The sequence below is a fragment of the Sceloporus occidentalis genome, unplaced genomic scaffold (genome assembly GCF_023333645.1).
Source record: "Sceloporus occidentalis isolate IW3139 unplaced genomic scaffold, rSceOcc1.0.p SCAF_2, whole genome shotgun sequence".
NCBI lineage: Eukaryota > Metazoa > Chordata > Lepidosauria > Squamata > Phrynosomatidae > Sceloporus > Sceloporus occidentalis.
The window spans coordinates 122650758-122778665 of record NW_028316982.1 but is presented as its reverse complement, the minus strand read 5'-3'; the positions used below and the strand labels follow the sequence as shown (position 1 = coordinate 122778665).

General features: G+C 41.5%; 2 protein-coding genes across 4 annotated transcripts; both read right to left on the bottom strand.

The window, feature by feature from the left end:
* Positions 1–5308: 5308 nt before the first annotated feature.
* On the bottom strand, positions 5309–56961 carry MYOZ1 (myozenin 1). 2 transcript variants are annotated; one of them, XM_089510804.1, is made up of 6 exons: positions 56752–56960; positions 47724–47816; positions 41485–41666; positions 13684–13954; positions 9953–10118; positions 5309–5928 (listed from the first exon to the last, which is right to left on the bottom strand). In XM_089510804.1, the coding sequence occupies exons 2-6, from the start codon at positions 47797–47799 to the stop codon at positions 5697–5699; spliced, it is 927 nt and encodes a 308-aa protein (XP_089366930.1). In that variant the 5' UTR covers positions 47800–47816; positions 56752–56960; the 3' UTR covers positions 5309–5696. The 2 variants fall into 2 exon arrangements, with proteins under 2 accessions (XP_089366930.1, XP_089366931.1); XM_089510805.1 differs by lacking the exon at positions 47724–47816 and having other exon boundaries at positions 56752–56961.
* Positions 56962–71125: 14164 nt separating this feature from the next.
* SYNPO2L (synaptopodin 2 like) lies at positions 71126–127453 on the bottom strand. 2 transcript variants are annotated; one of them, XM_089510802.1, is made up of 4 exons: positions 127095–127453; positions 99801–99952; positions 94046–94713; positions 71126–79970 (listed from the first exon to the last, which is right to left on the bottom strand). In XM_089510802.1, exons 1-4 carry the CDS (start codon positions 127200–127202, stop codon positions 77662–77664), a joined length of 3237 nt encoding a protein of 1078 aa, XP_089366928.1. In that variant the 5' UTR covers positions 127203–127453; the 3' UTR covers positions 71126–77661. The 2 variants fall into 2 exon arrangements, with proteins under 2 accessions (XP_089366928.1, XP_089366929.1); XM_089510803.1 differs by lacking the exon at positions 127095–127453 and adding an exon at positions 116969–117062.
* Between the last annotated feature and the right edge of the window lie 455 nt (positions 127454–127908).

Genomic DNA, 127908 nt, shown 5'->3' with positions numbered 1-127908 from the left:
CTAGAGTGGCTTCTGTCTTTGAAGACTGAAGCAGTTTCTATTGGTATGCCATCTGTTTCTGGTGATTTATCCTTCCCAATTGCTCTGAGTGCAGCTTTCACTTCACTTTCTAAAACTGGGTTCATCTTCGCCTGGCTCATCTTCAAATAAATATTTCATCCCTTCGTCTCTTTTACACAGTTCTTCCATGTATTGTTTCCATCGTCTTTTTATTTCATCTTGGTCATGGGTTGTGTTCCCATGTTGCGCGTAGTAGAGCATACCTGCTTTTGTTGGGATACCAGGGTTCAAATCCCTGCTTGGCTATGGAAACCCATGGGGTGACCATTAGCAAGCCACATTCTCTCAGCCTCAGAGGAAGGAAAAGGCAAGCCCCGTATGAACAAATCTTGCCAGGAAAACCCCATGATAGGGTCCCCTTAGGGTTGCCATAAATTGGAAATGACTTGAAGGCACAGAGCGGTTATTTATTAGTGGATAAATAATCTGTAAAACCTACAGAGGGCAGCGCAAGCTCCATTCAAATACCTTTGGCTTACTCTTGCCTTCACAAGAGTAAGAATTTTTCCAGTGCTATCCCTGCATTACGTTTAAAAAGCAATACCATGGGCCTGAACAGACAGGCCCAAATAAATGTGCTTCGGGTCACTTTGGAGGTATGCTATTTAAATGATGCATGCGTCCTAAGAGGCTGGAAGCTGCACCAAAGCCACAGTTCAGTCCTAAGGACTGGAGCACAGCTTTGGTGCAGCTTCTGGACTCTTAAAATGTGTGTGTGTCATTTAAACAGCATACCTCCAAAGTGACCCAAAGCAGCTTTATTTTGGCCTGTCTGTTCGGGCCCTAAGTTAACAAAAGAAAAGATAAACACACATTTGAAAATGACAAAAGGAGCAGCAGATTTTTCAAGCATTTTCTTTTCTTCATTACACTTATTTCTCTCCACATTTGTGCATTCACCCATTAAGGAGCAGAAGGCTCCAAGGAGAGGATGCCTCCAGGTTCTCTGGAGGGATCCAAAATAATTAAGACAAATATTGAGGAAGAAGAAACACAGGGAAGCTCTGAGTCTGCACTTGCTTGAGGGTTATTGGAAGATGTTTGTCTGTTTACAGTAGAATGTGGAAGTAATTACTCATCCAGTAGGCACTGTGGAATTTGACTCAGGCAGTGTGTTAATATTCAGTGTAATTGAATTTGTGTGGCATCTCTGAGCAGTTTGACTTGATCTGTTAAAATCCTTGCAGAGCTTGTGGATGTTGCATAGATTTACTATATTTTTCCTTCCCTTAACTAGGCATACTAATTAATAAAAATAATATTTCCTATAGCTAGAGATGCCTGTTCTTGACATACAGGCAGAACCAGCCTATTTTCACAGCAGAAAATATCCATGTCAAGGTGCATAGTATCCAAAGCTGCCCAAGTTACTTTGGGACATAAGGCAGAGAAAATCTTCATGTCTCTGACAGCAAACATAATAAATAACCAAGCATTTGCTGCCTTTTTATGATCCTGAGGCAGTTGCCTTACCCTGACTAATACAGGGGCTGGTGCTTCAGACCAACCAAATAATCGTATTATCTTATTGTAAAACTGTTCTTTTAATACTTACCAGACCATCTTAACCAACAACAGAAATAACATCTGAGAAAAAATGTTGGCCTGTGACACTAACATCATCACTTTTCTTCTGTGATTTTTAGTTTCTTTGCTTGTTGAAGCTTTGAAAGCTCCCATGATGTATTTTTTGCATTTTGGTTGGTTCCAATCAAGATATCACTGTTTTGTGGATTATGTTGTACTCATATGTATGTGACTTTTGTGAGTGTGGCTGGTACTTGGACCAGAGGTGGAGTCTCTGTTACAATACTGCTTGCACTAGTGCTAGTTATTAAATATCCAAGCACCGTCAGGAGTTTATCACACTAGTGAGATCCTGCAGGAAAATGGGAGTTAAATGCAATATAACGCCAAGAAAACCCCAAAATGCCCAAAGTTTATCACTGTGGAATGTGAAATAATGCAAAGTTAAGCGGAGGAAACCATCAGCTTTTTAAATTTGGAACAACCCAAATTTAAAAAGCTGCTGGTTTCCTCTGCTTTAACTGCAGAGTAAATTCACGCTATATTGTTTTAACAGCAATTAGTGTGATAAACTTTCCGAATTTGCAAGTTCTGTTTAAATTCGAATTTAACTCTTGTTTAACTCCCGTTCTCTCGCAGGATCTCGCTATTGTGCTAATACTCTCTGACTTTCTTTTGCAATGCGAGTGAACAGAGACAGCTCAATAAATGTTGGTGCCTGAGGCAAAGAACATGATGGCAACCTCCAGGTATGGAGTTCTGCTCTGGGACCACAACAAGCTACAGTTCCCAAAATTCCATAGCCTTGAGCCAGGGCAGTTAAAGGGGTGTCAAACTGGATTATTTCTGCATTGTGGATGCAGCCTCTGTTTTCCTTCCATATAGATTAAGGTATGGGCAGACAGATTTACTTTTAAATATTATATGGAGAGACTTAAGTCTCAGCATGGTGTAAAGAAGATTTTATTCCAGAAATGGACCTCATGTATTTTGATTGAGAACCATTGACACAGCCTTTTCCAGAGTCTGCTGAAATAGAAAATGAGACAACATACATATTATTGTTCGTGTGTGCCTCAAATTGACTTATGACAACCATAAGATGAACCTATCATAGGGTTTTCTTGGCAAATTTCTTCAGAGGGAGGGTTGACATTGCCGTCCTTTGAGGCTGAGAGAATGTCTTGCCTAAGATCACCAAATGAGTTTTTTATGCTTCATCAGGGAATCGAACTCTGATCTTCATAGTCATACTCCAATGTCAAACCTCTACACGCTGGCTCTCACAATATTAGTACAGTACTTTAAACAATGCATGAGCTGAACACATTCAGAAGTTACATGCACACATACGCCTTATGTCAGCTTATACAGAAAATGCAATTTAAAAAATAGAGAAATTAAATTGTATATATGTAAGGCAGGAAGCTATATAAAGGGTGATTTAAAAAGAATATTGCAAAAGTAAAGGTGTTCTTGATTCTTTTTGAATCACTCTATACTTAAAAAGTGTTTATAAAACCACCGTCATGACTTTTACAAACCTGTTTTCATTCGATTCAAAGTGAGAGGTGGAATATTACCATCTTACATTTTAAAACTTTATACATTAAGGCCATAATAGTTGAGTACCAGAGGGGAAAACATTAGAGAGTATGTATTGAATCAGTATGTTAAAGAAATGAGAAGTCATGTCCAGTTCTCCCCTCCAAAGGGAGTTCCAATCCATCCATTCGTCACTTACCATTTTGGGAAGAAAGTTTCTTTCCTATATCCTGAGACTCAGATAAGTAGATTAACATGTATTATAGGGGAAAGCCTTTGTTCAGTCTAAGCCATGTCAGAAGAGGTAAAATTTAACCTCTAGATGAGATCTTGTCGTATTGTGCACTATCCGTATCTGTACAATAGCCCTGCCAAGATACACCCATGTGTATGTTCTAACATGGAACTTCTTTGACTATTTGGCTGAGTACAGGAGGGTTAGCTGGGAAAGCCTGTCTAGTCAATTCCTATAACTTGTACCATATTGAATGCCATTATCCTCCATCAACAGGTTTGGTAAGTATTGGAACTCAACTGAATACCCGCCAGACAAGATTCTACCTCTCCAAGTCTGACATCCAGTAGATGGCAAACAATGCACTATGGAAAGGAAATATAAGCATTGCAGCACGGGATGATTAAGTTAAGACTTCTGCCTTTGCTAACCAGGATGAAGTAATAATCTCTCACATGTGAGCTTTACATAAAATGAGGCAATATCCTGAGATAGTGACAGACTTATGAAATGCACAAGCTTCAGCAGGCCTTAAGGGTCTTTCACTCCTGACAGCCTTTTAAAAAGAACCCAGATTCAAAGATAGTTGGTTCTAGGATTGTGGTCAAGGAGTGGCAACTTCTGTCATCTCTAAAATGTATCATTTGCAAAATCCTTTCCCTGCACACTGCAATTCTCCAAAACTTTCTCACCTTCTCTGGTGTGTATGGATTAGGGAAAATATTACTGGATATACTTATGTATAAGTCTAGAAATTTAGGTCAAAAAACTGACCCAAAAAACTTGAGTCGACTTATTCCTGGGTCAATGTATGTAGTGTATCTTAACTCTTATTTTAAAAAAAGGAACCATCCTTTGGTGAAAAGCAAGAGTATAATCTGTCCTGGAAGCACTGACTCCCTCTACTCTCTCATCCATCCAGCCTTAAGACTGAGCACAAAGAGTTATGTCTGCTGGGATTTTGTAAGTTCTTTGACATAGTTTTGCTTTGCTTCATCCTTCATATCTTTTGCTATATGCCCCTAAGTTTTACCCCCGACTTATCCATGGGTCATAGCAAAATCCATAATTTTGGACCCAAAACTTCCTCTTGACTTATACATGTCTTTACTTCTGAACCTCTTTTTTTTCTCTCCTCTCTCTCTCCTCTTAGGAACTCTTGAAGTGTCACATTGCTTAATTCCAGATAATTGTTCTCTTCCACGTTCTAAAGTTAACATTTCTCCCTTTCAAAGGAACTCTATTAGGTACTTTTTGTATTCATATAGCTGTCATTTATGAGGTTCTACCATAGTATTTACTATCACCCCCAGTGCCATTTAGAGAGTTCTATGTGAATGTGGGTTGTTGATTCTAACTTCCCTAAGGCATGCTGTTGGCCAAAGTGACTAGATCATGTATATTTAGAACATGTATGAGTTAGTTCACATCCTCTGGTAACAATGAGTAGTGCCAGGAGGAATAGAAATACCGGAAGTTACAAGCTATAAGAAGTTACAAGTTACAAGGCAGATTAATTGGGTAAACATTGGTCATTAACAAAGGGTGGCTACGTGATAAAACAGATATTCATGCTCAAATAAACTGATTAGAATACACAGTGGAGAAAAAGGAAAAAAAGGTTGTCTGTTCAAAGATGGCCACTTTGTAAACTGCTGCTTCTTTGCACCGTTAAGTGGCTGACCTGAGTATCACAGTTGTAGAAAATCTGCACAGCTTCAAAAGCCAGTCCATTTTGGTATCTTATGTGTAACCCATCTGGTTGCAGGTACCAGTCTGCTTCTCCCAGAACCACTTGTATCTTTGCTAATCTTGGATCATGGCAAGAGTTGTGGTTATAATGTAGTTATAAGAACTGAGTCGATTTCAGGAAAGCAGGCTATACATATTTCAGATAAATAAATTCTAAACATCAAAAAAGACTATAGAAACTGGACTTCATTCTTTTTTGATGCTTTATTTGTTTTTGCCAACAACAGGACAAGGTCAGACTCAGTACAGAGCAGGCAGGCAGCATTTAGTTATCTTTAAACATCCTACAGCTCTCTTCTTTGTAGTTGTCTTGGAGGGTGAACACATAAGCCATTTATCTCTTCCTTTCTCATTTTTCCATTCTCTCCTTCCCTCCCTCCTTCTCTCTACCTTACACCAGTGCTTTCCTTCTTCTACCTCTGATATGGAAACATACCACAGCAAAGATATATTAGAACCTAGTGGGACTTTGACTGTTTTAAAAGGATAAGTACAAAGTATTGCTGAATTTCCCCCCCAGCTTCTTGTAACAGACTTGCAAGTGGACAGCTATGATGGAAAAGGAGGGGGAGAGTTTCTATAATTCTTCTGTTTCACCGGCCATTGGCACATTGACCTCAATGGTGTATTCATTAGGCTCTCCTGATCCCAGCCAGGGTACTGGGGTCCTGTTGAAAGACGGTCTGTTAGCGCCTTCTTGATTATACACAATGACTGGTTCAGGTACCAAAGGGCCAGCATCAAATTCAGGCATTTGGAAGGTCATCAGCTTGACTGCCTTCTCATATCCCCCATAAGGCACTGCAGTCCTAGGGGGGAAGTAGAATGAGACATCAAGGTTTATGGAAATGGTAGGTTCAGCATCTGTGACAGCTGTCCTGCCAATTCAGTCAGTGGAAAAAACCCAGTTATACGTGTCACTCTGACAAAATCAGCCAGACTTGTACTGTATAAATGAAGCCGTTGGGAGAAACCATCCGCAGACATGGGGCGGGGTTTTATCAGTTTGCTGATGACACCCAAATATATTTCTCCATGTCTCGATCATCAGCTACAATGACAGATGGCATTTCTCCCCTCAATCAGTGTCTTGAGGCGGTAATGGGCTGGATGAGGAAAAACAAACTCAAGTTGGATCCAGACAAAACGGAGTTACTTACAGTAGGAGCCCCCAAACCAGGCATTGGGTTGCAACCTCCAGTCCTAGATGGGTTCACACTCTCCTCAAAGGACCGTGTTCACAGTCTGGGGGTGCTTCTTGACCCGTCGCTTCACATGAGAAATCAGGCGAATGCAATGGTCAAGAGTGCCTGTTATTAGCTTCAGCTGATATGCCAGCTGCACCCTTTCTTGGAACCGGGGGACCTTGAAACTGTAGTACATGCACTGGTAACCTCATGACTTGATTTTTGCAATGCGCTCTACATGGGACTACCCTTGTGCCTAGTTTGAAAACTGCAATTGGTACAGAATATGGCAGCCAGGTCGATCACTGGATCATCTAGGAGCGATCATATAACACCAATATTAAAGTTACTCCACTGGCTGCCTATTAGTTTTCAGGCACAGTACAAGGTGTTGGTTATTCCCTTTAAAGCCCTACATGGCTTGGGCCCAACTTATTTAAAGGATCACCTACTTCCATATAATCCGCCCTGTGCTCTTAGGTCCTCTGGAAGGAACTTACTACAGCCTATAAAGACCAGATTGACTGTGACTTCCCAGAGGGCTTTTTCTGCAACCGCTCCCAGCCTGTGGAATGGCCTGCTGGACAAGATCCATCAAATCACCAATCTAGATAGCTTCAAGAAAGCTGTTAAGATGGGTCTCTTCCAGCAGGCCTTCCCAGAATGAATTACTCGGCCCCACATATATCTGATGATTTTGCCCACAGTTATTGTTTTAATGTAATTTTAACCTTAAATTATTATTTAATTCTTTTTTAGGGGGGGGGATATTTTGTATATATGGTGTATTCTTTTAACATTGTAAGCCGCTTTGATTGTTTTCACAAAAAGCAGGGTAGAAATACAGGCTTTATTTATTTATTTATTTATTTATTTATTTATTTATGAATGATGATAAGCCTTAATTTAATTGTCATATATAGCAAAGGAAAATGGATGTTTCAGTCTGTCAGGAAAAGCATCCAGGTATTATGTTTGGACTGGAGACACTGTGGCCAGACAAAAACTGTAAGCACCCCTTCCATCCCCTCCTCCAAGGTAAGAATCCATTGCCAAACTATAGCTCATAGAATGTTCATGGCCATAATATTTTGTCCAGCTTTAGAAAACTATTAATCAGTTAATTAAATTTGTCATTTACGACTTACTGTGAACCTATCACAGGGATTTTTTTTTTTGCAAGATTGCTTTCCTCTGGCCATGTTACCAAATCAAAAGTTATTGCTTTCTTTTTAAAAGAGAGTTGGTTGTGTCAAGTGGAGAGCAAGGAAAAGTTACTTTTCTGGATGATACCTGCCAAAAACCCACCCTAGACAGCATGGCTACAGAAGCTGTACAAACAAATAATCTTCCTAGACTCTGGTCAAGTAACATGTCAGGTCGACCTTGCCCATGCCTTCTAAATAGTTACAAGAGGACACACCTATCCAGACCTAACTATGAGTGGATGTAAGGCAGGTTAGCCAATCTACCTGTATATCAATATACAACCTTGCAATTGTACAGTCTGCTTGTGTCCCTCAAGTATTTGTGTCAGAACAGCCCTCAAAATGAATTTTCATCTGCCCCACAAACAAATAAATGCAGTTGGGTCTCCTGTATCCACACATTCTTTATCTATGGACTGAAAATATTCAGCAAAAAAAGTCTCAATTCCAACTAGCAAACCTTGATTTTGCCTTTTTATATAAGGGATGCCATTTTACTATGCCATTGTATTTAATGGGACTTGAGCATCTACTGATTTTGGTATCCATGGAGGGGGGGCTGTAACCAAACCCCAGTGGATCCCAAGGATCCATTGTACAATAATAAAATAGATCCAAGGGTGTTTACACATTTGCTATATAACTTAGACTTGCCATCCATTTGCTCACTTTATGCAGAGATTTCAAGAGACGTGATTATCTCATATTGCACCTCAGCATTCTCCACATTGTCCTGTTTTTCTTCAGGCCTGATCACTTGCCATTTTTTAAAACTTAAACTAATACTGCAAGTGTATTTTAACAGGTGTGGGCTGGGGAAGCATTACTGAGGCTTTCCAGGATTACTGTTATCTTTAATTAGAATCATCTTCATTGCAACAGCTTCTAACTCTTACAGCTTCATGGTCAGCTCAGGGTGCATTTCATGATGAATTGCCCCTTGATTGCACCATGATATCGAAAATGAGAGGAAGTCAGGAATTCAAGTTTCCCAGTGAAAATTAGAAACTAATTGTGGGGCAATTGAAAAGCAATTCATAACTAATGTTATTCTATGCTGAACCAGAATCAAGTGGAAGATGAAGCTGTGAAAGAACCTTCTAATTAAAGTTGCAGGGCACCTCTACTGAATGGGATTAACTACTAAGTAAACCATATGGAATAATTTTTGGCCTTGGAAAGAGGCATAGCCAAACCACATAGCGTTGTACAACTGCTAGGGGAAATCTCTGCTCTAATGTTGCCCCCAACTGACTGAGGAAAAGTAATGTTTCAAAGTCCTGAAGGACTTCTTGTGGAAGCAATCTAAACCTTTCCTTATTTCTGTTATGCACATACATTTTCCATTTGAGGTCACACTCTCAGACCTCTTTAGCCCACAATGACTCCCAGTCACTTTCTGCATGTCTTATTCTGCACTCCAAAAATAATCTGGCTATCCAAATACACCATAATTCTTACTGTTGTTGATGTTTTACAACCAAACATAGATCTATGCTAAACACACACACACACACGTTATTGTTGTGTGCTTTCAAGTCATTTCCAACTTATGGTGACCCTAATGTGAACCTACCATGGGGTTTTCTTGGCAAGACTTGTTCAGATGGGGTTTGCCATTGCCTTCCCCTGAGGCTGACTCCGCCAAAGTCATCCAGTGGGTTTTATGGACAAGTAGGGAATTATACTCTGGTCCCCAGAGTCATATAGTCCAATACTCAATTATGCCATTACTAGCCCACATTAGACACACATGCACAAACACACACACATATGTCTACTCAAAAGAAAATTTCAGTGCAGGGGTTTTCAGGCATATAAAGCATCAGAATTTGGAAAAGCCTAGGAAAAAGGGGACATTGTCATACAACTCAGCAAAATGCTGCAACTTGGCTTTGGGTCCCTAGTTTAAAGGAACATAGATTTGGGAGGAAATAAAGAATACAGAAATTGATCAGTGTGCCTTGCTTCAGGACCAATGTTCGTCTTGGTTCAGTGCACATTTGTCAACGTTCAGTGCATAAGAGCCGACACAACTTCCCCGCTACCCAAAGAGATTGTCTCCCACCATTTAATGGAAGAGAGACTCCTCCTTAATGTTAAAAAAATATTATTCTCTTTCTTCGAGACAGTGAACATAAGCTTCAGGGCAAATCAGTATGCATATATCCCAGGTCACCATATCCATTGGCCGCCACTACTAGAGCCTATCAAGCATTTGAGTTTATCAGACAAGGGAAATTGGAAGTATAATCCAATGGCAATTTGAACGCAATTGTGGGGTTTAACGTTATTGTGTGATAGCCCACTACTTGCAAATTCGAGCAATGGGAAGTCAGTCTGAACGTAATCATGTGGTTTCACGTTATTGCGTGATAGACTGCCACACGCAAATTCGGGCAATGGCATGCCGTTTGATAAACTCCAGAGTCTCTTACCTGTTGAAAGATTTGTAATGGCTTAATTCTGCTTTAGTGCCATAAGACAAGAGGTCAATTTTGTAACTACTTTTCTCTTGTGGTGTAAGGCCCAGAGCTCTTTCCCATGGAGAGATGTAGGTCTTAAAAATGGAAACATGTTTCCCATTCCCACTTTTGTTGTCACCTGTAATACAAGGGAACAGGGGGCAAAACACACATGAAAACAAGGTCCTTGAGGAGATGAATGCTATGAAGAATCAAGAGAAAGCTAACAGCAAATTTGCTTCAAACCTTATCTTAATTCTTCAAGAAGGAAACCCAACCCCTGTGCCCAGAATAAATTATGCAAGTGATTTTCCATAACACATGTATTATTTATTCAGACTGCTACATTATACTGTTTTTTCCACAATTCAAGATATTTTAACAAACATTTAACAAAGATCAGGACAACAGAGGTCCAGATGAATATGAAAAGGAATGAGTCTGAGATTCCTGGGTAGAAAGAAAGAAAACAGGCTAAGAGGACCAGGAAGAGATGCAGGTTTTAAACAAACAAACAAACAAACAAAAACCCACCTTTTTCACATCTCATAGTTATTCAAAGTCACCTGAAACTTCAGCAACACGAAAATCAGTCAAAACTTGCTCTAATTTCACCTCCTCAGAATATGCGTTATTGATTTTTCAAAATAGCAAACCTTCAGCCATTATAGTTGATTAGACGTGTGCTTTATTTGCTATAGGTTCAGGAAACAAAGCCCTGGCAGGATTTTCAAAAGCACTTCTGTATTCTTTATAGTTTCCTAATCAATGTGGAGATCTTTTTGATGCAAAGTTTGGGTCTCTGAACCAGATAAATGGCTTTTCACAGTTTACAATAACTTGTTTCATCTAAATGCAGATTGATCAGTACTGAGCCCCATCTAAAATATTGCCATTTTCCCATGAAATTTAAAAATGTGTTAATTTGATGCAGTCAGAAGAATACGTCTGTTGTTGTGAAAAGATAGAATATCTATATCTGTCCTTGACTGAAACCAGATGTGACAAACAAGTGGGTTTTTAAAAGTCGTCAGAGGCGTCTTAATTTTAGGAAAAGGACAGGATTTACGGCTGTTTCTTTCTCATTTGGAATGCATTAGTCAGTCTCTGATGGCCACATCATTGGCACAACTCATTAGAAAAGACAATACTGTAATGCTAGGAAAGATTGAGGGAAGTAGAAAGAGAGGAAGACTGCACGCAAGAGGGGAGGTCATGGGAATAAATTTGCAGCACCTAAGAAGGGCAGTGGAGGATAAGCGGTCTTGGAAGTATCTCATCCACAGGGTTGCCATGAGTTGAGGCCAACTCTAAGGGATTTAACAACAACGATATCCTAGACTAGAGGTAGGTAAAGTGCATCCCTCCAAATGTTTTTGGACTATAGATCCCATTATTACTAGCCAGCATAGCCAATAGTGAGAAATGCTAGGAAAAGAATCAGATTTGTAGATGGGATCAAATTTGCATATGACACCAAATTAGGAGGAGTAGCTAATACTCCAGAGGACAGAATCAAAATTCAAAATGACTTGAATAGACTAGAAAGCTGGGCCTAAGCTAACAAAATGAAATTCAACATGGAGAAATGTAAAGTACTGCACTTAGGGTGGAAAAATGAAATGCACAGATATAGGATGGGGGACACCTGGCTTAAGGAGACAACATGTGAAAGGGATCTGGGAGTCCAAGTAGACCACAAATTGAACATGAGTTAGCAGTGTGATTAGGGTTGCCATAATTCTGGACCTCCAAACTGGGACAAATGTAGGACAAAATTTTCAAATGTAGGACACATTTTTTAAAAAATGGAGGACACGCAAAAAAATTGATGATTTTTAAAAAAATGTTAATATAAATGCATGTTTCTTAGGCATGATCAAAATGGAGGACATTTTGGTATTGTTCCTAGACAGATGGCAGAAATGTACTTCCCTTTCTGGCTAACCTCCCCCCCCCCCCATTCCAAACAGCATATTTGGGCATTGAAGAGGAGGAAGAGTGGAAAAGGCAGAGGAGGAGGAAGAGGAGAAGAAGAAGAGGAGGAGGAAGAAGGAGAGGAAGAGGAGGAGGAGAAGAAGAGATGGAGAAGAAGAGGAGGAGAAAGAAGATGAAGAAGAGGAGGAAAAGGAGGAAGAAGGAAGAGGAAGAAGGGGAGGAAGAAAGGGAGGAAGAGGTGGAGGTGAAGAAGAGATGGAGAAGAAGAGGAGGAGGAAGAAGATGAAGAAGAGGAGGAAAAGGAGGAAGAAGGGGAGGAGGAGAAGAAGAGATGGAGAAGAAGAGGAGGAGAAAGAAGATGAAGAAGAGGAGGAAAGGGAGGAAGAAGGGGAGGAAGAGGAGGAGGAGAAGAAGAGATGGAGAAGAAGAGGAGGAGGAAGAAGATGAAGAAGAGGAGGAAAAGGAGGAAGAAAGAAGAGGAAGAAGGGGAGGAAGAAGAGGAGGAGGAGAGGAGGAAGAAGAAGAGGAGGAAAAAGATGAAGAAGAAGAGGGGAAGAGGAGGAGAAAGAAGAAGAAGAAGAAAAGGAGGCAGAAGAAGAGGAGGAGGAGAAAGAGGAAAGGCTCTTTCCCCTGCCTGGCTGCCTCCGTCGCCGTTTTGCCCCCACCCCCGGGATTTCCCCCCCCCCTCAGAGACGGAGGCAGCCAGGCAGAGGTTTGGGGCTTGGCTTCAGCCGTCCTCCAAGCCCCAGCCAAGCCTGGAGGACTCCGTGATCGCGGAGGAGCCCCCTGGGCATGGCTGGGGCTTGGAAGACAGACGTCCTCCAAGCCCCAGCAAAGCCTGGAGGACTCCGCGATCGCGGAGGAGCCCCCTGGGCATGGTTGGGGCTTGGAAGACAGACGTCCTCCAAGCCCCAGCCAAGCCTGCAGGACTCGCTGGGGGGGGGAGTCCCAGGGGCGGGGCCAAACCGGGGCGGGACCGTGCGGACCCGCCCCAAATCGGGAAAGTCCCGCCCCCAGGCGGGATATGGGAAGCCTAAGTGTGATGCGGCAGCTAAAAAGGCCAATGCAATTTTAGGTTGTATCAATAAAAGTATAGTGTCTACATCAAGGGAAGCAATAGTGCCACTCTATTCTGCTTTTGTCAGGTCTCACCTGGAATATTGTGTCCAGTTCTGGGCACCACAATTCAAAAAGGATATTGAGAAACTGGAGCATGTCCAAAGGAAAGTGACTAAAATGGTGAAGGGTCTGGAAACCATGCCCTATGAGGAATGACTGAGGGAGCTGGGAATGTTTAGCCTGGAGAAGAGAAGGTTAAGAGGTGATATGATAGCCCTGTTTAAATACTTGAAGGGATGTCATACTGAGGATGGCGGAAGCTTGTTTTCTGCTGCACCAGAAAACAGGACCCAGAGTAATGGATGCAAGCTACAGGAAAAGAGATTCCACCTCAACATTAAGAGGAACTTCCTGACAGTAAGGGCTGTTCGACAATGGAACACACTCCCTAGGAGTGTAGTGGAATCTCCTTTGGAGGTCTTTAAGCAGAGGCTGGATGGCCATCTGTCGGCGATGCTTTGATTGTGAGTTCCTGCATGGCAGAATGGGGTTGGACTGGATGGCCCTTGTGGTCTCTTCCAACTCTATGATTTTATGATTCTAAGAAATTCATCAACATTTGGAGGGATGCACTTCACCCACCCAGGCCTAGGCCCTAACATCTTTCTTCACAGAAAGCAGTATACTCTTTGCATGTCGATACTTACCTTGTCCACCAGCGGTCTTACTTCCTCCACTGTCCACTCCTCCCCCTGTGTTGGCAGATCCCTCAGTGTGGCCAGTTCCAGTTCCTCCAGCTCCAGATCCAGCTCCACCTTTGCTCCCAGGCTTTGGAGGAGGGGGAGGGGGATATTGTAGTTTAATGGATCCATATGGTCCTACTGTTACACCACTCACCATCCTCCCACCACTCTGAGAATAACCATGAGAATCAACTCCATAGTGTCCCCCAGATGGGATGAATCTCTGGAAATGATCCTGGAAGGGAGAGAGGAGAAGGAAAGGTGGAGGGGAAGGAGGGAGGGGAAGTAGGAGAGAGAGAGAGAGAGAGAGAGAGAGAGAGAGAGAGAGAGAGAGAAATGTGATGTGATTCTCAAACTAAGCTTCCGCACTTCTCTTTCCACCCACTAAAATTCTTCTTGGATTTTTCTATACTCAGGAGTAGCAATGACAATAGATATTAAAAGTATCGCCATGGGTGGTTTGGTAATCTCAAGGATTAATAGTGAGATGTGCCTCTAGTATAGGGATGCCATATCCCACCTGTAGGCGGGACAATCGCGCTTTGGGCGGTGCCGACCCGGTTCCGGTCCGGTTTGGCGCCAAAACCGGGACGGCACCACCCGCAGCCACCTCCGCCCCCGTGAACGCCGCGGGGGCCTCCAAGGCCTCGCTGAGGCCTGGGAGCGCTCTCCACAGTCGGAGCTCCGGCCGCGGAGACGCTCCCTCCCAGGCCCCAGCGAGGCCTTGGAGGCAGCTCCGCAATCGCGGAGTCTTCCAAGGCCTCGCTGAGGCCTAGGAGTGCTCTCCGCGGCCGGAGCTCCGACCGTGGAGACGCTCCCTCCCAGGCCCCAGCGAGGCCTTGGAGGCGGCTCTGCGATCCTCCAAGGCCTCGCCGGGGCCTGGGAGGAGGAGGAGGCCGCTTGCCACCGCGGCGATGGCCACGATGATGGGTGGCCCCCACGCCCCTTCCCAACCTGAGAGGAGGCTGAGGCTTCCTCCCAAGCCAGGAAGGAGGACAAGGTTTAAAAATGTAGGACTTTTTTTTAAAAAAATTTCCTGGCCAGGAAATAATAATAATAATAATAATAATAATAATAATGGTCCTACATTTTAAAACCTTGTCCTACATTTTTCCCGATTTGGAGGTCCTCAGGTATGGCAACCCTACTCTAGTAAGAATTACAGCTGCTTTGGTAGATTTATGTAAGTTTTAATAATAATAATAATAATAATAATAATAATAATAATTTTTATTTATATCCCACCCCTCTACAAAATGCAATCGGGGCATCTTACAATGATTAAAAAAAATTAAGTTTTGAGAACTAGGTGAGAAGGAGGAGGTATTCTCAGTGCTAGAGCTGGAAATGGAGCAGTCCTGGAGTTGTAGCAGGTAGTAAAGATAAAACTCAGACTATGCATAATGTCATCAGACCTGTTTCTTTAAAACCAAGTCTGTCCTGTACACAAATGCAGCAAAGCAGGAGTGGAGCCCACTGTGATGAATAAAAAGATGGGGAAGCTGGGTCCATGATTTACCTCCTAACAATCCATCATTAGCGCTCATATCCCTAGAGCCAGCCCTGGAAGTATGTCAGCTGGGGGAAAGTGGAAGCGGAAATGAGAGAGCACCTGTTTTACACACGGAAAATCTTGCTGGCATCTCCAGGCTCCCCCCCCCCCCCATCTTTTAAAAAAGTCAGCAAGTGATATAAAAGATTGTTCTCCGAGGCCCTGTTTTGCTGTAGACAGGTGAGACAGGCCAAAAATCTGACATGAGTCTCATCTGCACTGCAGAAATAATGCTTTAACTGCCATGACTCCATGCAGTGGAATCCTGGGGTTGGTCATTTGTTGTGGCACCAGAGCTCTCTGATAGAGAAAGCTAAGTATCTCAGAAACCTACAACTCCCAGAATCCCATACCATTGAGTCACGACCAAAGCAGTGTCAAACGGAATTATTTCTGCAGCACAAATCTGACCATGGTTAAAAGTGCCTGGGGAGAAAAACTGTGAAGCTATATGCTAGTTCTTTTTAAATCAGGCTGCTGCCTTGCTTCATTTACTAAATTGTGCCCTTGACACTGTCCTCCACTCATAAATTATCTCTCTGTTTTCCCACGTCTTCTGTCTTAATTTCCATACTGGGGAACATCTGTGAAAGAGGAAAAAGATCTCCATAGTGTCTTCTCATGAACTGATGTGTAGACAGTTTTTACAAGTCTTGTATGTGAGGTGTGACAGAGAAAGAGAGAAAGAGGTTGTAATGTTTCCAGTCCGTTTATTGGTCATCGGCTTTAGCTGTCAATGCTCGATGTGCAGTTTTTGAAGGGCTCTGATCAGACCATCTCTAATGCAGGGCAGGGGAGGGCAAGCTGCAACATGCCTCAGTTAAAACATGTCGAATTGGGTTAAAAGGCTGGCGGTAGGAATAACAGAACTGCAGACAAAACAAAGGAAACCTTTTTGATCACCAATGATGTGATCATTGTGGGGGAGAGGGAGAGATCCCAAAATTTCCTGTGACGCTCTCAAAAAAGGAGTCACATTTTCCAGCACGAAACCAAGCAATATATGCAGGCTATGACTTTATCACAAAGGGAAAAGTGACAGAAGCATAGCAGGATCCTCCTATCACTATTATGCTAATAATGATCCTGTCATTATTGGGCGAATAAAGAGGAACTTTAGTGCCACTTTTCATTCACGCTCCTTTCATTTCATTCTAGCCCCTTTCTGGCTTGAAGAATGGCAAGTAAAGAACAATGGATGCAAGCTGCAGGAAAAGAGATTCCACCTCAACATTAGAAGGAACTTCCTGACAGTAAGGGCTGTTTGTCAGTGGAACGCACTCCCTCGGAGTGTAGTGAAATCTCCCTCCTTTGGAGGTCTTTAAGCAGAGGCTGGATGGCCATCTATTGGGGATGCTTTGATTGTGAGTTCCTGCATGGCAGAGGGTTGGACTGGATGGCCCTAGTGGTCTCTTCCGACTCTGATTCTATGATTCATATACAAAGAATGTAGAGCAATGGGACAACACATAGAATACTTGGCATGGACATGAAGGGAATCAGGCTGGGATTATTGCTGAACTATGATATTAACATGGATACTTGGGCAAGATTCCAGCCTTATGTTCTTCACAGGACGCTTGTGATGATGGGATTTCTGCCCCCAGTGAAAATACAGCACCCTCTGGGCTTGTTTGGAAGATAAAGCAAGGTGGCGAACTGCAGGAATCCCAGTTTGTCATGTGTGAGCATCACGCTGGTGTATGCTGCTCAGTCACTCCCACTTGTTTGGGGACATCATAAAAAGCCAAGAACATCCTCTCATCTCACCACGCAACAGCCAAACAAATAAACATTTAAATCAGGGGTGGGCAAAATGTGCTGCATGGGCTGCGTGTGGCCCCAGGACTGTTTTTTGTGGCTGCTAGGAACCCCCAGATGTCAAAAACAATTTCTGCAAAACTATTCTTGGGGGAAATTACCAGTAAGCCCTGAAATCTCTCAAAATGTCTTTTAGGGCATGTGAGTCACATTTCCACCATATTTTGCCATGCTCCACCCAGCAAATTTAGGCCCTCTTTTGAAATAGGAAGTACCCACTTCCTGCTGTTAAAGACCAGGAAGGCCCCAAAACATGGTGGAAATGCTTACTACCTCTCCTAGAGTGCATTTGAGACCTGTTGTTGTTGTTGTTGTTGTTGTGTCATCATCATCATTATCATGATCATTATTGTAGGAGCAGGTGTGGTGGAGAAATGTGGTCCTCCAAAGTTTCCTTCCACATCTGACCACAGTTGCTTTAAACAAAGTCTATGTTTTTTGTTTCTTAATCCGGCATACTATGGTAGGGGAAGGGGAGTGGTAGCTACAGAAGACATGATAAACAAATCCACTACACAAGAGTGATCAAGCAGCATGTAGCAGCATGTTGTTTGTAGCCATGCAGCCCCGGGTTCCCACAGTTGCCTGGCTTACTGTGTTAGATGATTCCAGCTGATGTCTGCACCACCTACCAGTCCAGTTTGATGACTTATCTTTAAAAAATTTGATATTTTCCAAACAATCACATAATAAGTCAAAAAATGTTGGTGAAATCAGACGCTGATGAACAAACTAGATAATGACATTAAATGCAATTTCATTTAATGTGCAGATTTTTTAAAAATGCGAACAGCAGAGAAAATGTGATAATTATCAGAACTGCCAAAAGGCATGGAGGAAATAGTTAACCCTTTCTTACTCTGCTAGAGTTCTAAGGAAAATCCTTCTTCTGAAGCAGGCATTTGCTTTGGGAGAAAAATCCAATTAGTGCTAGTGGGAGATTTTTCTCCCAACACAGACATTATTAGATGGAGGGATTTTCCTCAGGGCTGTAACAGGGAAGGAAAAGTCAAAAGTCTGCCTTCCCCACCTTTTTGTAGTCTAGACAGTTCTATCTCTCTCTCTCACACTCTCATGCTACAATATGCATTTTTAAAATCTGTACATTAAATGCGAAGAAGCAATTAATTTCTCTTCTTGTTTGGCCCTGAGGTTAATTTATGTGGGGCTCCCAGGATTTTCCCAGCCAGACACTGGTCAGGTCGTTGTTTTGCATGTTCTCAGATCAACCACTAGGTCACTGTGGTGACAGTTTTGTGATAACTTAGGCCTGTTACAGACTGTCAAAATAAAGCTGCTTGGGGTCTCTTTGGAGGTATGCTGTTTAAATGATGCATGGGTCCTAAGAGTCTGGAGGTTGCGCCAAAGCCACACTCCATTCCTAAGCACTGGAGTGCAGCTTTGGTGCAGCTTCCGGATTCTTAGGACGCATGCATCATTTAAACAGCATACCTCCACAGAGACCCGAAGCAGCTTTATTTTGGCAGTCTGTAACAGGCCTTAGTCACTTTACCAGTATCTGGTAACAGCAGAAATAACTTGTTTCAGTTGTCAAGATTGTCATTGTGTGCGTTCAAGCCATTTCCAACTTCTGGCAGCCCAAAGATGGAGTTTTCTTGGCAAGATTTCTTCAGGGAGAGTTTGCCCTTGCCTTCCTCTCTCAATGTGAATTGCTTACAGTCACCGAGGGATTTAAGCCCTGTAGTACAACGCTCAGAACCCTATACCACACAACTGACAACTAACAGCAGATAAACAATCAAAGAAAGCATTATCCATATATTTTCCCATATCATAGGAATAATGTAATTTTTGTTTTGAAACATGACACCACTTGATAATAAGAATATTAATCAGCTAAAATGACAACACTATCCTTATTACCTTACTAAATTCCCCCACAGTGGCTGTGGTTATATCAGATTGTTGGTGACATCATTTTTCTGCTTAAGTTCTATGGATCTAGCCTTTTTGACAATGGAATACCATGCAGATTTGTTAAAAGGCTTAAAATAAAACTGGAGAAAACCCAAACACTCAGTCTATGTACATTAAAATAAGTATACCACAGGCCACAAGGCAATGGTAATAGTCTGTGTGGTGTAAACTGCTATTGTCATACTTCAGTAGGGAATCACAATGTAAGCATGGCAGATGGCAGACACGTGCATTGGCCAGATTTAATGCCAGGCTACCTTATGTGTTTTGGTAATGTTCAGATGCACAAAACATAGTACAAGGAAAATCCCTTATATATGTACCAGTCTTGGAAATGGTTATTCTGAGGTTCGGGGTCCCATGTGTCTGAAAAAGTCCAGATTCAGCAAAGATAGGAAATATGCAAAACAAACAAAAAAAAAACTGCCTCCAAAATCTAATGTGCCTTAGTCAAACCCTATAAACCTTGGACTAATCTGGGAAGGGAATCACATCAGTTAAATGATATCTAAGAGGAACCTCTTCCTAATAGAGAGCTCTCACAAGCAACCTTGGAGAATTTTTAAAAACCAGAAATAGCATCAGGACAATCTGATCAGCGGAGTGTTATTCCATGTTGTTCTGTGCCTTCAAGTTGTTTCCAGCCTTTGGCGACCCTAAGAAAAAAATATATATCGTGGTTTTCTTGACCAGATTTATTTGAAAGAGGTTTGCTATTGCCTTCCTCTGAGGCGGATGCCCAAGGTCACCATATGGTTTCTATGGCAGGGGGGATTTGAACCCTCATCTCCTAGAGTCCTAGCCCAGCACTCAAACACTTGTTCTTGTTCTTTGGATGTCCCATTACTTAGAAGCAACACAGCTACCTGCACGAGCTTTTGTAGACTTGAGCATGCTTCCTTAGATGCACCACCAAACCACCAAATGCATTTCAGAAAGTAGGCTCAAGTCTATGAAAGCTCATGCTACCAACTCTGTCTTTCAATTAGTTTCAAAGTTGCTGCAAGATCCTTTTGTATGCTGATTTTCCAGACTAACTCAGCTATGTCTTTGAGTGCAAATAATGTAACAATTAATCAGGTTCAAGTTTTTAAAAATGTAATTACAGAACTGTACCCAAATAATCCGGGCTTGCCCACCACTGTTTGCATCAGTATCTAAAGGAAAACTGGTAAAATTACATGTTGTTTTGAAGGGTTAAGCACTTTGCCTGCCTGCTACATGTAGCAACGAGAAGCTTTCCGGGCTGTAAACAGGCTTCCAATGCCAGCTGTTCAGTCAGCTAAATATAGGGAAGAAGTAGTGAAAAACCCACCAGGCTGAGTGTAGAATTATCTAACGCTCCACTCAATGTATTCAGCGGCAGTCGCCAGGGCTTCGCAGCAGGTCATCCAATCTGCAGTCTGGGCACCGAGCCACCAGCAAACTAAACTGACTGAGCTCTAGGGAATCTCCCTCTCTAAACCCACCCCTGTCCTTTGCCTCTGTAAATTTCTAATTTTAAAAAGGAGGATGAATTTCCCTTGAATGCTAAGAAATTCATGAGGCTGAAGAAAAGCCATGTAAAAAGGGCTTCATCTCCAATGCTTTGAGCTATATGTGGTGGCTGCTGGGGCTTTGTATGCTCTGACATTAAGCAGGGAACCACAGAGTGGCACAAATGTAAACTGAATTCAGGGTTGGTGTCTGATTTGGGAGGCAAGGCATTTTGAAGGGAAAATGTGTGCTGCTGGTGCCAACACCTGCAGATGGGCATAGTCCACCACTACGACCTACATGACATTTCTCTAGTTTAAATAGACTGCAGAGATAGAGGACAACCAGTCCCAGCAACCTTCTAGTCTGTTCTATCACACATACCTGCTTCCTCATCTGCTAGGATGAGGTCCCTGCCTACAGCAGTTCCATAGCAATGCACTTGCAAATGTGCCAGTCATCATGTGCCTGAACCTGTGTTTACCCAGGACCAAAAGAATTAGCACAAGCATCCAGCTTCTACAAGTGACAGTACACTACAGCTACACTACCTTGAAATGCTGTGTTGGTTATATTCACAAAACAGCTTGCAAATGCTACATAGGCATTGCCTTATAGATTGGTGGGATTTAGCGTGACTTCTAGTTCACCACATTCAGTGAAATATTTTCAGTATATTTCCACTGTTACATACAACCTGGGACAGAACCATCTTCCACTTTAGTCTGGGATTATTGTCTTCAGAAGATGGGAAAATAGGATTGACCATGGGATATGAGTGGATTAGGGCAAGCAAGAGGAAACAGTTCTGCCTGGCACTGATCTAGTTTAGGCTTCCCACTTGTATCAGTATTTTTATTAAAGCTCAGGCACAAAATGCATACCAGACTCCTGATTTACAATTGTGTAGTCAGGATGTAGTCAGGATGCCACCACCAAACACTGGTAAAACACACAGTTTCAGTTAGGATTGCCAGACCAGAAGCGTCCCAAAATGTGAAATCTAGATGTCGCCCCTGGTGGTTTCACTGGCAGTGGCTCCTCATGGTGGGTTGTTGTGTGCCTGCAAATTGTTTCTGACTCATAGTGACCCTATCATTGGGTTTTCTTGGCTAAATTTGTTTTGGGGGATGGCATTGCCTTCCTCTGAGAGCATGCCTAAGGTGGGTTTCCATGGCTGGTGATCCAAACCTTGGTCTTCCAGGGTCCTAGTCCAGCCCTCAAACCACTGCACCATGCTGGCTCATGATGAGAAAGCTCAATATTTCCATGTGCGGATCCCTTCCTTCTTCTGAGCCTTTGTGAGAGCTGCAATTTGAGAAATTTTGAGAATGGGGAGGGAAGAGGGAGAAAGGTAGGAGACTCCCTAGAAAGTCTGTAATGACTGTTCCAAAACAACTTACAAAATTCAGAGCCAAGCACAAACAATAAAAAGTACATGCATACATTCCAAGACAATGTTCTTGCCCTGAGACCTGAAGAATAGGAGTTAAGGTCTGTGATCTAGGAATCCTAAGTCCAAACATTCTTTCAGGATAGGAGCTATGACCTCAGCTTATGGGCTATCCATGGAGAAAATCATGATGCTTGGTAAATGGAAATCCAGAGCATATGTGGGATACATAAGTCCTGGTTTGAATGTCATGTAAGACTTCTCTGCTCAGTTACAGAGATATAGTGGTCAAATATATCAAGTGGAGGATTGTGAGAGAAAGGACACAAGGGATACATCATGGAAAGAGGACATCTGTGGCAAATGGTAAACATTGTGGGATGGAAATTTGAGACATCTAGGTTGTGGACACAGGCCATTGGACTCTGCTGTGGTGGGATAGAATGTGTGGGATGTGCTGCTGGTGCACGGGGCACATCAGGAGCAGGACTGTCAGACAGTAAGCATTGCAGGAGATATTGGTGCCCAGCAGGCAGGATCAGGATGTCAGGCTTATTATAGCAGCAGAGGTGTGCTGGGGTCACAATGGCTATCCATGGGTCATGGACTGGGACATTTGCCTTTGCTGGTTTGACACACAGTTTGTGAAACTCAGGGCTCAGACTCTGTAACTCTTGGATATGGGGGGGAGAGAGAGATTATTTTTGCTTGTTGGTTGCAGCTAAAGAGATTGATGGAAAGCAGGCCTGCCTTCTGCCGATCTTCTGCCAAGCTTCATCAACTGCAACCAACAAGCAGAAAAAAACTCCTCCTTCCCTGCCAAAAGCAGCCCACCTTTTTTGGCAGCAGCATGAGTTTCGGATCCAGGACAGCATTCACCAAGTGTCCAGTAAGCATTGGTAATGTACTAGAGTCCTGTTATGGGACTTGGAGGTCTGGTTACCCAGGCAGGGGCGGACACCTTTCCGGCTCTCCCTGGCAACATGCGTTGACACTGGGCCTAGGTGGATCATTGATCTGTCATCCCAGTAGTCCAGCATTGGGCCTGAGTGGGGGTCATAGATCAATATGTGGGTTGCCAACCCTGTTTTTAGCTGTAATCAAGAACATTGTGGCCTATTTTTCTCCAGCTATGTTGTTTGTATGGCTATTGGGACCATTGCACCTCACCCTTGGCCAAGTAAATGGGCTGTAAAACTCACTGTGCAAACCGCTTTGCTGGTTAGAGTGGGAGCAATGGCAGTGGCCCTCTTCCTCCTCTGTTGTCAGTGTCTTTTCCTCGCAGTGCTGCATGTCAACTGTACTGCCTGGGATCTCTCAAGCTTCCTCCAAATAACTTGAACCTTATTAGATGGGAATCTCTCATCCTTTTCCTGTCCTTGTCCCATCCTTCCTGCGCAGTCATGGGAAGGACTTTCAACTGTTGTTGTGCTTATCTGGACACTGTCCCATCTGGAAACTGTGATGGACCGCAGTTGCATGAAAGGCTTTCAGATAATGTTGCACTTATCACATTGTCTGGTCACTGAAGTGCAATTGTCCTGCCATTTTGTATTAACAGGGGTTCTTGTTAATACAATTTCATTTCAATGACAGGATAAGTGTGGCGTTTCTGAAACACTTTCACGTGATTGGGAGAAAGACAGGAGAAAGACGGGAGACCAATCCGCTTTGCTCCCAACCCCATCCCATCCCTGGTCTGATAATCTCCATTGGCTTTTGCACCCTGGCCAGAGGAAACTGTTGTAGGCTTCACTCTGGTCAGGTGAGGGGCTATTTAAGCAGCTGCTTGCTTGCCTGCATCCTCCTTTGAGCAGTGTCCCACCTGCCCACCTTCTTTCCTTGCTTATTGGCAGGAACTGTTTTTTCTAGGGATTGGCTTGGGACACAGGGGGTGCTTGTATACGTTGTTTCTGGTGGTTTATTTTGTCACAACTGCAGAGGGGCAGTGGCATGGATCCTGAATCTGGGACACCATTCACCAGTGTCCAGTAGGCATTAGTAACATGAGGGAGTCCTCTTATGGGACTCGGTGAGTGTGGTATAGAAAGGGGTGGCCCAAGTGGGGGTGGAGGGCTTTCCAGCACTCCCCAATGACAGCCACCACACTGGCCTAGGTGGATCCTTGATCTGTCATCCCAGTGGTCCAGCACCAGGAAGGAGTAGGGGTGACTGATCAACATGTGGGTTGGTCGATGCCTGGATCCAGAGCTATACATTCTGGCCAAGCCTGTTTTCAGCTGTAATCAATAAAGTTGTGGCCTATTTTTCTTCAGCTATGTTGTTTGTATAGTTATTGGGAGCATTGTACCTTGCCCTTGGCCAAGTAAATGAATACTTATTAAATGCAGGCAGTCAATAGCAGTTGCTGGTGGAAATACAAGTGAGATGCATTCTTTGCCTGAGCCCATTAGCATCCAGCTGATCACTGTGCAGAGTGCTGGCTAAAGGCCTTGGGTCTGATCCGGCAGGGCTCTTCTTTTGTTCAAAAATTTAAACATGGTGGCAGTCAGGAGCTGGGAATTTCTTTTCAGTGCTGGGACCAAATTTTTGGGCCATGTTGCAGTATCAAAGGGGGATTAACACAGAGTGGGGCCAAAGAATAGTGGGCAGAGCAGGATGCAATTCTTACCTCTTCTGGACATTTTCTCATGAAGCATACAAAACCCAGCTCAGGTTTATGTGTGTCCACTCAAGGATAGGTCCCAGTACAAAAGCTGCAAAGCAGAGCTCATTTCCATGCAACAGCTTCTCAGCCTGCAAAGCAGAGGTTAGTTTTATATGCAACAGCTTTTTAGCCTGCAAACTAGAGCACTTCCTTGCAGTGACATCCTAGTCTTTGAATACCTTATATCGTAAAACTTAAAACAACAGAAGAAACGTGCGGGCAGACAAGGAAACATATTCCCATAGGCCATACCCAGAGGTTCTCTACCCCTAGCATATAAGCTCATTGTTGTTACAGGTTCTGATAAATTACACAGATGTCTCCTTAGGTTATAAGTGGGACAAAACCAGACTGCAGCAACAAATCTGAAATACAAATGGTTTGAGATATTTTGGAGGCAGAAGATAAGGATAGCTTCATCTCTACTATCATGATGGTAAAAATAGAGGAGCACATTACATCTTTTCTTCCTCAAATATGCTGCCTGATGTGTACCGCCACAATCTGTCTGATAATGTGGATGATCTGATCTGGAAACTCAGAAGAAGGTAGAGAAAAATCTAGTCAACCTTGCCAGAATTAAACGAGTAGCAGCATGTTCCTATGTATGTCTGTTGAGAAGTAAGTTGCATTGAGTTTATACTCCTATGGCATGTAGATGGAGCAACCGAGACATGCTCCAGCAAAGTTCACTTTATGCCTGTGATTTCAGAGGGAACTGTCCTGGCTTTGTCTCCAGCCGCTGACCTATAAGATATTTAAAAGCATAGGTTCTTCATTTGAAGATGTTTAGTCTTTATATGCTAGGTCATCATTTCCACCTTTTAGCAAGATGGCTAATGGTGTCAACTGGAAGGTTTGTTTGTAAACTATAGTTTAGTAGCGTTATCAGGAATGCTGTCCATGCTACTACAGTGCTACTACAGAAAAAAACCTTTCTGGTTGCCACCACCATACTTTAATCTTAGAGGATGACGAATCCAACATAATTAGGCATCTTGACTAATTTTTATTCAATTTTAATTTCATTTCATTTAAATTAAATTAAACCAAAATTTAAAAGCATCTGAGGAAGTAGACCGAAGTCTACGAAAGCTCATGCTACCAACTTCTTTCTTTCAGTTAGTTTCAAAGGTGCTACAAGATCTCTCTACAAAATTAAATCAGCTGAGGAAGGGAGACTATACCCCCTGTTAATGAATTAAAAAGTGAGCCTATGGTGGGAAAAAGTGGCTAAAACCCTTTTGGATTCCAGCCACTAGAACAGACCCATCGAATCAATTGATGCATGGTGGGTCAATATGTTGATAAATCCAGTTGATTCAATGGCTCTGTTCTAGTTAAGACTAACAATTGGATTTAGGCCAGTACCTCCATCTGAACATGAAGCCTTGTGGGACTTTAGTCTTTTAAAAACCTATTTTATTATTTCAAAAAATAATGAGTTACAGAGGATTTATGTCCTTCTGGAGGTGCAACTAGATCAGGAGATTTCAAAACAGAATAATTTATTGATTAATCAGGAGTTTTAGAAAAATATAACTGTGTAAAAAAATCAGCAACTACCTCATTAATGGCTTTAACTTTTTCACTTTTTACATTTTTAATGGCGATGATTCATTTTTTAACCTTTGTTTTTCTTAAAAGATGAGCTAACATCTTAGAATTGCTTTGGTCATGTTCATATGTGGTTATTTGCAGTAATTGTGACACTTTGAAGACAAGGATTAATAAAAGTCATCTTTCCGTGCAATTAAAATGTCTGCTCCCCCAGTCACCACCATTAACCACATTGCAAAAATGACAGTGAATGGAAAGAGAATTAATTTCTCTGTATTATCACATTATTGAGTTATAGTAAAATCTGTATATTGTTATTGTTATTAGTATTACTGTTAATATTATAATTGTTTTTAACTCTGTTGTGATCCCTCCTTGATCCATCAGGAGAGGCAGGAAGATATAAATAAAAACTATCCATCTACATTTCCCCCTAGTACTCAGAGTAAAAAAAATTAAAATGTATATAGAAGAAAGTTCATATCACTAAAAGCACTAAAGCATTTTAAAACAATACCTATTTTAAAAACAACCACCAAAGACAATTGTTGTTGGGGTTGTGTGCCTACAAGTCATTTCCAACATGGCAACCCTAAGGCAATCCTATCATGGGGTTTTCTTGGCAAGGTTTGCTCAGAGGAAGTTTGCCATTGCAACTCAGGAGAGTGTAACTTGCCCAGGGCCACCAGTGGGTTTCCATGACCAAGCCGTGATTCAAACCCTGGTCTCCCAGTGTCCTAACCATATAGTCCTAGGCAATGCAGGACATTATTAAATGCCCTTTCTCCATGAACTCTCAGTTCTCTAAGGCCTGTTGAAATAAAAAAGACTGCCTACTGCTGGAAGGATAAGAGGGTCCCAGTCTAACCTCACTATGAAAGGAGTCCCAGAGCCTGGGTGAAGCCACTGTCCTTTCCCATGTTCCCATCAGTTGTTATTGTTGTTGTGTGCCTACAAGTCATTTCCGACTTATGGCAACCCTAAGGTGAACCTATCATGGCAGGATTTTTTCAGATGAAGTTTGCCATTGCCTTCCCCTGAGACTGAGAGCATACTTGCCATGGTCACCCAGAGGGTTTTGTGGCCAAGCTGGGAATCGAACCTTGGTCTCCAGGAGTCATAGACTATCAATCAAACAACTGTGCCCTGGTGGCTCTCATCTCACCAGATGTACCTGATATTGTTGTTAATTGTGATCAAGCTGATTTCAGTTTATGCTGGCCCTGTGAATGAGAGACCTCCAAGTCACCCTGTCATCAACAGACTTGCTCAGCTCTTGCAGTCTCAGGACTGTGGCTTTCTTGACTGAGTCTCTCCAGCTGTAATGCGGTCTTCCTCCTTTCCTACTGCCTTGCAAAGCATTATTGTCTTTTCTAATGGACCATGGTCTCTCATGATATGGCCAAAATACGACAGTCTCAGTTTACTCACCTTGGCTTCTTGGGTGAGTTCAGGCTTGATTTGTTCCAGGACACATTTATTTGTCTTTTTAGCAGTCCACAATATCTGTAGAACTCTTCTCCAGCACCACAAGAGTTTATTTTCTTCCTATGAACTTTTTTTTTGGTCCAACTTTCACAACCAAACACAGAAATGGAAAATATGATAGCATGGGTGATCCTAACTTTTCTGTTCAATTATATATCTTTACATTTCAGGATCTTGTCTAGTTCCATCATAGCTGTCCTTCCAAGTCCCTATCTACTGATTTCTTAAGCGCAATCTCCATTCTGATTAATAACTGAGCGAAGAGATGGAAAATCTTGAATTATTTCAGTGTCTTCATCATCTGCTTTAAACTTATATAAATAATATGTGGTCATTATTTTTTGTTTTCTTAATATTCATCTGTAAGCCTGCCATTACACTTTCTTCCTTGGTTTTCTTCAGTAATCGCTTGCTATTTTCTGCTTGTAGTATGGTGTCATCGTATTACATTGTTGATGTTCCTTCCTCCATGTTCATGCCTCCTTCTTCCAAGTCTAATCCTGCTTTATGTATGTAATATGTTCAGCATACTAGTTACACAGATAGGGTGATAAAATGCAGCCTTGCCTGACCCCCTTGCCAATATTCTGTCCTAACAGTAGTCTCTTGTCTTAAGTACAGGTTATTTATCAGGACAAACAAATGTTGTGGAACGCCTATTTCTTTAACAGTAATCCATAGTTTTTCATGATGTAAACAAAGTCTTTGCTATAATCTATGAAGCATGTTTGGTTTTCTTTTTAAAATTTTTGGTGCACATCATTATCCAAGGTATGTTTGCAATATTATTCCTCTTGCTTCTTCCTTTCCTGAACCCAGCTTAGACAGCTGACCTTTCCCACTCCATTTATCATAACATTCTTTCTTGTAGAATTTCAAGCATCAATTGTTTGCATGGGAAATTAATATAATGGTCCCATGGTTACTGCAATTCTTGTTGTCCCCTCTCTTCGGGATTGGAATGTGAATTGAGTGTTTCTAATCTGTCTCTGTACCTTGAAGCAGCTCTGTTGACATGCCATCTATTCCTGGGGATTTATTTCTCCCAAGTGCTCTAAATGTAGCTTCCACTTCACTTTCTAAAAATGGAGGCTCATCTTCATATAGTTCTTACTTGAATTAATCTGTCATCCTTTCATCTCTTTTATATAGTTCTTCTGTGTATTGTTTCCATCATTTCTTTATTTCTACTTGGTGATGTAATGTTGGTCACAGAACATTTCCACTCTTGGTTGCAATTTCTCTTTGAATTGTTGGATCATGTGGAAGGGGTCACTTGTTCTTCCTTTTTTGTTGTTACAATTTATTTCTCTGTTCATAATTGCTTGAAACGTTTCATTATGTCATCCATTGAGGCTTCTCCTTCTTTTTGGCCACAGATAGTGTTTTTGCATTCTTTCTGACAATGTCCCTGGCTTCAGTTCAGAGTTCTTCTGGTTCCTGGTCAATTAGGCTTGATAGTGCAAATATATTTTTTCACATTATTTTTAAATTATATAGGGATGTTCTTCAGGGTATATTTTGGCATGATGGTTGGTTTAGTGTTCTTCTTTAGCTATACTCTAGTTTTTTATATTAGTAGTTCATGGTCTGCATCAGGGTTGGCATCACGTGGTGCAGTAACTCATGGTGTCACCCCCCCCCCCCAAATTGACCTCCTCTCATACCACATCATACAGAATCCTTAGTAATGTTTTTTGTACTAATGCTACTCATAAATCATAATTCCCATATATCACAGAATAAAATTGTGACACAAATAACTAGCAAAATTAAAATTATACCTTTAAATTGCAATATCATAAACACAGTCTAAATGTATTAACATGTACATTGTTTCTCATAGTTAAAGTGAACATTTGGTTAGATGTGATGCTTTAAAAGAACAATTTTTGGAAAAGTTGTAAAAATTTAAAATTTAATTTTAAAAAATTAATTTTAACTTTTTAAAATTGAGGCCTCTCCTTTGTCTTCCAGCTGAGTCTCACTCCACTCATACCATCTCTTCAACAGTTTAAAGGGATGCAGGTGAACTCCACAGCCCATTTCTACCAAAAGGCAGATGTTTAAGAAGCAATGGTATTAGCTCTCCTTGGGTGTCACCTGGTGTGGCCTGTACCCCGCACATCCACCCTAGTGATGCCCTTGCTAGGGATAGCTACACCTGTGGGCCTCAAAAAAGCTGGGCTTTCTCTGGTAAGAAAAAAAAGACAAAAGCATCACTGGAAAACAAATCCAGATGCACACAAGTATGTTACTATATACTTGATGCTTTCTGACTAAGTTCTGGGAACATATCCAGTTCTGCACACCAAAACCCCTCCAAAGTAATGCTTTCAGATTGCATTTGAAGAGCTTGATTTGTCCACAAATCAATAAGATCTTTCTTCAGTTCTTCATCGTCTGATATTTTCTCCAATTGTTGGAGTATGGATTTCATTCTTCTGAAATTTTCAGTTCTCCAGGAGCAAAATATCCTTCAAATGAGTCTGACAGCATTTCCAAATGAGTCACAATTTCTTCACACACATTAGGAGTTATAGATCCAGCATCATCAACCATCTCTTCTAGTGAAGAAAAAGTTGAGAGACTGCCTCTTTTCATCCTTCAACACCAAAGATGTAAATTTTCTTTGAAGGCATTCAACTTTACACAACCCTTTTCCTTGAAGATAAACACTCAGATCATTTACACAGGTGCCCTGTCAGTGAACACACAACCAATGAGTTTGATATCTAAATCATGTTTGGGAAAGAGGTCTTTCAGTAGCTGCATGACATCCTTTGCAGTTGTGTTTCCTTTCAGATCTTTACAAAACTGGAAATCTACCATCCTTGACATATCTCACTAATGCAGATTACAACTGGAGAAACCAGTTGACTCATATTATAATATATTGCGATATTATCTGTGGTTAAGCCAAAATAAATCATTGGGTGGAAATGCTACTGGGACATGACGCAACCTATTAGGCTACTCTCTTATTGCCCGACAATGATTATAATTATGAAACAAGTCCATACTAAGTATGTGGCAGGCATGGTATACTCAGTCATCCTGTATCATAACTTTACTTCCTCTAATAATTATTATTCACACATGTCCTGCTTAAGTAATGAGATTTGTGATGAACACTGTGTCGCAGCACACTCAGTCAATGCCACAATTTACATGGGAGTGACTTCTGAATAAGTGAATAACACTTTAAGTTGATTGATTTCACTACCAATAAATGCACACCTCACTAGTGTGAATGAATGTGATTTGAATGAACCCATGGGGCTACCAGAATGTGGAAAAATGCACAAAAGAGTTTATGCCTCTCTCAACTAGGGCAGTGGCCTTGGGACAAACATTCCCTGCTATGCGCCTTAGTCTGTCATATTATATATGATGAAGCCAGTGGCAACAAGGGAGACATTGGATTGGCTAAACAAAGTGCCTATAAGCACAGGATTGGCTAAGTGAATTCAAGGGACAGAGGTTAGGCGATGGTTGAGCTGATTGGTCCTGAGCGGTGCAATACTCAATGAACTCTCACGATTGTGAATTTATGAGTGAGGTAGTATACAACTATTATGTTCGATGTTGTGTTATAATGATCTTAAAAGCAATACTCTGACAATCAGTTACTTACTTTATTTATATGTTAATTTTGTTGTTCTTTTGATTAAATAAATGAGACTACTATCTACACAATACAACCACTTAATACCACTTCTCAAGGCACACATTTTGTGGGCTGAGTGATGACTTATGACTCCTTACTCAAGAACATAAGCCACACTTTGTTTCACCCCCTGAAATCCCTTGGGGATGCAGGCACCCAGGTTGGGAATTCTTGCCCCAATGCAAGCTGTCTGGTGATGAGAAAGTTAAAATAATTTGTGTGGGTCCTGAATTACTGAAGTGGGGTTTGTTCTTTAGTTGCATCTTTACTGTTTCAAGCAACAAAACAGATGGTCTAAACTTAGGCCTGTTACAGACTGCCAAAATAAAGCTGCTTCGGGTCTCTTTGGAGGTATGCTATTTAAATGAAGCATGGGTCCTAAGAGTCCGGAGGTCGCACCAAAGCCACACTCCATTCCTAAGCACTGGAGTGCAGCTTTGGTGCCTCTTCCGGAGTCTTAGGACCCATGCATCATTTAAACAGCATACCTCCAAAGAGACCCGAAGCAGCTTTATTTTGGCAGTCTGTAACAGGCCTTAGAGTCTTCTTTCTCCTGCCAATGGTTATACTTGGGTTTCTTCTGATCAAAAGGAGGTTGATTAACATGCCTGAGTTCCTAGCAAAGTTCCTAACCCTAAACAAATAGGAGTAATTTTACATCTACAATGGAGACAGAGTCACATCTGATACCTCATATATTTTTCTATTTATCTGCGTAGCAATCTGTTTGATATATGCTTTCATTTTCAAATTTAAAAACAGCAAAAAATGGAGAGCATCCATGAAATCAATGGGGAGTGGAGCAGATCTTAAAATTAAAATTCTTGGAGCCTTTAGGCCTAAACGAGGAAGCAAACTATCTCTCACTCATATAAAAGTTTTTTTCAGAGTTTATAGTCTTAAACTCCTAAAAATTGCACAGAGTTGAAATGAGGAAGTTAACTATCTCACACTCTTCCAGAGTTTTCAGAGAATCCCACTAAACCTCCCTTTATTACTAGTTCCCCATGGTTACTAAAATCATTTCTCTTAAAATTAATCGTCTTTGGTTTCCTGTTTTCTGTTTATTCATTTGCAGTAATTATGTGTGCAATCATTTTATAATTTGTTTTAACAAGTCTACGTTAGTCTCTAATACCTTCTTCATTGTGAAGATCAAACCTGTAAAACATTCTCCAGTTTATAATGAATAGTTCTGCATCACCTCTTGTTGGGAAAAAGCGGGATTCCCTGGGCCTAAAATGACCAGAGAGAGGTGCTGGGGAGCTTTTAGGGGCATTTTGAGGCTATCTACTCTGGACTTCTGTATCCCTCATTAAGCCTAGTCTATTTCCAAAGATTCTCTTCCCTTTATTAGCAGATGGAGCTTATCTGTGCTCAGAAGACCAACATGCTTCTAGGAATACCTAGAACACTTATTGTACAGGTAGACTTCTACAATAACACCATTTTCATAAGCCAATCCAATACTGGTAGATGGTATATTGTGATGAGATAATAAGCAGCACATAAAGTGATGATCATCCCATGTTGTTTCTCCCCAACATTTTGTGTGTAGAAATAGACTACTGTAGGTCTGAAAATGTAGGCTCTACCTGCATGTGCCCAGTGATGGATCAATCTATTATAGTTCCAGCTGGATCCCAGAGAGACAAAAAATAAAAAGAGATAAGCTCTGACTAAAGTAGAAGCAAGTAAGCAATGGCTGTGATGAGTAAAATGTCTATCCAAAGCTGCTTCTCAATTGGGAATAGGTACTGTGCACCTGGTGCAGACATAAATTAGGAGCACTTCTGCAAATAAAATCTTTTTTTCTTTCTTATTTCTGTAGGTACTTTCTATGCCAGAAACATTTGAACACATGAAGCCACAGTAAACCCTAAATTACAAAGCTGCACATCTACTACATTGTATCTTAAAACCTTTAATTTTGACATGCTTTGGGTTTCCCTAAACTGGTATGAATTAACCCTAGCAAACTAGCTACAGCACACAATCAACCTTGTTTCCATTTGAGAAGTCAACTTGTCAGCAGCCTCACATTAAAATCTCAACAGTGGCAAATTTCCTGAGGCCTCAAGGCGCATGGGCTATCTTCAGTTCCAGCATTTCACTCTGTGCTTTAAGAGAAACAGGCAATGAAAAACGATCCACTTTGGGGAGATGGGACTGTCAGGCATTTCAAGGCCCTGACGTCACTGAGGAAGGCGGGGGACCTGCTAAGCTGAGAGGATGCCTTGAGCTCCTTTTGGTGTGTCCTACAAGGAATGATTGAGGCCACCATGTGTGTTTCTATTTCCACCTCCCTGATGAAGAGCTTCCCAAAATGCTTACTGTCTGTGTTATTAACAACATGTCTGGGGTTACAGCGACTCTCCTTAACTACTTCAGCACACTTGAAAAGCAAACTTTCATTTGTATCCAGGGATATTAATCCCTTTCTTGTGTGCAGTACAAAAGGCAATAATTATTCAGTTGTTATAGGACAGCACAGTGTCTTTTCACAAGAAGAGATGTCAAGAAATCACACTGTAGTTGCTAGGAAAATGCAGTCGCACCCTACTCTACAAATACTGTATGGGACAGAGGTTAGAATGCTGGACTAGGACTGAAGAAATCTCAGTTCAAATTCTCACTCAGCTGTAAAATTCACTGCAAGATCTTTGAGCCATCACTACTTCACACCCTGATGAACATCATAGGAGTGCTGTGAGGATAACAATGGCAGGGGGAACCATGCACACAGCCTTAAGCTCCTTGAGGGGAGGATGGGATACAGTTTAATGAAATAAATAAAATAACAAACGCGAAATTATTCACACATTATGGATACCTGATGGCCACATTTTGTGACATAACTGATGATAAATAATATTATCCCTTTCCATTTAAAATATCTCACAGCACCAATAGCACAGTAAACCTCACAGACAGGCCAAAATAAAGCTGCTTCGGGTCACTTTGGATGTATGCCATTTAAATGCTACATAGGTCCTAAGAGGCCAGAAGCCATGCCAAAGCCACTCTCCAGACCTAAGATGTATGTGTCATTTAAACAGCATACCTCCAAAGTGACACGAAGCAGCTGTATTTTGGCCTGTCTGTTAACAGGATTTATCAGTCTATAAGTGTGTAGAGGACTGCACTCCGAGGCCTTCATGGCCAGGAGTGGAGGACCACCTCTGCTTCTGAATGTTGATCTAAAAATAAATATTAGCACACCAATCTATGGATGGAAACCAGCAGTCGTATCTTCTGCCCTGTGTGCACTGCTAACAATGTCTGTGTGGTGCTGAGAGCATTGACTCTAGCCCTGGAGTAAGATCAAGCCACCCTCCTACTTTTACCATTTGACAACAGAGTTGCTGGCTTGGTTTTTGCTGAGCTGATAGTGGAGACCCTGCTGTTTGTTTGTTTTGATATCTTGACTTTCTTCTACTATGGAAACCAAAGCAACATACAGCACAAATTAAAACAAAACACTGCTCAGTCAATTTATAATACAAATAAATTTTAAACAACCAGTGGAAAATCCTGTTTAAATACTAATTTAGTTTTAAAATCATAGTAATGAAAATGAAAAAAGAAAAAGAAAGAAAATGAAATATCCATCCCTAGATTAATAATAATAATAATAATAATAATAATAATAATATTCTGCAACAAATAGTTAACAGCCAATGGCCTATTTAAACAAAAGTGGTCTTTGCCTGTCAGGTGTCCATACAGTTCCCCCTCTCCTGTCTTAACAGAGCTTGGAAATTTTACTTTCTTGACTTAAAATGTCTACAATGTCTAGCTGCATTTTGAAAAGGAAACCTGCCTAGACTCTGCTAACTTAGGAAACTGCTGGTTGTGCCCTGACTCTTCCATCTGAGTGACTCTTCAACTGTTTAGCTCTCTTGGCCACACAGCTTCCCATAGATTGCAAATACAGATTAAGTGCCCCCAGGAGAGCTGAAAGGGTTTATTGTGTGGCTTCTGATGCCTATAACATGTTTTTAGGATGAGCATAGATGATTGATGTTGACATGCTCATTCATTACTGTATGAGTGTAAAGGGACAGTTCTAACAGTAACCCACAAGGGAGTCAGAAATCTGAATTTTGCAGCTAGTCTGGAAAGGCTTGTTTCTCCTAGGAGAAGGCTGCACAAGAATGCAGGGGATGGTATCAGCCAGATATTGTTTGCATTACCTTTCTAATGCCTTAACATTTTTTAAGAGAATGGGGTTGCTTGATTTGATATACAACAACTTAGAATTATAGAATCATAGAGTTGGAAGAGACCGCAAGGGCCATCCAGTCCAACCCCCTGCCATGCAGGAAATCCAAATCAAAGCATCCCCGACAGATGGCCATCCAGCCTCCGTTTGAAGACCTCCAAGGAGGGAGGCTCCACTACACTCCGAGGAAGTGTGTTCCACTGTCGAACAGCCCTTACTGTCAGGAAATTCCTCCTAATGTTGAGGTGGAATCTCTTTTCCTGCAGCTTACATCCATTGTTCCAGGTCCTATTCTCTGGAGCAGTAGAAAACAAGCTTGCTCCCTCCTCAATATGACATCCCTTCAAATATTTAAACAGGGCTATCATATCACCTCTTAACCTTCTTTTCTCCAGGCCAAACATCCCCAGCTCCCTAAGTCGTTCCTCGTAGGGCATGGTTTCACCTTTCACCATTTTAGTTACTCTCCTTTGGATATGCTCCAGTTTCTCAATGTCTTTTTTGAATTGTGGTGCCCAGAACTGGACACAATATTCCAGGTGGGGCCTGACCAGAGCAGAATATAGTGGCACTGTTACTTCCCTTGATCTAGACACTATATTTCTATTGATTCAGCCTAAAATCGCATTGGCCTTGTTAGCTGCCGCATTGCACTGTTAACTCATACTTAACTTGTGGTCTACTTGGACTCCTAGATCTCTTTCACATGTTGTCTCCTTAAGCCAGGTGTCCCCCATCCTATATCTGTGCCTTTCATTTTTCCGTCCTAAGTGCAGTACCTTACATTTCTCCCTGTTGAAGTTCATTTTGTTAGCTGTGGCCCAGCTTTGTAGTCTATTCTGGTCATATTGAATTTTGATCCTGTCCTCTGGGGTATTAGCTATTCCTCCTAATTTGGTGTCATCTGCAAATTTGATAAGTATTCCCCCAATTTTTTCATCCAAGTCATTGATAAAGATGTTGAATAGCACTGGCCCCAGGACAGAGCCCTGTGGGACCCCACTGGTCACTTCTCTCCACGATGAAAAGGTGCCATTGTTGAGCACCCTTTGGGTTCGTCCGGTCAACCAATTACAAATCCATGTAACAGTTGCCTTGTCTAGCCCACATTTTACAAGCTTGTTTGCAAGAATGTCATGGGGAACTTTGTCAAAGGCTTTAGTGGAATCAAGATATATTATATCCACAGCATTTCCTTCATCTAACAAGCTGGTAACTTTATCAAAGAACGAGATAAGATTTGTCTGGCATGACTTGTTTCTCTGAAACCCATGTTGACTTTTTGTGATTATGGCATTGCCTTCCAAATGTCCACAGACTCTCTGTTTAATTATCTGCTCCAGAATCTTTCCTGGTATTGATGTCAGACCTTTTTGAAGATGGGGACAACGTTTGCCCTCCTCCAGTCTGCTGGCACTTCTCCTGTTCTCCAGGAGTTTTCAAAGATTATTGCCAATGGCTCCGATATTACATTTGCCAGTTCTTTTAATACTCTTGGATGTAGTTCATCTGGTCCTGGAGACTTAAATTCATTTACGTTAAACAAGTATTCCTGTACTATCTCTTTACTTATTTTGTGCTGAAATTCCCCTATTCTGTCCTCTGCTCCATTATCCTCAGGTTGAGCACCCTTTGCCTTTTCTGAGAAGACTGAGGCAAAAAAAGTGTTGAGTAATTCTGCCTTTTCTCTGTCTTCTGTTAGCATTTTGCCATCTTCTCCACACAGTGGCCCTACCATTTTCTTCTTCTTCCTTTTGCTGCGGACATATCCACAAAAGCCCTTTTTGTTTTCTTAACCTCTCTAGCAAGCCTGAGTTCATTCTGTGCTTTAGCTTTTCTGACCTTATCTCTACACATGCTAGCTATTTGTTTGAATTCCTCTCTGGTGATTTCCCCATTTTTCCATTTCTTATACATGTTCCGTTTAAAACTTATCTGAGTTGAAAGTTCCTTAGTCATCCATCCTGGGTTCTCCCCCCCCCCCCGTGATATATATATATATATATATATATATATATATATATATATATATGATAAAATTAATAAATGTTTTTTTATAATAGATTGATAAAATAAAATATTGGTTAGTTCTCCTTATAATAATATATCCATCCTGGGTTCTTGCGACACCTCCCATTTTTCTTTCTCACTGGAACTGTTTTAATTTATGCCTTCAGTATCTCCCTTCTGAGAAACTCCCATCCGGCTTAAACTCCCTTCTCTTTTAGTATTCCTGACCATGGGATCGCCCCCAGTATTTCTCTTACTGAAATCCACTCTCCTGAAGTCTAGAATGCGTGTCTGACTATGCCTGGCTTCTCCTTTCCACTGTATAACAAACTCCAGGAGAACATGGTCACTTCCACCTAAGGATCCCACCACTTGTACCCCATTAACCAAATCATCCTTGTTGGTTAGGATTAGATCTAAAATAGCTGACCCCCTTGTTGCCTCTTCCACCTTTTGGACCATGAAATTGTCTTCGAGGCAAGTGAGGAATTTCCTAGACCTTGAGGATTTGGCTGAGTTTGACTTCCAACAAATATCAGGGTAGTTGAAGTCACCCATCACAACTACATCTCTCCTTTCTAAGTGTGTGGTCATCTGTTCTAGAAAGGCATCATCCAATTCCTCCATCTGACTTGGGGGTCTGTAGTAGACTCCCACAATAACATCCTTGTTGTTTCCGTGCCCTTTAACTTTTATCCAGATGCTCTTCACCTGGCTTCCAGGATTGATGTCCTGGATCTCTTCACTGGTGTAAATGTCCCTGACATATAGGGCTATTCTTCCTTTCCTGTTTGGCCTGTTTCTCTTAAAAAAAGGTTATATCCCTCTATTTCTATATTCCAATCATGAGACTCATCCCAACAGGTTTCAGTGAGGCCAATTATATCATATTTGCTTTGTTGTACTAGGAGTTCGAGTTCATCTTGCTTATTTCCCATGCTCTGTGCATTAGTGTAGAGACATTTAAGACCATGTGTTCCCTTTACTTGCTGCTGCCTGTGCAAACATTTTTGCCTCCAACTGTTGGGTCCTTGCACTGTTTGCCTTGTTCCCTCTATGACAGTTTGACTATTTTCTCCAGCCTTTTTGCCTTCCAGAATACTGTTTCCCTCCCCTACATATCTCAATTTAAAGCCCTCCTGATCAAATTTTTGAGACTATTGGCAAAGACGTTTTTGCCAACTGGCGTGAGATGCAACCCATCCCTTGCCAGAAGTCCCTCCTCATGGAACCACAGCCCATGATCCAAGAATCCAAATCGCTCTTGGTGGCACCATCTGCATCCGCTATTTTCTTCTCTCTTCCTGGACCATGCCCTTCGACTGGGAGAAGAGATAAGATGACAACCTGTGCATCCATCTCTTTCAACTTCCTACACAAAGCCTCATAATCCCTTATGATATTCTGAAGGCTATGCCTTGCAGTATCATTGGTTCTCACATGAACCAAAAGAAAATGGTAATGGTCAGTAGGCTTGACAAGTCTTGTCAGCCTCTCTGTCACATTGTGGATCTTTGCCCTGGGGAGACAACACACCTCCCAAAACATCTTGTCAGGCCCACAAACCACTGGTTCAGTGCCTCTCAGCAAAGAGTCCCCGATGATCACCACACGCCTCCTCCGAGGCTGTTCCCTTTGGTGGAGCTCTCTGGGTCGCCGGCTCTGTCCCTGAGGTCTGTCTCTGCTGCTGTTCCTCATCATCCTTGATAGTAGAGAGAGATTGAAATCGATTCTGTAGCTGTAAGCTTACAGAATGTTCCCTGGTTTTCCTACTTCTGTGCGTGACATTCCTCCAACTATCTATTTCTGTTGTGTGTGAAGTGGCCTCCTCCTCCCCAGCAACTTCCTCTGTGTTTCCTGTCCAGGACCATCTGGTCCATTCTGGTCAGGAAAACCTCTTGATCCCTATGATGCTGAAGTGTAGCAACCTGGGCCTCCAGCTGCTATACTTTCTCTTCTAAGAGGGCTACCAACTTGCACTTGGGGCAGGTAAAGTTCCCCATATCCCTAGGCAAGAAGACAAACATCCCACAAGTGTTGCAGGTGACTGCAGCAGGGCCTTCAGTGTCCATACTGAGAAGTCTTAAGGAAGCTCTGAACAAAACTGTGGGTTTCCTCTGCTAAACACAAGTGTAAAGACCCCCTGATGGCTTGGCCTTTGTCCCCAAACTCTGTCCTTGAGTTCAATTCACTGACCTTATATTTATGGAGACTAGCTCCTTTCAGAGCAAGTCTCTGACTCACTTCCTCTGAGCAAAAGTACCCACAAGCCCCTTAAGGAAAAGGGAAAAGAGAATGTGGAAAATTAAAGGCCCCCCTCTAACCATGTTCCCAGGCCAGCTTCTCCTGTGTACTCCAAACCCTCCTTGACTATATAACAATTTTTAAAGATAAAAATAAACAATTTGTGCGCCGTTAGGCGCATGCCTCTCCCAGCACTTAAACAGAATTAGGCTTCTGGCCACTCCCACCAATGATCCACAGCAATATCCCAAGTTTCGAAAGGTCAGATCTCACCAAAGCACATGGAGAAAGAAAACCAGTTTTCCTCCTAGAAAGAGTGAGCATATAAATACTTGTATATGTTGACGTAAATATGAATCACAAAAATGTCACAAGCCTCCTGTGCTATCACCTCACAAGGAAAAAGCTCCAAATAGTAGCTGTCCTTGAAACTTCCAGCTTCTTGGAGAAATGAGTAAAACAATATTCTTACAAAAATACCCTCCAGCCCATCTCCTGTGAAGGAGATAGTACAGTTATTGCCTCATTCTTCAGTAGTAGTCCTTACCCCCACAAATTCATTCAGGATGAGCTAGGACAAGAAAACTCACAGTTAAGGACTACCCAAATGAGGTTGAGAACAGGAATCTAAATCCGGATTTACCATATTAGAGTTGCATCTATGGCTTATGACTACTCCATAAATAAACAAGCTGGAAGTTAAATATGCACACAAGTGAATACAGAATTACCAGAAATGCAGCCAGAGTTGGCTTTGAGCATCTTAGAGGGGGCACATTATTTTCCCATTTCTTGAATATTTGCACATCTTTGGCTCAGTAATCTCCCCATTCTTTGCCATGCAATTTTTATGATAACTTTTTGAGCTGAAGAATAGGAAAGTATTGAAAACATATCTACACAAACTTTGGCAAATAAAGTTTTTTCTGAATATATTCAACATGTGTTTTGTCTAGTCCTTCATTGAACGTTTAATCCTAGAGTGAGTTCAGAAGCCCAAGAAGGATGAGCAAGAAAGGGCTTGTAGTTTAATCAATATTCAGGGCTTAGGACAGTAGCTTTCTGAGTTTTGCCTAAATACTTAGCATTTTAAATGTCTGGAGATTCCTGCCAGAGGCACACATGCAACCCTGTTTTTCTTTATTCTTGTCAAACCAAATTACAATGGATTTCAGCCCGTTTATCATACAAACTAACATACACAATACCATCATTTGGCACACAGAATGGTCCCAGTGATCAATGTTGATGTACAAGTACTGAAAGCTGTGAGTAGCTCAGAAGAGTCAGCTATACTAATCAAATTCAATGTGTTTGATTAACCTCTGGGTTTTGTCACAGACATCAACATGGGAATGGAAGTTTCCTGGCTTTTCAGATCTCCATTTCTCTACAAGTGGACAGTGCAATGATGCAGCTTCCGTTCCTCAGCAAGAAAGATGTGCAGGCTGTAGGAGGAAGCCTATGTCTTGCCTCCTCTAAGGACAGACTAAAACTGGGAGGAAAAGTGCAGAAATTTGTTCTCCTTTTCAGTTGTACCCAACTTCTCCTTACAATGGTATCTAATCCTGGCTCTGTGCCCTAATCATTTTCTCTGTCTATATGGATATTCTTTCTAAGAGTAACATCACATAACTATTTATCCATCCCCCTGTTGCCAGTGGTCAGAATGGAAATGTGAAACCCACCATGCAGTCCATGTCTGTGTTTCTATACCTACCACAGAATTGTCAGTGAAAACATCTGGGTTGTTCTCATATATGAATTTCTCTACCCTCATCTGGCGGAGTTTAAACATCTTGGATCCTCTGTTGGTGAGGAGAGAGAGTTCTTCTAGCATCACATCCCTGGGGATGCTGATCTTCTTCCCCAGGTTCAGCTTGGACCCTTCTTGTGGCATGGCTGAAGATGAACAATAAGAATGATGTTATGACTATAGGAACCTATACTTCAGTTTCTTAATTTTTTAACACTAGTGCAATCAAAGCAGCTCAAGAAGCTCCACCTATAAAAGCAATGCTGATGGAATTTTCTTTCTCTGAAGCACAATTCTGTATCCTTTATCATTCTACCAGGGAGAATGGGAGGAAGAACTACAGTGTTTGGGAATGGGGGTTGGATTGACAAGAAACAATCTGTACATGCTACTGGGGAAGGACTTCTCTTCTTTCTGTGATTACAAATACCTCCAGAACAACAAGAGGCCTCAAGAGCGCAAGTTCTTTTGAGTAAATTACCTTAAATCAAGTTGATTTGAACAAATACTGTTTGTTATTGAATTTGCCAGTAGGGTAAGGTGGTATTGTATCAGATCTATTTAGCTCTGGAGGATAAACTTATTTACATCTCATCCAATTTCTGGTTGGTTTTGAGACTGAATCTACTTTGGTAATCCTAGTGGATGCTTGGTTGTCCTATACTACAGGACAGAGAGAGGACATGCAACCCTATTAGGTTTCCTTGACCTTTTGATAACCAACAAACATGACTTACAGAGTTACCTTGCCTAGAAGCACAGTAGGTCTTGTCCTTTCTGGAGGGCACTTCCAGAAGGTGGTGCTTGGGAACTATGGTTCCATCCTATGTCCTTTGATATGAGGTGCCTCAGGGTTCTATCTTGTCCTCTATGTTTTTTCAGCCCTAGATGAGATGACCTGAGAAATAATCTGGGGGTTTGGTCTGAAGTGTCACCAGTTAGTCATTGGATGATATGGTTCTACTATCTACCTCTCGTTTTCATCAACTAATCCCAGAGAAGGAATGGAAACACTGAACTGGCGTTTGGAAGCTTTTCTGTTTTAGATAGCATAAAGATGACACATAATACAAGTGAGATAGAAGTGTTCTTGGTTTGGAGTTCTATTGATATGGATGGAGGTATGCAACCTGTTTTGGATGGCAGGGACGTAGCCAAGGGGGGGGGGGTTCTTGGGGTCCGGACCCCCCTTCCATTAGAAAAATGAATGGTGTGTGCTGCTGCGCCGCCGCACCCAAGCCCCATTATAATGGTGGCACTTAGTCTGGACCCCCCTTCCTAAAATCCTAGCTACGTCCCTGTGGATGGGCTTGTACCTGCCCAGAGGAATCAGGTTTGGAGTTGTGGGTTCTTCTGGACCCATTGTTCACTGAGATATACAAGTGACACCAGTGGGTTGGAATGCATTTTAGCTACTTCAGCTGGCTCACAAACCATTGCTGGAGTCTAGAATCGGGTAACTCAAAAGGCTTCTTGCATCAATATGAACCTGAGCCCTGAGATTAGTTTTCAAGACCTTTTTCTTTGACTCATCATTAATAAAGATCTGATGAATCTTTGGTTGCAGTTCTGCAAAAGACAAATTCTCTTCCAGAATTCCACCAGAATTCCCCCCCAATTTTAAATAAATGGCAACATACTTTTATTTTGGTAAAAATGTCCATGACTTTCAAAAGGAATGTGATGACACAGCAGTTAAGAAGCTGACTCTGACAACCGCCAGGTCACTAGGTCAGAAGTTCGAGACCCAAGTACCGCATGAAGGAGTGAGCTCCCATCACTAGTCCCAGATTCTGCCAACCTAGCAGTTTGAAATCATGTAAAAAGTGCAAGTAGATAAATAGGTACCGTTTTGGTGAGACAGCAACAACATTCCATGAAGTCATGCTGGCCACATGACCCACAAAGCCATCTTTCACAGCACTGGCTCTATGGCATAGTAATGGAGATGAGCACTGCCCTCTACAATCGGACACAACCAGACAATCATGTCACAGGGGACACCTTTACCTTTTAGATGACTTCTATCTCTCATGTACACATTTTGTTATTGCTGATCTGCATTTATGTAACTGCAATTGTATTATTATTTTACTTTTCTTATTAAAAGTAAAAACAAAAAAAGATAGAAATTGCTTACCCAACCAAGCAATCAATCTGAATGCCACCATCATATCAAATCACCAATGGAGCCCCCTAAAAAGCTTCAGTTTTGCCCTATGGAAATCTCTAAAGATCCCACATTATGTATAAGAATTATGTCTAGGGGTTTGACCAGAAAAAAGACACAATATTATATCAAAAATAGTTTTTAAGGATCTTCCAGCACCTTTACACTTAGGGGAAAAGACAATAACAGATGACAAGCATTCAGTTTTAACTGGCCCTTCATCCACAAATGTACATTGCTTTCTCAGTTGTGCATGACTGGTGGCAATGCTTGGATGTGAGGCAGAGGGCAGGTGCAGCGAAGTGACTAAAGCACTATTAGAAGACAGGACAATGGGCAGAGTACACAAAGAGCTGCTAAAGCAGTGATACTGATACCAAACAAATAAGGCATGGGCCCAAAACATATGGGCCAAAAGGGCCACCATCGGGCCACATTGGTGGCATGGCCTTTACATGATGAATACTCCAAAAACTGGAAGCTGCGCGGAACCTGCCTCAACCTGGAAGAGCTGAGCCAAAAAGGAGCAGAAAATATCTGCTCCTTTATGGCAGCCAAGTTTAGGACCATGGCAGTGGCCTGGATCAGGACTGGGCACATGTGGTTGCTGTGGTCCTGGCGGAAACAGCAGCAACACAGTCCTGGTGGGGACCTTTTGGGCTGTCGGCTTCACTCACGGTTGTGGACTCAGAACAGTTGGAGTTGGGGGGGAGTACCAAAGCTTGGCAGTGTTGGGGGGAAAGAGAAAGGGGAGCACTAGATTCAGGGTATAAGAAGAAAAGGCACAACAAGAAGAGAGGAGGATAAATGGAGAAGAATAACCTGGTGGTGCAGTGGTTCAATGATGGTATTGCATCCACAAGGTTGTGAGTTTGATCCCAGACCACTCTAAGATCCACTCAGCCTTCCATCATTTTGTAGGTCAGTAAAATGAGTACCTGGCTTGTTGGGGTCAATTGGCTTGCCCATTGTAAACCACTTAGGGTTTACAGTTCACTGATAAGCGGTATAGAAATGTATTTCCTTTTGCTATTGCTAAAATTGAGATGGAGAGAAGCTGAGGGCTAGAGGGAAGGAGAATGGAGCAGGAGCAGGATTATGGAAACTACCTCCAGTCAGGCCCAAGGTGGTGGAGGAAGAGGAGGAGGTGTTGGCAGCTAGGAGGATATTCTACCTCAACTGGGAATACATCCAGGGAAGGGAAGTCCTTACAGTGGAAAAACTGAACTGTACAACATGCCATTGCTTTCAGTTAGCCCTGAGGCAACAACATTCATATTCATGACATTTATCAACTCTGTGCATCAAGTAGCTCTGTTAAATTTTCAGCACTTCCAAACTTTTCTTCCATTCACTCTGGTACATCACTCTTATATCCAGCAACACATCACCAACAATTGCAAACAGTTCTCTCTCAGTTGACTAAAACAAACAAACAAATAAACAATCATTTGGATTACATCAACAAAATAAGCAATGTTTTAGAGAAACAATAATGTTTGCAAGAGCATTGAAGTAGCCCTAAGACTAAAATTACTGTATGCTATCCTGTTGTCCTCAGTACATTGTCTTATGGGGTGGAGATTTTAACCAAGACCATGTCCACTCCAAGATTTGCAGGTAAAATTGTTTCTATCTACCCTAATTTAGATACTACATTTTTAAGATTAATGCAGCTAAGACATCACCCGTTGTAACTGTTGTTGGTTTTTTTAATTTGTGCAACCTGAGGATGTCGACAAACTAATTGGAGACCATCTGTGTGTGCCCTGGATCCTTGTGTATCCTTTCTCCTGAAATCGGCCAAAAGCTGGGCCTGAAATCAGTGCTTCTCAGAAGGATTGTTCACACTTTATATCCAACACAAATACAATCTCTCTCTCTCTCTCTCTCTCTCTCTCTCTCTCTCTCTCTGTGTGTGTGTGTGTGTGTGTATATATACATACAGACTTTTTAAATCTATACACTGCATTACTTACTCATGAGAGCCAATATGGTGTAGTGGTTTGAATGCTGAATTAGGACTCTGAGAGACTAGAGTCTGAATTTCTACTGAGCCATAGAAACCTACTGGATGGCCCTGGGAAAGTCACACCCTCTTAGCTTCAGAGGAAAGCAATTGTATACCGCCTCTGAACAAATGTTTCCAAGAAAACCCCATCTTAGGTTCGTCATAAGTCACAAACAACAGCACGCAACAACACAGTAGTTATTTATACATAAAATACAGTACAGTATGCAGATTGCTGATTTGTACACTTGTGCAGTTGTTCTGTGATGCTTGCACAGGACTGTCCTCTCGGCGGAAAAAAATACTAGTTCTACCTAAACGATTATAAATATAATAGTTTAATTGTGTGGATTTTTATGTTATTTTCACTGCTCACCAAAATCCATGTTATTAAATGCTGGAAATAAAATAAAACGATAAGAAGTGGGAGAAAGGTGGGATATAAATTAAATAGGAAAATTAAATACTGGAAATAAAAAATAAATGAAATATACCTTTGTTATGGTTTGGTCTGGGGATGCATAGTATGGTGCTGGGTCTTTTATTGGAAAGTGCTGTGATACATAATGCCACCCTTTAGGTCCAAATACAGAGATATTTGGGAGAAGGGACTTCTGGGGGTTGTCTGAATGGAGTGGCAGAGCCCCCCCCCCTATGTTTTCATTCATTTGAGGGATTTTTTAATGTGGTTTTCAAGTATGTATTTCCTAAAACCCACACAATTTGCTTATAAATGGGAAGAGATTTGGAAGCTTTGGAAGACTGGGTGGGCAAACTACAAAGCTGGGGGCCAGGGGCTAGATGCTTCCCACAGCCCCAACTCTGCTTGGGAATATGAATAGGCAACAGGTTCCATCATTTCCCTTTGCTTTTCTGCATGAAATCTCTAGGGAAATATTCTCGATTTCGGACTGAGGTGTCCACAATATGCTGATGACATGCAGCTCTTTTTCTAGGAGCATTGTGGAATTTCTTGAATGGTCACCTGGAGGCAGGTTTGGGATTGATTAGGGTGAACAAGCTGAAAATGCATTCAGAAAAGGTGGGATCAGGGCTACTAGGGGCAAAGAAACAAATTGATCTGGACAGAGATGGAGCTGGTGTTGGATGGGGTTGGTCTCATCATGAAAGATTACATTCATGGTAGTTTGTTTGCCCCATTCAGTGAACCTGGTCTAGAAAGCAGGCCAAAGGATTTCCAAAGCCACCAAAGGAGATACTGTAAAAAGTATTGCTTAATACTCCAAGCAATACTAATGTAGTATTTCATCCAAAGTGTTACTATTAATTTGCTACGCTGAAACAGTGATTTAAGGATGGTTTGTGGAAGTTGCCCAATACACAAGTACACTCCTGACCTGGCAATAAATCAAGGAACCAGAAGTTCTAAACAAAGTACACCACTTTGATCTAATTTGGAAAAGCGGTATATAAATAAAAATTATTATTATTATTATTATTATTATTATTATTATTATTAACATGACCGCCATTGTCTTTATTTTCGGACTAAGGAAAAATTCTCTATTCTTTTCCAATATTTTCAGGATCAGTGTAAAGCTGGAATTGTAGCTTCGGCTGTAGTTCTAATTGAAACCAAAGGTTTTACATCAGTAGCAATAAAGGTGCCGGTATTTTTTCCTGAGGGCAGGGCTACCCAGAACTTTTCCCATCACCCTACCCAGATCCTTCTTCTGCTTTAAACTCTATAGCACCATTTTATACAAGCAAAGCAAACACAGGAGACAAACTACATGCACCTGATCATCATGCGGAGTTGGCCATTTGGTCAGTCATCTGGCTCTTTGGACTTCTTGAAAAGCCTGACAGATTTTTCTATAAAGGCCATGTTTTGCCCACCATCTTCCTCCTCTACATCTATGTCCTTTACCAACTGATATGTACAGTTATCACACTGACTTTCCTCTTCATGAAGAAGAACTTCTGCATCCTCAATATGGCAATCTACAGACAATCCAAGCTTCCTGAGATTAAATATTGGGATAGGAGTTTGTGTCTTACCTTCTTGGGTTAGTTCTAAAATGAGTTTAGTAGGTTTTCTCTTCTTGTGGGGAGCTGGGGTTCCTGCAAGAGGCATGCTGTTCGTGGGATTTTCTGTATGAGAATGGAATGGTGGAAATGAATTCTAGTTCATGTTAGACACAAAGCTGTTGCCTGCCTTTTTAATTACAAGAGCATGCAAAAGTTCTTTTTGTTCTCTTCCCTTTCTGGTATACATAGAATATTTACCAACTAACTTCATCTCTTGGGACAAGAGCATAATCCACATGGATGCTAATAGAATACTTTTCTTTCTCCCTCAAACAAATACAGCCGAAATAAACTCCAGGCATACATAAGAACTAACTATCACACTCTATGCAGTTAAAGGCATTTCATTTTCTCTGAATGTTTTGCAGTTTTGATCACTTTCAAAATCTTCCCACCATCAATAGGAATTGCCTGATTTGTACTCAGCTGCTGAAGACATACAGGATTTGCTGAAATCTACTTGCTGTTGCTGGCATGCAGGAGAATCAGTTCAGGGCAGAGGAATATGTTTGAAGAGGTTTGTGTCTGGATGCTATGAAAATTTATTTGCTTGGAATTGTTATTGTTTATATGACGTCAAAGGCTTTCATGGCTGACATCTGTAGTTTTTTGTGGGTTTTTTGGGCTATGTGGCCATGTTCTAGAAGAGTTTCTTCCTGAAGTTTCGCCAGCATCTGTGGCTGGCATCTTAAGAGAATGCTTGCCTGGAAAAAGTTAGGTGTGTGTGTGTGTGTGTGCACGCTCACACACACACACACACACACACACACACACACACACACACTGTGTGAGCCTGGGAATACAGGAATGATTTGCATGTGTATTGTTCTGTTGCTGATGGCAGGCCTCAGGCTGGGGGGCTAATCCTCTTTTGCATTAGCCTCCCAGCCTGAGGCCTGCCATCAGCAACAGAACAATACACATGCAAATCACTCCTGCATTCCCAGGCTCACACAGTGTGTACACACACACACACACACACACACACACACACACACACAACTTTTTCCAGGCAAGCATTCTCTTAAGATGCTAGCCACAGATGCTGGTGAAACTTCAGGAAGAAACTCTTCTGGAACATGGCCACATAGCCCGAAAAACCCACCAAAAATTGTGTTATTGTTTATCTTTGGATCCTTGAAATTACTAGCCAAATATTACAATGGCTTCATACAATTAAAGTCAGTCATCACACTCCAGTAGTGTTAAAGCAAAATAATAGTGTGACATTGTTGCACTAGGATTCAAAAGAAAGTTAGGTCACAAATCGTTACTAGTCATGATAATTATTCTGTACTTCCCTTTTCAGAGGCAGTATGCCTCTCAAGAGCTGTTTATGGAGGACTTGAGTTGAAGGATGCTCTGTTGTGTTCATGCCTAACTTACTTCTCATGAGCAACTGGTTTGTAAACAGAATGCTGGACTAGACAGAATGTGGATCTGATCCAGCATGGCTTTGGGTTTTTAAAAAAAGGAAGGAAAAAGAAAAATAATCACAATGAAATTATTACCGAGTTATAGTTATTCCTTCCTGCAAAGGAATAATGGTACCTATAACACTTATTTTCAGTACAAGTGTTTAGGCGTAGAACCTGTAAATAGCCGGTTGTATTAAAGAGGAGGCTGTTTGTGGTAGAGTCTGTAATCAAACTAAGCTCCACTTTGTTCCCAGGGAAGTGGAGCTTGGCTGGAGGAGGAACTAGTAGCCAGTAGCTTTTCTATCTAGCTGCGGTCCCAGGTTCTGGAGCTTGGAAAACAGTGATGTTATTTGTAGGTGTTTGAGAGGGAAGCCCAGTTTTAGTGCCTGCTGAAAACTACTGAACATGGACAGTGAGGGAGCTGCTGCAATAACCTGCAACAGCTTTGGCATGTTTGTGTTCTTGGCAGTGGATGTGGGGAACTTCACCTGCATCAAATGCTAGTTTGTAGCCCTGTTGGAAGAGAAGGTACAGCAGCTGGAGGCCTGGGTATGTATATTTTAGCATATTAGGGAGCAAGAAGTTTTGGATGGGGATGTTCTAGAATATTCTGGATGGGGAACACACAGAGGAAGTTTCTGAGGAAGAGTTCAGTTCCCATACACAGGAGATAGCAAGTAGCAAGTAGATTTCTATACCACTTATCAGTGCATTTAAGCACTCCCTAAGCAGCTTCCAGTGTGGAAACTGATTGTCCCCAACAAGATGGGCACTAATTTATGCGACCTTCGGAAGGATGCAAGACTAAGTGGGCTCTGGAGCCCTTGGGATTGAACTCACAAACTTGTAGCTGCAGTAGAGGTGTTTAGCCACTGTGCCTCCAGGGTTCCCTTCAAAAGACAGTTGGAGGAATGTGACACACAGAAGTTGGGAAGCCAGGGATCGTTCTGCAGGCTTGCAGCTACAGAACCAATGTGAAGCTCTCTCCCTTATCAGGGATGACGAGTCCTCAGGGAAAGTGCAGGAGATCTTGTTAGAATCAGCACAGGGAATAGCTATTGGTAAGCCTCAGAGGAGGTGTGTAGCGGTTGTGGGGGACTCCTTCCTGAGAGGTACAGAATCAGTGGTTTGTGGGCTTGACAAGATGTATCAGGAAGTGTGTTGTCTCCCTGGGGCAAAAATCCATGATTTTACAGTGATGCTGACAGAATTTGTCAAACCTACTGATTGCTACTCCTTCCTTTTGGTTCATGTTAGAACCAATGATACTGCAAGGCACAGCCTTCAGAATATCATAAGGGATTATGAGGCTCTGGGTAGGCAGCTGAAAGAGCTGGATGCACAGGTTGTCATCTCATCTCTTCTCCCAGTTGACGGGCACAGTCCAGGAAGGGAGAGGAAAATAGTGGATGTGAATAACTGGCTCCACAGGTCAGTGGTTTCATTAGGGCAGGCATTACTCAGTGCAATAACTCATGGTATCTCCTCCACATTGACTTCCTCCCTTACCACTCCATATGGAATATTGAGCAATGGTTTTTGTACTACTCATTAATCATAATTCCTGCATATCACTAAAAGTCATCGTAATAGTTGTGATATAAAACAACTAGCAAAATTAAAATTGGACCTTTAAATTACACTATCATACACACAGCCTCAGTGGATTTACATATGCGTAGTTTCATGTGGTTGAAATGAAAATTTTGTAAAAGGTGGTGTTTTTAAAGAAATTTTTAAAAGAATGTTTTTTAATTATTTGATTTTTTATAATACTTTAAGTTTGTTTCTGCCAAAAATGAGATGTTTGAGGAGCAGTCCTGTCACTTCCCTACGATGTCACCTGGTGTGCTCTGCATCTCACACTCCTGTAGTGACGTCACTGTCACAGATGGTGCTGCCAAGAATTATTTGGATTCTTGGACCATGGTCTGAGGTTTCAGGAGGGGGGGACTTTGGGCAAAGGATGTGTTGCACCTTACACCAGTTGGTAGAAATGTTTTTGCCAATAGTTTCAAAATTTGATCAGGAGGGCTTTAAACTCAGTTATGAGGGGGAAGGAGACAGTATTCTAGAGAGCAGGAGTTCATCAAGGGCTGGAGATAATAGCCATAGAGAGAACAAGGCAAATAGTGCAAGGACCCAACATTGGGAGATAATTTTTTCACATAGGCAGCAATGGGAGAGGACCCATGGTCTAAGATGTTTCTACTTTAATGCACAGAGCATGGGAAATAAACAAGATGAACTTGAACTCCTAGCACAACAAAGCAAATACAATATAATAGGGCATCACTGAGACGTGGTGGTATGACTCTTACGATTGGAGGGTTATAACCTTTTTAAGAGAAATAGGCCAAACAGGATAGGAAGAGTAGCGTTATATGTCAGGGATGTTACATCTATGAAGAGATCCAGGACTTAAATCCTAGAAGCGAGGTGGAGAGCATCTGGATAAAAATTAAAAGGAAGGGAAACAATAGGGATGTATCTTATTGTGGGAGTCTATTATAGACCTGGAAGTCAGACTGAGAAATTGAATTATGACTTTCTAGGACAGATGACCACATACTCAGAAAAGAAAGATGTAGTAGTGATGGGTGACTTCAACTATCCTGATATTTGCTGGAAGTCAAACTCAGCCAAAAATTTAAGGTCCAGCAAATCCCTCACTTGCCTGGTAGACAGTTTCATTGTCCAAAAGGGTGGGGGAGGCAACAAGGGGATCAGCCATTTTAGATCTGACCCTAACCAACAAGGATGACCTGGTTTATAGGGTAGAAGTGGCAGGATCCTTAGGTGGGAGTGATCATATTCTCCTGGAATTTGTTATACAGTGGAAAGGAGAAGCCAACCATAGTCAGACACTCATTCTAGACTTTAGTAATGCTGATTTCAGAAAACTTAGGGCTGAAACAGACGGCCTGTTTAGTCCCACTTGGTGCTGGTTTGGTGGTGTGGGGTTTACATGTGTCGTGCCCCCAAGCCAGACAGGTTTAATGTACACAATGTACACTCTGTTTTATGCACCAAATTATTAAAATATTGTGTAAAACAGTAGCATCAAATTAGGGTTGGTGTCACCAGGTGCAGTAACTCATGTTGTCACTCCCCACTGATATCCTCCCATATCACACTGTACAGAATCTATAGTAATGTTGTTGTGTGAATGTTACTCATAAATCCTAATTCTCATAAATCATTGAACATAATGGCAATAGTTGTGACATAAACAACTAGTAAAATTAAAATTATACCTTTAAATTACAATATCATACACACAGCCTCAGTGTATTTACGTGTGCATAGTTTGAAAATTTGGTATGAAGTGTTGTTTTTAAAGAAAATTTAAAAATAATGTTTAAATGTAAAAATTTATATTTTTACATTAAAAAAAAAACACTAAGGCCTCTCTCCTCCACTGACACCATTAGTTTCACTGAGCTTCAGCATTTTAAAGTGATGCAGGTGAACATCACAACCTGTTTCTGCCAAAAGGCAGATTTTGGGGGAGTACTGGTGTCACCCTTTGGCTGTCACCTGGTGTGGTCCATAGTCCCAGCATCCCCCTTGTGATGCCCCTGGTATAAAATTACCTTCAGGCTATGTTTATAAGATGTATCTGAAACATAAATGAATTTCATGTTTTGACTTGGGTCCCATTTCCAAGATATTTAATTATGTACAAAATCCCAAAAGAATCTGAGATCCCAAACACCTCTGGTCCCAAGCATTTTGAATAAAGGAGACTCAACCTATACAGTGGGCCCTTGTCATACGCTGGGGTTTGGTTCCAAGATCCCCGTGTATAACAAAATCAGTTTATGCTCAAGTCTCATTAAATATAATGACATAGCAAAATGGTGTCCCTTATAAAAAATGGAAAATCAAGGTTTGATATTTGAAATTTATGCTTTTTTTGAACATTTTCAAACCGCGGATGCTTGAATCCGTGTATAAGAAATCAGTGTATAAGAAGGGCCGACTGTATATAATTTGCAGTTGTGTGCTTTTATAGCATTTTAGTTGTTTAGTTCTGAGTAAATGCTATAAGATTGCACTCTAGGTAGGGATTTTGTTCCTTTAAAAAATTGCTTTTATAACCTTTCATTTCTGCAGTGACTTGGAACTTCATATATGGGGCTATATCAGTCTTTTCCTGCTACAACTCCATCAAGTACATTACGGGGAAATGTTTTGGGGAGCAGTGCATTACTACACATAGAAAGCTGCATTACTAAACAGATTTTAACCTTGGGTCTGCTACACCAGCATGTAGGTTTGAACACTGGAATATGACTCTGGACAGCAGGGTTTGTATCCCCACTTGGTCCATGGAAACTAACTGGATGACCTTGGGCAAGTCACACTCTTTCAGCTACAAATAAAGGCAAAGGTAAACCCCTCTGAACAAATCTTGCCAAGACATCCTCATGACAGGTTTGCCTTAGGGATGCCAGAAGTCAGAAACGATATGAAAGCATACAACAAAACAACTTCCTCTTGAAAAGGCAAATAAAATTTGTCCCAGGAAGGCAGTGATCAGAATTAACCTCATTTTTACTGTTATTTGTTCACTTGAAAAAGCACCTCTGAAGGTTTGATCGCAAAACAGGTATTGAGGAAAAGAGTCTTTTGAATTATTCTCTTCATTGCAAGTTTATATTTTCTGGTCCATGTTGCAGACTTTTCTCCGCAGTCTTTCATTTATGGCTTCTATAAAATGTAATGTCTAGTCCTATTTTTCTTTATGAACAATTTGTTGTTTTGTAGGCCCTTTCTTCCCCAGGCAATGCCTTTGTTAACTGTAAAGCCTACTTGAAAAACCAACAACAGCCTCTCACCAATAGACTTAATATGAAGATCTTAAATGTTCTGTCTTGTCTTAGTGGTTCTACGTGGGAATAGGCAGTATTTTTAGAGAAAGCTGCCATGGAGGTTCCAGGCTTCACTTTCTTACCTAACAACCTATATTTAGCATCCAGAACATCTCTCTGACATTTCCTTATGTCATTGGTACCTACAGTTTTACAGGTCCCTTAGCTCTGATCCCTATAAGGCTGCCTAGATATCTGAAGACTCTGGCCAGCTTCAGCTCGGAGGCAATTCTCCTTATAGTCCTTCCAGCCATTGCAAACCAAATGTTCCATATTTTCCATGTCTATGTCCCTTTAGAGAGTATGCCCCCTTCCCCTTCATGGTTGCAAGAGGTTTTGGTACAATATAAAGGAGTATTTCCTCCACTTGAAGTAAGAAAATTACTGCCCAAAATTTAATGAGCCTCAAAAAACATGATGAAACCTTCTCTCATGTTTCTCAGAATTTCATAAATGTATAATGATGTTTAACGTTTTCATTGCCTTTTCCAGCTCAAACATTTTCAGCTTAGTACATTGTATTTTGTCTTTCAACGCTAAGAGTTTTGGCACAACAACTTACTTAAAACAATGAATGTGGATATGGATATATTCAAATATGTTGTACAAGTCAGGTGGGACAGAGAACACCTGATCCTCATTTCTATCTCCCAAATGCTGATCTTGGCAAGTTGAGGATTATTGATCATATTTGAGGGAAGAAGTTCAGCAGAACAGTTTGCTATTTTGCTATCTGGAGTCAAGGCTAAGGCTGAGAATGATAGCCATTGGGCTTCCAGTTTTACATCCACAATTTTGTTCAAGAGATTTTGCCAAATTTCAGCCACAGCAAAATAGGTTGGATATCTCTGACAAGACGTACAGACAGAATTTAGGCATCCATGAAACTGATTGCTCCTTCTATTTAAAGCAGAAGGAAAAAATCAACTAGCTGGACATCTAAATTCTGTTGTTTCTGCCATCTGTTCTCCAGACTCTGATTAGAAGTACAGAACTACAGGCATTACACTGAGAGGATTTGTGAAATGTATCAATTACAAACAAGATTTTGCTTTCATTATCCTTAGATTTCAAGGGCAAAGGACAGTATTATTCTTGTCTTGTAAGACAAACACAAAATTTCACAGTAATTTCTCATCCGAGCCCAAGAAGAGTTCAGACTGGGTTAGCGCCCTTCCATCCAAAATTAAACCATTATTATAGTACTTTCATTCTATCTGGAGCAGTTTAAGAGATGGGATATGAAAGCTGACCTTTACTGTTACCACCTTAGCCAGAGCAAATGAGGTCCCTGCAGTTATACAAAATGCCTTCTGCTTATATCATTCAAAAGAGAGTCCATGTATATGTTCAGTAAACAGAAAATGTAATGGGGGGGGGGGGGGACAGAGAGAGTACAAACTGAATACAGTAACCACTGTAAAAGTCTATTTTTGAGGGAGGACAATTGTAGAATGCATTACTGATAAATTATTGGTGTCCAGTGCTTCCTTTCTAAGCAAGAAGCCTCTGGTGCAGCAGTGAGATCTGGCATTATACAGTTACGATGTGCATCCACACATTATGTATCCAGAAATCGGGGGTACAACATGGGTCAGTAAAATCCAGTGTATGATTTAATTCTCAGAAATCTGGACAGCTGCTCTGGATATAGACAAAAGGGATTGAATTGGTTGACCAAGCACTGGTAGCACCACACCATCTGCATGGGAAATAGGTAAGGCGTCTTGCTGTGGTAGTGGGATACATTAGTAGGCAGGAGAATAGTCTTGTGTGAACCCAAGGGGAAGAACTTATTTCTTTTGATACTCAGTATGGCCAAGAAAGAAATGAGAGAGTTGGAAGGTTTCCCAAAAGTCCTGAGCCATACCATAGAAATGCTGACGCTTTCAACACTGGCAGTGAAAATTTTGAGGGGTTCACTTCAAGAAAAGGAGCTCTTGGGGAATCCCTGTAACATGGCATTTCCATGATCTTGCTTTTCTAGCATGGTAAAGGTGCTCCAGTTGACAGTTATCTACAACTGAGAAAGCATTTAGTCACCCTGGGAACAAAAAGGACCCCAGGACCAATTCCATAGAGAAAAACACTTCTTTCTACTCCCTTCGAGTTCTCCCAGGGTCAGACTAGATGCTGTTTAAAAACATGACTTGTAATAAGCAGCTATGTCTTTTTCTTATTTATTCTGGAGTCATTGCAGGGGACTTAATCTAGGTTGTGCCTCCAGCTCACCCATTCTTTGCTGTCTCTGTGGTTGCAAGATGAATCGGGTCTGGCTGTATCACTATCACAATTTTTATTGTTGAAAGCTATCTATTTATACACTGTCCAGCTGATAAACATCAAGATGCCCCCCTCCATTTGGAACTTGGACCACAGTATGTGTGTGTGGGGCAAGTCAAAGGGCTAAAGCCACCCGATGTATCTCCTTGAGAGAAAAGCTCAAAATTGATGATCCCTGTTATTATTCTAGAATAAAGAAAAGCCAGGAGGGGGTTTACAGGTGCTCACCATCTCTTTAAGGCATTATCTGTATTGGCCCTCCGCCTGTTTTGCCTTCTTATTCTCTATCCCACCAACAGGCGACCTGCAGTAGTGCCATGTGGATTCTCCGCAACTGTTCCTTTCTCCCTTTCAAAGTCCTTTTATTTCTCATTTCTCATTACCATTCCTGACTCACCATCACGACTAGGAGGGACTCACCTTAGGCACACATACACAGGCCACTCCACGGAGCCTCCAGCAGCAAGAATAAGGGTTGGTGTCTCTGGTCCTCCTTTGGGTAGTTTTGCCAGAGGCTCAATAGCTCTTGACCCCCCGACTATCAGGGCCCCCCCACACACTCCCTGCTCAGGGTCTGCACAGCACAAAGTGCTGATGTGGAGTGCTGTGAATTTGACTCTTGGAGACTCTGCTCACACAGGAATCCTGGAGTTATTAATAGTCAATGGGATCTCGGAGTCCAAGGGTCTCAGATAGCACCAGCACAGAGAAGACTGGGAAGGGGGAAAAGTGCATCTCAGCACTCCTGCAGCAGCTACCTTGACCTGAGGCCAGATGCCAAGAAGAGGTTGGGTCTGTTCTTTATCTCCTCCCTCCAACATTGGTCTCTTTGTGTGGACGTCTTTGCAACTGGGTAAAGATTGCATAAAGTATGTATGCCTGAAATGATCCATGTAAATATATTCTACTCTATGCAATCATGATCATCTAGGTTCCTCATTTTATTATTCTGTCGTTTGAGATTGAGCCCCTAATTAGTTTATGTGTGAAGGAGAAAGAAAATAAAAAGGAGGAGCGGGCAGAAATGTGGCAGCACCTTTAAGACTAACTAGGGTGCGGGACAGACTGTCCAAAAAGGATGGTCTCCCGGCACCTAGCTTTGGTCTGTGGGGAAGCCGCAGCCTCCAGACCGCATGACTTCCCCGCGGATCAAAAAGAACCTGCAAAAAGCGGGTTCTTCTTGTGGCGCGACATCATAATGGCGCTGCGACATGCGGATGCTAGGCATCCGTCACGTAATGATGGAGGTGCCCATCTGTACAGGGCGCTGCCATTTTGATGCCTCGTCACGTGTGGGGGGCAAGGGGCATCTGGAAGCGGCACCCCTCACACATGACGAGGGCGACCTATCGCGCCTGTCTGGACCGGGCCTAGATTTTATATTAGTATCTGTATTAGCTTTACAACTAAACACTAAAGCTAGAATCGTCCAAGTCACTGTATTCCCCATCAGCATGTGAATGTTGGGCAGTGAAGAAATCACATTAGAGGAAAATCATCTCATTTGAGACATGGTGCTGGAGAGGAGTGCTGAGAATACCAAGGACAGCCAAAAAGACAAACAAGTGGATCCTTGAGCAGATAAAGCCAGAAATTTCCCTGGAAGCCAAGATGATGAAACTGAGGCTGTCGTATTTTGGCCACATCATGGGAAGGCATGGCTCTGACAATAATGCTAGGAAAGGTGCAGTAGAAAGACAGAAAGACCACATATCAGATGGACAGATGCAATCAGTGAACGCAGGGGCCTGAAATTACAGGACCTAAGCAGAGCAGTGGAGGATGGAGGTCTTGGAGATGTCTCACTCACAGGGTCACCATTAACAACAACAACAACGAGCTTTCATGGATATAAACTCACTTCTTTGGATGCAGTACATCAGATGCAGTAAACAGACACTTTACATTTCAGTTTGCATCCTACTTTTGGTACTCAAGAAAAATATTTTTAAATTTAAGAAAAAGTTTAAATTTCCTCTCTACGTATTTCCTCTCTATTTTGAAAACTTTTAATTGTATATTGTAAAGTAAGTCATGAACTGGTTCAGATAGAATTGGATTGAGCTTGGAAGTGCTACCATACAGACTCGACTATAAGTCGACCTCATGTATAAGTCGAGGGGGGCCAAAATTATGGATTTTCATATGACTCATGGATAAGTTGAGGATAAAACTTAGGGGCATGGAGCAAACAATGTAAAGGACACAGTTTACTATCTTCATACAGAAATGTCTTATTCAGATCCTTCTCAGCCCAATTCCTCTTGCCTCCCCTTTGAAAGGAAGTACCAATGACGTGCCACTACTGCCATTTTTCTGCTCAAGCATCCAAAAAGGACAGAAGCGGCATCATGGTGGAAAGAGTAGAGGAGGCTGGTGCTTCTTTTGGGTGCTCCCAGGATGGAGTAAGCTCTTAGCTTTTGCCACTCTACTTAGGGAAGGGAAAGAGTTAAAATACAGTACAGTGGACCCTTGTTATGCGCTGGTGTTTGGTTCCAAGATCCCCCGTGTATAACAAAATCCGTGTATGCTCAAGTCCCATTAAATATAATGGCAGAGGAAAACGATGTCCCTTATAAAAAATGGAAAATCAAGGTTTGATCATTGAAATTTATACTTTTTTGGAACATTTTCAAACCGTGTATGCCTGAATCCGTGTATAACAAATCCATGTATAAGAAGGGCTGACTGTACTTACATTGACCCATGGTTAAGTCGACCCAGCTTTTTGAGGTTAATTTTTGACTAAAATTTCTAGACTTATACATGAGTATATACAATACTTTTATATAGAACATTATAGAAGTAGAGAGGGGAGAGGGAAACTCAGGGAGAATTGCTTAGTGTGAGGTGCTGTCAATCAAATGATACGTCTTTGCAGAGCACTGAAAAAGAGTTTGTTTTTGATTTTTTTGGAGCACAACTCCAAAATTCACCCTGCCAGTAGCATAGCCACTGGGGGATGTTTCAAACTCTGTGCCTTTAGGTTCTAAGGTAATTCCACTCACCAAAGCAGCCCATTGATTTTCTCTGCTCTAGAAAGACTATGAAGGATTCGAGGTCAAGCTAGGAATTGGCCCGAGCAAGAGCCCTCTCCAGCGTGGCTGTCTGGCTCCCCAGATTTTGTCTTGCTTCCCTACTTCCAGCTCCTAGAACTTCAATGTGTAACTTCCAAAGGTCCATTGATAACCATGGCATAATTTTGAGAGCATAAACTAGGGCTTAGGCACCTTTTGTCCATGTGCCTTGTTGCCCCTCTACATGCAGGATTCAAATCCAAAGGACAAGTGTGCACAATTTATTATATTTAAATCAAATGTTTTTTTAATGAAGGGTTTGTAGGGAAAAGGTTTTTACAGACAAACAGTTCTTTGGTGTGGGAGTATTATGAGGTTATTATTGAAAAACCTTTAAAAAAAGACTTATGAACACTTGTGATTCTTTCCAAGTAATGTTTGGATACACATGGAGATCTGAAAATTAGGGGTCCTTTCATACAGGAGTGAATGATGCACCACTGCAGATGCCTGCTTAGCAAAATGGGCCATTTGTTTTCCACAAGGAATGTATGGCATTCCCTCCAAGTCCTAGTTTGATGTCATACAAAAAAAGAGAACCAACATTTCAAGAGACTAGTCTTACTTCACCCCAGTATCTAGAGCTAGGAAAGGTCACCTTTCTGGACTACAGTATGAAGTCCCCTGTAGTAACATATTTAGGCCCTGCCAGTTTCTCTCCACTATGGCTCCACTGCGGGAGAATCTCTTGGTTTATATTGCCATGCATTTCAGTAGAGTCACATTCATTCCCATAGCATCGTTTTCTGAGTTCAGCTTCTGGCTTCTCTCATTATGAAAGGTGATACAGTAACTCTCCTGCTCTGCCTATGAATCTCAATGTACTCTCCCCAAGCCAGCAGAAGCTATTTTCTCTCTCCTTGTCTATATATACAAACCTCGAGGGAACGCACGTTGTGGATTGTATGTGGCACTCTACTTGTAAATCTCCAGCACTTAGTGTTTTGTGTGTGTTTCAGAGGACAGACTTTGCCAGCTTATCAGTGATGCTAGAGTTAATACAAGAAGCTTTTTAAAAACAGTATAAAATACAAGTTGGTACCTCCTCATATATCCAAAGGCGCATACACTGGCACACCCAACCCTAGACATTTGTGTCAGCTCATATTCTTGCAGGATTGGATTGAGATCATGGCTAGCAAGACTGCAATAGTGCGCGGTTGCCAGTGCATCCTGTCCTAAGTATTTAGTTGCTGGTGCTTCTTGTCACAGGGTTATATTCCTTAAGTCCATCAGCTTCAGCTTTTTTAGAACAGGGTTATAACAAACCAATTAAAACAAGATATTTGTACACAAATTAGTATAGTTTGATAAAGGAACCTGAACCAATATTAGGTTTTCTTGTCATCAAAGTATGTGTATATTCATATTACCAAGAAACTTTTTAGGCTGATGAGTAGATGGTATCTACATCACGTTTCATACCGATGCTATCACACTTTGGATGTTATTAAAAGAAATTAAAGGCACTTTTATATATATTTATTTGTTGTGTTTTTAAACCCCCAGTTTAAACACTACATTTTCCAGTCATAAGTTACGTGATTCTTAATTTTCTGTCTTTATGAAAATCCATATTTGGTTTCTTTTTTTATTCATTTATTCAACTATGATTAAATTCCAAAGTAACCTGAATCTGTCAGAGTTAGCACCCAGAATCCCAGACAATCAACCAGTCAGCTTGATTGATATAATCAACAGCACTTTATTGATAGATCCAGAATCAGACATGTGCCTCACTCAGGTTCTTAGCTGAGACTAACCACACCCCTCCCACAGACAAAGTAACAGAATTCCCAAAAGCCAAGATCCCCTCCCATGCAGAAACCCGCCAAGCGAAGCCCCTCCTGTTTCCCACAGAACTGAAAGCACATTCCCTGCTCAGAGAGCCTGGCCCTGCTATGCACTAAACATTACTATCTACATTTCTAACTGCAACTAAAGCCCCATCATCCCCAACTACTATACTACAACACTAACCACTATCTGGTAGAATACTAACAGGATTCTAACAGTATCTCAGATTTGTTTAGATTTACACAACATTTGTTTCTATCACCATTCCAATTGTTTTTTAGAACTGGGGGAAAAACCTATTTCTACGAAAGCATTTACCCTATAATGCTCAAAAAGGCCTGTTACAGACAGGCCAAAATAAAGTTGCTTTGAGTCACTTTGGAGGTATGGTATTTCAATGATGCATGCGTCCTAAGAGTCCAACACCAAAGCCACACTCCAGTGCGGCTTTGGTGTGGCTTTTGGACTCTTAGGACTCATGCATCATTGAAATACCATACCTCCAAAGTGACTTGAAGCAGCTTTATTTTGGCCTGTCTGTAACAGGCCAAAGAAAAGCTACTAACTTGTCCCAACAACAGTTACACTCAAATGCACACTCAGAAAACAATTCAACTTGACTTCAAGGGGCTTATCCAGGTTACTGCAGAAGCTTTATAAGCTTTTCCTTGTAAAAAAAAGTAGTTCAACCATTTGATCATTTTTATTTGTCTCAGTGGAATCCTATATGATCTGTTACATTACCTAACTTTGTATATACTAGGTACATAGCAAAGGAACTAAGAAACCTCTTTACTGAATTGTGTGAAGATGCATACTGGGACACTGTAATGTAATAGCAGCCCGGATACAGACATTACACAACTGCACAATTCTAATTCCTGAAGATGTAAATCCATTTATGAAGACGTAGGGTCTCAGCAGGATTCCAGAGCTTTTCTGCAACTTTCCTAGCTCTCTAACATACTATTTGAGTGATGGAATTAAACACAAACTTAGCCACATCTACTTGTAGATTCCTGCACTGGTAGTCCACACAAAATGACTATATGATTCCAGAGATCCCTTCCAAATCTACAGTTTTAAGATTCTATAGATTCATCTGGTGGCATTATCAGGTTGAAATCCCAGCTTCCCCATACAGCTTACGCTTTTGCATGAGCCAGTTGAAGCTTGTCAGTGTAACCTTCATCACATAACTATTGTTAGAATAAAAGTGAAGGCGGTGAAAATAATTTACAGTGCCTTCTTCTCCAGGAGATAAATGGAATGAAATGCATTTCCAACAGCCTTTGGGGGTTGGCTACAAGTACAAAATTTCAGTGAATTCATTGAAGTTTATTTGGAGCTTAGGCCTGTTATAGACTGCCAAAATAAAGCTGCTTTGGGTCTCTTTGGAGGTATGCTGTTTAAATGATGCATGGGTCCTAAGAGTCTGGAGGTCGTGCCAAAGCAACACTCCATTCCTAAGCACTGGAGGGCAGCTTTGGTGCAGCTTCCGGATTCTTAGGACCCATGCATCATTTAAATAGCATACCTCCAAAGAGACCCGAAGCAGCTTTATTTTGGAAGTCTGTAACAGGCCTTAGTTTTATTCAGGCATGCTCCCCTCTGAGATCCACCATAATGTAGTGGTTTCACTACAACTCTGGAGAACAGGGTTCAAATACCTGCTTGGCCATTGAAGGCCACTGGATAACCTTGGGCCAGTCATACTCTCTCAGCCTCAGAGGAAGGCAAAGGCAACTCCCCTCTGAACTAATCTTGCTAAGAAAACCCCATGATCGGGTTACCTTAGGGTCGCCATAAGTCAGAAATAGCTTGAAGGCACACAACAACAAATGTTCTCATCTACAAGCTGAATGAGGAACTATGGAGTTTATCACACGAACGAGATCGGGAGTTTATCCTGTGAACATCTCGGAAAAATTGCATAATTATGTGTAACGATTTCACATGACATCACACAAAACCCTCCATTAAAGTGGTCACGAAGAAGCATTAATTTGCATCTTTTTACTTTTGGGATTTCAGCAACAATGCATTTCCGATATCACTTTATTTGCGCAATTGCGTGTGCTAATCATTCATACAATTACTCAACATTTCCACTTCATTTGCGGGATGCTTTAAATGCGCTTTAATCTCTCTTTAATGTTGAAATCAGCCCCAGTGTGATAAACTCCTATGATTTACTAGTCACTTCATCCTCTCCCTTCTCAGCTGCTCAGTCAGCTTCTGCCTGGAACCTGGTGGAGACAGGAATCAGTCAGGCAGTCTGTATGCACATGCCAAAGAGAGACTGTAACTCTCTCTTTTCCCATTTTGGTTGATGGAACGTTTAGGGGGGAAATCCACTAGTTTTAAGGTAGGGGAGAAGGAGATGGGAGATCTAATTAACTTTATTGGACGTGAGCTTCAGACACATTCACCTGCCTCTTTTTCTTAGGCTCATGTCCATTGGATATTTTGGCATCTTGTTCTTGGACAAGCTTTCCAGTCTTCAAATATAAGGGGCACCTGGCAAGCCTACTTACATTGGAGTTTACATGCCATAGCTTACATTGGAGTTTACATGAATATCGAGGACATAGTTTTTTTTTTTTAAGAGCGGAAATATCCTAGCATATTTAAAAATATAAGATGTCCAATTTACGGGCTTCTTCTTGGATAGTGTATTCCATCAGCCTTGCTCTGTACTTGCTGGGAACCTTCCACCAGCAGGCAAAAGCATTTTTATTCAGGCCATCCACTAGTCAGGGCTATATAATTGGTGAGGGCTATTGTTTCTCTTTGTTGTAATGTGTCCTTATTGTTTGAATTGTATTGTTTTTGTTTGAATTTAAGTGGAGTTAGCTGCACTTGAGCGACCTTTTTTTCTTTTACAAAAAGGCGGCATGTAAATTTAATAAATAATATGCCTATTTAATTATTCTCCTCAGAATGGGTTTAGAGGCCCCATCCACCCACTATGTCATCTGGGTTGTGTAAAGACCAACAACACAACCAGTTACAGATTTTTGAATACATAAGAGAGAGAATACCATCTGCTACGACCTTTCAAATTAGTCGAAACCCAGAGACAATATTTTTGTTTGCCTGGACTGGAATGACAGATACTATTCTTCCAGGTTTCTGTTCAGGAAATGTAGGGAAATCTGGTTACCCATAAAATTGGCATGGACACATCCGGCATAATTTTGTTCCCCTGGAAGTGCAGAATAAAATGACGTTCACTTGGGAGTAGATAGATAAATTTATTATGATCAACTGGTCAAACATCAAATAAACATCAGTCAACAAACTTAATAAATCACAAATAAACATAATAATAAATTATCAAATTATAAAAGTAAATGATATTAATTAAAAACACTTGGGAATACTGACTTAGAGGCTTTTAGAAAAGCAGCAATTGTATTTAATAAGTACCCTAAAAAGACAGAATGTGTTCTCAGTTTGTGATGAATGCAAGCAGCAATTTCTGAATACCTAAATCAGAAGTACAGACTCACCATATAATGGGTTAGATCCAGAATTAGTCATACTTCGAGTAAGTTCATTGAAATTAAAACCAAATATGTATAATTATATCTAGGTTTATATTTATATCTAGAAGAGGAACATACTACAAGACCAAAAAGACATAAAAAGGCATTGGCTGCAATACAGAGAAGAGCTATACAGAAGAGATGACAAAATGAATGACACATGCAATGAGGAAGCATACGGAGATGAACCCCAAATTCTAGACAGTGAGGTGGAAGCTGCAATAAGAGAAAATGGGAAGGATAAATCTTCCCAGGAATAGATGATATTCCAATTGAATTGATACAATCCACACAGACAGTATCAACTCCATAGTTTTTTGTGGGTTTTTCGGGCTATGTGGCCATGTTCTAGCAGAGTTTCTTTCTGACATTTCGCCAGCATCTGTGGCTGGCATCTTCAGAGAATGTTTGCCTGGAAAGGACTTGGCTATATATATTGTGAGACCTGGAAAGGCAGGAGTGATTTTGCATGTGTATTGTTGGTTGCTAATGGCAGTCCTCAGGGTGTGAGGGTCTGCACAAGAGGACTAATGTCTGCTTGATTAGTGCTCATTGTCTGCTGGGAAACCCCTGACCCTGGGAGATTTCTCATTTGCATGTGTCTTTATCTTGCTATCTTTCAGGACTGGTAGCCAAACCTTGTTTACTTTAAGGGATTCCAGCCTCTGCCTCTGTGTTCTCAGAAAAGGCAAAGGGTGCTCAACCTGAGGATAATGGATCAGAGGACAGAAAAGAGGAATTTCAGGACAGAATAAGTAAAGAGATAGTACAGGAATACTTGTTTAACCTAAACAAACATAAGTCTCCAGGACCAGATGAACTACATCCAAGGGTATTAAAAGAGCTGGCAAATGTAATATCGGAGCCATTGGCAATAATCTTTGAAAACTCCTGGAGAACAGGAGAGATCCCAGCAGACTGGAGGAGGGCAAACGTTGTCCCCATCTTCAAAAAGGGGAAAAAAGAGGATCCCAACAATTATCGTCCAGTTAGTCTGACATCAATACCAGGAAAGATTCTAGAGCAGATCATTAAAAAGAGAGTCTGGGAACATCTAGAAGGCAATGCCATAATCACAAAAAGTCAACATGGATTTCAGAAAAAGAAGTCATGCCAGACAAACCTTATCTCCTTCTTTGATAAAATTACCAGCTTGGTAGATGAATGGAATGCTGTGGATATAGTATATCTTGATTTCAGTAAGGCCTTTGACAAAGTTCCCCATGATATTCTTGCAAACAAGCTTGTAAAATGTGGGCTTGACAAAGTAACTGTTACATGGATTTGTAATTGGCTGACCGGCCAAACCCAAAGAGTGCTCAACAATGGCTATTTTTCATCCTGGAGAAAAGTGACCAGTGGGATCCCACAGGGCTCTGTCCTAGGCCCAGTGCTAGTCAACATCTTTATTAATGACTTGGAGGACAAAATTGGGGGTATACTTATCAAATTTGCAGATGACACCAAATTAGGAGGAGTAGCTAATACCCCTGAGGACAGGATCAAGATTCAAAATGACCTGAACAGACTAGAAAACTGGGCCAAAGCTAACAAAATGAATTTCAACACGGAGGAATGTAAGGTACTGCACTTAGGGCGGAAAAATGAAATGCACAGATATAGGATGGGGGACACATGGCTGAATGAAACTACATGTGAAAAGGATCTTGGAGTTAGCTGCTGCATCGCACTGTTGACTCATATTCAACTTATGGTTTACTTGAACCATAAGTTGAATATGAGTCAACAGTGCGATGCAGCAGCTAACAAGGCCAATGCGATTTTGGGCTGCATCAATAGAAGTATAGTGTCTAGATCAAGGGAAGTAATAGTGCCACTCTATTCTGCTTTGGTCAGGCCCCACCTGGAATACTGTGTCCAGTTCTGGGCACCACAATTAAAAAAGGACATTGAGAAACGAGCGTGTCCAAAGGAGGGCGACTAAAATGGTGAAAGGTCTGGAAACCATGCCCTATGAGGAACGACTCAGGGAACTGGGGATGTTTAGCCTGGAGAAGAAAAGGTTAAGAGGTGATATGATAGCCCTATTTAAATATTTGAGGGGATGTCATGTTGAGGAGGGAGCAAGCTTGTTTTCTGCTGCTCCAGAGACTAGAACACGGAACAATGGATGCAAGCTCCAGGAAACATTAGGAGGAACTTCCTGACAGTAAGGGCTGTTCAACAGTGGAACGCACTTCCTAGGAGTGTAGTGGAGTCTCCTTCCTTAGAGGTCTTCAAACAGAGGCTGGATGGCCATCTGTTGGGGATGCTTTGATTGTTATTTCCTGCATGGCAGGGGGTTGGACTGGATGGCCCTTACGGTCTCTTCCAACTCTACGATTCTATGATTCTATGATCTAGTTTTGCACAGCTTAATAAATTAAATATTATGTGGAGGACAAAATAATTTGGTGTGGAAGAGATTCTGGTATCTTGTGTTTGTGTCAAATTCTTATTCAGGGGAAGAGGTGCAAGAGATGGTCTTTTGTTGCCTGGGCAATTTCTTGCCCTGCATTTGGCTCATGTTGGTCAAACGTGGGATAACATTACAAGAATGGAAGGTAAGCCACCTATTACCAGTAAATGTGCTAGAGTGAAGGACTGTAGCCTGCTGCTCTCATTCTCCCTGCTGCAACCTGAATAGATTTATAGCAGTGATCCAAATTTTTCTTCAAGGCAAGCGGGAAATGTTGAGGGTCAGAAAGCCCTAAGCTAGACTGTCTTCAGATCTAGTGAAAGATTTCACACCACTAGCACTGAAGACAGATTCAGCCTTGTCTGCACTGGCCATGATACTCCAGTGGCAGTTGTTCCAGCCTGCCCCTGATACCTGTACCTCTTTTCCTATGCCATGGCAAGTGTCTGCACAGCTGTACCACTGGGCTGCCTGGCATGTCTGCCGACACTTCAGGTTGCTCACTTCTGACGTCAGAATGAGGAAGCAAGTGAGGAACACACAGTTGGGTGCCTTGTTCTGACCTCAGAATGAGTGGCCCATGGCAGTGGCGGATGCACCAAGTAGCCTAGTGGGACGTCTGTGCAGAATGCTTTCCATGGCATGGAAATTCCTAGAAGATCTGGAGCAACAAGTATATTATTTTAATGTGTTTTAAGGCTGTAATCCCGTTTTGGTATTGAACATGCTGGATATCATCCTGACTGCTCATATCAAAAGCAAGGTTTTGGATGTGTGTTGTCCAAACAGGACAAAGCCATAATGTGTGTGTGTGTGTGGGGGGGTCTATTGGCCCATGCAGACAATGCCCTAGTTAGCTTTTGTATATACAGCGTGCCCTTCCCTGACACGGGGGATCCATTCTGTACTCCCCTGTATAAGGGGAATTCTTTGTATGCTCAAGCCCCATTAAAAAGAAATTTGCCCCATGATAGAGTCGCCATAAGTTGGAAATGACTTGAAGACACAAGAACAACAACAAGAGTCATTACTCTTGTTTTCAGCTGATACTGTATTTGTTCCTCTTGTAGTTTAAATGTGTGTAATGCACCCCAACACCATCTTCAGAAGAAACTAAGGACACATAATTTCATTAGTACAGGTTGAGTCTCCCTTAACCAAAATGCTTGGGACCAGAAGTCTTTTGGATTTTGGAATATTTGCAAATATATAATGGGATATCCTGGAGATGATATCCTGGAAATGAGACCTAAGTCTAAACATGAAATTCATTTATGCTTCCTATAAACCTTAGACACATAGAGTGAAGGTAACTTTATACATTATAATCTTTCACAATTTTGTGCATGAAACTGTACACTGAATCATCAGAAAGCAAAGGTGTCAACCACCTATGCGGACAATTTTGGATTTGGGAGTATTTTGGATGTTGGAATTCCAAATAAGGAAGACTCATCCTGCAGTGATTTGCATGAGGAATTAATGAATCAAAGCTACCTACTCTGTCAAGTGGAAGTGCTACTACACAGCAGAAAGCATGGACTGCAAAACTGACTTCCACAAGTTCCTCGTTCCCAGAGACAAGAATCAGTGTTCAGCTTGCATCCTTTCAGATAATGTGGCACAGAGTAATTGCCAGATGTGGTTTGATGTCAAGTCCAAAGGGCAGAAGATTAGGAGGAGAGGATTTCATAAGTCCGCTATAATGTTTTAAATCCTCCCAACTTAACACTATAGCAGGTGAATGTTAAAGTCCTACTAGCAATGGGAAGCCCAGTTATGCCATCTAGTGACTAAGGGCATGTATGCCTTACTCTTGCTGCTGTGAGGACGGACTGTCTTCCAGTCACAGTGGGTCCAGTCGGTGTAGGGTAAGAGAGAGACAGACATTTTCATGGTCAGATTTTTAGCTTACTTTTTAAAAAGCACCTTGCAGTCGTGAAGGAACCCTCTCTGGGGTACATAGTAGGCTTTCTGTCCAAAGCCATTCAGCCCAAAGCCAGACTGGCTAAACACAGTCCCATGTTCCAAGTCTTTTTAGCACATAGTAAAATTTACTGCTGAACCATTGCAGAGCTGTGGTTGAATAAAATTTTGTATGTACTGTAATTCAGTTTATTTCCTTTAAAACATCTATCAATGACATTCTAGAGAGGTTTTTTTTAGTTTAGCAAGAGAAGAAATTGAAGAAGATGTAACTGAAGAAATTTGGAAGGTTTTTATTGTTTACGTTATTCATAGAGTTGAAACTCCATTTAATCAAACTTCTTTCTAGAAAAGTGCACTTTGAACATTAGAGATAATGTCCAAAAGGATATGTATGTACAACCTTTTTGAAGATAGGCTTATACCCACAGCAACTGTCATACTATATTATATTGTTACGGTACTAGAAAAGATTGTAATGGAAAATAGAATAACAATATAAAAAAGCAAATATTTAAAAAGCAAAAAGGTTTTACACAAGTGCTTCTGGAAACAGGAGATCTATTAGAGCCTGCTTCCGGTGCCAGTGTCAGAATCTTGCAGTGCAAACCACCAATCCTTGAATATAGCAGCTGTGGAAGGTTTGGCTCCTTTTGAACTGGGAGGACACAAAGAAGGGGGAATTTGGGGCAGCAGTGGCACATTTTCAAGAAGCATTCTATTAATGGCTTGGATCCTACACAGTTTCTTCTCCCTTGAAACAAAGAGCAACATTATAGTCTCGTGACATCCCTTTGAGGTATGCGACATGTAGGATACAGAGCCCTTTTGCACTAATACAATTACGACACTATTGCCAAGACATAAGACTTTATTACACCAGCTTCCCTCCCACTTCATAATTATGTTAGCGAGCCTGAAAATATTCAGTATCACCCTTCTGTTCAATTGCATGAGTGTGCAGCTTTGGCAATCCATAGTTCCTTTTGCACCGGTTCTGTAACCCTGTCTTCCATGCTTTTCAGCATGTGCACCTTTGCTGAGATTATTACTCTGTTTCTTTCAGTTTTGTTTTTATTTTTATGCAATTATGCAATCGCAGCAAAAATAAAATCATCTCCTCCGACAAAAGAGACGGCGGAACATCCTCAAACTACTCAGGGAGTAGTGAAGGGTGAAGAGGGGGAGAATCACACCTGCCACATGACTGTCATCAATTGTTACCTCTGTGGAAAGGACCTTTTGCAATGGAATATGACTAAGGGAATAGGAGCAATATTAGGAGCCTATTGATGGGCTTTCCATGTCAATGAAAAGGTGTGCTACAGAAATAAAGGAAATGCAAAGCAGCAACTGAATAGACATGATGTTGTGTGATAACTACTGGCCAGATATGCTAATATCTTGCTTTAATTCCAATTTACCGTCTCGTGAGAAGTCCATTGTCTTGCTACAATAGTACAGACATAAATGGACAGTCTGTGCAATGTCTGGGACTGGTCTGGAAGAAGATTAATATTGGGCCATAAGGAAAAGTTTTGCACACTCAAAGCAATGAGAGAAGTGCACCATTATGGCAACATAGGCCTAAACAGAAGTGTGGTGGTGGAAAGCCAAAAAGTGGCAGTAATAAAGATGCGAGATGACCAATAAAAAAACCAGTTTACTAGCATTTTATGGAGTAAATTATATAACTTGTGGGATGCGTTTTCCACTTTTAAACCTTTGCATCCTGAATAACACAGGACGTTATTACCTATGTGATACCTGTCTATGCTTCTTTAAGAAGTAGGAGATCACGTAGCAGCATGTTAAATAGGCTTTAGATGTGCTGTCTAAACAGCTTTTTCTCCGATTATTTCAGTCTGGCAGCTTAGCATACACCTAGCCAAGGACATCTTTGAATTTTGCAATGAAATCAGTCTCATGCCATCTAAATGTAATAGCACTGGTCAAGCACAAAGATGTTGGGAGTCATACAGGATTAGCACCTGAGAGTGAAAAAGGTGATGAAGGCAACAGTTAAAGTGCATATCAGAAATTTATTCCTCAGCACAAGTAAAGTGACCTTTTAACTTCAAAAGTAAAATCAACATATGATGAAAAGAACAGAACAAATCTTATAACTTCTCCAGAAGTGCAGCCCTGCATGGGAGAGGATGTAACTGCTGGGAAATTTCTTCTTTTGGATGTGAAATACTCATACCAGAAGCAGAAGAGGTGCCAGTCCCACAACAAATGACAAAAGGTCTGACATAGAACAACACAGTGAAGAATAACTGATAACTGATTTTGTTTCCAACTGGGTCACATGTAACTTTGAGAATGGTGGGAGGCTTCCATGAAAGCTTCCCCAAAGCCTTCCAACTTTATTTTGCATTTGAGATCCTCTTACTGCTTCTTGAGGTGTTAGACTGGAACTTGGATCATAATTGCCTTAGTAGGGACAGTCACTTTGAGCAATTCCCAGCAGGATTCACTGGATCCCTTCCTCTAGTCTTGTAGCCTTCTTTTGTGCTCAGTCTTCTTTCACTTTAGTCATCCCACTCCACAATTTTACACCTGTTCTCACTACAGACAACTATGAAGCAGTACACATACTGTTCTATGGTTTCAAGCGTCCTGTTTCAAAGTTGGCCCCACATATACCTATCCAGTGTAAGGAGCCATTTTGCCCTCAGGTGCTGCATAGCAAGTCATTCATCTCACGGTGGTTCTGTTGTCACCGTATCATTGCAGTGCCATACCTGCCAAACTTCTTGCAGGCAGATACACTCATGCTGAGCACATACAGACACTGTGGAGTCAGCAGCTGGTAGTTTGCATTCCACAGGACAACAGTAGATCCCAGGGACCAACATTCTCGCAGTGTCTAAATAGCAAAACACGGCTGCATGAGACAGTGGGAGGTTAAGCCCTGCATAATATATTTCACCTCAATTTTTTTTCTAACTATAAAATCTGGATGTGAAAAGTGTGCACAAAAATTGCCCTATCAACACATTTCATCTGTATCAATCTGGAGTAGGAATGAATTTTCCCTCCATTCCAGGCTGCCAACAGGGATGTAGCCAAGCGGGGGGGGGGGGGGGGGTTCTTGGGGTCTGGACTCCCCCCTTTCCATTAGAAAAATGAATGGTGTGTGCTTCTGCACCGCCGCACCCAAGCCCCATTATAATGGTGGCACTTAGTCTGGACCCTCCCCTTCCTAAAATCCTAGCTACGTCACTGCTGCCAATCTATATTTCATGTTTTCCTTCTGCATTCACTCTTCCAACTTTTGTATTCTGAACCCCAGCTTCACCACCTCTTTAAAGGCTAACTCCCTATTAAAGACGGGAAGACAAGGCTGGAAGACAAAGGGCAGGAAGGCCTTTTCAAATCCTCCTCTTCTAAAATCCTTGTTCCAGACTCTTCCCTAGACATTCTACAATAACCCTAATATTTTCAGTATGTAGACAGCTCTTGTCACCTTTGAGACGAACTGAAAGAAAGAAATTGGCAGCATGAGCTTTCGTAGACTGCAGTCTACATCCTCAGAGAATATTTTCAGATTGGGACCCTTTTAGCTGATATCCAACAGCTTTTTAAATACAAGTTCTTTCCACCCTTCCTTCTCAGATAATATGATTTGTCACAACATAGCACAGGGCTGCAAAACCGAGGATCACAAAACTTATTTGGTTTTATAGGAATTTGGCGTGCATTTCCAAAAACAACTTCAGATTTGCTCCATCCAGTATACTTTTTAAACAAATTTCTTTGATGTTTCTGTGGTGTAATATGGGGTTGAATGAATTTATCTGGGAAATAATTATAGAGTAAGAAAGGGGTTAAAGTCTCCTTACAGACTTTCAAAACCTTTTAATTCACCATGTAACACAAAAATCCGTTCAAAAGCACAAAAAGAAATTGCACTGGAACATGGAAAATCATCCGCGCTTAATCAGAACTAACAACTGAATTGATAAAAATTTTGCATGTGTGAAAGAACTGTGTTTGTTTTTCAAAGTAAGCACCCCAAAATACATTAAAATCTGGTACAATATTGAAAAAAGTTTTTTTCCATTGCAGGCTTGTGTAATTTGCTAGTCAGGCTTCCCTCCAGATAATGAAGCCATGCCCCCCCCCCCCTCTCCAGTTTCTACAGTTCCTCTTAGGTTGCATCCACACTGCAGAAATAATTCTGATTGATGCCACTTCAGTTGCCATGGCTCAATGCCATGGAAGAGCTTTTGACAGAGAAGGCTAAATGTCGTTTTAAAAAACCTCTATAATGCCCAGAATTCCATAGCATTGAGCCATGGCAGTTAAAATGTCAATGGATAATTTCTGCAGTGTGGATGCAGCTGGCTATAACATGGAGAATGGCTTGAAGACACCTCCCAGAAGGTACCTCTCACCCCAATCTTTTTATTTTAACACATACCAAATTTCTGCAATTGGACCAATTTACACTCCAACCTTTGAACTGAAGTCTGGGTATCTGAGTACAAAATTGTCAGTTCTGAGTGCTGGGACAGTCAGGCAACAATGCCTAGAAAAGCTGCTGGAATTGAAATCCTTTATCATTTAGGGTATACCTCTGAGGCTAAGTGTCAGACATGGAAAGTATACTATCGGCTCCAAAAAGGGGTCAGGAATATTGTGTTCTCTCTCTGTGTGTGCATTTAAATTTTAAAATTTAAGTTTAAATTTTGCCTTGGGGTGCCTGTAGCTTTCTCCTATAACCAACAGGGAGTTTGAGAATCAGTAACTCTCATCTGTAATTTGAATGTTATGTTACTGACAGAAGCAGATGTGTATGGAGATGAAACGGCACATATGCTTTTATACTAAGATCACGAAAGGATTAGTTCTCTGCTTCCATGGACACAGGCGAGAACAGTGGCCCTTTCACTTGGACATCAGTACAAATAACAAAGCAAACTGTTCAATCAAAATTTCTGAGAACTATTCCCAGCTTGCCAAGTTGTGTACCAAATGTTTTCCCCAGGTTGGAAACAGGCTTAATTTCTATTGAATCACAAATATGGATATATAAGTTAGATTATTGGTTAAAGATGTTATTTACTCCCAAAGGCCTAGTCCCCTTGACTCTTAATGATATATTTCATTCAAGATAGAAAATGCTGGTTGAGGAAAAAGTGCAATCCCTGGGCTTCTCCCAAACTGTTATTCTAGCCATGGGGCACGCAAAAGCCAAAGAGAACATCTGCCAGTGCATTTGGGACATTGAACTACAAAATCATATAAGTGCAGCCTCTTTGCATTCAACTTTTAAAGTCAGTGAGAGAGGCTTTGTCCTTGCTGCATATTTGAAAAATCTAACAAATCCAAAGTATAGGAAAGCCTTTACCCTGGCCAAATTGAATGTACTTCCATCAGCCTTACTTGTAGGAAGATATAATAACAAACCATGTCCTTGTGGGTCTGGGGAGGTAGAAACAGTGGGGCATGTTTTGTTGTATTGCACCTTTTACAGGGATCTGCAGCGTTGTTTTATAGTACCAATTTTACAAAAAATACCAGGTAAACCTGATGCATTTTACATTGATTACCTTCTGGCTGATCAGCAGCCAGGGATTACAACCAAGGTGGCAAGTTTTTGCGTTGCTGCAATAGCTTGTTGCCGAAAAATGGTGTCTTAATTTCTAATTTTTACTCTATTGATTTCATCTAGTATTTGTATTTGAAGAGATTTCACTCTATATAGTTACCTGAATTCCAAGCTGTATTCCTATTGTATTTGTACTATACAGTTTGCATTTGGGGGGGGGGGGGGGGTTCTTATTGGGCATATTGTACTTTTTATATTGTTTTATGCTGGTCATCAACTGTAATAAATTTCATTTCATTTCAAAGCATAAAATTTGCCCAGACAATGATCAAGGTAAGCAAGGCAAAATCAAATTCATGTGGACATAACTTATACGCTGTACTACAGTCTATTAAATGAATTTCCTTGCCATTATATTTTGATTGACCAATAAATATGTGTGTGAAAGAGGATTAATAAATATATAACCCCTCCACCGCTCTTAGCCACACTTAGACACTTCAAAGTTATCTGGAGAGAAAACCAAAGGTATCACTGAGGTTAAAAATGTGTTCTCTTGTATGGCCATCACATGGCTCTGAGGAAGCCCCTAACACAGCCAGAGTGGGTCTTCTTCCCATAGTCCATGTCTATCGACATCTCCAACCACCACTTTGGATGGATGTAAAAGATCTACCCATTTTTTCTCTTTCTCCACTAGTTTCAATTGAATTGGGAGAGTGCAAACACAGGACCTATGTTCCCACTCCCCCTTCTACTTGCTGGTGACTACAGTGATTTGTCACAGGTTGAACCCAGCACCAGAGGCATGAATGAAAATTCTTTCCCATTGGTTTCCAAAGCCCTTATGCACTTGCTCTAATATCCCTCCCAAACTTTCCTATTCTAGCAAGAGGCTAATGCCGCCCCTTGCATTCCAAAATTCATTGGTCCACACTTAGGTCTTCCTTTCATGTGAAGTTCTCTAGACATTCGGTATCTCCTCTGATGCATCCACAAAGGGATCGTTCAGTTTCTGTTCTAAGTAAATGCTCTAGGTAAAAGTCGATTTTCCTCCTGCTGTAAGAGATAGCGGCCAAGTGTCTCCTGGGTTATATTTGAAGGTCAGGAGCTTATTGTTAAATCTGTGCCACTTTCATCTCTTATTTTTACATCATACTGCTTTTTGGACTTAGCAATGAAGCACAGCCTCTGCTGCTGTTGCTCAAAATGGGCAGTGGGGTGGTGGTGGTTATGAACGGGTAACTTTCCCTTTCATTAGGGGGAAATTTGTACCACTTGTCCTATTTAATTAAATATGAAATCATATGTTCACTAAAATAATTCAGTGGTTTTCAAACTTTCTGTCAAACTTATCTGTTGCGATCACTATGCTTTACAAAAAATTCTGAATCAAGGTCTTCTGAAAGATATACACTTGTCCCTCCATATTCGCTAGAGTTAGGGGCACAAGATTCCCCATGAATATGGAAAAACCACAAATAACAAAAACACCATGTTTTTACCTGAGAGGACACCTCTCTAGGAATCTCTAGGTCCTCCAGCGCAACTCTGTGGTCAACATCCGACAGACATTGATCCATAGAACTACACTGGAGGAGCAACAAATGCCTAGTAGAGTATTCTCTCTAGGAATCTCTAGGTCTTTCAGTGCACCTTTTAGTTAAAGTTGACCATAGAGTTGCATTGGAGGACCTAGATATTCCTAGAGAGAGCATATTAATCAAATTTGTGAATAATCAAATCCGCAAATATCAAAACCGCAAATAGGGAGGGATGAATGTATTATTAGTCACACTCATATTTGCCTCAAAATACTAAAGTGTGGACAGTTATATTAACAAGGACAAAAGGGAAATATCTGCTCATTCTTCCCTGAAAATGCAAAATGCAGGCTTCTTGTACCTACTCATCCACACTGATCTAGGAAATTCATTTTGTTGTTGTAGTTGTTGTGTGCCTTCAAGTCACTTCTGACTTATGGTGACTCGAAGGCGGTTTTCTTGGCAAGATTTGTTCAGAGAAGGTTTGCTATTGCCTTGCCCACCCAGTGGGTTTCATGGCCGAATAGGGAACTGAACCCTAGTATCCTTTGGCAAAAATGGGTTTTGGAGTGTATGCTGTAGCTCTGCCCTTAGTTAAGACAAAGCAAAGGCAAGTGTGTTGGACTGTGCTAACATCCAGTGTGATCTGAAAACACACCTTAGTGTGTAGTGGGGTGGGGGAGCCATTCTTTAGGGAAACTTGCCTTCCAGTACTGACTACCTTGCTGAGGTACCCATAATGGACGTCCAAAAACACATCACTTTTTAAAAGTCACTGGTGCAGTCTATGAACCAGCAGGTTACAATAAACAGATGCTGAGGATTAACCAAGGGTTTCGTTGTTATCTTTGCTTTTTTCCCCTTACACTGGCTTGCCAGTCCCTTATCACTACACCCGTGGTACTCTAGGTTTAAAGAGCGTAACTGGGGATGTGAGGAAGGTGCTTCTTTCTAAAGTACTTCAGAGATAAAAGGCACTTACATATCCTACATCATAGTGCTGTTCTCAGGATGCTTATGAATCTTTGGCCTTACCCCGCTATGCGAATAACTTCAAACTGTTAAATCCCTTGGAAATGATGCAAGTCCAAAAAGATGGGGAAGGGGAAGAAATTCAGGATGAAAAGCTTTTTGCCACTTAATTGGCTTCGCTATCCTGGTTTCCAGAAATCCATTTTAAAAGGGGAAAGGATGGGAGACCCAAAAGTAACTATTTTATCTAAATCCTTGCTTTGTGCCTATAGGTGATTTCTCGCATTATGAGAAGTGGACTTGGACTTGCCACCAAGCAGACACTCAGCAGTATGAGGGGTAAGAAACCAGGGTTTTTAAACTTGATTGCTGCACTCACACTTTTTAGATGTTAACTAGAGGGTGGGGAATCTTATGTGTACACCTAAAGAGTGTAATGTTAGGAGAGGCCCTGTGGTTTAGACAGGGAAGAACAATTCCTGTTTTAATGCTGACTTGACCCTGGTCTCCAAACATGTGCATGCATGCCAGTTTGGGCCGCTGAAAACCTAGGCCTAGCTACCTGGAAACTGGAGGATGAGGCAGGATGAATAGGGGAAGCCACTCTGCATGCCTCATTAAGTTCAGGAGAACTTTGATATTGGGGAGCAGCCACTGGAAATGGCCCAGGGGAGACAGGGGTGGAAGCAGAGGTCATTTCTGTCCTCCACAGTGGCTCATCCAAGGTGGTAGCAGAGCGAGGAGCCAGGACTGTAGGGGCCAGGCTGCTAGAAGTTGGCATTGGGGCAGGGGTGGAGAAGCGACGGATCTCATAGGTCCTCGCTGTTTTCATGGGTGTTTGTTTGGCCGGGGTGAAAGATAAACTGGACTGTTGGCCCGTCTGGGACTGAGAACCACCACCAGAGCCTGAAGTGTCCCCAAAACAGAACATGGCAGAATTTAGCTGGTATGGCTGGTGCCTGAGGAAGTCAATAGCCTTGATCCCTGACTTCTGACTAGGTGGCTTTTTAACTTTGCTCTCTGCCTTGCTGCCTTGAGATTTGCTGGCTGCCAAGGGGTAAAATGGGGAATGCAGTGGGTTGTAAGCTATGGGAGGTGGGGCACGGATATTTGGGGAGTATTTCCAAGAGGAAGGCAGGGAAGGAGCTGGGGATGGGGTTCTGGGCTTTGGGACTGAGGATGGTGCTGCCTCCACTACAAACTTGTCCATGCGGCTCTGTCGCCTTGCAAAAAGCTCTGCCCCTTTCCCCTTCAAATGAGGCATGTCATGTGTTGAGGAGGACCCATTCACCAGTCCTCCAGGAGCCTGTGATGGCTTAGGGGCTACTGGAGGTGGAGTCTTGAACCTCCGGCCTGAAGCCTGCATGAAGTTGCAGGCCTCCGCTCCCAGACTGAGGACATCTTCCTCAGGCCCGGACTCAAATCCTGCCCCATGGTGGTCTCCCTTGGGCTTTTCATCAAGGTTCTGCACAAGGGACAGTAACTCTGGATTAGGAGAATTCTTTTTCTTTTCCTCCACAGACTTGAACATAGGCTTCTTGCTGCTCCGTCGACGGGCCTCCTGCAAGATTCCTGTTCTGGGAGCTGGAAATGCTACCCTCTGCTCCCTGGAGGCAAATGGCTCAGAGGCAGGCCTTGGAACTGCTGGCGCAATGGCAGGGGAAGGCTGAGTGGTGGGTTGACCAAACTGCTGTGCGCTGGGGCTAAGATACAAAGTAGAAGCTGTTGTCTCTTGGGTTTGTGAAGGCAAGGATGGTGGGGATGTAGCAGTGACCACACCTGCAGCTGGCTTAGAGGGAGCTGAAAGGTATATAGAAGCTGTGGATGTTCTGGCTGCGCTGGGCTTAGTTTCTCCTGTATTCCCAACTCCTGTTGGTTGCACTGATGAGGGAGTGGTTGGGATATACAGAGACACAGATGTACTTGCTGGCCCATTAGACTGCATTGCCGATGGTGTGGGAGGAAGCACTGTGGTCCCAGGAGAGAAAAGAGGCATGGATGTTCTCTGACCACCAAGACTCTCACTGCTACTCTTTGGCACTGATGGTCTGAACACAACTGAGGAAGTTACAGGGCGCTGCCCAGAGAACCCAGGTGTGAAAGGGCGGGCAGACCGGTTGAAGAAGCTTGGGGTATTTGGAGAAACATGGGCACCTCCTCCAAAGATGCTAGAGGGAGATTGGAGCTGAGCAGGGCTAGGGGATGGCAGCTGGCTGGAGACTTGTACAGATTCTAAATGGACACTTAATGGGGCCTTTTCTGCCCTTTGTGGAGTAGGTGCTTCCTCACTCCCCACTCTCTGTGTTGGCAGGACAGCTGAGGCTGGGTGTTGTTCTTCTGACTTCTGTGCGGGCACTTTCTCCAAAGTATGTTTACCAGCTTTCTCTCTCTGCTGCTCAAACAACTGGGCTCCCCTTCCTGAGGCTTCACTGAGGCCTTGCTGAGGCTGGGCCTCCTCATGTGCAGGATGCCCCTTGGGCTTCTCAATATCGAGGTAAGACGTGTCCCAGTCAGAATGGTTTGTTAAGCTCCTGGCATCAGAGAAGCCTTCCTCATCAAATTCAGACTCACTGGTTGGGAAGACACCGTCCTCTTCATCATAGCAACGGTCTTCATCAACACTTCCAAAACTGACAAGGGTGTACTTCTTAGCCCTCTGTCTGCGCTTTTTGAACATCAAGACACCCTTGGAATGGGGGTTAGGTGCATCTGTCAGCAGGGATGCAATTGTTCGGCATTTGGTTTTGGCTTCTTTCACATTTTTTTCTTGCATACTCTCACTGCGATGAAGCTCTGCAAAGAACAAGAAAGAAACAAACTCAGGACTCTGCAGCTAGAAACCTGGCTGGAAAGGGTTTTTATATTTTCTAGTGTTTATGTGATAGAAGAGCTCCTTGTTGGTGTTCTTTACCATCCTGTTAATCATTCCCACTGCTGTGCCATGCATTCATCTAGTGAGGCAACATAGGCACTTCAGACTGGCCAGAAACAAATATTTTGCCATAAGCTCTTCATAGCCTTTCTCAAAACATGTGAGTGTGAGCAGGACTTAATAAACATCGAGATAATAATTCCACATTGCTGGTGATAGCACCAAAACAATTTAATGGGACTTACAGGCCTGGTCTAGACAAGCACAGATGAACATATCCCCAGGTGGTGGAAAGAAAGCTCCCTGCAGGTGGAATAAAGCCACGGCCTATCAGGCAGAAAGGCTGCAGCAAAACCATCCTGCTGTTGTGCTAAGCTAGTGGTTATGTTGTATGTATGTTTTTATTTATTTATTTATTTAGGAAGAATTCATAAAAGTGATCAGCCACTTGCATTCTTAAATAGTACAGTCTTTTCCAGTTTGCCTTACATCTTTACCACTTCATTCCTACCTCATTTTCTATGTCTCCTCTACCTCAGCATGCAGAAGGAGGAAGTGAAATGGAGGAAGAGGTCAAGAGCACACAGCAACACAAAGGCAAGCTGGGAGGATGAAGCACATGGGAACCACTTGGAAGCACACAGTGTTCCTAGGGCAGCGCATCAGATTGTAGAGACCGCTTTCCTCTCCAGCAGACAAATGGAGGTGAACAATAGTGCTCAATGAAATTGTCCAATGAGGAGTTTCAGTCAATGCATCAGAGTTTACAACAGTAAAATATTTTTCACCCATGAGATACAAACTGCATATTATTTAAATTGTTTTTTAAAGAAAATCACAGGCCCAAGTCTCAAATATCCTCAAAGTTTTTGCTAAGATTCAGTCCAACACGTTCACTCTGTCCATAGTTTCACTGAAAGACTCTCCTTCATCCCTTGTTCCATCCATACCAGAGACACAACCACTTAAGATATAGTCTGGCTCAGCAATGTTATCACCGTGAAGCACAATGAAGATCAGGTAAGAGGCATACAACTTCTCAGGAAAAGGAGACACTGAAGGTACAAGCAGGCCTCTGTGCACCTTGTTAAAATATGCCTATCAAGTAAGAGTTGAATCCAAACTCAGTGGTATCTGTGTTCATACAGAACCCCCTGGCTAGTAGGGCTTGCTGTTTATTGTTAACCCAACCCTGTCTTTGGCTGTTAACTTACAGTAAGGTAAAAAAAAGTGTGAGCCAATGAAACAAAAGAAAATCGAATTACAGAATTAAAAATTTCCAGCTGTAATCCCATGTGCTTTAGATTTGTGACATCTCAATCCCTTTTGTGCTCTTAGCATACAAGATTAAAAGAAAGAAAGAAAGAAAGAAAGAAAGAAAGAAAGAAAGGGAAAAGAAGAAGAATTGGAAGGTCAACCCTCTTTTACCTTCCTTTTTAAAATTAGGCAATAATAATAACTTTAACAACAGCAGCCATCATCATCCTGGAGTGGAGGTAGAGATAGAGACAAAAATTGAAATTCTCATGCAAGCCTGAAATCTTACACTTTTAAGAACAACATAACCCCACTAACCTAAGGACCCTTGTGACATGCAGTATCCTGACACTCACAGCAGCCAGTCAGGTGCTTCCAGGAAGCTGAAATCCAGGCAGAGCATGAAGGCAACAGACCTTCCACAATGCTTTCCCTTTCAGCAACTGGCATTTAGAAGCATACTGGCTTTTTCAACATTTTCCTTTACTTTTAGAGCCATATAAATTGCATTTTGGGACAGTGATTTCCTTCAACTGATTATTCAATTTTGGAAAATGTGCCTCCTCCTATCTGTCCCAAACCTGCCACTATAAAGATGATGAGGTGCTGTCATAACAGCATGGAGAAAGTTTAAAGTTCCCTCAGATTTTTCATACTTACTCCCCCTTGTCCAACTTCCTACTGCCAAAAATCTAAAAGAGATTTTGTTATCTTTAAAAAAAAAAATCAGTTTCCTGCCTTGCAACACAAGCCATCTGACAGTAACAGAAAGCCCATATAAACTGGCTTGTTAGAAAGGAGCCTTGTGAAATTTTGGCACAGAAAGGAAAGTGGTACCTGCATATGGTTGGTCCAAGCTCTTGAAAGCACCATCCAGTCCTGGAGAGAAGGGCATGTCACATACCCCTTTTAACTCACAGCTCTCCATAAAGAGACAGAGAGGACCAGCAGAACAGCTCCCTTCTGGAGCAGAACCAAAACCTTAACAGAGCCCAGGCCCTTTGATTCCAACTCCACCGGCCTTTTAAAGCTTCTCTTTTGTCTTCACTGGCATGGCATTGCTGCTGAGACCCATGAGGTAACGCTCTCTATTTTTAACCCCCCCCCCCCCCCCAATCGTCACTATACTGTGTGATGGACATTGTCAACTGTCAAACACTTGCTCCGCTCCCTATCCTCTTCTCATAGTTGGAGTTTAAAATAAGACAACGTGTCCCACACCACAAATGTTTCCATGCTTATGAACAGAAAGGGTGACTCTCTGAAGCACTAAGGATGAAGGCATGATAGCCAACAGCTAGGAATGCTCAGACACTTTTCTGACACAGTCATTTGTAAAGTATAACATCAGTATGTTATTTTCCAAAAACTAAGCAAATCACCCACTAACTTCCATCCCAGCTGGTGCATTTGTATAAAGTATGGTATACATACATATAAAGCATGGTGTATATATACCTTTTTTGCACTCAGTCATTCTCATGTCTGTGCAGTTCAAACCTAAACTGGAGGTAGGATGGAGGATTTGTTTTTCATGAAAATGTGAGCACCACTAGAGAGATTAAGCCCCATCTTTCCCACTGTATCTCTCCATGCTTTACGGGTGCAAATCACTATTCTCATAGCTTGGATCCAAATCTCACAGCCTGTTTAATGCCCTCAAGTAAAGTGCAGGATGGTGTAGGCTGGGATGATTCAGCTCCCCTCACCTTCATACATATATTATTATAAAATCAGGCACACATTACTTTAGTTATGATGAATAAATAAATATGTCTGCCCCATCGCAACTGGGAAGACCATCAGTGATTGGCCTATTGAAATTAAAAAGCGGTTTATTTCCCATTTGGAGTCTACGTTTTCTTTGCAAGAGAGCATAACAGAAGGTGTGATATATGGCTATTACTAGATGGCTAAGAAAATTATTATTTTTATGATGTCAGGATCATCATAATTCTCCATTCTGTAACAGCTATAGTCAAGCAAGAAATATTTTTCAGGGGTTGGAGGCTGGTTAGAAATAACTGGAAATATGTACAGTACTACCATGTGAAATAATCAATGGAGGAAAATTATCAAATGGCTACTTATTAGCAAAACAATGGGGAGACCCAGCTGTACCTTATTATTGCATGCTAGAATTATGCTACTAGTACAGTGTAAGGATCCAGGATAAGAATAGAATGAACACAGGATTTTAATACATGTTCTCCTAAAGCAAGATCTCCACTATGGAGATTACAGCATGTGTCACTAATGATGGGACTGAAGGAGAATTACAACGTATGATTCCTCTCATTTTCTCACCATGTCATCGCTTATCTATTCCTGATTTGTTGTCATAGCATTATTATTGCACAATTTTTCATTAATGAGATATCTGTCTACAGTGCACCCACGTTTTATGCAGGTGCACCATATGCAGCTTTCAGCATATGCTGAAAGCCATGCCGGAAGAGCCCCTTGCGCACCCCGGAACAACTAATGGGGTGTGCGCATATGGCGCACGCGCGAGCCCCATTACTTCCAATGGGGCTCCATCATACGCTGCTTTCCCCTTACACGAAGGGATCCGGAACAGATCCCCACATAAAGGGAGGGCCCACTGTATAACTACCAATATTGATGCATTCATATGATTGTACACATGCAGATTCTTCTAGTGCTTCAATAGTGTCGACATGGTAGAAGTAAGCATGTCATGAATGCTTCTTCCTGTTTCTATTATGTCACAAATCTTCTGATTTAGTGGTTGGTTTTGCCAAATTTGGTGAGATGTTATTTTTATTATTATTTATGTATATATTTCTGGTTATTATCACAGTCCAGATAATAGAGTTTGAGTTGCGATGAGTGGGTTGCCCCCCAATCTCAGCATAAGCTCCAAACCAGTGGTTCCCAAAGTGGGTGGTACATTCCCCTGGGGGTGGTGAAAATATCCAGGGGGGCAATGAGGGGAAAAGGGGGCAGCATAGGGGCTGTGGCTTGAAGCTGTGTGGGGAAATAGGAGTAGTATCTTCTTTGAAAGAGTTCTTCATCTCTCTCAGATTGAGAGTCCTTCCTCACTGGGGAGAAAAAGTAATAACATGATTGCCCTCCTCTCCATCCTGGTGAAGAAGGATTGAGAGTCCTTTCTTGCTGGGGAGAAGCTTCTTCCTTTGCACCTAGTCACCTTGGGAGCAGCAACCAAGCAGCCATTTGAGTAGCAACCAAGGAGCCTCTGGCCCATCCAGCCATTGCTACAAGGCCAGCATGGGGGAGAGGCTGTTTGGTCACTGCTCAGCCAGCTGCTCAGTTGCTATTCCCAGGTGACTGGGTACAACAGAATAGCCAGTCAAGCAGCGATCAAGAAGCCTCTTGCTTGTTCTGACCTTTCTTGGTTGATGCTCCCAAAGTGAACACGTACAAAGGGAGCAGTGACTGAGCGACTGGTTGAACAGCAACTGAGGAGCCGCTTGCCTGTTCCAGTCTTTCCCTTTCCCTGTGTGGCTGCTCAGCCAGCTGCTTGGTTGCTGCTTTCAAGATGACCGGCTGCCCGATAGCTGTTTGACTGGCTGCTTGGGCATTGCTCCCTTTGTACCCAGTCAACCTGGGAGCAGACTTGAAACCAAACTCAGTGGTTGAATAGGAGTGGTGTTGAGCAATAATTTAATTCCCCTACTTGAAGTAAATACAGTGGACCCTTGCCTTATGCGGGGGATCTGTTCCGGAGACACACACACACCCTGTGCGTAAGGCAAATAACACGTATGCTCGGGAGCGGGGGCGCAGCAGTGTGTGCGCACCATTCATTGTAAGCTGAAAGCCGCATATAGTGTGCCCATATATGGCGTGGCCGCACTGTAAAAAATAACCTTGATAAAATGACATAGTTCTATGAACCTTTCTTTACACCAACCAGAGATTTAGTTACACCCCAGCACAGGAATCATGCAAATAATTTCAAAAGCTCAGTTATTTATTGAACAGCGTGAATTGTGAAGGTCTGACCATGGCAGTGGAAATTCACTGCAATAGATGGAAACTTAGCAGGTATTCTTACTTTAGTGAAGGTTATCTAATGAAGGCTGAAGGAGATTTGGCCATCTTCTTTCTTTCTGTCACGACTAGTGTAGGCACCGAAACAAAAAGGGTTTAGGGATCCTAATCTTTCTTTCAGTGTTAATATTAATAGATTTTTACTGGTGGGAAACACTTGAATTTGAACAGTGATGCTGATCAATTTGATTTATATCACACCATTATAGCAAGGAATGCAGTAGTGGTTGGTAGCTTCCGTGTCTAGGGGCATGTGTTTTTATCTAAAATTTAAAATGAGCTATCCAAAATAAGTTCTGAATCTTAGAGTAAAACCTGGAGCAGATTCACTAATCCAGTGACATGAGAGCCATTAGCTGTCACTGAAGGAATCACATTCAGGGCAGAAATGTAGTCCTGTATACTGTACAAGCATGAATTAGCATAGGTGAGAACTTGGATAAGTTAGTGATTTTAGTCTGATTAAATAAGCATGTGATTGCATATTTTAAAAAAACAACATGGAAATATAAATGAACTTAATACAGACTACATCATGTCATATTAGCTGTATCCCATTCGGATCCATACATATCATCTGTAAAGAGAAACTGATGCACTATGGTAAGAATATATTCTGAATATAGCCAAAGTTGAGTGCACATTGGCAGCCAAAGCAATTTTTCCATGACTGATGTCACAGTTACTAGGCAGTCAGATATAAGAAGTTAGAGGTTGAGAACAGCTGTTGATCCTTTATACGTGGAAGGGCTTACTGTGTTTTAAATACCAGTAAGTTAAAAGGTTCTTTTGGATTCCAAAGTATTTCCCACTAAGGCAGAAGATACTTTATGGAACAATGCTTCTCAGGCTATCCAATGTAGGAGACTGGCATGGTTTCCCCCTGTCCTCAGAATGTCAAGTACAGGGTTGGCTGGTTTAAACATTGGTTTAAATCAAATGACTAACACACACACACACACACACACACACACACACACACACACACACACTTAGAGAGAGAGAGAGAGAGAGAGAGAGACTGAGATTATTCTTTTTTCTTAAGTCTGGCTATTATTACTATTTTCTAGTCCTCTTACATGAACAGCAATGACTGTTTGCACAAAGTTAATTAATGCAAAAAAAAATGGTTTAAACAACCATAACAACACTTTTTGTGTGTTTTTAAAAACCTGTTCCCCCACCATCACCACCTCCCATCCTGACCAGGGACCACATTTTTGTTTATTGGCTACAACTGTCTCTTTCTTTCTTAGAAACTCTCTGTAAACTGTCAGCCAATGGCCTGTGGCCAGCACTGATTCAGGCAGCACCATTATGGAGATTATCATATGGGGGACAGGATGTCATTGTCCCATCCTTGTCCTGTCCTTCCTGCATGATGGCAGAAAGGACTTTCATACAATGACAAGCTTATCCAGACATTATCCCATCCAGAAAGTGAGAATAATGGTAAACTGATCCTATCGTTGTCCCATAATTGAAGTGGAATTAATGGGAGTTCGCGTTAATGCAGTGTCACTTCAATAACAGGATAATGACAGGATTGGCATGTATGATATGAAAGGCTTTCACATGAACCCCCCCCCCCCCCCAGGATGGGATAAGGACAGGAGAGCGATCCTGACCTTGTCCCTTCTGAGTGTGATAATCTCCTATGAGTGGCACTGTTAGAGAGCACATCTGTGGATGATAGGAGACCTCAACTGGAAGCTTCTGAAAAAAAATTGATGCTTTCTTGCTGATCGCTCCAGATTCATCAACCAGGATTAAAACAGAATTACAGTATATTAAAGCTGAGCCTTTAGCACCCTAGATGCTCCAAGCATCTGAAGAGCAATAAGCTGTTTCTCACTCCATTGTCACTTTTGTTTTGAGGTAAGAGTGCTGCTCCAGTTCATTTGGATCCTGCCCTCCCTGCAAATTGCCCAGGGTGGCATATGTGTTCCCTTTCCTTTATTTTGTCTTCACAGTTGTGGCAAAGTCTGAAAGAGCTAATTGTGGAAAAGCAATGCCTGCCTTGCACTGTGAAGGGCTTCAGTGTGGAGGCAGACTGAGCAAGAAATCTTGGGAAGTGTGTTGTTTGAAAACATGATTTACTACATTTCCCCCTCAGACAACCTAAGCTGAGATCATGCACAAGTGATGTGCATGATCTCTATAATCCTCCATGGTAAATTCCTTGCCAACCAATATATTGTTTGAGTACGGATGGTGCCTTAAATCTTTAATACATGTTCAATAATTTTTATGTAGAGATAAAAGTTCGTAAAACTCACCCCCTTTTGGAATAAAAATAACAAATATGTTAATTTCCAAAAATTTAATTTGCTGTAACTGTGGCAGGATCAGTATATTGCAAATATCATGAAACAGATCAACCACGGGTGCATCTGCATAGTAGAAATACGTATTGCAGTATGATGCCACTTTAAGTGCTGTGGCTCCATCTTATAGAATCCTGACTTTGTAGTTTTACAAGGTCTTTAGCCTTCTCTGCCAAAGAGTGCTGGTGCTTCATAAAACTACAGATCACAGGGTTCTGTAGAATGGAATCATAGGAGTTAAAGTAGTGTCAAACAACATTATTGCTATAATGTAAATGAACCCTAGTTAGGTTTCAAGGTTTAGCTCAATGAGTATCGCATTTATAAACAACAGCATTTTGATGGTTATATTACTCATCCTAGATAAAAAGTATTCCTACTGTACCCTCTTAATACTTACTGTACTATTCATATTCTGTTTCAGAAGTCAATATTGATTGTAACTTTTTCACATTTTTACACATAGGTAAAGTCCTCCCTATTAGATTTTTTATTAACTTAACATAATGTGTCTGTTTTATTGACTTAACATAATGTGCCTTCAAGTCACCTGTTCACTTATGGTAACCCACTGAAATTCATAGTAGGACACCATGTCAAGTTAATCTGCTTTGTTAATACAATAAAGATAAAGATAAAAAATATGTATTTTTACTTTTGTAAAAAGTCCTTTTTTTTGTTTTGTTAAACTTGTACATTTTGCCAAAAGCTGAAGACAAATCCAGGTTAACCACTGATTTTTTTATTTAAAAAAAAATGAAGATCATAGAATCATAGAATCAAAAATGTGTGGCCTGCACACTTATTTCAAGGGGATACAATAATGGTTGTGGGCTCCTCTTGCCTATTTTATGGTGGGTGACCCAGCACTGAAGTTTGGAGTGTAGCGATGAGGAAAAACACACAATTTCTGCTGTAAGCAAGCACAGGATATCAACCCCAATGTATCCTCTCATCAATCCTAGGTATAACTTTAGGTCTCTGTACTCAATATCGGGCTTTTCTGGGGCCCTTCTGCCTATACTGACGCTGCCTGTGAAAATAAGCCATGATGCAAAGTATTGCTCACCCACTGCTAGGACTCTCAGATGGAAGAGAACAGCTGGGCATGCCTTGCTCAGCATTTGCCTCATGTCTGCGCATTATTCAAAAGAGAAAAATAGACTTGGTCTAAGGTGACTGAAACTCCGGACAGGTCATCGAGAAAATTAAATCACTCAGCTGGGACTCCTGTTCATTAGTGGTGGTGGTGGTGCTGTTTTTAAAATTGCTTTCAACTTTTAGGTGTATTTTAAAGGAGAAAGATTCCACTCTAAACCATTTAGCATTTCTCAAAGAAGTGGAAGGATCTACTCTCTGCCCTGAGAGTCTGATATCCCATCAATGGTGCCTGATGTCCACTATTGGGGCAGTGGGCTGGGCAGAGGCAATGCTAATGGCATCTACTTTGTTGCCCAGCCTCCTCTCTTGCAAAGTCTACCAACTCATAACTGAAGAATACTGTCACACCATGGTTAATAAGGGTTGGGCTGGGTGGTACCATGCTTGCATTTGGGTAAAATGATGTGTGGCTTATACACTTATTTCAAGGGGATACAACACATCTGTCATTCACATAACAAAATAAACCGTTTTTTTGAGTCAAATTGACGAAGCGATTTAGTGCCGAATAGACGTTCACACTATTCAAGCCGTGATCTGACCTACCCCTTTTGATTTAATCCACTTCGCATTCACATTCAACAATGGATCGATTAAAAATGGTGCCATGTCACAGGGGTAACCACAGGAAATGAATCAAATTGACACTGCATTCACACTTGCACTGAATCGATTCATTTAAAAAGAAGCAGGGAATGCCGTGGATTCAGAAGAACCAGTTTAACTGGGTTTAGTGCTGCACCCCCCCCCCCCCCCCATCAAACCACAGCAGAAATTTGGTGCAAGTGAAACAAGGGCCTTTTACACCAGTTCAGATCTGTTTCAAAACCAGATTATTATGTAGCGTGAATGGGGCCATGGCCTTGGCCTCTTCTTGTCTATTTTATGATGGGTGGTGAACTTTGCAGTGTAGTGATGAGGAAAGTTACACAATTTTTGTTCATATAAGGTACACACCTTATAAGGAAAAATACACAATTTTTGCTATAAGGTACACACTACAATCTGAAAATATTTAACATTGGAATTTTCCTTTCATTACTGTGTGCCTTCAAGTCATTTCCAACTTAAGATGACTGTAAGGTGAACCTATCATGGGGTGGTTTTTTGGGCAAGATTTGTTCAGAGAGATTTTCTACTGCCTTCCCCTGAGGTTGTGAGCTTGTGACTTACCCAAGGGCAGTCAGTAGGCTTCATGGCCGAGCTGGGAATTGAACCCTGGTCTGTAGTTGTAGTCCAGCACTTAAACCAATACGTCATGCTGGCTCCAGAATTCTCCTAGGAAAGCTAATTATTCTGAAAACAAGATGCACATTCCCATCTTGTGTGGCTTGTTTTAAAGGAAAGCTGAGGGGGGGAGTCAGTATATCACCAAGTTTCAGCAGTGTGGTGATGGTGTGCAATTTTTATTTTTTAAAAAAGCAGAGGAGGCATGTGCTTCTTGATTATAAGCTGATTAACACTTTCAAGGGACATACAGGAATGGTAATGGTTATGAAAATAAGGCAGACACTTCTCATGTGACTTGTTTCATAAGGAAAACTGTAGTTTCCCCTCCCTGGCTTCTGTACTACCAAACTTCAGCAGTGTGAGAGGTCCTGCCCACAGCAGGTTTGATAAGAGACATTGCTCTCTAAGACACAAATACCCATCCCTATCTTACAACCAGTTGTGGCCCTAGAAAAAAAGGGGTTTTACCTAGAGCAGGGGTAGGCAACCTTTTTGAGCCGGGGGCCGGGTTGCTGTCCCTCAGACAACAGGGGGGCCGAAGCCAAAAAATAAATAATTAAATATTTTTTTAAAAAAATAGATATATAAATAAACCAGGACAAATGTAGGATAAATTTTTCAAATGGAAGACACTTTTTTAAAAAAATGGAGGACACGCGAAAAAATTTACTGATTTTTTAAAAAATGTTAATATAAATGCATGTTTCTGAGGCTTCTATAGACAATTGCCCCCCAAAGACCCCGGCGGCAATCGGCGGCAGGACCGGGCTGGGCCGGTCCCAAGGCCTCGCCGGGCCACATCTGGCCCGCGGGCCGCAGGTTGCCTACCCCTGACCTAGAGTCACATCCACTGCACAACAACCCAATGCACACTTATATATAAGTGTAAAGTCTATTGAACAAAGCAACACTTACTTCCAAGAGAAATGCACAATGCAGAAGGCATAGGATACTCCATGAGATCACAAATACAACGATACAGAGTTAGAGCTTGATCCCAACATCCCTAACATACCCCTTTCCACTCAGATTGTAGAAGCAAAATCTGAGGCACATTAACTGAAAGATCATACTTGGAAAGCAGACTGGAGAATAGAGATAGAAAAAGATGGCTGAATCATCACAGTATTATACAGCATCAATCCATGGTAAACTCCAAAAAAGTACTCCTAAAAGATGCTCCTTTAAAAACAGGAACTTGTGAAAAGCTGTGCTCCAGTTTCACAAAGCTAGATAGCATGGAAAGACACTGTAACCTTTCCCTGCCACAAAGCCACTGAAGTTGTTCTTTAATTTTGGCAGCAGCTGTTTCCCACAGATGGATAAGAGTGTGGCCCCTTTGTGTTGGGAGTACATCAATAAGGTCTCTTGACCTGAAGAGGCCTGTGCCTGCGCTGAAGCATTCCTTTGCACTTGCATTTGTCTAGTCTAGGGACTCTTTCACACAGCAAAAAGTGACAGGAGCATAGCAAGATGCTTCCGTCACTATCACGCATTTGCTTGAAGATTATCAGATGATGTCACATAATGTTGCCATAATTGCAGCATTATCCCATGAATAAAAAGTAATTTTAGTGCCACTTTTCATTCTTAGGACTTTTCTGTGAATGAAAAGTGGTGCTAAAGTTTACTTGTGGGATAATGCCACAATTATGGCGATGTCATCTGATAATCTTCAACCAATTGTGCAATAGTGACAGGAGCATCCCGCTATGCTTCCGTCACTTTTCGCCATGTGAAAGAGTCCTAGCAGTAACATGTTGCATAGAAAAAGGAAATAAAGGCAAATGCATAAAGTTTAATGCCACAAATGCCAAAAAGAGGATTGGTGGTGTCTCTGATCCATACTGAAAAGCTGGTTTGACCCTGGTTTGTTGTGACATTTGGGCACATGAGTGGGTATTCAGTAGTCAATGAACTCCCTGAAAGTATTGCTTGTGTATTTGAATTAGTAATTTATTACAATACCAAAAAATATCTTAAGGCACCAACTGGACCTTAGATAGTGCTCCTTTTTAAAAATATTGGAATACTGTATTTTATATAACTTTAATAGCCAAAGGAATAGAATACATTCAGGTATGCGAAAGAAGGCAAATGTGAAGAACTTTGCGTGCCTTTTGTTAATTATATTGGTGTTTCATACAGTTAATAAAACTAAGAAACATTGGAATGGTTAGTCCCAAACAAAGGAGATCTATCGAATCAGTGGAATTTAATTTGTTAGGATTAACAATTGATTTAGGAAACTGAAGTACCCTGTCCCAGTTTGTCTGTCCTTCCTCATTAATACCTTGTCCAGTCTTGACTACACTGTGATGTTGCTAAGCCCCATTTGTACCCATTTTCATTTGTGAAATGTTGGAGGGTATGGAAAACTGGTTGAATCATCAGCCAGAGACAGCAAGGGGCAATTGGATGTGACAGAGGCTGCAGGGAGAACCTTCACTAGGTTAAAGCTCCGGGCCAGAGATTAATTCCCCCCTTGTTGTAACATTGTGTATGAATTAGGTCATTGTGACTTCTTGAAAGCATATGATCCCTGTCCAATAAATACTTGTAAAGTATAATTGCAATGATGTTGTCTCTCATTTTTCTTGTTTTACTGTGAAGTCTATAAAGTCTAAGGCCTTATCCTCACTTGCCAGAATACTCTGGGAGTGCCCTTGGAGTTTTCTGGCCTCAATTTCCCCCCGAATTCCCACTTTACTCACTCTCTTTTGTTGCAGATTTTTGGCTTTCATAGTGAACGATGGATGGGCTGCCTTCCCACGCAGTCCCTGTTCATCACCTAGCACCACTGCTGAAGGCAGAACAAGGCGTCCAATCATGTTATCAATGCTGGGTGCCTTGTTCTGACCTCAAAGTGATTTGCACCTACAGTGAAGGCAGATGCCGCCATAAATGCAAAGAGCTGAAAACCGGCATCAAAAGATGAGTTCTTTAAATGGGGTTAGGAGGAAGAAGCCCCAAATCAGGAGTGGGTGTCATGAAGACAGTCCAGACCCAAGTCAGGGTTTTGACCCTGCATCTTGTAAACATGATCCAGTGATCCCAGGGGGAATTTGGGCCAAATCTCCCATGTAGACAAGCCCTAACTATACACTGATCTTATCTGTCCCGCTCATCTTGCTGCATCATTGAGCTGAATTACTGGGCTGAAATCACAATCCTGTCCTGGGCCATTTTTTCCAAACCTCTTTGCAAAGATCATTTACCAAGGAAGGACAACTGCCTACAGACCATGAGATCACCTCAGCAATCTGCCAGGAACACAACTCTCAGTTGGAGGTCATCCCAGAAGCAAGACCATAAGGTATTTGGCAGCAAAAAACAGACGTTCAGATAGGACGCAGGAGCCTAGATTTTCAGCTGTTAAAGCTTTTCTGGACTTATTTATTAAATGCATCGATATCCTGCCTTTCCTCTAGTTTGCTCAAATGCATCCCTCCCTCCATCCCCACTTAACCTTCACAGAAACCCTATAAGGTAACTTAGGTGGAGAAATAGCAATGGTTCTAAGAAGGTCAATCTGTGAGCTTCATGGCTGAGTAGGGATTTGATCTCAAAGCTCCCAAGTCCAGCACTATAACCACTTTACTACACAAGTCAGTTTTGGAATCTAATCCTGAATCGTAATCCTTGGTTCTGATACATTAGTTACATAGTAAACAATGTTTTCAATTTAAAAAATTTCAACATTTCTGACATTTTGCCTTGAATTATTTTTAATTTTGTCTACATTTCCCATTTTTGTGTTTGATACTCCTTATTCCTGTCTCCAAATACAATTTTGATGGGTGACATTATGCTCCAGGTAAACTGCAGGCAAAACATCTGTGGAGGAGACTCATGACTTATATATTAATGGGAATATGGAATTACAACCAGAGTTGTTTCTGCTTCTTAAAATGCTGTGTTTCGTACCAAGAAAAGAACTGAATAGCAAACATAAACAGCAGCAGTATATCAAAAAGACTTACTGGCTTGCTTGGCTTTCTCTGCATAGCTGGTGGTCAGGTCTTCATCTACAGGGTGCTCCACAGGCCCTATCATAGGGATAAGGTGTCTTTCTGCTCGAATGGTTTTAGTTGCATGCGGCAGAAGCATGGCCTCTGGAGAAGGCTCTCTGTCTTCAGGTGAAGGGGGCTGGAGCAAAGCTTCACTCTCTGAGAAAGGGGTGTCAGTACGACTTCCGGGCTGGCAGACAATCTCTCTCTTGGCCACCCCACTGAGACCTTCTCCTCCTCCTCCTCCAGCTTGTGTTACCACCTCAGGGGTGCTGTCATACCCACTCAGCTCTGAGAGAGACACTTCATCCTGTGTCTCACCCACCTTATTGTTCAGTCCCTCTGGAGGGGAACGGGGGCCCTTTTTCCGAGCTCTCCGATGCTTTTCCTGGGCAATATTGTCAGCATCACTGTCAGTCTCTGCATAGTAGGCTTCACTATCTGGAGGGGATGTTAGGATTTCCAAGTGTTGTTGTCTCTGGGGCTGCTGCTCAGCTTCTGGAGCTGCACTGGGACTTGTTGGTTCAGCACTACGCACCTGAGAAGCCTGGCTGAGTGGGGAAGTTGGAGAGACCACTTGCAGCTGCCTGGGAGAAGGGGAGCAGAGGAGTCTCACATCAGACTGGCCACCAGTAGTCACCCTGAGAGAGAGAGAGAGAAAAGAGAATTAAAAAGATCTGGGTTAGTTAAAAAAGATGAGAAAAGACAGATCAAAGCCTTCTTCCCATAATAGCCAACCAGATGTCTATGGAAATCTCTCAAGCAGAGGAACATGGGTACAATAGCATCCTCTTGCTTTTGTTTCCAGGGGCATCTAACGATGTATTTATTATAGGGTTGAGTTTATATTTAGTGCTTGCCTGTACATGCAGAACAAACTGTGGATTTGGGTGTTCAGATTTTGGATTTTAGCTTTTGTGACATTCAAAGATATAAATGGACACCTCAGTTAATAAAGTAAATATGTTCATGGGCACTATAATAAAATTTGATACCAGAGAGAGAAATGACATGGAAAGAATTGGGATAGGTTCTTACACCACAAAACAGAACAAAATATGCACACATGAAATTAAATAATCAGGTCAGCTAAGCATCACATAAGGAAACAAAAACAGTATGAACTTTCTAGACAGCACTTGAAAGTTTATTCCAAAATATATCAAGTGATTATTATTTTTTTCTTTGACCAGCCTCCACTTTTCCTTAGGTTTCCATTGTTGTGACCAGACTTACAGCCTTATCACATTGCAAACAAACCTGGCAGGCAGTGAAAGAAAAGCATTTTTCTGTTTCTGCCTCCACATAACATCAAAGCACTTTCATTCTCTTCCAGTTGTAAAAGCGTGGGCGGGGGTCATAAAAGCATCCTTTTTGCCAAGCTGGAAAAATCCATTGTCAAAGGGGATCTTTATGTCTCTGTCCCACGCTTTTATGACCAGAAGAAAATGGATGTGCTTCAACATCATACAGAGACAGAAATAATAATAATAATAATAATAATAATAATAATAATAATAATAATAATTTATTTGTATCCCGCCTCTCTACAAAATGCAATCGAGGCGGCTTACAAGATTAAAATATACAGTTCGAACCCTCAACCCACCCACCCCTTAAAATACAATTAAACAATGTAAAATTTAAAACATACTTAAAAACAGTACAATAGCTATGGTGAAGTCAGAGGTCAGCAGTTAGATTTTCCTTCTGATAGCCGGAGAACTATTCAGAAAAGGCCTGCTGGAAAAGATCCGTCTTTATAGCTCTTTTAAAGCTGTTTAGAGTGGTAATATGATGGATCTCGTCTGGCAGGCCATTCCACAATCTGGGAGCAACAGCTGAGAAGGTCCTCTGGGAGGTCGTAGACAACCTTGTTTTACAAGGCTGTAACAAGTTTTTCCCTGAGGATCTAAGTGTGCGGGGAGGATTATATGGAAGGAGGCAGTCCCGAAGATAGGTTGGACCCAAGCCATTTAGGGCTTTAAAGGTGATAACCAATACCTTGTACTGGGCCCGGAAACTGATGGGCAGCCAGTGGAGTGATCTTAAGATTGGTGTTATATGATCTCTTCTGGATGTACCAGAGACCAGTCTGGCTGCCATGTTTTGAACTAATTGAAGTTTCCGGCCCAACCATGAGGGTAGCCCCATGTAGAGTGCACTGCAGAATAATTTAATTTGTTTTAATTAATAATTTGTTTTATTTATATACCGCTATTCCAAAGATCATAGCGGTGAATACCAAGTAAGCTAATTAGCAAGTAAGCTAATTTGCCCCCAACAGTCTGGGTACTCATTTTAGCGACCTCGGAAGGATGCAAGCCTGAGTCGAGCTTGGGCCATTTTGCTGGTCTTGAACTCGCAACCTTGTGGTTTTGAGTGAATGGCTGCAGTACAGGCATTTAACCACTGCGCCACCAGGGCTCCTATCAAGGCATGAGGTTACCAGCGCATGTACTATGGTCTCAAGGTCCCTGATTTCCAGGAAAGGGCGCAGCTGGTGTATGTTTCTCTTTTGCTGCCTGCTGGGTTTGTTTGCAGTGCAACAAGGTTTTGAGAATCTATGCTTTTTAACATGCGGAGATTAATTGATGTGGCAGCCTTATTTGCTCTCCTCTTTTCTTTCTGTTTTACTGATCACCCATGCTCAGTTAAGGATTTTATAGGCAGCTGCTGTATATTTTGCTTGTTGTAGGCAGGTACACACAGGTACGGGAGGACTGGGTAGAGTAGTAGGTTTTTTGCTTGAGCAAGCTGAAATGATAAGGCCTGATATTCTCAAAGGACCATGGGTGCATGAGGATATTTTGCTAAGTAAACAGATCACCCACCCAACCACACATTCATTCCTGCTAAAACCCCATTTTCTTGCAGGCAGATAACAACAAACCAGTCAGCACATGTGATGCATTTCCTCCTGTGCTATTTCTTTTTCTCTTGAAGCCGCTGTTTCACAGAATTTGGCATGGACAGAAACACTCCCCCCCAACAAATTGTAATAACCCAGCATAATTAATTAGTCAGAATAGGATTAACTTCAGTTTTAATCAGGCAATGAATGGAGTACAACCATGTTAGTAGAAAAATCTAATTAATTAATTAATATTAATAATAAATAGAGAATTAACAACATTTCCAAAATTCTGCCTGAAATACAGAAAACTGACATTTTAAATCAATAAGATTAATAAAATAGCAAATCTCCTGAATGTTAATGGAGCTATTAGTAAATAGAAGTCTCAGTTCAGGGTATATTTGTACAATTGTCAAGCTGATTTGGCAATATATAGCTGCAGTGAAAATTGAAGATGAGATGATAGAAGACACAGAAATACTAAGAGAAGTACAATAAAGATGTAAACTTTCACCAGTGCTTTTTAATTTGCACTCTAAGAATTTCCTTAAAGAAGCACTTTTTGATTCAAATAATACCATTATTAATGTGAGAATTCAAGGACACAGCCACGTTTGTCTAAAAAAACAGTATGCAAAGGGATTTTGCAGCACTTTTGAGATTAACTGAAAGACAGAAGTTGATAACATGAGCTTTCATAGACTTGAGCCTACTTTCAAATGCATCTGAGGAAGTAGGCTCAAGTCTATGAAAGCTCATGTTACTAACTTCTATATTTCAGTTAGTCTTAAAGATGCTACAAGATGCCATTGCATATTGTTAATGTGAGTTTATCAGTAACGTACAATACACAGATGTCACAGTATTGCTCGCTGTCAACTTATATGATCTGCAAAGATTTTATTGAATAATAATAAAAGTCTGTGAAGTAAGCAATTTATGTGGTCTAAAAACTAATGTTAAACTATGTTCATGATAATTAGTCAAAAACAAGCAGCTGCTGAAACACACAAAGATTCCAAAGTTATGAGCATGCTGACAAATACTGGGTTCAAATGTCTAACTGAATGAGAACTGGAATCATAATCATGCAATAAATGTTTCAACAGAAATGAATCAGAGTATGGTAGTTTTGCAAAGATTAAAAATGCAGCAAAACCTCAAAAGTAGCCCTAACGTGAGTCTTTCATGGCGTTATATCTCAGTTCTACTGAATGTATGGCATATGGGGCAGACACTGCCCTGAATTATTTTATTATTTATTTATATATTTATATCCCACTTTCCCCCAAAAATTGAGACTCAAAGCAGCTTACAATTTAAAATAACAATGAAGAAGACTAAAGTTAATGAATGTTGGATTCATCACAAGATGTAAATAATTTCCAGGACTATATGATCTGCAGTGCAGAAGTATTACTCTATAAGGACTAAGAAATAATTTTAAAAAAGAAAATTTAACTACATTCTCATATAATGAGAAATAAAAAAATATATTGTTGCAGCTGATTATTCATGGTAAAATAAATTTAGAAGGGGAAAACTTATTGACTAAAAAAAATCAGAGAATGGTTTCGATACCTTTTTTTTTGGGGGGGATGATCATATGCGGAGACAACTGAGTCATGATGATGCCCAACCTCCAGTAAGACAGGAATGAGAAGCAGCAGCGCAGTTAGGTTTCCAAAGGAGTGATTTTCAAAAGCTTTTTTAAAAAACCCATTTATACAATATTTGTTTAAGTCACTCTTTGTAGATACCTTCTGAGAACTGAAAAATGTTGTTAAGAAAGGGCTTCTCTTTGTAGATATCAAGCTGATTATTCCTTAAGAAAGTTTGTTTTATATATTTAAACATTACAGACTATCCTATTTTGGAGTCTAATGTAATTGCACAAAATAATCTTATAGTAGTTTAAAAGGAAGTAAAGTCACCATCAAGTCACAGCATGCTGCAGAGAGTGTTACGGATTGGGAGCACTAAGGGAACATGATCGTGTTACACTGCTCCTATTTAAACGTGATGCCAAGCAAGCAAGAACTTCCGCCATGCAGCATTCCATATGGCTGGCTCCACATTTAAACTAGGTTCTGAACTACTGTACATACACTATTAGCATGTCAGTGCAGCATCTGCTCAGGCCACAGATTCTTTCTATGCTAACACTTCACAGGCATGGCAAGATGCTAGGGTTTAAAATGGGCACTAGGTGCTTGGAGGAGGGCATGAGAAAGCTGATCTCACGTGTCCAACCTCCTCTTTAAAACAAGCCACTAAAAATGAAACAGGTCTCAGCCTAGGGAGTATCCGAATAGCAGACTGCATGAAAGTCTCATATAAGTCGTTGTGATAGTTACTGATTTATTGGTTTTAGCGAAACGTATATGTAATAAGATAAGACAGTTCTGCTTGAGGACAGAGTCCATGTAGTTCCAACAAACAGTCTCTTTAGTTTGATAAATCTGTATATTCTGAGGCTGAAGTGTGAGCATAGGAAAGAAGTACAGACAGCCCTCCATAGCCATGGATTCAAGCATCCACGGCTTGAAAATATTCAAAAAAGTAACTAAATTCTAAGAAGCAAACCATGATTTTGCCATTTTATAAAAGGGATAGCATTTTACTGTCTGTTATATTTAATGGGACTTGAACATCCACAGATCTCGGTATCCATGGGGCATCCTGGAACCAAACCCCGGCAGATAGCATGGGCCCATGTGACATATGATTACATTGAAAACTTCATGAAAAGCAGTCTGTGCTGCCTTGGGCTAAGATAAATTAAAAAGCTTTTAATTCACACATCTCAATAAAGCAATGAAATAATGCACATTTCATTCAATCTGTCTCAATAGCTATTACCACCATTACCTTTTAACAACAATGCTGAGGAGACCATTGGAAGAGTCAATGAGCTGCATGGCAGTGGCATGGGAAAGACTAGCACATGGTCTTCCATTGATGGAGACTAATTCATCATTTTCCCACAGTCCTCCACGACAGGCTTTACTTCTTTTGCGGATCTAAGGAGGGAAAGAGGAAAGGTTACTGAGAAAAGAAGATGGGGGTGGCCAAGTTACTGTGCTGTAAAAACAACAACAAAGAGCCCTTTGGCCCATCAAAGACTATCAAATGTACGATGGCATCTGAACTTTGGTGAACTTTAGCTAGGCTTATCAAATTAATTGGAGTTTTTGTTTTGATTATTTTTTTGGTGCTAGTAACATGCTTACAGTGAAACCCAATACAAGTCTCCTCAATTGTAAGTCCCATTCAATTCAATTGGACCTATTCTCAGGTAAATGAGTACAGGATTTCAGCTTTGTTTGTTCTTCTTTCCCATAGCAAAATAAATAAATAAATAAAACCAGCAGCTACACCAGTCTCTAGATGTACTGCCCACCAGATGTATACCCCCTTCTAGGGTGTCACCCAGTGCCATCCGCACCCCAACAACCCCTAGTGACACCATAATCATATGCTGAAAGTCCATATTTCTTATCCATTTGGTCATCCGAGATTACAAGGCAAAACGTTTCTAGTTTCAACTGTATTTTTATTTTGAAAATGTCCTCCATCCTGTGGTGAATGTTGTGAAGTCCGATATTTCTGAACTTCTTCACATGTCCTCCACATATTTAGAAAGTTCCAACCTTCTGTTTACATTTCCAACACTCATTTGAATTATTTTTAAACATTTTCTTTAGATGCATGGTGCATCTGAGGATGTAGACCAAACCTACAAAAGCTAATTCTACAATTTCTGTCACACAGTTAGTTTCAAAGGTGCTACAAGATCCCTTTGTATATTGATACAAGTAAAATAAGCATTCTAAATCTGATTATGCACTATTTAAGACATTGGAAAGTTTTCCTGAAAATTTTTCTAATTCATTTTCCAGGAAAACTCAAGTTACTGGAGCTCACACCCTTTAAACATAGATGCAGAAGAGAGAGAGAGAGAGAGCAGCTCCTGAAAGCTTATTTAAAAGTTGTATGGATATGCCACCGGCATATTGATAACCAAAGCTACAGATGATCACCTTCAAACTTGTTACTAGTATCCACATATTAAGCATTTCCCATCCTTACCCATTCACTGGCAGTGAATTAAAGGAGAGCAATGTGGGGTGAAAACCACAGGTAAGCAATGTAGAAAGTGGGGCACCATCAAACATCTGATCATCAACAGCCCCACAGATCATTCCTTCCACCAGATGGAGCATGCACCGGACAGACTAGCATTGTCATCTGCCAGAAAAATTACTATAAACTAGAACTTTTAAAAAGACATGATAACAACAGAGAAAGCACTTGAATGCAAAGTTTTAACGGCAATGTCATCTGGATGTGAGTTTACCAGTTATGGCAATTTGAAATAAAATTGGTAGCATGGACTCAACTAGATTCTTTTCACTGAGCAGTGATTGTGCTATACAAAAATGGAATGGCTTTATCTTCTAGGTGTGCATGTCAAAAGGCGCAACTTCCTTTTGGGGGAGAGGAAAAGGGAGGGGAGGAAAACCATATATATATTTTTGTAGTTTCTTCTCTTAATCTCATTGTGATAATATTAATCCCTACAGGGATGTAGCCAGGATTTTGGGAAGGGGGGGGGGGGGTCCAGACTAAGTGCCACTATTATAATGGGGCTTGGGTGCAGCGGTGCGGCGGCACACACCATCCATTGTATCTAACAGAGGGGGGCTCCGGACCCCACGGACCCCCCCCCTTGGCTACGTCCCTGATCCCTAGAATTATGCAGAACTTTCCAAGTGTTTCAATGTGTACGTGAAACACTGTACTGCATCCATCATATGGATGATGATGATATTAATAAGGTAATCATATGCACCCATATTTTTTATTTCAGTAACAACCCAAATAATAGATGTGTAAAGCAACATGAAAAAGAAAATATTGAAATAATCTAATGATGTCATAATTTAAAACATGAACCCAAGATTCCCCTTTGCAGTTTCTTAGCCAGTACATCATACTAGTTTTCAGAGTATATAGTAGCACAAATAGTTGTGCAAGAGCAGGGGTAGGCAACCTGCGGCCCATGGGCCGGATGCGGCCCGGCAAGGCCTTGGGACCGGCCCCCGCCCGGTCCTGCCGCCAATTGCCGCCGGAGCGTTTGGCCTCTCGCGTGAGGGCGTGGGGCCTTTGGCCTATCAGGAGGAGGCGGGCAAGGGGGGGCAAGCGGCAGGCAAGGGGGGCAAGCGGAGGGCAAGGGGGGCAATTGTCTATAGAAGCCTCCGAACCATGCATTTATATTAACATGTTTTTAAAAATCAGCAATTTTTTGCGTGTCCTCCATTTTTTAAAAGTGTCCTCCATTTGTTTTTTTATTTATTTATTTAATTTTAAAAATATTTATTTAATTATTTAATTTTTGTCTTCGGCCCCCCAGTTGTCTGAGGGACAGCAACTCGGCCCCTGGCTCAAAAAGCTTGCCTACCCCTGTGCAAGAGGGTGGCATATGTGCAGTGCTTAGTGCCAATTAATGGAGAATCTGCTTTGGGATCTTAACTTTGAAAGAGCTGTTGAAACAAAATAGGTTAAGACTGTGGAGAACTCTGTTAAAGTTAAGACTAAAGCTTGATGTGGATTCACCACTGCAGTGACATGGAGTGCCACTATCACTCATACAGGCAATCATTTTGCAAGTGTGCATGGACCCCTCTCACTTTTGACTTGGTGGTCTAATCAACAGTTGCTCAATGGGTCAACCTGAATCCATTGTGCCACTGCACAGCTGTAGGTCTACTGTGAAGATTTTTTTATACTAGGCAGAAGCGCTGGTAAATCATCCCTCAAACATTGAGGAAGCGCGCGTGTGTGAATGCCTGGCACGCTTCCTTGTTGTCATGGAATCGTCGGCTCCCCTCTAGCATCACTGAATTATTTGGGGAGAAGAAATTTCCTCTGAGTGCAAAGTTTCCATTCAGAGGAAATTCCCTCTCCTAGGATGATTCAATGATGCTAGAGGGAGCCAACGATTCCATGATGGGGAGGAAGCATGCCAGGCGTTCACAAGCATGCACTTCCTCAACGTTTAAGGGACGATTTAGCAGTGCTTCTGCCTGGTATGAAAATTTTCAGTAACTACATTGGCAAATATTTATGTTACAATAAATGTATGTGGGATCTTGGCCAGAGTTACTATGTGGTTGTTTTAAAAAAATAATTTAAAAAAAGGAAAGAAGTGCGGTACATACTGTTATACTTTTTAACAATTTAAATTTGAGTATACTTTATTCTCTGTCATAAGGCTTTAGCTCCAAAATTTCATTTCCCACCATGTGATCCCAGGAACATGGTTATCAGTGGATCCTCTGATATCGTCTTGGCCTACCAGCTTGCCAGGTACTGGCATCAGCCCAAGCAACAAACTCTAGGACTTGCTGCTGGTTGCCAACATCTCCCAGGAATTCCTCCAACTGGAGGGAACCACCACCATACATCTTACTTTCAAATGCCTATAGGTTAACGATGGTTAAAAGCACCCAATAAAAACATTTATTCAAACATATACAGTGGGCCCTTCCCTTACGCAGGGGATCCATTCTGGACACCCATACACCCCACATAAGGGGGAAATGCATATGCTTGAGCTCCATTGAAAACAATAGGGTGCATGGATGCAGTGTGCAGCGCGTGTGCCATTATTTTCCCCGTGGTGCAGCTTCAGTGTAAGCTGAAAGCCACGTATGGTGCACCCACATATGGTGTGGGCGCACTGTATATGTTGAGCAGTTTGAAAACATGCAAATGCAAGTAGATAAATAGTTACCATGTCAAAGGAAAACTTTTACTTTTACCTTTTACATTGAGTACAGTCAAGCAACTTCTAATTTCTTAGAGTAATTTCACAGAAATTCATATATTTGATACCAGAGTTCTAGAAAGCTCAGTAAACTCACATCATGAAGCTCATGGACAAGGACAAAGAGCTGAACTAGATATGATATGCAACTCATTATTTGTAAGGTTGTTGTCTTGTTTCTAAATCATGCAGGGACAGGCGACTAAACATCCCTGTGTGCTATGGTCCCAGCGAACCCTCTTCCCCAACATCACCTGTTAAATGAAAATAAAATTGAGGTGATTCCAAATTGCATGTTTAGTATTTCTACTGCAAAGGGGAGAAGTGAAGAACAGGGGGGGAAACACTTTGCTTTTTAAAATATGACTTGTCTAGATATTTGCTGGAGCTTTATCAGCCTCTGGGGATCAGCTCCTAGCCTTTCCTGCAATCTTAAAATAGAAATTGCTCATTCCATCTGCCACATTCATCAACACAAGTGCCATCATCCTGGCCTTTCGGAGTCATTGCCCTTCTACTTCTAACCTTTTTTTAAAAATCTGGAATGGGAACATGAAACCTAATAATAAAGCGATAGAGCAAACAGGCTCTCCTGTTCCTATCAACCTGAGCATGGCCCATCTTGTTTCCACCCCTCATCCCACCTAGGTTTCTAGGCTACAGCTTTTAGTCAATAAACAATGTACATACTCATGTGAGAGTATATCTTTGGGGAAACAGGAGCAAAGACTTTCTGCTGGTATTGAGATCAATAATATGAATAATTGCAAATGATATTGGAACAAGATGCCCCAAACCCAAGTTCAGTACAGCTGGCCTTCCTTATACACAGATTTTATAGACACAGATTCAAACATCCACGGCTTGAAAATATTAAAAAAAAGAATAAATTTCAAGTATCAAACCTTGATTTTTCCATTTTATATAAGGGACACCATTTTGCTATGCCATTGTATTTAATGGGACTTGGAGCATACACGGATTTTGTTATTCACAGGGGTTCCTAGAACCAAACCTCAGCGGATAACAAGGGTCCGCTGTATTTGGAAACAAATGACTCTTTCTTGAGACTTTTCATATTTCTTTTCCTTTTTAAAAAAAATGCGTAAGTACAATGAGAAATGTATATTTGGCAATCTTAAAATGACTCACGGTCACTTCACTTGGGCAAAAAAGTTACACCAACTTTATAATGGGTGTGTGTGTGTGGCAGAGTTAAGGAACTGTGTGAAAGAATTGTCAAGAGCATGCTCAACCTATAATTTCTTCAAAACCAATTTCTTCGACTATTTCTATTCAGGTTTTTTTGAGTGGGGGGAGAGTAGTAAATTGACTGTACATGAGCCTTCTGAAATGGTGTGTCTTCTCCATTGGCGTGCCTTCTCCATTGTTTTCTATTTGCCATTTCTCAGGCCACTCTGCAGATGAGAAGACCAGACTGGGAGTATTATTAGCAATTACTGGTTTTCTAGCTGATTCACCCACACACCATTTTATAGTGAGGAACCAGAGGTTCATGATGAAAAACAGGGCAGAAAAGTGAAGCCCAACAGCTGTGTCCACTATTTTTCAGATTCCAGAAGCAAGTAGTTCTATTAGTCACTCCCCCACAGATTAGCCCATACTTACAACATTTCACATCACAAGTGAAACCGGAAACATAAGTGACCAAGTAACATTAGAGTGATGTCAAAATGGGAAATGTTATTAATGAGAAAGGGCACATATGGTAAGCTAGGAGAGGCTGCAAGAGTTTCCTTTGGCCTAAACCTACTGGAAGGGCAAGATTCTGCCCTCTCCTCTCTTCTCTGCTGAGTTGGAACTCAGTTTGCAGCAACTAAAATAAGACAAGTCCAAAGGGGGGAAATGGGAGGAAGAGACAGGAACTGGGACATTTTAAAAGCAGCTCCAAAAGTGGGACCTAAGAAGATTAATTGCGACTGTCCTTGCCAAATTGGGACAGTTGGAGAGCATGCAAGCCCCAGTCAACAAGTAATGAACATAAGCACTCAACAGGTTTAGGTATATAAGCCTCTATTTCCCAATATTTACTGGTCACCTTTAGATCCTGTTATTCTTGTGTGCAACGAACTGAGTGTGGGAGAATGGGAATTCATCTGAAGAAAAGGAGTCAATGGGAACACAAGAGAGAAGCATCCTTGTTGTAGTGACACCCCAAACTCTCCTTTTTATGGCCAAGAAAGGTTGAATTCCTTCACCTAAAAACTTCTTGTACAGCAAACAAAATGTTCAAAGACATCGAAGTCTTTTAACTTGGCGCAAACTAGTTTTGTCCCCAAAGGCATGGAGCTTTGCTGGGCTACACTGCAACAGGGCCTTGGCACAAGACTCTCTAGAGGCAGGTCTTTGACCTATCTTCTCATTCATTCTCTTTGAAAATATCAGCCGATCAGTCTGTTTCTTGAAGGAGGGAGGGAAGCCAAACTCGCTCACAACCTGCTGCTTAAAGAGGCGGAGGAGGTGAAAGTATAACACCCAGCTTCCCTTCCACAACAGCTCTCCAGCTCCTCATGAAATGGAAGAGTCCTGCTGTGAAAGTGAAACCTTGATACCTTCCTTTCTTCTTGTAGAGCAGCAGCTGAAGGCTCTTCTTTTTCACCAGTGGGGAAGGATTGGGTTGTTTTCTTTTGCTTTGATTTTGAGCATTCTGAACTTGCACCCAGCTCGGAATACTAGAGTCAATACGTCCAGAAAATACACCGCAAAAGGAGAAACCCATCAGTCTATGCATTGCAAACTAACGACAACAATAAAAAGCCACCTTGTTTTCTATTCCTGTTAAGGCCCCATGGCAGAAATTCAACCGGCAGAGCTGTCCATCCCCAGCCCTGCAAAAGTTTCTGAACAATACTAGGAAAAATCCCACTTCTTGATTTTTGTTTGGGTTTGCCTATCTGCCAGTTGTTGAAGTCCTGCATGAGTAGGGTTGCCATAACCCGGCTGCAACCGGGATTTTCCCGGTTTTGGCGGCACCTGCCCGCTCCCGTCACGGGTGCCGCCAAAAACCGGGACAACCCCGGTTACAGTGGGGTTGCGCTGCAACCCGTGGAGCCTCGCTGCCCTCCTCCTCCTCCACCCCGCATGGCCGCATGGAGGAAGAGGAGGACAGTGAGGCCTTAGGCGGAGGAGGCGAAGGGGGAGGCGGCGCCTCCTGCACACGGCCGCGCCACCCTCCCCGCCTCCCTGCGGCCCCGCACCCTCTTTCCCGGTCTCCGCAGAGGCTGAGAAGGAGGGCAGGCCCTGGCGATCACCAGCGATTCCGCGCCCTCTTTCCTGGCCCCCAAGGAGACCGAGGCCTCCGCAGAGGCCGGGAAGGAGCGTGTGGGGCCACCAGCGATTGCATTATGAAATGTAGGACACTTTTTTTTAAAATGGAGGCTCCATTAAAAAAAAGTGTCCTACATTTCATAATTTTGTCCTACATTTTTCCCGGTTTTGGAGGTCCTGAGTGATGGCAACCCTATGCATGAGGGGAGGGGGGTAGGAAGGTTAGGTGATGTCCAAATTTTGTTAATTAGATAATTAATGTCTTGTTCAGAATAATTTCTGGTTTCTTTCTACATGCTGATTTGATTAATACTTTTCACTAGTGTATAGAGTTCAGAACGTGATCACGTTATGCTTAGCAAAGAAAAAAGAATTACTTACATGTAAATATACATGCATAATGTATATCTGAGATACGAAACCACTGTCATTTAGCTATATACCACAAATTAAAGCAAATCTGGGGATGGGATAAAGAAAGCAACTGATTTATTTATTTATTTATTTATTTATTTATTTATTATGGTATTTATACACCACCCTTCAGCCCTAAAGGCTAAACTGATGATTTCATGCCCTCCAACTGTCCTGATTTGGCCAGAGCAATCCTGATTAATCCTTGCTTTTTTCCCTCTCACTTTTGAGCTGCTTTTAAAATGTCCCGGTTTCTTCTTTTTATCCCACTTTCCTCCTTGGTAGGACCCACTGCTTTTTATTGTTGCACTTGTAAAGCACTGTGTAAATTGGTGGTGCTATATAAATAAATGGCAACAGTAACAGTAACAACAAGAAGTAAAATAATGTTAAATCAAATGGAAGGGGGGTTGTGTTTTTTGCTGATAATCCACCAAATCCAGTCCTGTATAGTTTTGTCCCGGTTTTGTGGAAGAGAATTATGGCAATCCGAGATATAGAGGGTGGGTGAGGCGTGCAAGATCTCCTGGGGGGCTAATGTGCCCTCCTATCCTCCCAGATCCTACATGGTAACTTCATCATTTTAATTCAAAAACATGTCAGTCTGGAAGTATGCAAAGAGATTTTGCAGCACTTTTGAGACTAACTGAAAGACAGAAGTGGGTAGCATGAGCTTTTGTTGACTTGAGCCTACTTCCTCAGATGCATTCCTCATAATTTTAATGGATTTGGAAGACCTGATATGGGTCATGTTTTTATCAACAGTAAAAGTCATTGTTTTGGATACTTGGTATGATGAGGAAACAGTATGGGACCAAAATAGCTTTGAAAGTGAAGTCTTTCTACCTAGGACAGGAGTAGAAAAATTCAGCATATTTAAATAGAGTCCAAGTCTACAATGCTATGTAGACACTTATCAGAGAGTAAGGCCTGTTACAGACTGCCAAAATAAAGCTGCTTCAGGTCTCTTTGAAGGTATGCTGTTTAAATGATGCATGCATCCTAAGAATCCGGAAGCTGCACCAAAGCTGCACTCCAGTGCTTAGGAATGGAGTGTGGCTTTGGTGCGACCTCCGGACTCTTAGGACCCATGCATCATTTAAATAGCATACCTCCAAAGAGACCCCAAGCAGCTTTATTTTGGCAGCCTGTAACAGGCCTAAGTTTCACTGAATTAAATGAGGCTTATTCATTTTTGTTTATTAGTGGCCTCGATATAGTTACAGTGGCCAGACTAAGAAAGGCTTTCCATTACTATTGAGAAAATGCAAAGGAAATTGAGAGATTTTGTGAAAGTGCAAGTAAACAGAGGCCCTATACAGTCAATAAAAATGAAACATATGTTAGTGTGGGTGTAAAGTTTAACATTTTCAAAGCCGACAATTCCCCCTTCACATAATTTTTACACTACTTTTTCTCCTCAGTTTATGTATTGGAATCTCACCAGGAGAAAAGTGATTTTAAAAAACTACTTTGGAAGGGAGAGAATCATGGGTCAAAGCTTAATCCTACCCACCCATGATGTACGTTGATTTCCTTAATCTGTGTGCATGTTAAATGTGTGTGCATGTGACTGCACACACATTTAAATAGGCAGGAATTCAGTGGCAACTTCAGTTCTGCATAATAAACTACTTGCCCATCAATAATGCTATACAGCACAGTATTCTTATATTCCTAGGGACTCTCTGCTTCTCTGACTAGGACATCGGGAGCCAAGTCTCAGTCTTCACAGCCAACTCCCAGCATAGGGAGAGGAATACTAAAAATAGGATGAAAGGCTTCCCAACTGTTCTTGTTTCCAGACTGAGATCTTCAGAAGCCCATAAATCTCTCCTGGAACAGAACATTGCCAGCATAACTTGAGGAAGCTTCCAGGGGGATGGTTCTAGGACTGAGAATCAAGAGACATTGTGCAGCTATCCTATCTTTTGCTCCTTAACAGATTTTATGTTTGTTTTTTGTTATTTTTTTAAACCCCAAAAACCAGAAGCGGGGGAAAACACAGAAGGGTTACAGATGGAAGACGTCATCTTCCGGAAACCTGCCCTCCTGAGACATTTGAGGAAGGATGACTGCAAGATAACAGTCCTGTCTCAAAGCACGCTATCTGTCTTATGGCATTTAAAAACTAACAAATATTATAAGCTAACCTGTCTGATTAAATTCAAATTAATAGAGGAATTTAAAGAGGAATGGACACCGGTGACGAACTTTCTAGAAAAATTTTGGAATCAAAAAGATGATTGAATTTGACATGATGGAACAGAAGCAACAACATCCTCACTGAACATTAAATATCAATCGGAAAACCTAACATCACTTTATATTTGGTTTGGTGAGATAATAGACCTGTAGTAATATTAATATAAATATTTTTTTCTTTACTATTCTGCTTTATTAAGGTTGCTAATACAATATTTACTTCATAAACGAACCAATTAAATAAAAAAACATATTTGTAATAATAAATGTCTAGAGAATTGGATAAATGGGTGAAAGGTATTTTGAAACTTATATAAAAAAAGAATCTTCCAATCAATCACCTGAGATAACTTAGAAAAACATCTTAGAAAAAACATATCATATAGAATCATAGAGTTGGAAGAGACCGCAAGGGCCATCCAGTCCAACTCCCTGCCATGCAGGAAATCACAATCAAAGCATCCCCGACAGATGGCCATCCAGCCTCCGTTTGAAGACCTCCAAGGAGGGAGACTCCACTATGCTCCCAGGAAGTGTGTTCCACTGTCGAACAGCCCTTACTGTCAGGAAGTTCCTCCTAATGTTGAGGTGGAATCTCTTTTCCTGTAGTTTGCATCCATTATTCCACGTTCTGGTCTCTGGAGTAGCAGAAAATAAGCTTGCTCCCTCCTCAATATGACATCCCTTCAAATATTTAAACAGGGCTATCATAATAATAATAATAATAATAATAATAATAATAATAATAATAATAATAATTTTTATTTTTACCCCGCCTTTCCATAAAGATGATCAAGGCGGCTTACAAAGATTAAAACATAACAATACAAGATAAAAACAATTGCAATATAAAAATTAAAAACGTTACTACAAAGTGGGAACAGGAATCAATATAAAACACGCATAACAAGGGCAAGGAAATGGAAAAAGACAATCGAATTTAAATGGTCCGGGGTCGGTAGGGAAAACAGGGGCAGAGAAAAAAAAGAATGAATTGGCTAAGGTGGGAATGCCAACCGGAATAAATGGTATCATATCACCTCTTAACCTTCTCTTCTCCAGGCTAAACATCTATATACAGAGAAATTTAAAGAAGAGAAAGCTTAGTTAGCGGGGGGAATACAATCACTGCTTTAGTTTGGAAGTCACTATTTTATTTATTGAATGTTTATTTGTATTTGTATTGTCAACTTTCTTTTTTTTTTAATTTTTCAAAAATTTTATTAAACATAGACAAAACATCCATATACAAATGATAACCTTAACATATCTATATACAACATTAAAACATACAAACAACTTTACAAGACAAACATCACTACTCTACATTAGTAGCAATAACATTGAGTGCCTCTTGTATTATATTTACATTAGAAATTTCTTACTTCTTCCGAGATAAAAACTCTAGCCTTTTTCTGCAATTTACAAATCATTTCCCTTTTAGTGTGATATAACTTTATACATATATGTTTCCTATTAGCCCAAGAAGGTTAGCGTATACCTATTTTATTAAGAAGTAAAATGAGACTATTGCCATGTTGTTATAAGATTGAAGATGGGATATCAATACACTTATCTTATTGAAGTTGTACAGTATTCTTATATTGTGTGTAATATATATGACAGAGGGATAAAAAGTTAAAAAAAAGGAGAGGGACAACTTATGTCTCCCTGTTTCCATTTCTAATTCTTCTTACATTTTCTCGTTTTCTCTGTACTTTATTACACATAGCCACTCTTCTTCGGTGTTATCTTTAGTTCTTCCTTTCATCAAAGCTGTCAGTATGTCCATTTCCATAGCCTCATAGAGGTTTGAGAGCCAGTCCTCTAAGTTGAGTGTCGCTGTATTTTTCCATGCCTTAGCAAAAACAATCCTTGCTGTTGTGACCATGTATAAAATTATACGTTTATATTTCCTTTCTGTTGCGATGTTCAATCCCGGGGTTATGTTTAAAAGGAATAAGCATGGGTCCAGAGGAATGTTTTGGTTTAGAATCTCGCACATTGCTAGATGGATTTTTTCCCAGTATCTTTCCGCTTCTCTACACACCCACCACATGTGGAAAAAGTTTGCATCTTTTTTTTTACATTTCCAACAAGCTGCATCCTGCTTCTTGTATACTAAGTTGATCTTATGAGGAGAAATGTGCCATCGATGCAACATTTTAAGGAAATTTTCTTTGTGGTTTTGACATAATGAAAAACTATTAGAGATCAAACAAGTTTTTTCCCATTTTTCCAGCTCTATAACTTTCCCTAGATCCTGCGACCATTTTATCATAAGAGTTTATCGCGTGGGGGTTAAACCGCTCCCCAGCGCGTTCTAACGGGGGCGAGTGGGGGCGCGCACGGAACGCGATGGGCACCGGATGGGGCCCAAAACGCGACTTTATCGCATGGGGGGGACGACGACGACGACGACGACGCGCATTCCCATCACGTCCCAATTCGGTTCCAGAGGGCACCATTTGTGGGAACTGTTTCAAAGCGTCCCCAGAAATGGCGCCCTCTGGAACCGAATTGGGACGCGATGGGAACGCGCGGCGGCGGCGGCCCCCCGTGCGATAAAGTCGCGTTTTGGGCCCCATCCGGTGCCCATCGCATTCCGTGCGCGCCCCCGCTCGCCCCCGTTAGAACGCGCTGGGGAGCGGTTTAACTTCACAATGTGTATTGTCAACTTTCTTATGTCAATGTTTTGTTAAATTGTTTATGTAATTTTTGTATTTTAAGATGAAATCTCAATAAAAATATTTTTTTAAAAAATGAAACCTAACAAATATTATTAAGGTATAAGCATCAGTGCTGGGGTGAGCATAATCTATTCTCTCAAATCCAGGCATCTAATTTACTTGTCAGGCATATTATTATAATTATGTATATTCAACACATTTATATTTCCATTTTTTCCGATCACTATTCTTCAATCTCGGTACCATTTTTTAATAATAACTGTTGTTCTGTAATCACTAGTATACAATATTGTGTAAAAGGCTGGATATGAAACAGAGAGACCCAAGTACAAATCCCTGTTTGGTTATGAAACTTGACATGCGATCTTGGACTATTGCTACCTCTCAGCAAGTCTCACTTAGTAGATTGTTTGGGGCAGTAACAGAAAGATAGGAGCCATGTTAAGTGCTATGCACATGTCTGGTGTGGTAAGTACTTCTAATGCTATTCTTATCAGATCACTCTAGTTTTTTGCCGATAGCAAAAAGGTACAAATCCATGAAAATATCATAGGAAGTCGCTGAGAGTGTCGTCTTGTTCACAAGGGAAAATGCAGGGGAAAGTAAAGTGACAAACCACACCACCTTTCCTTGGATTTTTGCCTCATCTTGTACCAACTTCTCTTGCTCTTCACATCCTCCCATTGTACTTCCCAACCCCTCTTCCCTCCATCATCATCATCATCATCATCATCATCATCATCATGTATTTGTATAAGGCCATAAATTTACATGGTCCTTTACAGAAAGAGAAACAGTTTCAAACATTACATCCTGCCAAAGGCGTGCAATCTAAGAATAAAAAATATAAACTATACAGTACTGTAATTATAAATAGCGTCATTTCAGGCTGCTGTAATGGTTCCCTCCCTTACTCTGCAACTGTATCTCTCTTCCTTCTTTGCCTCATAAAGGCAAAAATTCTTGTTAAAATTTTCTTTTAAAACATCACCTTTTATCAAATTTTGACTTCAACCACATGAAACTATGCATATATAAATGCACAGAGGCTGTGCATATGATATTGTAATGGAAAGGTCTAGCTTTAATTTTGCTAGTTGTTTTATGTCACAACTATTACAGTGGGCTCTTGTTATACGCTGGGGTTTGGTTCCAGGAACCCCTGTGAATAACAAAATCCATAGATGCTCAAGTCCCATTAAATACAATGGCATAGCAAAATGGTGTCCCTTATATAAAATGGGAAAATCAATGTTTGATACCTGGAATTTATACTTTTTTTGAATATTTTCAAGCCATGGATTCTTGAATCTATGTATAAAGAATCCGTGGATAAGGAGGGCCAACTGTACTATGATATTCAGTGATATGCAGGAATTATGATTAATGAGTAACACTAGTATAAAAACCATGACTAAAAATTCTGTATGGTGTGATATGGGAGGAGGTCAATGGGGGGGTGTTGCCATGAGTTACTGTGCCTGATGATGCCAACCCTAGTAATGCCATTGCACCCTTCCCCTTGCTTTGCTACTTGCACCTCCCATCCTCCCTTCTCACATTGCCTCCCTCTCTGCTACTACTCTTCCCTTCCTTGCATCTTGCTCTAGCTTGTGCCTGCTTCTCTTGTTACTTGCAGCCTGCCACTGCACCTCTCACGTCACCTTCCCTCTGTTCCCCTCCCTTGCTGCGTCTCACTCCTTTGCCATGCTTCCCTTTCTTCCTTCTTCCACATCTTTTCCTTTCTGCTTTCAAACTTTCATACCCTCCCTCCTTCCCTCTTCTCCTCCCCAGCTTGCTTCACCTTGTCCTTATGCTAGGCTTCCCTTCCTTGCAGCTGCACTTCCAAACCCCTCATCCTCCCTTCCCCTTGCTTCACTTCATGCTGCTGCTTACCCTCCCGCCTTATGTATGGGTTCTCCAGGGCCCCATTCCCACTGGGTGATAAAGTGATGAATCTTGCTGTGTGTCAGACTCAGAGCAAGTTCCTGAGTCACATTCGAATCACATCCATCGTTCCCATTACAAAAGGGAGCAATCGGACTCGGGTTTTCTTGACCCATGTTCTCGCTCCCATTGATATTTCTCTGTTGTATTTTGAGGCAGACTTTTTTGTTCCCCGTTCCCATTGCCTGTCTGGAACCTTTTTTAAGCTGTCAATCAAGCGCTTAGGTAATCAGACGTCACAGTGACATCAGCTGCTTCGATGCATTTTGACGCAGGCTATTTTTGTTTACCATTCCCATTTACGTCTTTCAAACCTGTTTTTCTGGGATGTTTTTTTTTTGTGTGGTCAATGGATTGCTGAAGCACCTAAGCGCTTGGGTGGCTAGGCGTCATAGTGATTGCTGCCCAGACACTGGAGCGCTGAGGTGCTTAGGCACTCAGCAAAAACAGAAAAAGGAAAAAGAAGAAATAATAGTTATAAAAAGGGTGTGCAGTGGGTCTCCTCACACATCGATCTATGTGGAGCAGGGGGGCAGGGGTTGGCAGGGGGCATCATACGCTTACTGCGTTTGGAGTCCAATGGAGCAATTTGCAATGGCCAGACACCCGACAGAGCGCCTAGGAGATTGAAAGCTTAATTTTTTAAAAAAAAGAAATTTGTCTATACACACGATCGCCTTACCCTGCTTCCTGCTCCACCGGGGGAAAGGCTACGCGAATGGGGGAAAATGGCACCGGGAATGCAGGAAAGAGAGCAAAGCTGGTGACATCCCCGGGACAGCCACTCGAACATTACTCTTCCCCTTCTAAAATACCGGTTCAGACACCTGTCGTTCCCATTAGTTTGCCCCGGATCCGACACGGCAGTTGCAACAAACAAACAAACAAACAAACAAACACCACTGGAAAAGTACAGTCAGGATAACCCGGGTTATCCACCACTGATTTGGGGTTTCGCTGGAGAATCAATCAAAGTAGGATTGAACGTGAATTCAAATGGAAACGATGTCCCATAATCCGATTCTTGATTCGCTTTATAACCCAGTGGAAATGGGGCCCAGGAGTGATGCTGCATCACTTCCAATCCCTGTTTTACATTTCTACACTGGTCAAGGAGGGCTTTGGGATGGAGAGGATAAACTGCTGCTTTTGTCTGCAGTGTGAGGTATTTCAAATTTCATTCCAAAATTGGAAGGAAAAAAAAGGGAGGCTCGGAGAACTTCAGGATACTGGGCTCAAGTTTACAGAGCCAGCCAAAGTGGTCTTGGGATCTACATGCGCATCAGAGTCCAATTCATCAGATGCACAAAGTGCTATTCTATATTATCAGGAATACACATGTGGTTGTGAAGGTGGTACAGGGAAGAGGAGGAAGTCAGAAGAGGATGAAATGCAAAAAGAATAGTGACACTTTTCTAAAAAGAAAAGTGCTCTCATTAACCAGGCAGCGTAGGTGGTGGTAACACAAACAGTGTTAATTAACACACATTGTATGATTAAACATCCGCTGATTCACTCAAACAATCCTGATTCAAGCTACACCTGACGGAATTGAATTCTCATATACTGCAGTTCTTTGACGCTGTTGTGCCCTTATGGAATTCTTTGGATCAGTTGTAGAGTCCCCTGGCAGGGAGAAATGTTTTTCATCAGCTTTCTGGAAATTGCCCTGGGCTAAAATAACTGTAAAAGATGTTCTGGCAGCGAAGAGGAAAGTGAGATGTAAAGTATAATACAGGGGAATTATTCCATGTGGTTGTACCATAGTTGAGACATTTGTGCGACAGGCAGAGGCAGAAATCTATTTAATTTATTGTGTGATCCTCAACTGAAGTTGTAAGACTTTCAAGGCCTCTAAGACCACAGATGCAAGAAACTATGAAGGATATACTGAAAAGTTGGCAGAATATAACAGGCCGTTATACATGCATTTGCCATTTCTCTGCCAGCATGGTTTCTGATCAACTTGGGTTTTCAGGTTTCTGTAGCGCTTGAAGCGGTACATAGAAGAAAAGCCCAAACTAGTTTACAGCAATGTGGGCAGCCATATGTGCGTAGCTGTTGCAGGCTACTTTTGGATGTTAACAATAAGATAACAGGTGGGACTGAATAATTTCCTTTCTCTTTAAATGCCTGGACCGTCTAGAACATTTTCTAAATTGTCATTTATGCTCCAGTGACCTATGGAGTAGATAAATAACACAGTGTATAAAACTTAAATTACTGTATTATCTGTTCTCTCAGAAAACCTACCCACTTATGAACCCTTCCATCTTTATGTTCCAGAAGGCCCAGGCTAGACAACTACTGTTGCCACCTTTCCCAGCACTTTCCTCCTTGCCGCCCACCCAAAAGGCAAGAATATCAGTAGGATACAGAGTAAAGGGAAGAGGGGGACCTCTAAGTCCACTGGTGTCTATTGTACACATTTAAAACTGATGTAGGGCACTAATATTCCCAGTAATGTAAAACCAACCCCCAACTTGATAAGTTAAGAACCCATTCATCTGGGTAACAATGCAGCAGCATCAGGTACTTTTCAATCTAAGTGACAAAAATGTGGCTGAATTATTTTAAGACTGCTAACAATCACATGTCAGAGATGTTGTAAACATACTGAGTTTATATGAGACCTCTTATCAGATAAGAGAGAGTGGACTTACCCAAAATGGCTTCTGAGCCCTTGTAACCCTGCTGCAAACTGCATAGATAAGTTCATCTGGGTGCTACACTTTGTGATCCAGAGAAGGAGGCTGGATTCTTCTTATACCTCCATTCTCATCACAAGCAGTAGACAACAGGTTATCAAACTACACAAACGTTCTCAACAGCTACAAACGTATTACATGGGAGTAAAATTGCAATTTTCCAGGGAGGACGGGAAATACATTGCAATTTGAGGAGGGAAATGCCACGAAGGATATGTAACACATACTGCAAATTAAAAATAAATATTGCCAAAAATCCAGATCATGCAGAAACATCACACTCCCTATAGGGAAGCCTAAGAATAGCAACAGAGAGGGATAATACATATTCCTGCAGTGCACTGATGGGTAGAAAAAGTTCTAAACAACAGCTGTTCCATTGGAATGGAAATCAAGTATCAAGTATCATAACCCGACTCCTCCAAAGGGCAAATTCAGCAGAATCAGCAGCTGCCACAATGCGCAGAGTTCAACAGCATTTGACTCACAGCAGGTTCTGATGCCTCTGCTCCTACTGAAGCTTCCATTAGTTTAATGAAACAATGCACAGTCTTATGTTCATCAAATGTTTTCTGGTGTAAAGAAAACCCATATCCACATCTATAAAGGCCTTCCAATTTGACCAGCCCATGCACCCCACCGCCATTTTTTAATCTTGTTGGATGAGGCCACAACATACCTAACTGTTACTCCAGACAAAGGAATTTATCACATGCACTTTTTAGCCAGATCCAGGCATGGGATGGGATCAGGCTGGGAAAACGGATTTTATCACACACGAAACTGCTGCTGCGCTGCCACCCAACCATCACCTGTGCCCCAGCTGCACTTCTCCCAGTGATTTTGAGCTTTCTGTAATACCAAAATCGGCCAGCAGAGCACGGCTGAGGGACAGGTGATGGTTGGGCGGCAGTGCAGCAGCAATTTCGTGTGCAATAAAATCCATTTCCCCCCGTTCCAGCCTGATCCCATCCCGTGCCCTGATCAGGCTGAAAAGTGCATGCAATAAACTCCAAAGTGGTTGGTGTAGTTGTTAAGATCCCCCCTAAAAAAGCAGCCTTGGATTCAACATGAACTCTGGAACCAATTCTTCAGCTGAAGTAAGGAGTCTGCTAGGCAGCAGGGTGGGTCATATACAACAGGGTATCTCTGTCTCAGATTTCCAACACCACACAGATGCACTCAAAACTGGTTAACTGTTGAATAAGGTACCGTACTTGGTCAGAGATACAAAGACTACCCTCAGTTCCTACTGATGAACTCCTGCCAAGTGCTACAATTGGTGGCAGACACATGTGGGAGAGATTCCAGCCACTGATTGTCCATCATTTGCAGAACACCCTTGTAACATCCACCAAAACTCCATCTGGTCAACAGAATTTGCAAACCTTTGAACTGCAGACCCCTCTCCACCATATCAGAATCTATGGCCTGTTACAGACTGCCAAAATAAAGCTGCTTGGGGTCTCTTTGGAGGTATGCTGTTTAAATGATGCATGCATCCTAAAAATCTGGAAGCTGCACCAAAGCTGCACTCTAGTCCTTAGGACTGGAGCGTGGCTTTGGTGCGACCTCCGGACTCTTAGGACCCATGCATCATTTAAACAGCATACCTCCAAAGAGACCCGAAGCAGCTTTATTTTGGCAGTCTGTAACAGGCCTATAATTCGCCTTTGAAGGTATCCTCAGCTAGAGAATTCCCCACTTTTCTATGAGTCCACAGAGCAGAACTAGTTGAACTGTTCTTTGAATATAGCCTACAGATAAAATCATTATATATATATATATATATACACACACACACACACACACACACACACATATAGTATATATGCACTGGTGGTGAAGTAGTTAAATGCCTGTACTGCAGCCACACACCCAATACCAGCCAGGGGCTCAGGCTCGACTCAGGCTTGCATCCTTTCAAGGTCGCTAAAATGAGTACCCAGCTTGTGGGGGCAATTAGCTTACACATTGTAAACCACTTAGGGAGTGCTTAAGTTCACTCATAAGTGATATAGAAATGTACATGCTATTGCTATTGCTGTGTATTTGTGTTAACTGCCTTCAAGTCACCCTCTACTTGTGGCAACCCTATGAGTGAGACATCTCCAAGACACCCTATCCTCAACAGCTCTGCTCAGGTCTTGCAGACTCAAGGAGTGGCTTGCTTGATTGTGTCTATCCTTCTAGAATGTGGTCTTCCTCTTTTCTTACTACTTTCTACATTACCAAGCATTATTGTCTTTTCTAGTGAGTCATGCTTTTTCATGATAGGACCAAAGTATAATAGTGTCAATATACCAGTAGTTATTTTTGCTTCTAGGAAGAATTCAAGCTTGATTAGTTCTATGACTCATTTGTTTGTCTTTTTAGCAGTCCATGGTATTTGCAGAAGTGTTCTCTGGCACCACATCTCAAATGAGTTGATTTTCTTCCTGTCAGTTTTCTTCACCCTCCAGCTGTCACAACCATACATAATGATGGGAGATACAATATTTTTGTTTTCTTAATGTTCGGAACTAAACCTGCCACAGCACTTTCTTCCTTGACTTTCTTCAATAATTGTTCCATGTCTCTGATATTTTCTGCTAGTAGTGTGATGTCATTTGTATATCTTAAATGGTTGATATTACTTCTTTCAATTTCCACACAGCCTTCCTTCAAGTCTTATCCTGCTCTGTGTATGATATTTTTGTCATACAAATTGAACAGATAGCTTGATAGGATGCAGGCTTGCTTGATCCCTTTCTGATTGGAAACCATTCAATTTCTCCATGTTCTAACAGTAGCCTCTTGTCCTGAGTACAGGTTACACATCGGAAGAATCAAATGTTGTGGAACGCTCATTTCTTTAAGAGTGATCCATACCTTGTCATGATCTATACAGTCAAGGGCTTTGCTGTAGTCTACACAGCACAGGCTGATTTTCTTTTGGAATTCTGTGGTGTCCTCCATTATTCTAATGTATGTTTGTGGTCCAAAGTTGCCCTTCCATTCCTGAACCCAGCTGGCACATCTGGCATTTCTTGCTCCTTATATGTTAGAAGTTTTTGCTGTAGAATTTTGAGCATGCCTTTGTTTGCATGGGAAATCAATGCAATGGTTCTGTGGTTACTGCGATCTTTTGTATCTCCTTTTTAAGGGATCTGTGGGCCACTCTTTTCTTTTCCATACTTGTTGACAGTTGATTCTGTCTCTGTCGTTTGAAGCAGTTCTATTGGTATGTCATTTGTTCCTAGTGATTTATTCCTCTCATGTACTCTGCATGCAGCTTTCACTTCACTTTCTAAAACTGGAGATTTGTCTTCAAGTGGTTCTTCTTCAAATGAGTCTTTCAGCCTTTCATCTCTTTTATATAGTTCTTCAGTATATTCTTTCCATTATCTTTTTATTTCACCTTGGTTGTGTATTGTGTCCCCCGTTTGTTGTAGAGCATTCCCACCCTTGTCTTAAATTTCACTTTGCTTTCTTGGATCTTGCGGAAGAGGTACTTTATCCTTTCCCTTTTATTGTCAACTTCTATTTCTCTACCCTGATTATAATAGTACAATGTGCCTGCACCATATGTGGGCTCCTTATAGGCAGCTTTCAGCATACACTGAAGTTGCCTAGCAAATGCATGCACGCCCTGTGTGCACAACGCACAGCAAACACAAGCCTCATTATATCCAATGGTGCTCATGAATGGCAGTGCGGCACACATAAATACCATTGGTTATAATGAGGCTCAAACGTACGTGTTATTTGCTTTACGCGAGGGGGTCCAGAACAGATCCCCCACATAAAGCAAGGGCCCACTGTAGTTCTCTTTATTCCTAAGTTCTAGTTGTTCAACAAATGCATTCATAGTTTTGGTTCTATCTCTGTCACCTTTAACTTTTGCCTCTCTTCTGTCCGTTACTGTTTAAAGAGATTCTGCTGTCATCAGTTTATGCTCCTCTTTCTTTTTGGCTGCCAACAGTGTTTTTCTGCTTTCCTCCTTAACAATGCAATAGAAATGCATATTGTGCAGGGACTAAAATAAATCATAACTATAGTGGTAGTTTCCCCAGTATATGCAAGATACAATGCAGATTTGTTTACCTATTTATTTAGATTTATATCTTAAATCTGAGCTATAACAGCACCAAGGCAAAGGTTAAAGGTGACAGAAATAGAACATGGCTCTGTAATGATATCACAAAAAACACACACAAAATAAGTTTAAGAGTAGACTAACACTGAAGTCCACTTACAGCAGCAGCAGAGTATAACATTTAAAAAATTCCAAAACCCTAAAACAGTGAGTTATCATGAAGTCAAAGGCTTTTGTGGCCGGCATCCAGATATTCTTAGAGTGTAGTTCCCATCAGCTCCAGCCTTACAAGTTGTTATGCTGTCAAAAACTGATGGGAGATACAACTAGAGGCCTACACACACCTCAGCCCTGGCCAAAAGTGTTGGAGCCCATTCAGTTTTCTCAAGGAAGGTGCCATTTTGTTAGCATAGCACCAATGGAATACATTAAGATATATGGTGCACAATAGCTGGTAAATAGCATGCTGTTTACTTATCAATCAATTAATTTTTTATTTATACCCTTCAATTTCTTACACTATGCTGACAGAGAATTTATCAATATACAAAAACAGTAACTTTATTCAGTAACAGTATTCAGTAACAAGACATAGCCATGTTAGTCTAGATCATTATGCAAAGCGATCTTGTCGCACCTTTGAGACTAAAAGAAAGAAGTTGGTAGTGTAAGGTTTTGTAAACTAAATCTGCTTTATCAGACAACATTTCTATTCAACCAGTCCAGCAAGCCCGCAGTCTTGGTTTCATCTTTGATTCTTCTCTGTCGTGTATCCCTCAGATCCAGACCACAGCCAAGGCTTGTAGATTCTTTTTGTACAATATTGCCAAAATCCGACCATTTCTCTCCGCCTCTACTGCCAAGATCCTGGTCCATGCCCTAGTGATCTCACGACTGGATTACTGTAATGTTCTCCTGGCTGGGCTTCCTCTTTCTCACCTCTGTCCTTTAATTTCTGTCCAGCATTCAGCTGCACGCATTATCATTTCCACCCACCGCTCTGACCACATCTCTCCTGTGTTGGCATCCCTTCACTGGCTCCCCCTCCCTTTCCGCATTCAGTATAAGCTCCTGCTGTCGGCATTTAAAGCCCTCCATGGACTGGCCCCTCCTTATTTATCAGACCTTCTTTCTCCTCACCTTCCCACCAGGGCCCTCCGTTCTGGTAGTCAAGGTCTGCTGTCCCAGCCCAGGATTTCCTCTGCCCAATCCCGGATTCGCCCCTTTTCACTCGCTGCCCCTCACTCCTGGAACCTTCTTCCCCCACAAGCAAGAGCCATCACTTCTTTAACCAGCTTCAAAACGGAGTTGAAAACCATCCTGTTCAGAGAAGCCTTCCCAGGCATTGCATAATTGTCGCTTACTATTTGATGTTCTTTTGGTGCCTGTTTATCAAACCATTTCCTGTATTGCTATGTACTGTATATGTATTATCCTACTTGAGAGTATGTATTTTCCCTGGAAGAAGATTAACCATCCATTATGAAGCCAAGCCCTCCCGCCAGTCCATCTGCCTTGGTCCAGGCCTTGGAGGTAGAGAGGAACTGCTGGACCTCTTACCCTCTCCCTCCACCACTCCCTTCTCCTTCTGTGTCATGTCTTTTTAGATTGTAAGCCTGAGGGCAGGGAACCGTCTAACTAAAAGATTGCATGTACAGCGCTGTGTAAATTTACAGCGCTTCATAAATAAAGGTTAATAATAATAATAATAAGTGAAGTGCTTAGGAACAGACATTTATATCCATGAAGAGCAGCTGTGTGTGCGAATAGCAATAGAAATACAAAACGTGTGGATATAGTGATGAGGTGACAAGTTCAGTTTTAACTGTGGTCATTGGTGGTCAAAGTTGGAGGAAAAGTATTGCCTATAGCTGAGGTGAATTATTTATTTATTTATGTCTTTGCACCCTTGCAATGTGTCCTTTGCTTGCTCCTTGCATTCTGCTGATTGTACTTCTCAGTCTCCCAGCTCTTCTACATCTCTCCTCTGCTCTTGCACACACGGTGGCCCTTGCTTCATAAGCTTTGCCATTTGCACTACTCTATCCCTATCTCTCCTACTCCCTTCTTCAGCTTTCATCTTGCAGATATATCCCTCTCTTTCTTCTGGCACTCTTCTGCTCATACCAGTCACTCCATCTCTTCCAATTTCTCCCTTGGCTTCCCTTGCACCCTCTTAATGCACCCTTCCCTGCCTTCTTGCACCCCCGCCATTTGCACCACTCACTGTTCCTTCTTTATGCCTGATAAGCAGAAGCAGGCTTGTTTGTTACAGAACAATTTGATATAAGTGTACCTGCACATTTTTCCTCATATCTTGGCTTCTACAAGGGCCAGAGGTTAACTTTAAAAAGACTGAAAGCATGGCATTTGGGCCAGATGCTGGTCCAAACAGACACTAGGTGGCATGCCTAGAATTTGTGTAAATCTTGGCAAGCAACACAATTCATGGCCATAACATTTTCCTCCCTTGCTACCACTTCGTATAGTTATACTGGCATAATATATCAACAGGATTCCAGTCAATATTTGTATGCCAACCAATAATATTTTCTAGGCAATAGTATAACAATAACATTTCATAATTTCCAACCCTGTAGAGATCAAAACCAGGACACATGTAGCTGAACCACGTCATTATGTGGTTTAAAAAAAAAAGATAGATGTTATAGATGAGGAACACAAAATTGCTATTTTTAAAGAGAGAAACAATTTTTGGACAGAGTTTAGGAAGTTGCCCTTTCTCCTGTCTCTCTTGCTCAGTTAATTGAGTACAAAATACTTTTGCACTTTGACCAGTTTGCAGCAACTGAGGTAAACCAAGGAAAAGGATAGAAAGTGGGAGGAGAGAGAAACTAGGACATTTTGAGTGTAGCTAAGAAAGCGGGGTAGCAGAGAATTAACTAGAGTTAATAAACTAGGGACAATTGGAGGATATGAAACACTGACATACAATAAGGAACAATAAATAAAGCAATAGAAAGTGGCCTGGATACCTAGGTTTCAGTTGTAGCCAGGATTGTACTTGCACAGTTAAAAGTATTGGACACACTGTGCCTGTTCCTTGAGATGTCGATCCTGTTTGGATTACTGTAATGCACTCTATTTGGGGCTTCCTTTAGAAACTGGAAGCTTCAGCAGGTCCACATGCTGTGTCCATTCTGCTAACTGGATCTGATTACAAGGATTGTTATTGTTGTGTGCCTTTAAGTTATTTATGATTTATGAAAAATCAAAGGTGACCCTATTGTGAAGTTTTCTTGGCTGAAGTGGGTTTGCCCTTGCCCTTCCTCTGAGGCTGAGAGAGGGTGACTTGCCCAAAGTGGGTTTCCATGACTGAGCTAGGATTTGAACCCTGGTCCCTAGAGTCCCCTTTCCCAGTAGCCACTCATCACAACTCAAGGGTGAAAATCCTAAAAATGATCTCAGGGTCCAGGTAGGTACATGTGGTAGGAGACAACCTTATGATAATTTAATCCCAAACGCTAAGGGCTTTATAATACACACTGGAGTTGGGAACACATTGGTACCTAGTGATGATGACAAAACAATTTTGTGCCAATTTAGGGCAACTACTGTGCTTTGGGCCAATTTTTATTTACATTCAGGGACTATGAAGCAGTGGTGTTGCTAAGGTTGGTATCACCTGGTATGAGGGATTGCCTTGCCCTCCGCCCATCTGCCCAGACCATTGCTAAGGGGGGAAACGCCCATTCAGGGTCTGGCACCCTCTGGGGTGTCACCCACTGTGCTCTGTGCCCCCTGCACCTCTGTAGTGATGCCACTGCTATGAAGATGTCCTGAGTGGCTTGGCAGGCATAAAAATGGGGGCTACTTTCCCCACCTCTACTTAGAGGTACATTTAACAGAAGAACAGGATATCTATGTAAAACTAATCAGTGGCTGTTACATCTGTGCTATTCAGCAGGAGACAATAAGGTAAATCGTATGGCCCTATCCAATTTACATTAGTCACAACTAGTTCCTTTTAAAACAACAGAACCTACATACAATTTATATATGCCATTATTTTTTAATGTGAAGAGTCACCATGGCTTAACGGTTTCAGTGTTTGACTATGACTCTGGAGACCAGGGTTCAATTCCCTCCCTGCTTGGCCATAAAATGCACTGAATGATCTTTGTCAAGTCACATACTCTCAGCCTCAAGAGAAGGCGATGGCAAACCTCCTCTGAACAAATCTTGCCAAGAAAACTCCATGATAGCTTCGCCTTAGAGTCATCACAAGTCGGAAATGACTTGCAGACATACAATAACTACAGCATTCATTTTAATGTGAAATTAATAATGATTATACTTTACCAGATTATACAGATCAATCAGTTTCCACACTGATAGTATAAATTGCACCCATGAAAGACAGTCTGTATTTATGAGATCTCCCTTCTTGAACATTGGACAATATGGACCAATCCCATATTACATGAGATAGTACATTATGACATTTTTTCATTATTTATATAGCATTTCTTAAAGACAATGAGAGATAGCTGCTTCTCCAGACATACATGAGATCAGTTGAATGGTTCTGTTCATGTTGTTGTCTCAGGTGAATAACAAAATGGTGTTGCTACAAGACTGGCATTGACTCTTGCACTGACAAGAGGACCATGTCATCTACTGTCCAAAAGTAACAGGCTAATTTAGGCGATGCATGCAGCCCACATGGCACATACAGTTCTGTCATCCAGAATCTTGGTACCGCACTCTATTACTCAGCATCTTGATTCTACAAAATGCCCCAAAGCAAAGATTTGGAAATGGATGAAAGACTATCATCAATTTTATTCATTTCCATTAACCTAGAATGAGGAAATATACAATGTACCTGCTTTGTTTATGCCATTCTTAGTTTTGCATTGCGTGGATCTGAAAAATCATCATATATGAACTGTAAAATTTTAAAACTAAGTTTGAATAAATTTGTGTATGGGTAAGAGTTGAGATGTAAGAAGCCAACTTTTCTTTGTATTTGGACAATGCATACTTTTGTCACAGAAAGCAGGCATCACTTAAAAATGCATCCTATCCCATCCATATAAAAGAAAAGACAGGATATTTATTTTACAATGCCATCTGCAATTTTACAAGGGATTTGTATTGAATATAATAGACTACAATTTTTCTCATGCTCTGCTTTAAATTTGCTTCTTGATTAATTGGAAAAACCTATATAATCAACTTAAATGTCTTTACATGAATAATTTGATAAATTCATTTGGAATTTTGCATCTGCACATGATCTCTACTCAATTTGGATTTCTTCGTACCTTATTTTCACTCTTTGAGCATTAAAATTTGAAATGTACTCATGTAACCATCAGGGCTAGATAGTATAAACAAAGCAAAAACAAAATAATCCCTCAAACAAACAAAACAAAAACTTAGAACAATACATCCCAATATATAATTGGCTGAAGAGGCCAGCATAGGAGACATGTAAAGCCCACGAGTTTCCCATTGCCTGCTTCTGCCATTAAGCACAGTCCTCCCTGCTTTCTTTTCGCAGACAAGTAAAGACTTTTGCAGACAGGCATTTGACGATGGACTATGTAAGACCTGCCTTGCCAAATAGTGTGCTGGATCTTGCTAATTGGTGTGTGTGTGTGTGTGTTTGTGCATTTTAATGATAGATGTTTTAATCTGGTTTTAATATTTTCATTGTTTAATCTAACTTTTGTGGACTTTAACAACATGTTGTTGTTGTTTTCAATTTGTTGTAAGGCGCTTTGAATCCCAAATTGGAAAACTGATGAAATAAATATCATCATCATCATCATCATCATCATCATCATCATCATCATCATCTCTATTTGGAAATATGACGCATTACGTTTTGATAGGATTGCAGTCTTTGGATGAAGAAAATGTTTTGTAGTATGCAGACATATTGTCTACCCTGAAAACAGTTGTCTTGGAAAACTCTATGCATATCCAAACCTGTGTTTACCCAGAGAGAATGAGAACACCTTCATTTCCTACCTTTGATACTTGAAGAGGTCTTTTTTGTTCCGAGCCCCCCTGAAGCCGAAAACCCCAAGGGGCCCCTCCAGAAAGAGTGATAACCACTTCTTCTTCTTCAGCTCCCATGGCTTTAGCAGGTAGTCTTTCTTTTTGTGTGACAAATGTCCCCTCTTTAAAATAAACCTCCAACTCTTAAGGGATGGTGGTTTCTGCTTCCATTGCTGCTAGCAGCATCTCCCTACCCCAAACCTCCTTCCTTCTCCACCTCTTGTACTCATCCACGGGAAAGTTTAGTCCAGCAAGAGCAACACTCCATAGTCTTCTAGACCGCCAGCTGCTGAGAAGACTATCGCCACCCGTTTTGATTCCACTTTTGGTAAGAGGCCAGTGTCATTTTGCACATGCATCTTGTCAATCTCACCCTCTGTGCTTGCCCCTCCTGCTCCTGGCCTGTAATAGACCCTGAATGTCTCACTAAAACGTGGCTGAAAATAGTTCACCTCCTGTCTCTTTCCAGAGCATTGTCTCACACTTTTCCAGCTGGAGAGGATTTGATTTAAGCATTGCAATAAAACTTGGAATTCCTATGGGCTTTCCTTTCTGATATTTACCACACCATACTGAAACTTCAGAATTTTGATCAAAGTCACAGCAAATTGCATTTCTTTCATGTAAAGCTATGGGCATATTTAAGTGGGTATGTTCTCCTACACAAGGCCAACAAAGGGCCCATACAGACAGGCCAAAATAAAGCTGCTTTGGGTTACTTCAGAGGTATGCTGTTTAAATGATGCAGGTGTCCTAAGAGGCCAGAAGCTGCGCCAAAGCCATG

Coding starts and splice junctions, on each gene's coding strand:
- MYOZ1 (XM_089510804.1), bottom strand. CDS start 47,799: ATGCCTCTTGCAGGAACCCCAGCTCCCCACAAGAAGAGAAAACCTACT. Junction 41,667..47,723: donor TTTAGAACTAACCCAAGAAG/GTAAGACACAAA, acceptor GTTCATCTTCAG/CCATGCCACAAGAAGGGTCC. Junction 13,955..41,484: donor TTTTCACTGACAATTCTGTG/GTAGGTATAGAA, acceptor TCTCCCTTCCAG/GATCATTTCCAGAGATTCAT.
- SYNPO2L (XM_089510802.1), bottom strand. CDS start 127,202: ATGGGAGCTGAAGAAGAAGAAGTGGTTATCACTCTTTCTGGAGGGGCC. Junction 94,714..99,800: donor CTCAGCATTGTTGTTAAAAG/GTAATGGTGGTA, acceptor TCTCTCTCTCAG/GGTGACTACTGGTGGCCAGT. Junction 79,971..94,045: donor AGAGAAAGCCAAGCAAGCCA/GTAAGTCTTTTT, acceptor TGTTCTTTGCAG/AGCTTCATCGCAGTGAGAGT.